The 144,179-nt window shown below is 35.4% G+C and overlaps 1 protein-coding gene across 1 annotated transcript; it reads right to left on the bottom strand.

Annotated features, from left to right (window-relative positions):
• Positions 1–6,205: 6,205 nt before the first annotated feature.
• On the bottom strand, positions 6,206–104,584 carry LOC144255853 (cohesin subunit SA-1-like). The gene is made up of 9 exons (XM_077800872.1): positions 104,417–104,584; positions 100,602–100,712; positions 95,585–95,687; positions 86,345–86,509; positions 59,581–59,677; positions 35,602–35,753; positions 11,859–11,957; positions 11,261–11,343; positions 6,206–6,292 (listed from the first exon to the last, which is right to left on the bottom strand). Exons 2-9 carry the CDS (start codon positions 100,628–100,630, stop codon positions 6,280–6,282), a joined length of 741 nt encoding a protein of 246 aa, XP_077656998.1. The 5' UTR covers positions 100,631–100,712; positions 104,417–104,584; the 3' UTR covers positions 6,206–6,279.
• Between the last annotated feature and the right edge of the window lie 39,595 nt (positions 104,585–144,179).

A 144,179-nucleotide genomic window follows, 5' to 3' on the forward strand; every position in this document is an offset into this window, starting at 1 on the left:
GTCCCACGTCCTAACAACAGCAATGCCCAGAACCGAGCTGAGAAAGTCCTCTCAGGCACCAGGTACGTCCTCAGAGCCATCTCCAAATTGGGCACTGCTTACCCATTTAAAGTAGAGAAGACGAAGGCTCTGGGAAGTGACGTGGCTTGTCCAACTGAGAATTTGCTGGTCCTTCTGGTTCCAAGACTTTCATACCATCCATGCCGCCCACCTCCCTGGGCTGAGATATGAGATACAGGACACATGAAGAGGTGTGATGGAGACTCAGGCCCAACTGAAGTCCCACCTCTACAGGTGAGGACATTGAGAGACACACACATATCTATGCACATACAGATACTTTTTGAAAATGATATGAATTTATACTTATATGAAAGTTTAGGAAAGATTTTAACCACCATGGAACTTATTTGGTTTGTATAGTTTTCATGGCAGGGGGTAGGAACCATCTGATCAGGCACATTTAAAGCTTCAACTCAGACACCACATCCATTCACATTCCAAAACACAGGAAATGGGCTCTGCCCATTCAGAGAAACAGAAAGCCACATGTCTAAGGGCTGGATGCACAATAATCCCACAGAGGAGACAGTGGATAGTTGGGAATAGGAATACAACCTACCAGAGTTGGCTACCCATGACACTGTCTGTTTACCTTCAAGACCACAGCTGTGGGCCATGCCTGTGGACTTCCAAGCTAAGGAGATTACCACGGTACCTCGACCATGAAGGATAACTCTTGATCTCTGGAGTCTTTACTGGTGAGATGCGGGCAGGTTTATTTCCATCTAATGTGTTTTGGTCCTTCACAATATCCTGAAAATTCAAATTTGTATATACACACACACACACACACACACACACACACACACACACACACACACAAATATAGACAATATATAAAAGGTGGTCTCATTTAGTGTTCACCACAGTGCTAAAGGACAGCTCACACTGTCCTCACTATGAATCACCATGCATCAGGGGCCTTTCAGATGCACTCAGGTTGTTCAGGGCTCTGATGTCGAAGATTGTTTTACATGCCATTTTTGAGCATTTTGGCTTAACGTTGCAACTGTACCTCAGCAACACAGATACATGTGCAACAGGTATGTTCATTTTCACACCTAAGACCCAGGCTTTGTGAAGTTAGGATATAAGACGGCTTTGGGTTCTTACCAACCCAGCGGAAGAGGAAGTCAGAGAGAGTTCTTAGGGTTTCAGTATAGGCTTAATCATGAGAATATTTTGGCTTCATGTAATTCTATTATTGGTAACTGGCTGCTTATGTAGAAATTTGTCAGAAAAGTTCAGCACTAGTAAACTCAAAAGCTTCAGGGGCTGGCTAAGTGGATCCATAAAACCTTTCCTGCTGGACAGAGAACAAAAAGTGAAATCATTGTGACTAATTTGAAAACGTATTCAATTAGAGAGGAAAATAAAAGCTGGGTATGAAGGCACATGCTCGTTATCATAGCTATTCAGGAGGGTAATGCAAGAGGATTGTGAGTTTGAGGCCAGTACTGGCAACTTAAAATAAAATAAAATTAAATTAAAAGGGGTGGGGATGTGGCTTATTAGGAAGAGTGCTTGCCTAACATGCCCAAGACCTTGGGTTCAATCCCAGTACTGCAGACAAACAAAAAATGAAAATAAGAACTGTTCTGTCAAATAAGACACACAGGCAAGTTTCAGTGCAGAGCTATCTACATCTCTGACCTGTGTCCTCAAAGATTTATTTGAGAATATTTCAGTGTGTGCCCTTCAGTATAGAAAAGGAGCATCGATTCTCAGAGGTCACTGTGCCAGGGTGCTGTAAAGTACTTCTAGTTTTACTTAAATGTACATTCTTCTTAGTATATCATCTCAGGCTCTTGGGCTCTCTGGGTTTTACAATCATTGTATATATTTGATGCCTAAGATATATAATTACATCAAAGTCAAATGTGGTCTTTCCTTTCTTGAGAGAAAGAAAACCCAAATTTCTTTCAACTCAGTGGAGGGCACTGACCTAATTCTACCCTTAGCCCAAAGGTCCAAGTTCATGTATGCAAGAAGAGTTCTGTACACATTTTCCCTATGGCCACATCTTTTACTCAAGCTCCATATCTGACTCACCAGATGCTGCCAGCTGGTATCCTACTGTAACACAGTAAACGCAGTGTAACACAGTGGACAGCAAAGGTAACCTCTTCACAAACCTGTGCTTGTTTGGGTTGGGGTTGAAGATGCTAAGATCTACCAAAACATGATTTGGTCACTTATTGTTATTGTGTTGCTGTTTCCGAGGACATTTCTCTCTCTATGTGGAGAAATGAAACAATTAATATAAGCATCATTATTGTATGACCAGAGCAATGAATGAAAAAGGGATTGAGCTAGATTTCGTTCGGACATTTAATACTGACTCGCTAGAAAACATTGAACAGGTTTCCTAAACTTTCTGTGCCTTCATTTGCCTTCGTGTTAAATGTCCTCTATTGACCTCAGGTTATATCAATCAGGTCCTAATTTTTCAATTCCTCCACAGACCCCTCACTGGGACATCTAACAGTATGTTTTGAGTGCTTCCTCAGGCCAGAAACTGTTCCAGGAACAATCAAATACATCCTGAAGGTGACTTTATGGTCTTCCCTCCCTCACACCAGCTTCTCTCTCTTAGAAATCCTCAGTGGTGGCATAAATATCCATATCCCAGGGCAGAAGCCTGTGGGAGCCCACCTCGGCCTCTCTCTCTCTCTCCCTCAGCCCTCTGGTCAACGATGACCAAACCCCTTCAAGTGCATCGTCACTATCTTTTTTTCTCTCAGCACTAGAGAGTGAACCCAGGCCCCACATATGCTAGGTAGTTGTTCTACCTTTGAGCTATGTACCTTTTTACTTTGCAGACCTTTTACTTTATACACCTTTTTATTTTGAGAGGTTCTCACTAAATTGTCCAGCTTACCTTGAACTGGCCATCCTCCTATCTCAGCCTCCTTAGTTCCTAGGATTACAGAAGTGCTCCATTGCACTCAACTCAGTCACCAATTCTTAAAATATATTTATTATCCCTTGTAAATCTTGTCTCAATGTCTTTGCATATGTGATCTCTCTGCCCTAAACCTTCTTCCTCTGATTTCACAAAGCTGGCTTCTCATCATTCAGACTATAATTCAAATGTCATCTTTTTACTGATCTCCTCTTCCACCCACCCCATCCCGACTGTCTACCATGTGTTCCAAGACAGGGGCAGTTAGTGTGGAATCTAGGGGAACAGGCCAAGGATTGGTGGAAGGAGGAGTCGGTGTCTTAAAAGGGTCTTTGTCGCCCCTAGATGTTCCTCTTGAGGGGCCAGGAGAGAAACAGGCACTGAGAGCAGATAGTCCCTCAGAGGGGGGGGTCCTCTCCCAGGTTAATTTCCCTCTTCCTCACCAACTGTTCTGTGGGGTCCCAGGTGGCCCAAGGCCCGAGGGCGGAGTGGGACGGGGACTCAGATGGCTGGGCGCTGGTGGGGCCTTCAGCAGGCAGTCCACTGGCTAATACCCTCAAAAATTAACAGTTTAACATCAAAACAAAACAAAACAAAACAAAACAATTTAACATGACATCTTAGGAACCCAAGCTCAAAAATGAAAGGAAAACAATGTGTATCAAATAGATGGACGGAATGTAACAGGATGTTATATTTAACTTTACCTGAAGTTTTGGGAGTTTTAGTATGGCAGAGATCTCACAAATCAAGTAAAACAAGGTCAAATTAATTTTCTCAGGCACGTGCTATCAGATACAGGAAAGCTGGTTTGGGATGCTTAGCTTATTACCCAACAAAATAATAAGTAACTAGAAATTAGGAGACTGAGCAACATAATTGGTTGAAAAAATTTCTTCATTTTCTAACTTTATTTACTGGAATTGAACTTGGGGCACTACCACTGCACTACTTCCTCAGGCCTTTCTATTTTATTTTGGGACACTGTCTGGCTAAGTTGCCTAAGCTGGCCTTGAATTTGTGATATCACTGCCTCAGGCTTCCAGAGTAGGTGCAATTACAAATAGGTGGGATTACAAGCAGTAGGTGGGGTTCCACCATATGTTACTAATATGGTTTCTTTAAAGACAGAGATATCAGAGTGTTATGGTACTCTGAAGCCTTTCCCTAAGCTAATCTAGAACACCAAGTTTCAGAAAATTTCAATGAAAATGTTATGAATATCCTTTAAAATTATAAGAATTTTTAGAAACTAGTATCTGGTGCAGGGATTAAAGAGTTCTAAAGATAAAATGTTTGTGGAGCAGTCCACGGTAGGAGAAACAAGAGAGTATGGATACCAGGGACTGCATAGTACTTCAACCATTCACGAATGGTCTTGATTTCCTTTAGGCCATGTATGTAATATTGAAAAGGAACATTTCTGAATAGATTTAAAAGACTCTACCCAATAGAACTACCTTTAGGGCAAACAACTTCCTCACAGAAAACATAAATGCCAGGAGTTGTAGAGATCTATGAGGAATTCACAAAAGCACCAATGTCTCCAATGCATTTAGAATATCTGACAGAACTATAGTGTTAACAATTTCATACTTAGATTAAGACATTATCTGCTCTTTCCACCCTTAATAAACATGCAGTTATATATGGACACAATGTCTTTAGTTTACTTATTTTTTTACGTGGTGCCGAGGATTGAACCCAGTGTCTCACATGTGCAAGGCAAGCACTCTGCCACTGAGCCACAACCCCAGCTCGAATTCTATATTTTCTTTATAACTCTATTCTCACTCATTTCTAACCCAGTAGTTTATTCATTCATTCCCCACCAACCCTACTGGGAATAGAATCTACGGAATTATAAAACCACTCAATCTTGTACATTTGTGGGAAAAGTAGAATTTTTCCAGTCATACACGTCTCAGAAGTTTTGAAAACACCCTTGAAGGAAGAAATCTAACTTATTTAGATAATCTTTGGAGACTGAAATAATTACTCTGCTGGAAAAAAAGGAAGAAGAAATATCAAAGTAAAAAATAAACGAGCTGTCTAAATGACCAAGTACTGAAACTAAATAAAAAAGGCAGACAGCCAGATATATATACATACAGTCTAATGATACAGATCTCATCTCAAATTCCAGACAATACCACTGAAATATATGAGTGGTTAGAATGTCAGGATACTATATTATTCAGCGCAAAGGTATCAATAGCTGGTTAAATTCACCAGAAAACCTAAGGGCCGAATACTTTAAAATAGATTTTAGAGGGGAAATAAAACTCTTCATAATTGATTATGAAAAATATTTTATGATCAACATTCAGGAGGAAAGGTAAGGCAACAATTATAAGACTTTTATACATTATCCTTAAAAAGTAGACAGGAAATAATATGAATGAAACAATGTATAAATTCAACAAAATAAATATGTATACAATTATATGCAATATGTGTACATATATTGTTTTTATTTACTTATTTTGTAGTGCCAGGGATCAAACTCAGGGCATTGTGCATATTAGGCAAATGCTTTACCACTGACTAACCTTCTCAGCTCTAATGTTTCTAAACATATTAATAAAATACAAAAATTGACCAGAACATTCAGAACATATTCTGAGATAACAGAATAAAACAGAAAAGAAAGCTTTAAACTTTTTTTTTTTTGTGGAATACAAAAATATACTATTGAGTTCTCTATAATAAAACTGGAAAAAGAGATGTGCCATGGTTTCAGTAATAATGGCAGTTCCCTCTGATCCCAAACCATGCCATTACCTCTCCTATTTCAGTCAGCCAGATCCTGCTCCAAAGTAACTATGTATGGCAAGGCAGTAACCAAAAATAACGGACATACAGGAAAGATACAAGCGGATCTGATGGAATACACTATTGAGGCGTTGGAGAAATATGGAAAAGAATACTTCAACCCATATTAAGGAGTTTGACAAGATGTATAACTCTACCTGGTATTACTTCGTGGGGAGCAATTTTGTATTATGTGATACATGAAACCAAATATTTTTTCAACTTCCAACTGGGTCAAACCGCTATTTTTCTATTAAAATCTGGTTAAAAGCATAGATTGTGACACATACCCAATGATTCATCCAAAAATGAAGACTGAAGACTAAATTTTGAATACCAAATACTGAATTCTTCAGTCCTTGCAAAGGGAACAGTCTAATCTTTGAACAATTTATTGTGTTTTGTACAGGTCATTCTCTGCACAATTTCATTATGGTGATAAAACAATTAGCACAATAGCTTAAAACAGGGTGTGGTGATGCACGCATGTAATCCCATCAATTCAGGATGCTGAGGGAAGAGAATCACAAGTTAGAGATAAGCCTCAGCAATTTAGCAAGGACTTAAGCAACTTAGCAAGATCCTGTCTCAAAATAAAAAGTGAAAAAAGCTGGGGATGTGGTAAAGTAGTTTATAGCAGCTCAATTCACAATAGCTCAACTACGGAACCAACCTAGATGCCCTTCATCAGATGAATGGATAAAGAAAATGTGATATATATACACACACACACACACACACACACACACACACACACACACACACAATGGAATACTACTCCCTAAAGGAAAATGAAATTATGGCATTTGCAGGTGAACAGATGGGGCTGGAGAATATCATGCTATGTGAAATAAGCCAAACCCGAAACAGCAAAGTCTGAATGTTTTCTTTGATAAGTGGATGCTAATCCATAATGGAGGTGGGGGTTATGGAAGAATGAAGGAAATTTTGACAGTGCAGAGGGGAGTGAGAGGAGAGGGTGTGATAATGTGAAGGATGGTGGAATGAAACGGACATTACTACCCTATACATGTATGATTACACTACCAGTGTGATTCTATACCATGTTCAGCCAAAGGAAAAAGAAATTGTGCCACATTGTGTACAATGTATCAAAATCTATTCTACTGTCATGCATAGCTAATTAGAAGAAATTTAAAAAATAAAATTAAAAAAACAAAACAAAACTCTAGCCAGAGCAATTAGGCAAAAGAAAGAAATAAAGGGCATCCAAACTGAAAAAGTCATCATCAGATTGTCACTGTTTGCAGATGACATGATCTTAGGCAAATGCTTTACCACTGACTAAACTCCTCTTATACATAAAATCAACAACAAAACCTAAACACTCTGATGGAAGAAAACAATTACAACTAATAAATTAACTCAGCAAAGTTGCAGAATACAAAATCATCATTAAAAAAAAAAAAAACCTTCAGCAGCACTGCTATACACCAACAGCAAATTATCTGAAATAGGAATCAACACAGTAATCCCATTTATAATACTTACAAAAAATGGTAAAATACAAAAGGATAAGTTTAACAAAAAGATGAAAGATTTCTACAATGCAATCTATAAAATGCCAGTGAAAGAAACTGAAGAGGGCACATGTAAATGAAAAGAGATCCCCTGGTTCATGGGTTGAAAGGATTAGTTTTTTTAAAAATGTCTATACCGCCCAAAGTGATCAACAGAACTAGAAAAATAGCACTAAAATTTGTATGGGTTCACAAAATACCACCAATATCCAAAGCAATCTTCAATAAAAAGAACAAAGCAGGAGACATTATATTACCTGACTTCAAAATAAATTATAAAGCTGTAGTAATCAAAACAACACAGGACTGGTAAAAAAAGAGACATAGACCAATGGAACAAAACAGACTAGAAGTAAACACAAGCATCGATAGTCAACTAACTTTCAACAAAGATCCAAAGAATACACATGGGAGAAGAGATGGTATTTTCAGTAAATGGTACTAGGAAAATTGGATATCCACACACAGAATAAAATGAGACCCCCATTTCCCACCCATTTCAAAAATCAACTGTAGGAGCTGGGGTTGTGGCTCAGTGGCAGAGAGCTTGCCTCAAATATGTAAGGCACTGGATTTGATTCTCAGCACCACATATAAATAAAAAATAAAGGTCCATCAATAACTAAAATGAATAAAATAAATAAAATAAAAAAAATTCAACTGTACATGGACTAAAAGACTTATGTAAGACATGAAATCGATAAAACAAAACAGGGGAAGTGCTTGAGGGATATTGGAAAGGCCAAGAATATTCTGGAGAGGACCCCAAGAGCAGAGGAAATAAGAGCAGAAAAGTACAGGAAATAAAAGCCAAAATGGTATTACATTAAACTACTAAGTGTTTGTACAGCAAAGGTACAGTAAAGAGATGTACAACATATAGAATGGGAGGAATTATTTCCAAACTATATACATGACAAGAGGTTAATATCCAGAATTTACAATAAACTTCAAAAACTCCAACAGTAAAAATCCAGTCTGATTAAAATTGGGCTATAATCCTAGAAACTTGGGAGGGTGAGACAGGAAGATCAGAAGCTTGAGGCCAGTCTCAGCAATTTAGAAAGACCCTGTCTCAAAATGAAAAAAAAAAAAAAAAAACCCAAGGATATGGCTCAGCGGTAAAATATCCCTGGGTTCAATCACCAGTAGTGCAAAACAACAACAACAACAACAACAACAACACAACAACAACAACAAAAGGTTGTCAACTCATCCTAGTAAGATGGCTACTGTCAAAAAGACTAAAGATATCAAGTGTTGGTAAGAGTTAAGGAAACTCATACTGTTAGTGGGAATGTAAATTAGTTCAGTCCTTGTAGAAAACAGTATGTATATTCCTTCAAAAAATTAAAAACAGAGCTGGGGTTGTAGCTCAATGGTAGAGAGCTTGCTTGGCACTGGTAGGGCACTAGGTTCAATCCTCAGCACCACATAAAAATAAATAAATAAATAAAATAGAGATATTTGGTCCAGTACAACAAAAAAAATTCAAAACAGAACTACCATATGATCTACAAATATAGATCATATATCTACCCCCTACTGAGTATATATTCTAAGGAAATAAAATCCCTACATGGAAGAGGACGTCCATACTCAGGTTCACATCAGCACTACTCACAATAGCCAAGAAATGGAAGCAATCAAAGTGTTTATCAACTAATAAATGGAGAAAGAAAAGGTGATATATATACAAAAAGGAAACAATTCAGCCATGAAAAAGGATGATAGAACTAGAGTTAGGTGAAATAAGCCAGGCATATATGTGGAATGTAAAAAAAAAAAAACAAAACAAAAAAAACAAAACCCTGATGTAGAAGTTGAGGGCAGAATGGTATTTAGGAGAGGCTGGGGAGATTAAGAGAAAGGGAAGGGTGAAGAGACGCCAATAAATGGCTACTGAGTTAGTTACACAGATGTTCAAGTTTAACATGGGACAGCAGGATGACTATAGATAAGGATAATGTATATATTTACTTCAAAAAGAGGAAAGGATTTTCAAAGTAAAGAAATGATAAATGTTTGAGGAGATCCACATATTTAACCTAATTTCAACTTTACACATGTACCAAAATATCATGCTACCCCATTACTATGTACAATTTTATGTACATTTATTTATACTCTTTTTTGTGGTGATAGGGATCAAACCCAAGGCCTTTCACATGTTAGGCAAACATTCTACCATTGAGTAGATAATTGAGTTATAATTGAGTCATATCTTTAGCCCCATACAATTTTTGTTTTTATGTATGTGCTTAAAAAATAAATTTAATTCTAAAATGTCAAATTTATTAATGATAACAGATGTGTATATAATACTGTATTTAAACAAAACAGAACTGTATCATGTTCAAATAGAATTTATTCTAGAAATGCAAGGGGTGCTTACCACTAGACAAATTTATTAATTTAACTCAGGTTCATTAGTGGATAAAAGGAAAATCTCAGGAAATTCATATACAAAGGGAAAATTTTATCAAGGACCAAAAGATACCACAGAAATCACAGAAACTAAAAACTTTAATTGCCTCCCCAGAACAAGAACAAAACTGTCTTCTATCAGTGACACTGTTAATAGTAATAAAGGAACTGGCTATGCAATTTGACAAGAGATGAAAACTTGTAAGGTTAGGATCTGAAATTGTTTGCAAATAATGTAACTTACTTAGTACAAGTAAACAAAATGAACAAAACACCAGAAGAAATGAGAGTTCTAATCCAGTATACCTATAAAACTAACATAAAAATTGAAGGTTTCTATACCTCAGCAACAACCAAGTAGAAGTTAGGCATGGTGGCCTATAATCCAAGCAACTCAGGAGGCAGAGGTAGGAGGATAGCAAGTTTGAGGCCAGACTCAACCAATTAGTGAGGCCCTAAGCAACTTAGTGAGACCCTGTCTCAAAACATAAGAAACCCACCAAAACAAGAAGTAGAAAATACTAAATACCAATTATATAGCAATGAAACTACAAAGTTTTTAAGAATTAACATATACTAAATAACACAGAAGATCACCATGGAAAATTGAGCTCTATGTATAAGACCTAATGATATCTCAACAAAGAAATGCATCTTTTCATGAATAAATGATATGATATAATAAAAACTTCCATTTTCTCCTAAAATCCATGAAGTTCTAATATTTAAAATACTAACCAAAATTTTGAAGCAACTGACAAGTATATTTTAAAAATTCTTATCATAGAAAAAAGGATTTTAAATAGACCAGAGAATCTACCAATAAGAGAAGAGGCTGGATTTTAAAATATATTATAAAGCCAAAATAATAAAAAGCATGGTATAAAGGCAAAAAGGTATAAAGAACTCAAGCATCAGTAGACCCCTGTATAGCTATTTAGTTATGACAGGTGTGTCATTATAAAGTATATAGAGAAGAATGTGTAACAATTTTGCTAGAAATCACATTCTCTTACAGATTCTACTTTTATAGTCAAACTTGTAATGAAAAAGCTATTTTTCTTAAATAGCTTTCTTAAAATTGTTATTTTAAAATCTATTTTTGATCATTTTGTAAATAAAACAATTACCTGCTTTATTTCCTATCTTTTGGTTTTATATACATTCCAAAAAGCCTATTTGAAAAACCTATCCCTTTTGAGAGACCTTCCTTTTGAAGACTTCTTTCTCTGTTTTTGTTTAAAGAGGAAGATATTTCATTGGTATTTTCTGTAGATTGTATGAAAAAACTTTAATATGGAGGAAAGAGACAACAGTCAAAATGAAAAACAAAAACAAAACAAATCCACACACACACACAAAAAAGAATACTTTGTTTGGAACAAAACCTTAAGGTATTAAAAGTAGAACCCGAAGTGATAAATATATTTAAGGGCTTTATATACAAAAGGATATCAATAATGCAGAGAAAAGGGCATTAAAATATCAAAATATCAAAAAATAAACTCACTGAAGTATTAGAGTAACCAATCGAATAGCTTCCACAGCAACATCATATTCTTTGTCAAGTGTCATTGATACAACAATGCGATCCTAAAAAAATAGTTATAAAAAAATAAACCATAAACATAAAAAAGCTGAGAAAGACTTAAGATTATGTATTCTGAGGCATATGTGCCACACTAATGATAGGTTAAATGCAAAACTTTATTCTTGAAATCATATTCTCATAGTTCTACTCTCACAAAGGAGATGCTAGAATGTTTGTACTTTAAAATCTTTCTCATCAACTGGCATTCCCAGAACACTGTGACAGGGAAACCTTTAGTTACAAAATTAATACATTCATTAAAGAAGATATATAAAGAAATAATTTTAAACAAGAAAGACATTTTTAAGGAAACAAGAACTCTTGTGTGTATTTGTGGTAAAGTAGATACTCACTCATTTATTTCAGGCAGGTTTATTTAAAGAATATGTAGTAAAGAACAGGAATTAAACACTTATTACAGTAATGTCATTTGATAAACTAGCTATAAGTACAAGGTTATAATGAGAAATAATGTAGGTACTATGAAAATAATAAGCTCACTGTTCTTAATGCTTACCTTGAATCGGTCAGTGAATAGCTCCAGTTTGGGAAATAATTCTCTATTGGTATATAGACTCTGTAGAGCTTTCAAACACTTCAGTCTGACTTCCCCTTGCTTCAGAGACACAAATAAAAACACAAAAGAAGCAGTTAATTCCATGCCAAAAAGATTAGAATAAAAATACTGAAGTCTTTATGAAGAATAAAATAATTTCAGTTTAATCATTTAAAAATACATTGAAAATCCCTTAGTTTCTTGTGAATATAATTGTGTCAAACATTTATCAACTCTGACCATATAATGAGTATCTCTCATATTATTCGGTGATACTTAGAATTTTTTAACTTATGATCATAATTAGAGAAGGGAATGCTCATTTGTTCTATATGTAATTATAGAATAATCCTGTGGCAAGACTTAATTTCATATTAAAGCTATCATTTATTCATGCAACAAGTATTTACTGGATGCCTTTTACATTCCAAGGAGAGTAGTAAGGAAACAGAGAAACAGCAGAATGTTTAAAACACTGGGAAAATGACACAGTGTAGAATCCTGGGGGTACGAGTTAGAAGATTATCTGTAATATAAAGTCACTAATTAAGAGTAAAGGTTGTTGGCAATCACAGTGTAAACAGAATGTGTATGGCATCATCTAGAAATTTAGTCAACACCCTTAAAGGATTCAAGAGATTATTATTATTTTTTATTTTTTGGTACGGGGGATTGAATGCTCAACCACTGAGACACATCCCACATCTCTCAATCAGGGACTACATATACAAAAGCAAGGCAATAAGCAACTCAATGAGACCTTGTTGCTAAATAAAATACAAATTAGGGCTGGGGAAGTGGCTCAGTGGTTGAGTGCTTCTCAGTTCAATGCCAGTTGCCCCTCCAAAAACAAAACAAAACAAAACAAAATCTCAAAAGCACATGCACACACGTCTAAGTACAGTGATATGCTGGTAAAAGATTTAGTAACTCATTCTGGGGAACAGGGCCCACTTTGTTACACATGCAAAGATCCATAACATAAATATACCTTCCATAGATGATACTGAACTACCAATGAACTATCATTGAACCCATTCATGGAGAAGTGTGTATAATCACCCTCTTGCAAGCTAATTCAACTACTTATAGCACAGCAGTGAATGAAGTGATATTATCTGTTAAAGTTAGTTATAGCATGTAGGAGAAATCTGAAGTGTTTATACCAGGTGCAATTAACACTCCACCCAAACTCCCTTTACTTGTTAATTCTTCAGCCTATGTCAACTGCTAATGATTCCTATACACACCTTTCTCTGAAGAAACCACCATGGTTGAAAAGACCCACCTGGCACAGAAATTCCTAAGAGGTTATGTTTTACCTTTCCTCTCCTATTCACTCCACTCCACTCTCACCTTTCCCAGACTAATGCCCATAACCAGAGTAGAAAGACATAATGGTAAAACAGCCTAACTGTCTTAACTCTGGCAGGACAAACTTTGAGATGTAATTTATTCTCTAGAGTTCGTTGTGAGATTGTGCAGAGTCTAGACTTATTCTGAAACCACCTGTTGGGCTGTTTCCTGCTTTATCATATTTTCCAATAGGATACTCCTGAGTACAAACCTAATCATGTGCTACAAAACAATGTTTTGCTCAATCAGGGACTACATATACAAAGGTTATCCCAGAAGATACAATGGAATTGAAAAATTCCTAGTATCTAGGGACACTGTAGTCATCATAACATCATGGCACAACTTATTACTCATGTGTTTGTGTTGATGCTGGTGTAAACAAACCTACTATGCATATACAATTATGCACAGTATATAATATTTAATAATAGTAAATGACTTACTAGCTTATGCATCTGCTATATGTTTTATCATTATTTTAGTATATATATCTGCTTATAGGCAAAAAGTTTATTATAAAATAATATACTATGTTTAGCTCACAGCAGCTTTACAAAATCTTGTGATTAGTCACATGCAGTTATTGTGTTTATTCACTGAACAAATGGCCAGGTGACACATCTTTCAGAACATATCCCCATTGTTAAGACACACAACTATACTGTTAGCACAATAATTCCTCAGGTTTGGCTTCTAGGGAATGTGACCTAACTTTTTTGATGAGATTCTGAGGTTGGATTACTTGAAGACTGGATTGTTATGAGGAAGAATCCAATGGTGATAAGTACTGACAATTCCTGACACAGAACAGTATTGTATTTTGCTAGGGTTTTTACCTGTGGGTGAAAAAGAATGTGCACTATTAACTTGTACACCATTCTGACATTTGAGGAAGCAGGGTGAATAAAAGTTAACTATAAGAACTGTGGAACTAAGTATTTGCTGCTATATTGTACTATGATCCTAAAGAGAAAAAATAATAAGATCAGGCCATTAAATTGCCAGTTCAAGGACAGTGCTGCAATTTTTTTTTTTTTTGGAAATTTAATCAATTTTCCTTTGACAAAATCAGAACTACGATAGGAAAGAAGTGGGGTCTAAAAAATATCTGGGTGGATGTAGGTGAGGACCTTTAATTCCTAGTTTCTTCTGAATTTGTGAGCCTCAAAATGACTCATACCCCTTGGTAGAGGAGGCATGATTCCTCCCTATCCACCCCTTTATTGAAAGACTGTGGAAGTTTAAATTTTAGCAGGTATCTTAAGGACAATGCTAGCAGCCCTCATCATGATCTACAGAAATTTCCATTTAGGTTAAGGTTAAATCTCTTCATAGATAAGATCACAAAATAGCAGATAAGGCAGTATCACCTAATCATTCAATGCAAGAGGAACATAATATGGTTTGGATATAGTTTCTTTCCTAAAACTTCATTTGCTAGGAGTTTGGTCCCCAGTTCCCCACGTAATGGTATTAAAAGGTGGTAAAACAGGTAAGAAGTGGAGACTAGTGGGAGGTTAAGTGAATAGGGTCCACCCTTGTGAAAGCACTAATGCTGGTCTGGTAGGAGTGGATTAGTTCCTAAGAGGCTGGGTTGTAATAGAGAGCCTGGCTCCTCCCTGTCCTTTTTCTTTTACCTTGCAAACTCTCTCACACCCACTTCTACTATGCGATCATTTGCCACGGTGTAACAAGAAGGTCCTCACCAGGGGCTGACTAGATGGTGCTGCTTGATCTTGGACTTTGAGGCCCCATATATGTGCTAAATAAACCCACTTTTAAAAATAAACTACCCAGAATGGAGTATGGTTATAGCAACAAAAAATGAACTGGGACAGAGCACAGTATTGTAAAGAGTAGCAAGGTTCAAGCGTAACAATTGGGGATTTACAGAACTGGCTCAAAGGATATGGTCTTCCGGGAGGGAAGATAAGTGGAAAGTCAATGATGAAAGTATTATATAACATATATACTGAGAAAAGATCAACAATGGATGAGTAAAAGGCTGAAGATAGTTGTCTCAATGTACAGTCACAACCTCAGATGTAAGATAGCATGACTGACTTTTCCCTAACCATAGACTTGACATCAATGCCAAGAAAAATGAAATTAATACATCCAAGTTCACACAGTAAAAATTATAAACTGGGCATGTGGTGCATGTCAGTAATCCCAGTGACCTGGGAGGCTGGGCAGGAGGACCACAGGTTCAAGGCCAGCCTCAGCAATTTAGCAAGGCCCTAAAAAAACTTAACGAGACCTTGTCTCCAAAAATAAAAAGGGTAAGGGATTATACTTCAGTATTAGCACCTACATGTTTGTAGTCATCCCTATGTCTAAAATATCATAAATTCTATTTTAGGTTACCTATACTGATTTTCACAGTATTGTATCATTGGGGCCTTGAAATAAATGACTAAATATGAAAGCAGTACCCTTTACTTGGGAATTTAAACAAAGAACAACAAATAGAAAACTATAATTGCAGGGCAATTACAAAAATCCTTTGTTCTAACACTATTTTATAGCATAAAAAGTGACCATGTATGTTTTTATGAAAAAGTCACCCAACTTACTGACCCTCACAGTCTTTTTGGGGAAACATGTCCTTTAATTTAAAGTCTGAACTCTGGATTTTCTTTCTTGGCAGATTGAAATTTAATGACTTTCTGCTTACAAAAAAACAAAACAAAACAAACAAAAAACCCCCCAAGAATAAAATCGACTCTACTGGTCTTCTTAAGATAAATGCTTCTTGAATTATTGCGATGGATACTTTCCTACTAAGGATGTAGAAAAAAATAAAAATTACTGTAAAACAAATTTTTGGGAAAACTCTTGACTAATATAGAGATACTGACACAATCACTGTTCATATACAAGGAATCTCATAGGGCTCTAAAATGAGAAATAATTCAGAATGTCAGAAATGGTACACTACCTAAATCACAGCACAAAAAATGAATTCATATTACAACCAATTTTGTAGATTTTCTACAACAGACCAACTACAGAGGGTTTTCTGTTTTGGTAAGAAGAAGCCTGCAAAGAAAGGAACAGCTGAAGGAGTTTCTGAAAAACAATACTATTTTACATTGTGAATAATAAGTTGACACTAGAGACCATAACTTAAAAGTAAGATCATTAAAATAAATACTAACTTAAGGAGTGTTGAACATTAGTAGAAGGCATTAAAGGAAACACAGAAGCATGTAAAATGATAGAGGAGAGAAGAGGAAGGTTTCTGAAAAGTAAACTTAACACCTGAAGAGCTAAAACTCTCTAGCTTCCTAATTAAATCTAATTATTTATTTTTTCATGCTGACCACAGTTATATATATATTCACAATTTTTTTCCTGTAGTTGTAAATAGACGGGATACCTTTATTTTACTTATTTTTTTTTAACGCAGCGCTAAGGATTGAACCCAGTGCCTCCTACGAACTAGGTAAGTGCTCTGCTGCTGAGCTATAGTCCCTGACCAGAGTTATTTTAAACATACTAAAAATGTAATAGGTTTACAACTATGTTTGCATCTCAGTAGTAGAGCACTTGCCTAGCATATACAATGCCCTGGGTTCAAACCCTAGGCACAGCAAAAGAAAAATAAAAGTAATAGGTCAAATAAATTAAGGCTAGTTTTCCTCTCATTTTTGTTGCATTATTCATTAGTAAAAATAATGACAAAAAAGAGAAAGTCATTGTACCATTTCTCCTACAGAAAACTTGGTGGTTATTTACTACCATGCATTTGTCCTCAGAATTTTGCAATAAAGAGAACTTTGGGTATAAATAAGACTAAAAATACATTGTCAAAGACACATTACCACCAGGTGTGGTGGTGCATGCTTGTAATCCCAGCAGCTTGGGAGGCTGAGAAAGGAGGATCCCAAGTTCAAAGCCAGCCTCAGCAAAAGCGAGGCGCTAAGCAACTCAGTGAGACCTTGTCACTAAATAAAATACAAGATATGGTTTAGGATGTGGCTCAGTGGTTGAATGGCCCTGAATTCAATTCCTGGTTATCCCCCCCCTCTGCCCCAAGACATATTGCCGCCTTTAAAAGGAAGATATCTTCTATATTTTAACTGTCAAACAGACCTATAGGTTAGGTCAAACATGAACTATAAGTGAGATTAAAATAATAGAGTGAAACTTTGCTCAGAATAAACTATATGCTTCCAAAGCAAATATTAAAGTAGGTGATAAAAACATTTGTAAGACGATTAATACAAATTAATCATTCAATCAGAAGATTCCAAATTTTTTAAAGTAATTTTTAAAAATACTTGTTATATCACTAGTACTATTTCTCTACAATCTTCTTTTCAAATTCCCTTCTTAGGGACTGATGAAGGGCACAATGGCACACACACCCATATCACAAGTTCAAGGTCAGCCTCAAAACTTAGCAAGACCTTGTCTCATAATAAAAAATAAAAATAACTGAAAGTGTGTTTCGGTGGTAAAGCATCCCAGGACCAAAAAAATCAAAAAAATAAAAAATAAAAAAGGACTGATGAAATCAAAAGCATCTTTCTATATCTTGTATCCTTTTATAATGTGATTTTGGTTAACTTCCAATGTATTATATTCCAATTAATTATCTCTTCAACATTTTAAAGGCCATCCTATTCATTAAATATAAATCTGTAAATAATTTTTTCATAGTATTTAAAATGGAGGTTTTTCACAACCACTTGTTCTTACTCTGAGCCACTTACTTGATGAAGCAAGTGGGTCATCTAGTCTGTACAATTCTCACACTGTCGATTAAATGATACCATGGAATTTCAGTCAGATTATTTTTCATATGTCTTATAAATTAATAATAGACTAGCATAATACAATTGAAATTCATCTTTTGACATTAGGGTTGGTGGGTGGCACACAAGGTGTTAAAGTGCCACCTGTCATAGCACCCACTATTTCAAGTATATAAATGCAGTAACATCATGTTTTATCAATCAAGAAAACTGAATGATACTTCTGGAAAATTAATGGCTGATATCCATAGCATACTGTTCATATCTGGGAGGTAGATTATATTGTCAACTATACTGGCACTTGTTTTGAATGGCTGAATTTTTTATATATCAATAGTAAGCTAAAACAGATCTAATACAAATTGATATAAGGTCTGATAAAATAAAATACAAATCAGTTAAAGTTAACACCATGAAATTAAAGAATTCTTGTTTATATGAGAATAATAGGCTGAAAGCTTTGGCAAGACTCAATAAAAATCAATCATTAAATAGTAAATGCTGTTTTACTTGGTGTTACAGATTCAGGGAAATCATAAAAAGACAGTGATCCCTGACAAGGGATAACACAAGGTAAGCCTTAAAATTGGACCAGTTCTATACATGCCAGGCAGCATAGTAAGCAGGGAAACCTAAGCAGAGCTAGGACATAATAGAGTGGAGAAGGAGCTGGGACTTCAGCAAGGCCAAGGTGATTATATGATATAAGGTGCAGGATCAAAAGGGACAGCTAATCAGAAAGAGAAGGTTCTAAAATCTGCAAAAGAACCCTATGGTCTCTTTAGCTGAGTAGTAGAGAGTATATATGTGAAGAAACCACCCTAGGATGGAGAAAGAATAGAAGGACCAGAAAAAATAAGCATGGGGGCAAAAACACATGGGTAGAAAATTTGTGTTCTGATAGGCCAGGGTGGGAACATCTTATAATTCACAGGAGACAGAATAGAGTACAAAATTTATTATCTAAATACTGGAGAGAAAATTAGCTTTAGACTAAATGCTCTTCCAGTCCACTTAACAAACCTTAAAAGTAGGTATGAAAAGATTAAACATAACTGTGTCCAAGAAAAAAAGTACAAGTAATATTTGTAATAATATAAACCTATCCGAAACAGAAAGAAAAACCCAACATGTCAGGCATTCAATAAAAAATACAAGTCCTGAAAGGAAAGAGAAAAATGAAAAAAAGTGCCTACATGTTCAAGAAGCTACAGAAAACCATAATATGTTAAGGAAAGACAATAAGAAAGAAAAGGAAGATCACAAACATAACAATACCATAACAGAACAGTGTAAAAGCAACCAGTAGGAGAAACACCTAAAAGTAACCAAAGTAAAAAGAAATAAACTACAAAGGATGCAAGAAAAGAATGACAGGAGACTTCCTTTTAAAGGTGGCGTTAAGGCAATACAGAAACAGTGAATCTATTACTTTAAAGAATAAAAACACAAAAAAGAACTTCAACATTTAACCTAGATTTCCATACCAAGAGGCAAAATATTCAGACATGAAGGTAGGATAACAGAAGAATGAAAATTCTTCTTCACTCCTTGCAGGGGGCATATACAAGGTGGAGGTTGTTGCCAGGTGTGGTGGCACACTCCTGTAATCCAAGTGATTCTGAAGACTGAGGCCAGAGGATCAAAAGTTCAAAGCCAGCTTTAGCAACTAAGCAAGACCCTTTTTCAAAATAAATATCAAAAAGAGCTCGGGGTCAGGGATGATGGGGTTTTGGCAAAGTGGAAGAGGGCTTGCCTTGCATGTGTGAGGCACTGGGTTCGATCATTAGTACCACATAAAAATAAATAAAAATATTGTGTCCAACTACAAGTAAAATATATATATATATATATATATTAAAAACAACAACAACAAAACCCAATACCAACCCCGCTCCCAACTTTGGTCCTCTGGAAATCAGTTAAGGAAAAAAAAAAAAGGCAAAAACATTTACTTATAAAAAGTTAGTGAACTTAGGATAAGAAGAATGGATGCCTATGGCATTCTGGCATGAAACTGATTTCTTCAAAAATCCTAAGATAGAGTAGATTGCCAAGGTTGAGCATGCCTATGAACACCATCAACTTTGATGCTCAGGGAGCTGATTTGTTGGAATCCAAGTACTAAATACTCATAAGCACAGAAGAAGGCAACTTAAAAGAATACATTATATAAGAAAATAAGTGGGGGGAAAAGCTAAAGCTCTGTGCTCCCCCCCACAAGTATAAAAACGAAAAACAAAACAGCAAAGTATGGCCCATACTCGGGATCTGAGACACTGTAGGACTCTGTGGGCCCACATGTCAAATACCAAGAATCTTCTCTTTTGATCATAATAAGGATTGATGAGACATAGGTCTCAAGAAAGCTAGGCAAACTGGGTGTGGTGGCACATGCCTGTAATCCTAAAAGCTCAGGAGACCGAGACCCTAAGTAACACAGTGAGACCCTGTCTCACAATTTAAAAAAATCAGTAAAAAGGGCTGGGGATAGAACTAAGTAGTAAAGTGAACCCTATGTTCAATCCCCAGTACCAAAAGCAGAATGCTAGGTATGCACTCGACCACTAAGCTAATATGCCCAGCTTTACTAAAGACAATTTAAAGTGGCTCTAACAAATATAACCAAAGAATTAAAGGAAAGCATATATGAAGAATTAAATGAAACATTATGAAAATAAATTAACAATAAATCGTGAAAAAAGAAATGCATCAAAAATATACAACTGCAAAGGAGAAGGATGCCCATTCTTTCATCACATTTGCAACACAGTACTAGAAATCCTAGCCAGAGCAATTAGGTAAGAAAAAGAAATAAAGGGCATACAAAGTGGAAAGTCATCATCAAATTGTCACTGTTTGCAAATGACCTGATCGTATATATTTAAAAAACAAAAACAAAAAACACCCAGACTCTCTGCCAGAAAACAATTACAAGTAGTAAATTAACTCATCCAAGTTGAAGGACACAAAATCAGACTTAAACACACACACACACACACACACACACACACACACACACACACACCCTTCAGCAGCACTGTTATACATCAACAGCATCAAAATTACCTGAAATAAGAATCAAGACAGCAATCCATACACCAAAGTACAAATGACATGTTTCACAGAAAAAAAAAAAAAAATACTAAAATTTATATGGGTTCACAAAATACCCCCAATAGACAAAGCAACTTGGGAAAAAACAAAAATACAGGAGGCATTTTACTGCCTCACTTCAAAATATACTACAAAACTGCTGGGCATGGTGACAGGTACCTATAATCCCAGTGACTTGGGAGGTGAAGGCAGGAGGACTGCAAGTTCAAGGCCAGCCTCAGCAATATAGCAAGACCCTACCTCAAACTTTAAATAAACAAACAAACAATAAATAAAAGGGGATGGGGATGTGGCTCAGTAGTTACCTATGGCACTTGGGATCAATCCCCAGTACCCCTCTTCCCCCAAATACTACAAAGTAATGAAAACATCCTGGGATTGGCAAAAAAAGAGACATATAGACCAATGGAACAAAACATATTAGAAGTAAACACAAGCATATATAGCCAACTGACTTTTGAGAAAGATTTGAAAAACACACATAGGAAAATGAATCGTGTTTTAAATAAATGATGCTGGGAAAATTGGGTATCCACATGCAGAAGAATAAAATGAGACCTCATTTCAAAAATCAACTGTACATGGACTAAAGATTTATGTAAGATCTGAAATTCTGAAACCACTAAAAGAAAACAGGAAAAATCCTTCAGGATACTGCTATAGCCAAAGATATTTTAAGAAGCGCACACACACACACACAGCAAAACAAAACAAAACAAAAAACAGAAATAGTATAGGAAACAAAAGCAAAAAAAAAAAAAAGGTATCATATTAAACTACTAAATGTCTGTACAGCAAAAGAAGCAATAAAGAGTGAAGGTCTTAAAGAATGGGAACTTATACCTCTGAATAAGTTTAACACTGATCATGTTTTTGTACCTGGTTTATTCCACTTAAAATGCCCTTGAGGCTTATCCATGTTTTCACAAATGATACAATTTCATCCTTTTTTTTTTTTTTTAAGACTGAGTAGTATTCTGTTAGTATATACACACACCACATTTTCTCTATCCATTATTCTGTTAATGGACACTTACATATTTTGGATATTGTAAATATTGCTGCAATAAATGGGGGCATAGCTGTCTTCTTGACCCAGTGATTTCATTTCTGTTGGATATATAACCATTAGTATACCGGATTACTAGATTATATGGTACTTCTTTTTTTTTTTTAACTTTGGAGGAATCTGCCTAACTTTTTCCTTAGTGACTGTACTAATTTACATTCATAACAATAACATATGAATTCCCTCTTCTCCACGTTCTCACAAGTTTGTTATCTTTTTGATAATAACCATTCTAACTAGGGTGAGATGATACCTCATTGTGCTTTTGCTTTGTATTTCCTCGATGGCTATTGATATTAAGATCAGAAATAAGTACTTTTTCCCTGTGAATTACTGTACTGGAGAGTACAGCCAGTACAAAAGGAAAAAATAAAGGTGACGTCACCAAGATGATTGACAAACAAGAGATGCCAGACTTCTATCCATAGGAAGAGCCAAATGAAGAAAAAAGAATAGCTATTTCACTGGAGTGTTTCTATGGGGACATGGAAGAGACAATAGGGATTATGAGGATACACGCACGATGGTCTTTTAAAGAAGGCAACTAAGCAATCAGCATATACTTTCTCACCATGTCTTTTGAGACTGGCCTCTAACCAAGACACTCAGCATGGAAGTCAGAGTCTCCTAGCAGTCCCTATTCACTTCAGATGCCTGAATCATTTGCTGTTAGATAAGTCTTCAGTCTTCTAAGATCATGAGCACCATTTGGGGAGCTACTGGGTTACCATACTACACTATCCCCAGAAAAAGAGCCCAGCCCACACTATGCCCACTCTACCACAGGTTCCTGATACAGAGTACCACTTTAAGACTCTGTCCACCTAGGAATCCGTATAGCAGCCAGGCAGTTTCTCCTAGCCAACTCAGCCTTCTGTACTAGCTGCCCAGTTTCATATGGTCCTGGGAAGCCCTAGGCAGCCTACCTTGAGGACATGGCCAACTGAGGTCCCTTTAAAACAATCAGGAGGGCCTGCAGTCAGGCAACTCATTTTTAGAAGCTCAACCTGTTGATGAACTGGAAAGCAGGTTCCCTTGGTGACACACACAACCCTGGGAGGCAGGTGGGCAGACCAGCTTAGGCTTAAGAGGTCCTACGAAGTTACCAGTAAATTCCTCAGTGCTGAATGGATATACTTCAGCCATCTGGGGTGGCCTGGCCCCCATTGCATTTACCTGGACCCACTGGTTCAATCCCAACCCCATGAGCCTTCAAGAAGTGACAGGTGCTATGCCTCTGCTACTGGTCCAGCCAAGCAAACATCAGATCACATATGTGGGAATCCTGGGTGGACTGGGTGATTCCAGGAGAAATCATATAAGCATAGAAAATATGCACCATAAAACAGAAGAAGCCACCTGAGGCCCAGCAGTGCTGAACACAACCTAGAAACTGGCTACAGCTGAGCACACACAAGCACTATTCTAGGAATACATAAATTTCAGTCCCTACCAAAGCTGTCCCCTCTTCAGTAGCTGACAGAAGCATCCTGTACTGCCATAGCACAGTGCATGCCCTAAGAGCAGCCTGTTTATGCAACCCCAAAGCTGTCAATAGTAGACTCAGGCTCAATCATGCTGGTGTCCGAGCCACAGGCGTCTACTCTGCACCTCCTGCAGGTTACTCAGTGCCACTATGGATGGGACCCTACACTACAGCCCAGGGTTGCCACACTCTGTGCATCTTGAAATCTACACAGGTAAGCTCAGTCCAGTTGACAGCTCTGGGTGCAGGAAACACTTTTATAGGCCGGCACATAAGACTGCAATCCCAACCAGGAAGAGACTGGATGCTAAACTACAGACAATTAGGGGTTCTTTCTCTCACCCTCCAGAAAGCCATAGGCACACCCAGCATACCAAACAACAGAGGGAGCAGAATAGACTTGCATCAGAGGTGGGCTAGAGAGGTTATTACCTCCACATCCAGAGAAACTTACAGGCAAACTAGGAGGTGAGGGCATTTACTAAGCCTGCCAAAACCCAATGAAATTCAAATCCAGAAGGCCCAATAAGAAATCTCTCCATCTCAATTAGTTTAGTAAGAAATAATTTAAAAATAGTTTTTTATTTCACAGATATTATTTTTATATTGATTTGCTAGGTTTCTCCCTATTATTTAATATTGTATTCATTAACACAATTATATATATATATATATATATATTTAATTAATTAAATGGATTTACTCATTCCTCTTTCTCCTTGTTCACTTTATATTCTCTCCCTCTTTTTCTTTTTGTGTTTTCTACTACTGTCTCTCCAATGCCATTTCCTTTCCCTCTTTCCTCATCATGACCCCACAGTTTAATAGCAATGTACTTTCTTTAATACCTAATTTCTTAACTTGTGCTAGAGAATTACTCCACATTTCCACTTTTAGATAAAAGAGATTGAGAAGAACATGTTCAGAATATTTTTTGAAGGTTTATTAGTATATGGCTTTGTTCTGAATTGATCACAGCTGATTGTATCTCCTCTCAAAACAGTGTGAGGGACTGAATATAAAAACAATGTTGGGTGTGAGTTTTGACATAGACATATTCCCAACTCAGGGCACACAATTAAGACAAACAGCTCACTAAAAAGTTCCTTACATAACACTGGAAGAGATAATCATCCTAGCAGATGTAAAAATATCAACCCAGGAATACAAAAAATGTGAGGAAACAAGGTAATAAGATAGTTTTCAAAATTCACATCTCTCCAATAACTGATTTCATAGACACTGAAGTCAAGAAAATGTCAGATGAAGAATTCAACAAGTTTTTGGACAGGGGTTGTAGCTCAGTGGTAGAGCGCTCCTCTAGCAAGTGTCAGGCACTGGATTTGATTCTGAGCACTGCATAAAAATAAGCAAATAAAATAAAGGTATTGTCCATCAACAACTAAAAATATTTTTTAAAAATTCAAAAATTGGTTAAAATGATCACTGAAGTAAAATAACATCTATCAAATAAACTAAAGGAAGAAAGGTAGGCTATAAAAGAGCATTTCAATTTAAAGATACAGATTCATAAAAAGCACCAAACAGAAATCTTGGAAATAAAAATCTCAATCAAATAAAAAAGTCATTTGAAAGTCTTACTAATAGATTAGGTGATGTAGAAAACAAAGTTTTAGGCTTTGAAGAGAAAATATTAATGAGAATACTTTACATGAGCAGAGTATCTAAGAAATATGGGACATTAAAAGACCTAACAAGGCTCATAGAACAAGAGAGATACATGACACTGATATACCAAAAATACAGACCAAGTAAAGAATTTTCAAAAGCTACAAGACAGAAATGCCAAGGTCATGTATAAAGGAAAACCAGTCACAATGACAGCAAATCTCTCAGCAAAAACTCTAAAGGCCAGGAAGGCTTGGAACAAATTGTTTCAAGCCCTGAAAGAATGTAATTATAAACCTAGATTGCTATTTCCACTAATTATGTGACAGACCCTAAGAAGAAATAAAAAATTTATGTGATAAGCATAAACAAAAGGAAATCATGACCACTAAGCAAATACTATAGAAAAATAGAAAATTCTACACACAGAAGATGATAGAAGTTTTAATAAGGAGATCTCGGAAAGGAATAAATCTCATTAGAAGAGTATATTAGTCATCCACAGACTGAAAATGAAAAGATGGAAAATTATATTTAATGCAGATGGAGCCTGAAAGAAGCAGGGGTGGTAACTCTCACATCAGAAAGAAGCAAATTTTAATCCAAAAAAAAAAAAAAAAAGTGGCTAAAGAGATCACTGGTAGAGAAAAAAGTCCAACAAGAAAAAATAAAGATTGAAAATATTATCCCCCAAATACCTATGCACTGAATGAGACAAAATAAACAATATTTGACAGTAAGACTCAGATAAATTCCAATACAACAATCATGGTAACTTCAATATAATTCTCCAATAGATACATCATCCAACTATAAAATCAACAAAGACACTACACAAATAAAACCTACTATAGATCAAATGGACTTAGGGACATCTACAGAATATTTCATCCAACAACAGCTGAATATGCTTTCTTTTCAGATGCTCATGAAATGTTCTCCAAGGTAAACCCTATTTTAGGACACAAAACAAGTCTTTGAAAACATTTTTTCAAAAACTGAAATAATTCTTTGCATCATATCAGATCATAACAAAATAAATTCATTGGCCAAGAAAACTATAGAAACTATATAAATACATGGAGATTGAATAATGCAATTCTGAATGATGAGCACAGGACAGGCATGTTAGGTCACAAAATAAGTCTCAGCAAATTTGAAAAAAATGAAGCCAAAGCATGTATCTTCCTCTGAAAACAATGGAATATAACTAGAAAAACAGTAAGAATTTTAGACACTGACTATAGAAATACATGCATATTAGAAAATATTCTCTTCACTAACCAATAGGGAAATTTAAAAATTTCTTGCAAACATATAAAAATAATGTTCTAAAACTTATGGCAATATGGTAAAAGCAGAACAAATAGGTAATTTTTATAGTAGCAAGTACTTACATTAGAAAAATAAGATTTCACAAAAACAAATTAAGGATGTAAATTAAACAACTAGAAAAGAATTAACCAAACCCCCAGTTAGTAGAAGAAAAAAAAATAACAAATATTGAGCAAAAATAAATAGAGCCTTAAAAAATACAAAAGATTAATAAAAAAGGGATTTTTTAAAAGATAAACAAAACTGACTAATCTTTACTATGTAGACTAACTAAACAACAATAGCATCAACAAAAAAGAAACAGAAGACCCAAGTAAATAACATCAGGGAATACAAATACAAAGAATCATTAAGGATTATGATGTATAACTATATAGGAATAAATTGAAAAACCTAGAATAAAAGTATAAATTTCTGGATACATATGACCTAACAAAGTTGAATCACAATGACAAAAATCAGAAGTGATCAATAACCAGTAATACAAAAATTTACCAAAGAAGAAATGCCTAGGATGAGATGGCTTCATGCCTGAATTCTGCCAAACATTTAAAGAAGGAATAATGCCGGTTCTCCTCTAAATACTTTAAAGAAATGAAAAGGAGGAAACCCCTGAAAACTTACTCTGTTAAGATAGCATTACCCTGATAAATAAACCAGGCAAAAACAAACAACAGCAAAAACAGACTATAGCCAGGCGCGGTGGTGTATATCTGTAATCCGAGTGGCCCAGGAGGCTGAGGCATTAAGCAACTCAGTGAGACCCTGTGTCTAAATAAAATACGAAATAGGGCTGGGGATGTGGCTCTGTGAAACTGCCTCGAGTTCTCTCTCTGATCCCTGCCCCCCCTCCTCTCCCCCCAAAACCAAGATCATTACAGATCAATATCCCTGATGAACAAATATGCAATAATTCTCAAAACTATGTTAGCAAATCAAACACAAAAGTACATTAAAAAGATCCTGTGCCATGATCAAATTAAATTCATCCCAGGGATACAGGGAGGTTCAAAATAATAAACTTAGCACAGTAATACATTAATAGAAGAAAGGACAAAATCATCTAATTATGTCAGTGGATAGAAAAACTGTATTCAATAAAATTCAATGTCCCTTTGTGATAAAAACTCTCAAAAAATTAGATAAAAAAGAAATGTACTTTGAGATAATGAAGCCCACATGGGACAAAATTGTAACCAATACTCTGAATAGGTAAAAGCTGACATCATTCATTACCTCTAAGATGAAGGAAAAGATAATGATGTCTATTGTCACTGTTCTCATTCAACACAATATTGGAAATCTTAGGCAGAGGAATAAAGCAAGAGAAAGAAATAAAGGGCACCCAAATAGGAAAGAAGAAAGTAAATTATTTTTGTTTATAGAGGACATGATTTGATATATAGAAAAAACTGAAGATTCTTCTGAACTCTTAAAAAGGATAAATTTCATTAAGGTTGTAGGATATAACAATTAGCAAAAATCAGTAGCTTTTTTACTTAAATATGCCAAAAACAAAATTGCTAAAAAACTAATCAATAAAATAGTCCCATTCGCAATACCTACAAACTTAAGTGAAAAGAAGTAAAAATAAAATACCTAGGAATAAGTTTAAACAAGTGACTAATCTCTACAACAAACATAACAAAATGCTGATGAAATAAATTGAAGAGGACAAAAGTAAATAGAAAGACACTGCCTGTTCATGGAGTAAAAAAATATTTATTATTAAAATATCCACAGTACTCAAATCAATCTGCAAATTCAATATTATTCCTAACAAAGCAAATATGTTTTCTCAGAACATAACTAAAAGTTTTATTCAATCACAAAAGGTACCAAATAGCCAAAGCAGTCCTGAGCAAAAAAAGCTGAAGGTACTATAATACCTGACTTCAAAAGATACTACAAAGATATAGTAACCAAAACAACATGGTGTTAACATAGACTCCAAAGAATTGAGTTCCTAGAGATAAATCCACCAAATAACAGTGGACAGTTTTGGATAAGGTACCCATAGTGTACATTGAGGAATGGAAAGTTTCTTCCTTGAACTGTTCCAGAAAAACTGGATATATATATCCACAAGATGAAAACTAGATCCCCATCTTTCACCATATAAAAAAAAACTACAAAAAAATGATAAAAAATTAAATGTAAGACTCGTATCTATAAAACTACTAGATGAAAATATAGAGAAATGTTACAGTACATTGGTCTGGGAAAAGATATTTTTTGCTATCAATTCACAAACACAGGAAAAAAATATGTGATAAATTGGATTATCATAAACTAAAACTTCTTCATGATACTGAAACCCATCAAAATAATGAAGACATAACTGACAGAGAAAATATCTGCAAGCCATGTATCTGACAAGGGACTAATATTTAGAATATACCAGTTAATAAAAACCTCAAGACAAAAACAATCCAGTTTTCAAAAGACTGAAAGACACAGACTTTTTCACAAAGACAGTAAAAAAATGGCCAATAAAGGATCAACCTAGGCACCTACTGACAAAAGAACAGATAATTAAAATGTGATATGTAGATACAATGAAATATTATTCAGTCATCAAAAGGATGAAAGCTTGTCCATTGTGAGACGAGAGATGAAGTAGAAGACATTATGTTAAGTGAAGCAAGTCAGGCTCAGAAAGAATATGTTCTTCGACATATATAGAACAAAAGTTGGATCTCAAAGAAGTGGAGAAGAGAATGGTGGTTACCAGAGCCTGAGTAGGACATCGGGAAAAGAAGACAGAGAGTGAATTATTAACAGGTAGAAGGGTACAGCTGGATAGGAAAAATAACTCCTAATGTTTTACAGCACAACAGCCTAACTATAGTTCACAACAATTAACTGAAAATATTTCAAAATAGGTAGTAGAGAAAATTTCAAATATTCCTACCACAAAGAAATAATAAATGCCTTAAGTGACAGATAAGCTAATTACCCTGACATTATCTACATTTGTGCACATGTATTAAGTGTCAGATTATACTCCATAAGTTTGTATAATTACGATGCATCAATTAGAATAAAGATACTTTACTTTTAGAAGTAAAGAGATAACAGAAGCAAAAAGTAAAACTCTCTTTATTCAAAAATGACCGTATCTCACATGTAGAAAAGTTCTAAACAACCTAAAAAAAAAAAACAGAATAAAACAAAACGCACAACACCCTGACCAAAACTGCTAGGATAAAATTACTTTGTACAAACTTTAAAAACTGTATTTTTGTGTAATAGCAGGGAACAATCTAACACAAAATAATAAAATCGCAGTTACAAGATAAAATATGAAAACAATTAGAAAAGAATTGATTCATTACAATTCATATGAAAACTTCTGAAGCCTTTGTGTAAAATAGGACAAGTTTATCCCCAAATTTGTATTCTGCAAAGGACCTACAATACTCAAAACAACTTTGAAAAGGAAGAACAAAGTAGAAATACTATGTTGCCTAATTTAAAAATCTTACTCAAGGGCTGTGGCTGTGGCTCAGTTAGAGTATTTGCCTAGCACATGTGAGGCCCTGGATTCGATCCTTAGCATCACATAAAAAATAAATGAATAAAATAAAGCTATAGAAAAAAAAAGTTACTTCATTTAAAAAAAAATCTTACTCAAATGCTACTCAAAGAAGGTAGCATGGGGGTAAGGACAAATAGCTCAGAATGCAAATCAATCTACAAGTTCAGTATTGTTATCTTTATACCTAAAGTAGTCAGATACATCCATTAAAATAAAAAGAGATTAATATATTTTGAAGATGCAAAACTTCTTGGGCAAATTCTAGCAAATCACATTCAATAATATTTAAAAATATAGCATTAAAAAATAAAAAGAAAAAACTACAACATGACTGTGGGTTTTGACCCATGAATAAATGTAAACATATGAAAGTCAAATAACTCAGTTCATCACATTAACAATGTTCAAAAAGAAAATTACACAATGATCTCTAGATGCAGAAAAGCAATTCATAAAATCCAATGTACATTCTGAATTAAAACTTTCTGAAGAACAGAAACAAACAAACTTTTTCAGTCTAATAGATGGCATCTATGAAAACCTTACAGTAAATAATACATTTAATGGTGAAAGACTAATTTTTTTAGACAAAAAAGCCAGACTAATGAGAAATATATATTGTATAATTCTATTGCTGCAAAAGTCTAAAAGAGAACCATGAATCAAATAGCAGAACAGGATGATGCAAGGGTAAAGTGCTGAGAAAGTAGGTAGGGAGGAACTACAAAGTGCCAAGAAAAATCTTCTAAGGTTGATGGACTTATTATTTATCTTGTGGCTTTTCAGGTACTTAATATGTCAAAACCCATTCAATTATACAATTAAATGTGCAGTTTTACCTCAATTATACATCCACAAAGAACAAAAGACTACATGACTACATGCCACATACATGTAAGCTCTTTTCTTGTTGTTTCAAATAAATGGGTCAGTATTGGATTATGTACAAGGTTTATGCAAAAAAGAGGATATAAAGATCTAACCAGACAATCCATACTAAAACTAAGGCCTTGGTCCTGTTTCAAAAGATATTTATATACTTTTGAGTTAAAATGTTTAAATTCTGCTAAAATCTCAAAGTTATATATAAACACACACCTACACACAAAATTTCTTACGTTAAACTACTGCTTTATATGAATTTATCAACTACAGTTTCAAATCTATCTGAAAACAGTGCCTCTATTGGAGTGTATCTACCTATACATATACTGCATCTAAGTAACAGAAATATAGGTACACAATCTATTAATTTTATGTCAAATATGCTTTTATAATGTAGTATTTTCAAAGTTTTATGACTTCACAGAAAGACAAACTAAACTCATTCGTAATGTAGTATGACAAAAAATATTTCGCTAACAATTCCTTTCTTATTCTTGTCCTCTTTCTTCTTAACAGACATGTTTAAAAAAGATTAGTCATTAATTTGATCATTAAACAAGACAGTAAGTAACACAGATCAAGAAGTAAAGCATTTAATTTTTTTCAAATGTGAAAAACATATCTTATTAAGGCTACATTAATTTAATAATCACATAAATATTCTATTAGAACAAATGCCAAGTCCATAGGCTGCCTCCAACAGTAGACAGTCTGAGTTTGGAAGAATGTGGCAGTAATAAGTGCATATTCTCCACATGTCATTTACATAGCATTTATAGCCACAGTTGTTTTCCAGAAAACAAAAGTAATAATCAGTAGAGTATTATGGCTTTACAGTTAGTCTGTTACAAATAAGCAATAATTATCTAAGGTAAAGACTTTCTAAATGACTTTAAAAATCCCTTACCGGTATCTATGAACAAATATGCCCTTAAAAATAGAGTTCATCATATTTTCGATTTCATCCTGGTTTTCTTGTAGGTGGTGGGGGGAGAAAAGACAGTAAAAAATGTAAATTGAAAAACTGGCCATTTTATTTGGAATGAACATTTCCAACTGTTTTAAAATCCTGGTTATTATCTATCCTTTCTCTCATTATGCAATAGATGTTTGAAATAACCAGTATACTTGCATTATTTCTACAGCCTTATCACCTTAAATCTCTTGCTGTCTCTATCTAGACACGGATTAGCCAGGAATGGTAGTGAATATCTGTAATTTAAAGGACTCAGGAGCCTGAGGCAGGAGGAATTCAAGTTTGAGGCCAGTTGCAGCAACTTAGCAAGATCCTCCGCAACTTGGTGAGACCCTGTTTAAAAATAAAAAAATAAGAACAACTGGGGATTGAAAAAGAACTCAGTAGTGCCTCTAGGTTCAATCCCCATTTATTAAAGAGAAAAGAAACAAGAAGAAAAAATAGATATATACTACACAATGACTAACAAGGTAAAGTGATCAGGCTCCTATCTCCAAAGTATCATCTGCTTTGTGAATAGGCCTAAATTTCTACACATCTCACCAAATCAGGTCTTTGGCTTGGTGTTGTTTTCCTTAGATAAGGGATCATCAGTGATCAATATATCTGTCATTCTACAAGAACTTCCTACTCCATCTAAAGTAACCAAATATTACTTTCCATCTGAGTAATTCACAACTGAAAGTAGGCCAAGTTCCTCAATTAGGAGGCATAAGAGAAAACAGTGGTGTAATGGAACAAAATAAACTACTACAGGAAAGATAAGTTTCAGGCAACATCAGTGATCAGAGATAAAGTTTATTTACTACTCAAAAGCAGTGCTATAACATGACACTTGATATGGTATTTATTATTCCAATTTATCTTATCATTTGCTGTATAATAATGTCCAGTGACATATTTCCTATTGCTAAAAACATGATAATAAAATTCCTTCAGATTTATTCTTTGCTGTATGCTATTTCAGATTTTACTAAGTTTGAGAACAGAGAAAGATGTTCCTTAACTTAAGATGGTATTATATCCTGATCAATCCATTTTAAGTTTAAAATATTGTTAAGTCAGCAATGCATTTAACCTATCAAATATCACAGCATCACCTAACCTACCTTAAATGTGCTCACAACACTTAAACTAGTAGCCTGCTGATGGGCAATCATTTAACACAAAGCCTATTTTATAATAGAGTGTTGAACATCTAATGTATACACATAGATGGGCATTTTGTAGCCATGATGGGATAAAAAAACTGACAACACAATATCCAAAAAACTACTGGCAATACAGTATACCTCAGAGAGTATTATGATTGTGTAGCTGAATGTGAACCACTACTGTCCAGCATCAGAAGAGAATGAGTATGGTATTATGTGTACTACTAGCCTGAAAAAAAAGAAAAATAAAATTTGAAGCAGAGTTTTATGCTAAATATATATGGCTTTTGCTCTACTGTAAGGTAAGAATAATTTTAAGTAATATCATCATATATGGCACCATTTGTACTTTTTGAGTAAATCATTCAAATTATGGTAACTTATTGTGAATTATAAAAATTCCTTTTGCTTTATTAATTACTATAGAAAACTGATTCATAAGAGTCCTACATTTTATGGGCTGAAGTTGTAGCTCAGTGGTAGAGCTCTTGGTTAGCACATGTGAGGCACTGGGTTTGATTCCCAGTACCGCATATAAATAAATAAAGATCCATCAACAATTAATAAAAGCATTAAAAAAAAGAGAAGAGTCCTACATTTTAGTTGGCAATACTTAATAAAGCCCTGTTCCAATATTTACCTCCACAACATTTCAAGCATAATGTGTTAGGGGTTAAAAAATGTTCTTCAAAAATTTGTACAATTAAGTTGTAATGCACAGTAACTCAAAATATGGCCTTATTTGGAAACAAGGTTGTGACAAAACAATTCTTAAAAATGGGGTCACACTAGAGTAGGGCAGGCCTCTAATTCAACATGACTTGTACTGGTTATAAATAGAACAGATGTAAAGACAGACAAACATACACAGGAAGAACATCATGAAGACTGGAGTCATGCTCTTAGGAGAGAAGCCTAGAACATATCTTTCCCTAACGCCTTGAGAGAACATGGTCTTGTCAACACCCAGATCTTGGACAGCTATCATCCAAAACTACAAGAAAATAAATTTCACTTGTTTAAATTACTCAGATAGTGGTACTTCATTCCAGCAGTCCTATAAAACTTATACAAAATGGATAATAAAGATATTCGAGAGGGCTAGGGATGTGGCTCAAATGGTAGCGTGCTCGCCTGGCATGCGTGTGGCCTGGGTTCGATCCTCAGCACCACATACAAATAAAGATTTGTGTCTGCTGAAAACTAAAAAACTATTAAAAAGATATTCTCTCTCTCTCTCTCTCTTAAAAAAATATATTAGAGATACATTGCTTTTTCTTACCCATGAATAACACATTATTCATACACACACACACACACACACACACAATTCCTTTTCAGCAATGTGATACTCTTTTCTCAAGTTAAAAGGTATATTATTACAAATCTAAAAATTTTACTTCCAATTAGATTATAAAATTGTTCCTATTAAAAATCCAGTTTTAAAATGTTTCAACATATATATGTAATGTTATTCTAAGCCAGGTGCAGTAGTTCACACCTGTAATCCCAGTTGTTTGGAAGGCTGAGGCTCACAAGTTCCAGGCCAGCCTCAGCAACTTAGCAATACCCTGTCTCAACATAAAAAATACAAAGGGCTAGGAATGTACCTCAGTGGTAAAGCATCTCTGGTTTTAATCTCCAGTACCCAAAAGAAAAAAAAAAAAAAAAACAGTCTAAAACTGGGCCCAATGGAAGGAGGTATAGTTCATTGGTTGAAAGCCTGCCTAGCTTGCATGAGTTCCTGGGTTCAATCATGAGCACAGCAAAATAAAAAAAAAAGAAAGAAAGAAAACAACAAATGAACAACAACAAACAAAATCTGGACCAACCTAATTTACAGTAATACCTTATATATCAGCAGGCTTTGGCTTTCTCCTAGAAACACAACTTTTCTGGCCTACAGTTATGACTTAAGTATTTACTGTGCTTTCTGAGTCCATACCCTGACAACCTTTCTGAGCTGCCTAAGGTTCAGACAGCCTTCTTTTGAAAATTGATTTGTCTATGATCTTTGTCTACCTCAGAAGGCACTTAGCCAATCAGCAATGAACAATCCAGTTTTATCTGAGAACTCTGAGATCAAACAAATTAAAAATAAATTTTAAAAATAGTAGAGGATAGGAAGGGCAGCAGAATACAACATACACTAGTATGGCAGTATGTAAAAAAGTGGATGTGTAACCGATGTGAATCTGCAATATGTATACGGGGTAAAAATGGGAGTTCATAATGTGCTTGAATCAAATGTATGAAATATGATATGTCAAGAGCTTTGTAATGTTTTGAACAACTAATAATAATAATAAATATAAACCTTTCCGCAGAGAACAAAGAAAAATTACTTATATTTACTACATATTCCATCAGTTACAATGAAATTTACTTACCTCTTTACATTTCTGAAGTAGTAATTCCAACCTTTCATTGGCTCTTTTCCCAATCATTTTATTTCTCTCAGCTTCATACTGTCTCTGTGTATTATCCTGATGAATACTGAGGTTTAAGGCAACATTCACCAGAGCAGTCATGAGCTTCATGGCTATGAAATATAAGAAATATTATAATATTCACCTACAAAACATACTTTCATCCAAAAGTTTACAAATTTATAAAGCAAATGAATAAAAGATAAAAGTATGATTTGTTTTATAACTCAGGGAAATTTAAACTTTTCAAAATGGTAATTTTATAGAAATAAACTCATTTTTTTTAGTCTTGAACATAATTTTCTCTTCCTTAAGAAAAAAATCTGTTGGGCTTGTTAACATTGCCTAGTTAAAAAGAGCTTCATCCTAATTATCAGCCAGAAATATTTAAGCAGCATCTTAAACAATCTCTTCCCTCTACTTCCAAATACAAACACCTTAGCGTTGGCATATTAATCAAGCTTATCTCTCTCTTCTGACCACCAGATCTGTGTGTACAAATGTTTCCTTAATGCCTTTATGTACATACATCAAGGTCCCTTAAATATTTACAATTTATGATCCTTATATCACCAAAGATGGTCTTCTCCCTCTTTTTCTCACTTCAGTGAGCTGCACAATTTTCAACTCCAAAAAAAAAAAAAAACACTGATCATATTGAACTCTTTAAAAAATGCATTCTGTGAATTTCCAATTAAGATACTCTCTTCAGTCACAGTGTTAATGTACTCTTAAATGTTCACCTGGTATTTGTAAATCCTATTAAATATTTTCAAACTTCTGTTTGTAAATCATCTGTTCAACAAGTATGAACATGAATCTCAAATTTTTATTTGTCTATTCATTCATACTTGTCTTCACTGTTGAGACAGAGTATGGGAAATACTGGTAAAGAAATAAGACAGTCTGTGTTGGTAAATAATTTCCCTTTTTGTTCCTTTTAGGTAATTCATCCACAAATATAAATGTTCACTAATAAAAAATGAGCTGTCCAGTGCTTTAAAACTGATTCACATATCTGCTAACATATCAATTTAACTAAAAATGAGCATACATTTCTTTTAAAATTCTATTTCCTTTTAATTACATATATAACATACATAATGCTGGATTGATGTCTATTTACTTATCTATTAATCTATTACTGATCTATCTGCATACTCCCAATGTTCTTCTTAAACTGTATATTTTGGCCAGTTTCATGTCAACACTGTTTGTTGCTGCCCTAAAACCAAAATATAAAACAAAAATCCTGAAAACAAACACATTTAAGTTAATGACAATTTAGATATGCATCTAATACTTCTTTTCCTGAGATATGATATTGCAAATAATACACTGAGAAACATTCTTGTGTTTCAAAATACAAGCTAGTGTTTTGCAGGTTTATTTATACATTGTCAACAGTAGAATATGTGACTATACAAATAAAGGTAAAAAAAGTCTTTTTTAATTAATCTGTATTAGAAAGGAAAATAGCTCAAAGACAGAAGGATCTGGGACAAACTATCTGAGTGAGGCATTCTGAGCACACAAAGTGATAACCAACAGGGGTTCAGTATAAACTTCTGGATCTCTAAAGCAAAATGAACTGAAGATCAAGGATTTGGAAAGTATTAAAACTAACACATAAACTCTGCCTGGAATTACCAGTGGAAATGAGGCACAGATTTTCTTGAGTTTAGTCATTTTTGCTTTCAGCTATGTATCTTTTTATGAATCCTGATACTAAACTCTGTTACGAAATGACTCTCCTCTCAGCTCAGATATATAAACAAGAAAATAATCAACTTACGACAATAAACAAAAAATGCAAAATGAGCAAACATTTTCAGGAAAGTGCCATATATAATTTACTCTTTGGGTTAAAATATTTCTAAATCTGTAAATTTAAGACTTCACCAAAAGTTTTACTTTTCTTATCAACACATAAACAAATAGATCGAGAATAGTCTTCTACTTTTATGAGATAGATACAACTTGACAATTATGTTTTCTTTAGTCCCCTGAAAACAACTGATTAATGCATAGAGTATTTATTAAATTTTACTAGTATTACCAAAAAATTTTTTTCATAAAGTAGTAACCCAACGGGATTTAGCCTTCATATTATGACAGAGGGTTTGAAGTGCCTTCTTCTTCTCTACCAAGGAGAGTAATATTTCATTTAGTTTTTACATTTTTAACTGTGGGTTATAGAATGATGAACATGATCTAGTACTGTGCTGAGAGTATGGTCAGCAAACAGCTGCTTACCAAAAAAGGTTTATTATAAGGATACTGTAAGTACAAATTTGAAAGTGCTTAGAAATTTTGATAGCAATCTGACAGTATGTTGTAGCTAATAAAATGACACTAATAAATACATATTTCATTTTTCCTAAATTCTATTTGATTGCATTTTACAAAAGTACTAGTTTGTGACAGATTGGTAAACAATAACTCTTTTTTTACTCCACATAGTTCACAAAGCACTTATTTAGTGCTTCCTCACTCACATATCAAGCCAATATATACTAAACATTGGTTGATGTGTTAGAGACACAAAAATGAACAAACAAAGCATCTGACTCTACTTGAGAGTAAAAGTGGAGAAAAAAAAACCAAATAGGAGAAGAGTGAAGGAGAGCTGAAAATCTTTTGCTTAAAATGCTAAATAATAATTTAAAAGTAAAGTGATGATGGCTTAGATTAAGGTGGCAGCAAGAGGTAGAAAAAAAAATGGTTACATATAATGTATATTTTAACACTGTAGGTGAACAAATTTTAAAAATTATAATGAAGGAAATTTAAAAATTATAATAAAGGAAATTAGAGAAATAGAAGCAACAAAGGTACCTAAAAAGTGCCCCCACCCCGGCTAATTATGTATTTAAGTGGCAATGTCCAGTAGGTAAAAGGTTTGGAAGTTGCTATCAAAGACATTGGTATTTAGAGCTATAAAACTGGATGGCACAAATATTTGATGAAAAATTACTGGCCAAAGGAAAAAATATCAGGTATGATATGTTTGTTGTAAAGAAAATCCTGCGCTGGGGCTGGGGTTGTGGCTCAGTGTTAGAGCAGTTGCTTAACAAAAGTAATCTAATCAATAAACCATAAGTGATCTATAGACACTTGTCAAATACAAGTGAACAGTAAATATATGAAAAAATGCTCAGTACTGTTAGTCAACAAGCAAATATAAGATAAAACTGCACTGCAATTACATCTCCCCGATCTCCCAGTCCTTGGGTCAGAATGGACATGATAAATAAAGTAACAAATGTTGGTGAGAATGTAAAGAGAATCCTTAGATACTGTTGGTAGGCATGTATGTACAGTCATGGAAAACAGTAATGATATTCCTCAAAAAAATGAAAAGCAGAATTAGCATATGATCCAGCTATAATACTCCTTTGTACATACCTGAAGAAAATAAAATCAGCCTACAGATGATAGCATATATACCCATGGTTATTGTGGCAATATTCATAATAGCCAAGATGTTGAGTCAGCCTAGGTATGGTCTATATACACAATGGAGATTCATTCAGTCAAAAAAGAATGAAATTATATTATTTGCAGGAAAATGTATGAAAGTGGAGAACAATCATGTTAAGCAAAATAAGGCAGAACCAAATAAAAGTACAAGTACTCTTTTATATGAGAAAACTAATTTTTAAAAAAGTAGACCCTGAAGTAGAAAGGAGATATAGAGAAGGAGAATGAGACAAGGAGGAGGGAAAGAAACAGGAGAGCAAGACAAGGTAGTAGGGCTGGTGGATGATATGATCTAAGCATGATATACACATGTATGAAAACGTCATATTGAAACCCATTAATTGGCACAATTAATATACATTATTATTTTTCAAAAAAAGAATACATAAAGTAAGTAACTTCAAAAATATCTTACAAAAATTTTTAGAATCAAAGTCATGGCAAAAACATTCTGGAGCCATATGGAAATGAAGTTGAAGGATCTTGAACCCAAACTAATGAACTCTTTTTAGTTTTCAACTATTTGAATTTGCCTTTCCATGACTGCTTTTCAAAAATAGTACAAAAAGTTTTCATCAGTCACTTTTGTGAGTAAGCAGAAATCTTATTCTATAGCCAGTCTAAATCGGAAAAACAAATGGAATTCTTTAAATCAGTATAACAATTAATTAGTATTTCTGCATTAATCTAAAAATACATGTAATAATGTCAGATTTTTATCCTGAGATTGAGTATAATTTAGGTGTACGGCTTATGTAGTGTACCCCTAGAAATGAAAAAAAACACAGTTTATAAAATGTATTTGCTGCTAATTTTTATTAAGATACAGTGTAGTGGCACATGCCTAAAATCCAAGAAACTCAGAGGTTGAGGCAAGAAGATCTCAATTTGAGGCCAGCCACAGTAAATTATCCAGACCCTGCCTCAAAATAGAAAATGAAAGAGTTGGGAATGTTGCTTAGTGGAAAAGTGTTTCCAGGTTCATTCTTTAGTACCCCAGTCCCCAAAGAGATACATAGTGAACATTTTGTTGTTTTTCCATTCATTTCTCCCTGGACTTTGAAAAACAAGGCAGTAATTCACTTCAGAATCCCAAAACCTATATAAAAATATATCATTTTCTCAAGAGTTTTTACCTTTCAGAATTATTCAAATACACATTAATATATTTTAAACATTCTGACCATTGTTAATTTAATACCTTTGGTAGTCCACCTCCAAGATGATTTCCTAGCCAATAACCCCCACCTTTTGTTATTCAGGGCCTAATGTACTCCTATTAACAATGGGCTGAATTTAGTAAACCTTATCTAACAAATAGAATAAGGAGGCAGTGACTGTGTGTAACTTGGAAACCAGATCATAGAAGTAGCCTGGTATCACTCCTTTTGTTTTTTTACAGTTCTGGGGGAAGTCACAATATAAATATACTCAGGGCAGTATGCAGACGCAAATGACACGTAAATAAGTGTAGAGGGTCCTCCTATACTAGACAAGAATTAAGTAACAGCAGCCCTAGCCTAAAACTTTTTAAGAGAAATGGTAGGGCAGATTCCCCCTACCTAAGCTGCTCACAAATTCTGAAATCACAGAAACAGAGATAATAAAGGATTAGTTTTATGTTTTAAATTATTCCACATTTTATTTTACTTTATTTTTTTTGGTACTGAGGAATAACCAGGGTACTTTGTCAATGAGTTACATCCCCGCCCCTTTTTATTTTCAATTTTGACACAGAGTCTCACCAATCAATCCTTTTGCCCCAGCCTCTTGAGTCCTTGGGATTACATGTGTGTGCCACCACATCTGCCTCATTAATGCTATTTAAAAAGTATTGTGGTTGTCTGTTAAACAGAACAACTATTAGAGACTTCTCAGAAGTTTCAATATTAATTTCAGGAGAAATCCATATTTTAAAAGAATTATAAATTTTCTTTTAATACTAAAAGGTAAGGGGTTAGAGTAACGCCATAATAGCAAGGATATTTTCATGAATGGCTCAGGAATTATACTCCTAGGAATTTAGTCTTCAGAAATGCAAACACACTGATGAAAAGCAAAGACTTGTAAATGAAAAGGCACTGCAAATTTATACAAATTAAGTCTCTTCCATCACAGAAAATATATGTATAGAGATCCAATAGAAGAATTAAGTTATGGGGTACTACTACTAAGCAATAAAAAGAAATTAATGCCCAAAGTCATTAATCTACACACTTAAAATGTGTAAATTTTAATGTCTTGGTAAACTGTTTTTTTTTAATTCTAAGAAAAAGGACAGTGCTAATTTTATGATTTCAGTAATAACTATAAATGTCACTGTTAAGATAATTCAATTGTAAATAATGCTTAATTCTTATTTTCATGACTACTATGGCAGTCATCACATACAGTTTTAACTATATTTTGAATAAATTAGTTATATCTGTTCATAAAGGGAGGACTATCTTCCTCCATTAATTTGTGTAATAAAACAAGAAGGAACAAAATGGTAACTAGTACTGAAAGCACTATGAAAAGACAACCTCAAGCTTAACACCTTTGAAGGTGATTGATGACTCATATACAAATAAACATTACTAATAAAATAAAAACATAACTTTGAAAACAAACAAAAACTGAATACTGAATTTTTTGTTTAAGAGGAAAATCCTTGTGCTGCTACAATGACTATTCCAAAGATAAGTCTATTTACTTACTTTCAAACTATTCATTCTTTTCCAGCTGGATCCTGTGACTCTACTAAAACTGTTTCCTACCACCAGTCATCTCTTAGTTGATATACCAAATAGTCCTGCTTTCACAGTAGTACTCTTTTCTATTTAAAGCATTTGTTCATTATATTGATTTTTATAGCATCATACTCCTCCACTGTATTCTGTGAACATCTGTAAAAGAAATGTATGTCAGAGACCACCACTTATTAATCTTTTCATTCCTTCAGTTATTTGAAAAACAGCTAACATCTTTTACTCTTCCCTCTTAATATTAAGCTCTCTTTGAGAAGGTTCAAAAAAAAAAAAAGTGCTGTAATTCAGGACTAGTACTCAAAGAGCTAATCTCACTTGACTAAACATTTTTGGTCTCAAAGGTACACATTTTCTAATAGAAGTTTATCATAAGATTATGGATAAAGACAAAGATGTGAAATTATATACATTCAAAGAAATAAATATTTGAAAATAAGGAGTGGGAAACAGCATCATCTTCCATTCTCTTAAACACTAACAAGCTATCTATGAGAATGCTGAAAAAATAAATTACCAACATACATAATTTATATAAAAACATAAAAGGCTGTTTGAACAGGCAGTCTTGACAAGATAATATTTCCAATAAGATAGAGAATTGTGAAATTGCCATTTCTAACAAATAATCCCAGAATTAGAAGTAATAATAGAAAGCTACTATCAAATACTTAAGAATTTAAATTTTGTTAAACTGCTGTGTAAAAGCATAACTTGGTAAAACCTCTGTGGTATGCAATTTTAGAAATGTCTATCAAAATTTCAAAATTTACATACTCTTTGATCCTGAGATTATATTTATGGCAAAGCATCCATAAATGTGCAAAATAAAGAATGTAAAAGGTTATTCCTTGAGTATTATTTGTAATAGAAAAAAGGAATAAAAAACTCAAATGTCCATAAATATCGAATTAAATAAAAGAAGTAATAATAGAAAAAAATAATGATGGTGGTGGTAGCAGCAACTTGGGGCTTACTCACTCCTAAGAAGCACTTCATCTTAACACATTTAACCTTTACAACAATCCTATGAAGAATTACTATTATTTTTCCAGTTTTACAGATCATAAAACTCAGGCATGTAAAAGTTTAGTAACTTGCAAGAGTTATTTGTCAGTAGCTCATCTGTTGTCTCTGCGCAGACAGACTGGCTATAACTAACCACTATTCTTTATTGACTGTGAAACGCAATGGAATCCAAGGAGCTGTCAAAATACAATCAAGCTTGACTATTCTAGAAAGATCTGTAGGATACAAGTCACACACATTAAAGGAGAGATATTGATACATGTCTGTGCACCATTAAAAAATTTCTGAAAAGATACACAAGTATCTGCCAAAACTGGTTGCTGGAAACAACAAAGTGTAGTTGAGGCTCAGGAATGAAGGACGACATCCCACTGCATATCCTTTGCATTTTAAAAAAAATGAACTATGTGAACATATTACTCCAACAAATTAATGCATAAAGCCATTTCAAAGAAATGTTAAAAACAAATCTGACTATCAAACAGTTCTTAAACCTTGCCTAAGGGTGCTAGGTACAGTGGTGCATACCTATAACACCAGCTCAGAAGGCTGAAGCAGGAGGATCAAAAATTTGAAGTCAGTCTCAGCAACTTATCGAGCACCTAAGCAACTGAGAGAGATCTTGTCTCAAAAAATCAAAAGGCTAGGGATATTGCTTAGTGACAAAGCATCCTTGGATTCAATCCCCACTTTCAAAGGGGAAAAACAAAAACCTTGCATATGGGGCATTTGTGTAGTCACTATCAACATGCCCTCATTAGTGGGCAGGGGTAAGAATGTTTAAAACAAGTTTGCCAGAAATGCAGAATTGTGCATTTACTTACATGGTATCACAGGACACAAAAGATAAAATTGAAAGCAATATGAAAATAGGGCTGGAAAACATTGGCTTGCATAATTATCGATTATGGACTATTAAAAGAGACTGCAATTATGGGTATAGTAAACACAACATAGAGCAGAATCCTCAAGAGTGGTTTAGAATCTTTGGAATGACTCAAAGTAGGGTTTAATTCTTTGTTCCACCAGTTACTAAGATATATTACAATGGAAAAGTTTATTGATCTCCAGAATTTACAAATTTCTAATCTTTATTTTTATTTCATTTTTAATTTCTTGCTATTTATTCTAAACAAGAATCTCTGCACTCAGTCATGTGTTCTGTGTGTGGTGCTGGTGGTGGGGGATCCATCCCATGGCCTCTTGAATGAAAGGCTGGCAATCTACCACTAAGTTACATCCTCAACTTGACATTTTAAGTGGTGATGGTACCACTGCACAGCAGAGGTGCTACTGTAATTCCTAATGCCTAGAATAGTACTTAACATACAGGAGGAATTAAAAAAAATATCTGTTAAAGAAACAAGGATAAGACAATTAAATGAGATAATAAATATAAAGTATCTTACATTATGCCTACAGCACATAAGGTTTTCAGTTAGTATTAGGTTCCCCTCCTTTGGTCACTCATTTTTACCTTTGATCTTAGCCAAAAGGTCCAGAAACAAGAGGCTATTTATTTTTTGATAAATTATTCTGTCAATTTTGGAATCAAGCTAAAAGCTCTAGTTTCTACCTAGAGCTCTACTAGAAGCCAAATTTCTATATATGAACTTTCCCAGGTTAATACTGTTTGGAGAATGAGACCTAGTTCTTTCTCTCTTTTCCTATTTCTTCACACTTATTTATTTATAAATCCTGGAACAGGCAAAGTTATTTCCAACAGTTTTTCTACCATCCAGACCTATAGCTTCCAGAATAGAGATCAGGTCCAACAATAACTACCCTTGTCCAAACACTTATTGTCTATCACAGGGATAAGTTAAGTGAATGAAGAAGTAATTTTCAAGCCAAAAAGGAACCAGCAAAATGCACCCCCATGCCCCAACAAAAATGAACTACATGGCGCAGAAAACTGTCTTACCCTATCCTCCTTACTCAATTTTATTCTCCCTTTCCCCTATTCTGCAATGTTAGTCTGAAGTAGAAATAGGTACAGATAGAAGTAGAAGCTGCAGAACATAACTCAGCAGCAAAACTACTTGTTCAAAATATCAAAATATAACAACCTCTTAGGTTTATAGCTTTTATGATATAACAAATTTACCAAAACCTGGGTATGGTTGAAATATGCTAACACTGCCTAGCACAAAAAATATTCTGAATAGTAGATACATGTCAAATAACCATTCCATGGATGAATCAACTTTTTATTTTAAAGCTTTAAATACAGAATTTTCATAAGTGAAATCTAATGTAGTATGTTACCAAAGATAACCTAAGAATATGAGAAGACATCTCCTCTTTTTTCAGCCTCCTTTTTTGTTTCATTTTTACTTTACTTCATCTTGTAAAGAACACATTGTAAGTGAAAATAAGATACAGAAATATTGTAAATAAACATGGATGAATTGCCAGAGTAAATCTTGGTTAGGAAATGATAAGTGCCAAGACTACTAAAATTTAGGATTCACTAAAAGAAACAAATGCTTACAAAAAAATGCAGGACTTTAGTGATCTAGTAATTCAGTGTCTATATAAATCTTTCTTAAGATCTGAGAATGAGTACTGGGGGAATGTTAGAGAAAAGGAATACACTTTGACTATCTTCCAATGAGCATTTCAATTATAAATATCTTGAGATACATGTAATCTGTCTGGGTAGTACATGAAAAAATTGGGGGATTATCTCACAAATTATTATATAAAGAATATTTTTGAAAACTTGCAAATTCATTAGAATGCCTTAAAAACAGAGAGCGTTGTGATTATATCTACAGTGATAAGCCTGTCTCTAGATGGCAGCCTGCACTTTGTATCAATCCCTGGAAAACAAATAAATATATTCTCCCTTTGTAAAAGATAAGCAAAACATAAAACTAAACACTCAAAAAAGATAAATCACATATTAGCACATAGTATGTGTATACTAGTCTTTCAAGACAGATAGGGTCATTCCGTCCACACCAAGAACAGATAACTTTAGTAAATATAAGGATATCAAATTTTGGAATGTGGTTTACCCACACTAACATAGTTCATAGCCGAAACTAAACACTGTCCTAGATCTACTCCTTTCAAAGATACTCGAAGATTCACCAAACCTTCAACCTGTATTATTAAATATCCTCATCTTCAAAACTAATGCTATTCATATAGGACAAGAATCAGAAGAAATGATAGTGAGGAAAAGAAAATATTTTTAAAATGTCTGCTACCTCAGCTCTATTACTAATACTATTTTGATTAAAGACAGCAGGGCACATTGATTCCTAAGTACCTATTTTAGAGAAAGCTCCAAATTTGGGGACCTTTCTTAAAATTCTTAAAAGAATTTGACAATTCAGAAAGATAATAAATAGGCATAAAAGGAAAGTATTAACTCAAGAATTTTAGTTGTACAAAACTGACAGCAGAAATAAAATGGCCACAGCTTCTAGAGAAGGCTAATATCATTCATAACATGGTATGGAAACATAAAGTCAGGAAAACAAAAGGCTGAACTTTTCCTTCTAATAAATGAAATCATGAGTAAAATCATATGAGATAAATTGAGAGCCAAGTTTCATTTCTAAGCTGGAATAAAAAAGACACAGACAAAAAACTTGCCTATAATGCTACAGAGAATAAATTAATTAAAAAACAAATGTCTATTTATGAAGTATCCTGTTTATTAAATAATACTGTATATTTGACTTGTTACACAATTTAAGATGTAAATATTTGAAATTAAGATATTTTGATAGGGGCTGGGGATGTGGCTCAAGCGGTAGCGTGCTCGTGGCCCGGGTTCGATCCTCAGCACCACATACAAAAAAAACGAAGATGTTGTGTCCGCCGAGAACTAAGAAAAATAAATAAAAATGTTAAAATTCTCTCTCTCTGTCCCTCTCTCTCTCACTCTCTCTTAAAAAAAAAAAAAGATATTTTGATAGTGCCCCCCTCATCCCCAATTGCAAACAGATAACCGAGTACTATTCCTTCAACCTGTGCTCTTGTCAACAGGGCTGGAGTTGTAGCTCAGTGGGAGAGTGCTTGCCTAGCAGAAGTGAGGCACTGAGTTCGAACCTCAGCAACACATAAACAAATAAACAAACAAACATACATACATACATATATACATAAATGTATTGTGTTCATCTATATATTAAAAAAAATTAAAAAGTTATATGAACAGAGGTCCCAAATTACATCAAGTATACTTCTTAAAAGCTTCTCACACAATTTTTTTTAATGCGGCGCTAAAATTTTCTTAACTCATCTTTTACCTAGAATACCTTATTGTACTTTGTCCAACATTTATGTATGTGATTAATGAGAAAAACATTAACTGGATGCATTTGTTAATATTTTAGTCTCAGGGAATTTTCTTTCAACCACCAAATTTTCATAATATATTTTTTTAAAAATATACTTCCTATTTTATAATAGTTTTAAGTTGAAAGAAAAGTGACAGAGTACAGAGTTCTCATATACATCAATCACATCCAGGTGCCCTTTCTGCTATTATCTAACATCATTATGGTATATTTGTCACAAATAATGAGCCAATATTGATAAAGCTAATAACAACTAAAATTTATACTTTATTTGTATTTCCTTGGGTTTTACCTAATTTCAGTTTTTCTGTTCTAGGATCCCATCCAAAATATCACAAAAGGTGATACTTTTCAAGTCTACCTATACTGTATAAGCTCCTATACACTGTGATATTTTCTCAGACTTGAAAACATTTATTTTTATTAAAAAATCAAATTTTTAAGTGTGCAAAACAATAGGGTTAACCATAGGCATAAAGTTGTACACCAGATCCTTAAAATTTACTCATTTTGTATTCTTGAACGTTTATATGCATTGTTAAGCAACCAACTACCCATTTTCTCTTTATCTCTGTCCTTGATAATCATCATTCTGCTCTCTGCTTCTATGAGTTACATAACTCATATAACTGGAATTGTGCAATATTTGTCCTTCTATATTATTTCACTTGGCATAATGTCATCCACTGCCATTCATGCTGTTACATATTGCAGAATTTCCTTCTTTTTTAAGGCTTAGTATTATTCCATTGTTTACATTTACCCATTCATCCTTCAACGGACACGTGCTACTATATATACCCTAGTTATAGTGAATAATATTGCAATGAACCTGGGGATATAGATATCAAGGTACTGATTTCATTTTTAACTTTTAAAGTAATTTCTATTCTATTTTCCATTTTTACTCCCATCAATATGTAGAGTTCTAATATCTCCATATCCTTGCCAATACATGTCTTTTTTTTATTTTTATTTTTTATTTTTTGTGGAACTGGGGATGGAACCTAGAACTAAATTATACCCCAGACTATTTTATTTTTTGAGACAGGATCTCACTAAGTTGCCAAAACTGATCTCAAGTTTGCAATATTCCAGTCTCAGTTTTCCAAGTAGCTGGGATCACAAGTGTGTGGTTGGCTGTCTTTAGTTTTATTTGTTTACTAGTAAGATTCAGCAACAGATGTGAGAATGATATTTTATTGTGGTTTTGATTTACATTCCTTAATCACTAGTGATGAAAAGCATCTTTTCATATTCCCATGAAAAGCATTTGTGTGGTCTTTAAAGAAATTATTATTTGAGTTCAATACCCATTTTGTAATTAGGTTATTGGTTTTTCTGTTACTATGATAAAGGAGTCCCTTACATACTTTGGAGTATCAGCCCAGAATATGATATATGGTTTCCAAATATTAGCTTCCATCGGATAGGCTCCCTTTTCACTCTGTTGATTGTTGCCTTTTCTATATAAGCTTTTGAGTTTATATTTCACTGCTAAGAATGATGTCATGAAGATTTCCCTGTTTTCCTATAGTTTTAGTCTTGTATCCTATATGTAAGCATTTAATCTTTTTTTTAGTGAATTTTTATATATGATGTAACATTAAGGTTCCAATTTCATTTGTTTGCTTATAGATAATTTTCGCAACACCATTTCGTTTCCCCATTGTGCACCCTTGACACTTGTTGAAGATTACATCACCACATATGGGTGGATTTATTTCTGAGCTATACTGTCCTTTTTGCCAATACCATTCTGACTTACTTAGTGTGATTTTGTATTTTATTGTTGTTTGGATAGGAGGTGTGAAAACTGAATCCAAAGTTTCATGGCAGGATGTACTCTACAATTAAGTTAAAACTTTAGCTCTTGTAATAATATTACGAAATTGGGAAGGGTGGTGCCTACAGATTTGTTCTTCTTTCTCAAGATTAATTTGAATAATCAACATCTTTTATGATTCCATTACTTGTTTTTTCCATTTCTGTAAAATAAAAAAAAATTACATCGGGATTTTGATAGGATTTGCATCAAATCTACAGATCACTTTGGGAAGCATACAGATTTCAACAATATTAAGTCTTCTAATCCATAAATATAGAATATATTTATGTTTTCTCCAATACATAAATACAGGATACCTTTACATTTTATTTATGTTGTCTGGACAAACAAAAATGTTGTGTCCACCGAAAACTAAAAACTAAATATTAAAAATTCTTTCCCTCTCTCTCTCTCTCTCTTAAAATAAAAGAAAGGACAAGGAAATATCTCCTCTTTAATTAAAAAAAATTGAATATCTGCAAAGAGAAATTCCATGGAAATCCAAGGAACCAAACAGCTATAATTTATAGAAACAGACAATATATCAATTGAAATAAGAAAGTTTAAGAGATTGGCAAAGGTGAAAAGAAAATAAGTAAACTGGAGGATGCAGGGTATGGATATTAAGAAAGTAGCACAGAATTTTGAAAATATGCAAAGGTACATAGAAGATTACATGCAAAGTTTAAACAAAATTCCTGAAGAGAACTTAAAATGTGAAAAGGTAATATTTAAATTGAAAATAATCAAGACATTTTGGAACTGCTGAAACACATCGATCCAAAGAAATATATTCAAGAGTTAGAAATCAGCATAGAGAAAGTCAAAAGAGTAGAAACAAAGAGAAAACCCTCAAGTTTAGGAAAAGTAAATATTGAAAAATTAAAAAAATGTTTATTTTGAATTCTCTTAAACAATACAAGGCACAATGTCCTCAATATGCTGAATGAAAACTACTGCCAATATTATAAGTGTACATATATATACATGTACATTTGAAGAAAAACACATAAATAAAATTTCAGAAGAAGTTCTATAGAGCCAGTCACTAGTAGAACCTCAAAAGAATTTCTAAATGCTGTTCTTTGGATAGAAGTGATCTCAGATACATCTATCATATGTATCTACTATAAAACATATCACTACAATTAACAATACTAGATTATATATTTAAAAATCTGGTAAGATGATAGATCTCATGTTAAGACATTTCAATCAGAATTTAAAGAACACAATTCAGTTTTATGTACATAAGAAGCATCTAGAAGGGAAGGGTACATGAATAGCAAAACAACAAGAACAGAAAGGTTAGGCCAGAAAGGGAGGAGGCAGGTGGAATGTGATGGACATCATTATCCAAAGTATATGTATGAAGACATGAGTTGGTGTGAACATACTTTATATACAAACAGAGATATGAAAAATTGTGGTATATATGTATAATAAGAATTGTGATGCATTCCACTGTCATGTATTTAAAAAATAAAAGCAATTTAAAAAAAGGTTGGGCCATAAAAACAAGAAAAGTATTAGGCCTCATTAAAATTCAAATATAATCAAGGAGAAATGCATAAATCTAAAATCATGATGTCAAGTTTTAATACATGTGCAGTGCCTGTCAGAAGCAGTAAACAATAAATTGGGATTAAAAATATTTAAAGAAAAGTAATAAACTTAACAATGAACAACCTACAACTTAAAAAATGCATAATACACAGAGCTTTCATGGGCACATAAACATTTGCAGAAGTTGATGATATCTCTTAAAATAACTCTGTAATTCCAGCAACTCAACTCGGGAGGCTAAGACAGGAGAACCCCAATTTTAATGACACCATTGGCAACATAGTGAGAATTGGCTCAAAATAAAAAAATTAAAAGGGCAGGAGATGTGGCTCAGTGGTAAAGTGCCCCTGGGTTCAATACCCATAAAGAAAAAAAACTACATAGACCATTTTCTCTAGGGTCAAATTAAAAAAAGGAAAGAAAGAAGAAAGAAGGGAGGGAGGAGGAAAATCAATCCACAACAGAGGTTAACCAGAAAACTTTTATGTTTGGAAATTTTAAAAAATGCTTTTAAATAGTCGAATACAAAATGTAACTAGAAATTAGAAAATATTTTAATTAAACAGGTGAACAGGGGACATGATAAGGAGCTATAAATATATCTAAAATATAAGGGAATATTATAAACAATGCCATAAAACATAGAGGTAAAGTGGAGAATTTCCCAGAAAAAAAATGTGCCTTGTCAAAGAAATAAAACACTTGAACGGTGCCAAATCAGTTAAAGAAAATAAAACAGTAGTTTAAAATCTCACAACAACAGAAATTTCACGCCCAAGTGCCATGAATTCTACAAAATATTCTGAAAAGAAATAAGTTGAATCCCATATACACTTCCTAAAGACAGAAAAAAATGATATTTTTACAATTCATTTTGTTAAGATAAGAAAGCCTTGATGCTAAAAATGGAAAGAATAAAAAGGGAAAAGTACAGGTAATCTCATTGATAAAATATAGATATATCCTGGATTTGTGGTATATAACCACAATCTCAGGTACTTGGGAAGGCAAGGCAAAAGAATCAGAAGTTTGAGGCCAGCCTGGACAACTCAGGAGACCCTATCTAGATCCAGAATTTTAAAAAGTTTTTAAAAAGAGCCTGGAATGTAGCTCACTGGTAGTGTACTTGCCAAACAAGCATGAGGCCCTGATTTCAATCCCCAGTACCGTAAACAAATGAACAAACAAAAGGGATACACATACTAAATCCCCCAAAATATATTAACAAATCAAACTTCGTGATAAATTTAAAAATTTGATGGGGGAATGAGAAGAGAGCTGTAAAATGATAGGGGATTTTATGGTCAGTGAGACTATCCTATATGATACTGTAACATTATATAGATTATCATGAATTTGTGAAAACTCAGAATATTACATCACAGAGTAAACTCTAATGTAAACCATGGACTTCAGCTGATTATAATGTATTGATATGATTTCATCAATTACCACAGTAATTGATAGATATTAAAACAGGAAATGGAGGTAGAAGGAGGATAAATGAGATCTATATTTTCTGCTTATTTTTTATATAAGCCTAACACTGCTCTAAAAATTAGTCTTTTGACAAAAAAAAAAGGTTCTATTAATAATGAATGCTTTTAAGTGGTCAAAATCCAAAAAATAAATTTAATGACAAAAAACCTCTAACATAGTGAAAAAAAAAAACCTAAATGGAGAAATAAAATGACTGTGAATTATAAGATCTGATTTCATAAAAATGTAAATATATCAACCACAGATGTATAAAAGTATCATTAATCTTTGCACTTCCACCTGTAAACTACTTTGACATGAACAATGATGGTACAGGAGACTTTCCACTGTCATTCAGTGGGTAGAGCCTATGATGGAGAAATGCTCCACAAAAAAGAATAATCCATCCCCAAATGTCAATACTGTCTATCCAAGTTGAGAAACTCTGATACACAAATTCTAACAAGTTTTCTAATTAGTTTTACCAAGTTTATTGGTAGAACTAATTACAAAACACACAATCTCACATGCACACCAAGAATTTTCTAGTCAAGGGATTTTTTTAAAGTAACAAATTAATTATTAGAATACAGAATCCAGAAGACTTTCCTGTAAGCAAATACTCTGCATATGCTAATGGTGCCATTGTACAAATAGTAAAAAACTAGAGGACTTTTCACACTTAAAAAATCTACAACTCCAGATGGAGTAAAAACCTAAATTTCCAAGGTTAAACTGAATATAAATAAACTTTATATAAACTAGAAGTTTTTATTTAAAAACCAGGAGAATATTTTCTTGACTATCATGTAAAGAATTTCTTAAATAAGTTAAATGTGGGGTCCCATACCTATACACTTAGCAACCTGAGAAGCTGAGGCAGGAACATCATAAGTTCAATACTAGCCTGGACAACTTAGTGGCATTATCATATAAAAAACACTGAAAAAAGAACTAGGGACACAAAACTGGTAGAATGCCCTTGGACTCAATCTCTAGTACTACAAAAAGATGAAGCGAAAAGGGGGAAAAAAACAACAACAAGAATTTCCCACATAAAACACAAAATGCACATAAAAGAGAAGACTAACAAATTTCATTACATTTTAAAATTAAGAACTTAGGCTCATTCATTCTTTCAACAAATATTTATAGGTGCTAGAGATATAACAGAGAACAAAACAGATAGAAACCACTTCCCTCAAATAATAATATATCAAATTATGAGAATGAGGAGAAAAAAAAGAACCTACTGCAATGTGGGAAAGGACAGCATATGCATGTGAGTATATGTGTGTAGATATATATTTTTTTTTTCATCAAGAGACTAGTATTATCAGAAAAATCTTACAAATCAATAAAAAAAAAGACCAACATTGCAAGAGTAAAATAATCAACTGATATATGAAACAGTACACAATCTCAAAAGCAGGAGAGGAAATAAAAATGAAAAATGTAACATGAGACTTTGGAAGCTACCTCACAAGACAAATCTAAAAATATTGTCAATACTATGTTTGAGCAAAGATATGAAGCCATCTGATTTCAGTGACATTGACTAGTTAGAGCATTAAAATTAACTACAACCATTTCAACAAAGTATGGCCATTATATTTTCAAGCCCAGCAAGCACTTTGACTCCATGGTATATAAATCACGCCATTTTGTACAGGGATACTAACTAACATGTATAAAAGATAGTTTATAGTAATATTGTTTATATTACCTACAAGCTAGAAACAATTTAATTTCTTTCAAGGGTAGAAGTATAAATAAACTGGTATGCTTATAAAACTGATATTTTATAGAAGCTCTCAAAATACAGCAATTTGCCTCTCCAGGGGCATTTAGCAACCTCTACAGACATTTTTGATTGTCATAACTCAGAGAGAGAAGAAAGAGAGAAATGTGTTATTGGTAACTAAGAGTTACAGGTAAAAGATATTGCTAAATGTTCTATGATACACAGGAGAAACCAAAACAACAAAAAATTGTCTTTATCATATCATTGTACATAAATAACTACAGTACAGGAAACATAAAAGTAATACAAAGAGTAGGTATAGTTAACTATCCAAATAAGGAGAGCAGGCAAAACTATTTTATTTAAGGACATAACCACTAATTATAAAGCTATAAAGAAAAGCCAAGAAATAGTTCTCATAAAATCAAGGTAACACTTATCTCTGTGGGAAATGGAAACAGTTGTGATGGGGAGGGTCATACAACACAGAAGGGAAGGTTCTTGTGAAGTCCTGGCAATATTCTTTTCTTTGACTGGAGTACTGGTAACACTGGAATTCATAATATATTAAATTATAAAACCTATACTTACATATTCTATATATCTTCTATATGTATAAAATGTCACAACTTAAAAAAACTTAAGAAAAATGATAACGTACTTGTACATGTTTAGAGATAAGGATTCATTAAATTCAAAAGAGAATACTGATTAATACATAATGAACCCATTAAATATATACTTGTTAGTTTCTAAGCCACAGGCACATATAAACACACACACAGATAAGGATACCAGTGCCATTTATTTACTTGGGAGAAGACAATAAATCATAGTATTGCAGTAGGGACATAAAATAAGGGGAAAAAATCAGAATTAGAAGTGTGTTATGTAGCCCATTACTACTCTCATTAACTAGAACCTAATTAAGCTCCTTCTGAAAATATCCTATGTTTAGGAATCTTAGTTTTCATAAGTACTGCCAGAAAACCAATATGGAACCAAAATTGAGGGTGAATCTAAAGATTGGGTGTCCAATAGGTACACACATTATTAATTATGTTTATATAAGAGTAACATAATTTTATCTCAATTATATACATATCACTTTTCTTAACAGCAACTATTAAGTTGTGAGGACATAAATAACTAGTTTGGATATAACTATTTTATAAAAGGAACCATTGTATTTCTTTTGGCCTAGGGGTGCCACAAAAAAATTCCTGTGACACTAATAGGCTCACAAATTAGGAAAGTTCAGGAAACTGATTAACTGCTCCTAGGTTTAATTCTCTGGCAATCCTGCACTCCTAAGGAGCATTTGGAAGTCAATATAAGTACTACAAAACAGAAATATTAGTTGTGATAACCAAATAAGAAAGGTTATTTCTAATCATCAATTCTCAAGCATATACTTTATATAAAAAGACATTTGTCAATGAAAAATATTTATCATTACCCCACATAAACACTTTTGAAATGTTATGTATTGGTGTAAACCAGAATGTATTCATATATTCATCAATATTATGTATTTAATAAAGTATAATACTTTTGAACACGGCTAACACATTCATTTAGGCAAGCATAATTCTATTAATCTATCCCTATAGTTCTATGAAAAGCCCTTTTAGCTTCCTCATAAATTTATTTCTATAAACATTTATAAAGTTATACAACTTAAGACTACAACACAAGGTTAACAGTTTTAAACTTTTCTTTTGTCATCATTCCCTATTCATTAATACTGAATATATCTTTTATTGAGTTAGTTGGCCCATTTTGATGGAGGGCTCCCACAGTAAATAGAATTCTTTCTAAATGGTTCAAATGAAGAGACTTTTGTGAAAAGACTAAAGATAAATGGGCAGTTAGGGAGGCAATCAGTGGTGCTGATGCAATCTAAGATAGCTAAAGTTGGAAACCAATACTGTATCCTAGGGTTCAAGATCCAAGATGAGAAAACAATACTGCCCATGTTATTCAGTCATGGTAAGATGTTCCATTTGCCTTGTCATTGGTTGTGGTATCCTTCTAGTTTGTAACTAATGGTTAAAAAAAAAAAAAGCCTCTCGATGCCCTTACTCTCTTCCTATTTCAAGCCAATTTTATTTATTAACATATTAATTGTACAAACTAACAGGTTTCACTGTGATATTTCCATACATGTATTTATATCATGTGTTGATCATGTCCAATCCTCCCTTCTACCCTTTCTCCCAAACTCTTCCCTTTCCTAAATAGTCCTTATTGATAAATAGTCCTCTTGTTAAATAGTCCCTATTCCATCAAGACAAGTTATGTAAACATAGATTAGTCATTTGATCTTATGCAGCTTTAGGGGGAATAACTGATACAATAAAACTTGAACCTGCATTTTAGAAATTTAATTTGTAACAAAAAGGTCTGTATGTATGATACAAATCTTACCTCAACATATTAGAAATATAGTTCATTTGTCCTTTGTTGACCTTCACTATACTGTGCCTATTATATAAAAGTTTTCAGTTCTCTTTTTAGTACAGTTTAATTACTGTATGGAATGATATGATTAATTTGTTTTGTTTGCATTCAATTTTAGAACTTACACCTTCATCTTTCTTGATTTCCATTTTATTTTTGTTGAGTGTGTGAAATTTTGAGATAGCATTCAAAGTTAAGGACTATTCAAAAAGCATTTTCAACCAGGCATGGTGGTGCCTGCCTATAATTCCTGTGGTTCCGGAGGCTGAGACCCTACGCAACTTAGCAAGACCCTGTCTCAAAATAAAATAATAAAAAGGGCTTGGGATGTGGCTTAGTGGCAAATCACTTCTGGGTTCAGTCTTTAGTACCAAAAAAAAAAAAAAAAAAAAAAGGTATTTTCAAATTAAGTATCCATCCGCACCCCAATTCCCTCTATATTTTTCCAGCTAATTCTCATTCTCACTCTCCCTCCCTTTCTTCCCCCTCCCCCACAATCCCTCCCTATTAGTAACCAATCTCATTGATCTCTGGTTTATTCTTTTTATATTTCTTTTCAGTCATATAAGCATATACATGTGTATATCTAAATTTCTCCCGTCTTAGGAAATAAAAGGATGTATACTTCAGATTTTCTTTTGCACTTTGCCCTTAAAAATTTATTAATGCATGTTAGCACAGATATTCCCCATTTTATTTGTTTAAAGTGCCACAAAAGCCCAGTGTGTAGTTATACCACAAAGACCTGTTCATGAATGCTTTCTCTTTCAGTAATCACAATAGCAAAGATAGTAGAAAGAACCTGAATATCTAAAGACAGATGAATTGGTAAACAATTTGTGAAATTCATATATAACATGGAGTATTAATCAATCATGAAAGAAAAATGAACTACTGATACATGCTACAACTTATCTAATCCTCAAAAATATACGGTAAGTACGAAACATCTTTATGTGTCCTGCCAAAATTCTTAGGCTGAAATCTTAAGTCCCAGTGCACTGGTATTAGGAGACAGGGACGAAGGAAATAATTAGGTTATGAGAGTTAGTGACATTATAAGGTACCCTGCATAGTTCTCTCACCCTCTTTTTATCATGGATACAACATGAAATCAGTAATTTACAGCCTGGAAGGGAAACCAAACAAGGACCAGACCATACTGGCACTCTTATCCTGAACTTCCAAAAATAAATTTTTGCTTTTTATAAGATAACCAATCTTTCATGATGTTACAGCCACCCACACTAAGACAGCTGCACGATATAAACTGTATACTTTAAAATGGCTATTATATAGCCAATCCCAAAAGAACAAATGCCTAATGTTTTCTCTTATATAAGGAGGCTGATTCATAGTGGGGTAGGGAGGGGGAGCATGAGAGAAATAGACAAACTCTAGATAGGGCAAAGGGGTGGGAGGGAAAAGGAGAGGGCAGGGGGTTAGCAAGGTTGGTGGAATGTGATGGACTCATTATCCAAAGTACATGTATGAAGATACAAATTGGTGTCAACATACTTTATATACAATCAGAGATATGAAAAATTGTGCTGTATATGTGTAATAAGAATTGTAATGCATTCCACTATCATTTATTTTTTTAAAAAATCAATTTTTAAAAATGGCTGCCATATAAATTTCACATCATATTTAAAAAAATCACACTGATACCATTTTTAAATCATTAAGCTGAAAATTTTGAGAAATATAGTACTGTTTAAAATAACAAAAAAATAAATATAAAATAACAAAAAATAAATATATATTTTTCCCTAAAAAAGTGGGGGCATGAAAGCTCTATACACTAATATGTTTTTTGTAATAGGTATGGAGAAGAAATTGTATGCATTTCAACCTATAAGTGTGGAAATTAGAAGGCTAGAAAGAAAAATAGATTGGAGGACATATAATAATTTAGACAGGAGCCATCTACTACGCAGAGATAAATGAGAAGACAAAAAGTGTAAAGACTTTTTATTATATAACTTAAAAATTATTTTTAGAGCCATGGGAATACATTGCAGGAGTAAAATTTTAAAGACTACTTACTACTTTTGAAGTTAAAACCCAGAACTCTTGGAATGCAAGAGATAATATATGAAAAACATATTATCAGTGGTTGCTCCACCAATTTTACCAGAATAAAATGAACAAACTTTCTTAGTTTTAAATAGCCTAATCTCTACCTACTCCCTGCCAGTCTCTAAACTCTAAGGTTCAGCCGTTGAATTCTGTCCTGGAGTCAACTGTGGCTTCTTGTCTTTTTGTACACTGCTACTTTTTGCTCTTCTCTTCAAACGTCCTTATATTCATTTCAGGGTCTGCTTCCTCTAGGATGTGTTGTTTTGTTGTTTTACCATCTCCCCACATTAATATATACAGGTACAGCCCAGCTGGATCAGAAGCTCCTCCCTATTATTCTCATGATCTTTTGGGTTAGGGATATAGACAATAAATGAAACTGCCTGACTCTTGAGTCTTGATTTTGGCCCTAACTGTATGAATCCAGATAAACTTACCTAACACCTTTAATCTCAGATTCTGATCTATAAAATAAGGATCACAACTACCTGATAAGACTGCTAACACAGATTAAATCAACTAATGTAGTTTAGAAAAGCACAAGGTTTGACATATCTAAACAGTCATTAAATAATATCTGGTTTTTATCATCGTAACACTTCACTGAACTAGTCATATATTTCCTTTATTATTCCTTACAATAAAGACACCTTTAAATATTAGACTCTTTTAATCTAAGCTATACCTATTCTACATGAGAAAAATATCTAGTAACTACCTGTTAAAATGATAAAAATATCACTTTAATTAAATTGTTTTATGGATTTCCAACAAACTGTAAATTTAATACACAAGTTAAGAGTTTCAATTATTTATATATGAGGATCAAAATATTTGCAAATGCACAAAATTGTGAATGTTAGCAACTACCACACTTTCTAACATGAAGCTTATGTACAAAAATGAGTAAAAACAGCAAAATGTTATGATCTAAAAATTCAATTCAAAAAGCTATTGCATAAAATTCATATTTCCTCCCTGAAGTTTCAAAAAATTCAGAAACGCATTATTTTATAGGAGCAAAATGGAACTAGAACAAAAATGAATATCCTTAAATAATTTACCAATTATTTTCTCTATCAGAAAAAAATTAGTACATAATTCTAGAATGAATTATATTTGAGTAGTGCAGGTGAAGTAAAAAGTCACACTGCTGGGCTGACAGGCTCAATGTACATCGTTTATTTTAATATTCTGTACCTCGACATCCTGAACACTGGATAAAAAAGTTGATTAAATCCAGAAGTGCGATGTCCCTGTCTTGTTTATATGATTCAATCCAGTTGTCCACCACAGACTGTGGAAAAAATATATAAAAATGAAAACTTCAAAAAATTTTGATATCATAGCAAATAAATTTTCAAAAAGTTTGTGTTTGTGGGTCTATTTGAATAAGAAAACTACTTACCTGACACTACTTCTCTGTAGCCAAATAAAAGCAAAGATCACTCTTTTTTAAAAAGGTCAATAAAATGTACATTACTAGTTCTCATTCACAATACACCAAATAAACTCGACTTTACCAATCCCTTGAAGTCAAGCAAATATAATTATTCAGAAACTATATTATAAAAACAACCTCAAAATTAAGCCAACTTCACTCCTTACAGATAAATGTTTTCTGAGTATCAGAAAACCTACTAAAGAGTGCAGAACATATGTAACAAAATGAATTTTTTCAGAAATAAAAGGAGGGTTCAATATTTGGAAATCAAATTTATGAAAAAATTAAATGGTTGCACTTCTTAGATTTCAAAACCGTCTGATAAAATTAAGTCAATCTCAATAAAAAAATACTTCTACAAAAACCAGAGTAAGATGGAATCTACTCAGAGAAAATAAAGACAAAGACTAAAATACATTTGTTACTAAAATATTTAAGACATTTCAACTAAACAAGCAACAAAGCAAGGATACCCCTTGTAGCCATTCAACACAGGTTTGAACCTTTTGTTAAAGCAAATATTAGTAAAACACTAATAAAAACAAGTCTCTTTTGCTACAAATAAGAAACTTAAGGCTCTGCTACAGTGATTCAACAGACTAATAAAATAGAAAAATTTGATAAGACCATTGATAAAAAAAAGGCTTGAGCATTACAATAACTAGACAACATAAAAGGAAGAGAGGTTTGTTCACAACTAAAAATGCCAAAAATAAATTCAAGAGAAGTACAAGCACTAATAAGGAAAATGTTTGAAAAATTTACAGGATATAAAAAAATGACATAAATATGTTCTGAATTTAAAAACAACACCACCAAAAAGTTCAGTTTTATTTCAAAACTGTATTGTCTTCTCAGCTTCTGAGGCAAATTAATGAGATTTTGGTTGGCATTCTAGTTAGCAAGACTGTTTGGGATATTCTTTGGTGGGAGTTGAGGATGGGAATCAGAATAAATATATAAAACATAATACATTTTTAAAAATTTTATTTGTGCACTGAAGTATGTTTGTATACAGCAAAATGCATAAATCTTAAGTTATATCTTAATAAACTGACCAATACAGCTAGGTAATAAACAAGAAAAAGAAAATATTTCCAGAATTGAAACATGTTCCTTCCTGATACTTTCCTGTAAGTAATCATTTCTAATCCAAAGGTAATTATTATTCTGACAGTTATTACCAAAAATTAGTTTGATATGTTTCATCTTTTATGTTTCCTTCCAGCAAAGTTATATTAGTAAGATCCAATTATGTTATTTTTCATATTAGTAATTCCTTTTTTGTATTGTTGAGTAGTGTTTTACTTTATAAATTGATAATAATTTATTATCCATTTTACTGTTAATGGACATAAAGCTGTTTTCAGATTAGGATAATTACAAGCAAACTGTTTTAAATGTACACATCTTTTGATGAACATACACATTCTTTTCTACTTTCTATACAATCAGCAGTAGACTTGTTAGTATACAGAATATACATGTCAAGGGTTAGCAGACTATGACAAGCAATTTCCCAGAAACAAGTATAGTAAATTATATTTCCACCAACAGAATAGGAACAATATAGTAGATTTCCAGATGCTCCATGTCCCAATCAATACTAGGTATTTTTAGTCTTTTTAATGTAGTCCATTCTGGCTGGGTTAACCTTCTTTTATTACCTTTTATTGAAAAGAATCATTTTCATTTCTTCTAAGTAAAAAGAGAAGACTTTTTTTTGTACATAATCCTATCTTCCTATCTTATCACACAATGTTTGGGAGGTTTTATTTTAAAAATGAACAGAAACTAACAAAAATATTATGGTGGTAGGAGAGGGCAAAAATCAAAAAGAATTGTACGGTTATCTGTTGAAAGTTCTGCTCTGCTGAGAGTTAGGTCTCATCACTAGTTCAGGATAATGGTGAGAACCAGGGAGTAAATGCAGAAACTTTTAAGATTTAGCACCCAAGCAAAAAACTTTGTGAGACCTTGTTAAAAAAATGTGGCACAAGGCTGAGGAAGAATCTGTTTCTACATTTCTATGTGGGTCCACCATTGTGAAAGCATTCTGAACATGGTGACAGAATTTTCCATTCCCCGGTATTGATTTAAATTCCCAGCAGTTATACATGAAGAGCTCAAAACATTCTGAGAAAACCTGTGTGCTGGAAATTGCATTAGAAGTACTAAAATTTACTACAAAGGTACTGAATATAAATCAGAAAATAACAGACAAGTAACATAAAAGAACAAAGTACAGAAGAAGTTTCAGATATACAGAACACATTACACAGAAAGTATTTCAATTTTAGAAATACTATTTATTAATAAATTATATTAACATAATTGATTATTCATCTAGGAATTTAAAAAAGTCATACTATTTAAAGCTCTCAGAAGCCAGGCACAGTGGCGCACTTTTGTAATCAACCTATTCAGAAGGCTGAGGCAGAAGGATCGAAAGTCTAAGGCCACGCTGGGCAACTCAGAAAGACCCTGTCTCAGAATAAAATAATAAGGATGGGGGGGTGCCCCTGAGTTCAATTCCCAGCACTGCAAATTAATTAATTAATTTAATTAAATATAAAAGCTACCAGAAAAGTGTGGGGACAAAAGAACATGAGAATATAAAGAAATAAAGAAGCGTTGGTAGACAGAAACTACAGACATATATGTATGAGAAGTATTACTATGGGCATAGGTGGGTAGATAATGCAGCCCGTTACAGAGGACCTTGTGTGGGATAAAAGTTTAAAGAGAGAAAAAGAATAGAAAACCATAAACATGCCTCATAATCAAACTGCTGGAAATCTTCAGGAAAAAGAAAAAAAATCTTAAAGGAGCCAGAGGATATATATGTGAGAACGACTGACAAGAAGGATGGTATATTTCACACCAAAAAATAATGCAAGCTCATGGATAATGGAATGATCTAGTTAAAATACTGAAAGAAAGAAAAAAAATATGTCCATATAGAATTTTTTTAATACAGACTCTACCCAAAATAAATCTTCCAAATAAAGGCAAAATAACTTTTAAAACAAAACACTAAACAAAAAATATAAATAAAACCAAGAAAATGGACTAAACACTCTTCTTGAGAAAAGACTTAGACTGGTCAACAAGACCCAACCATTACACAGACAAGTAAATTATAGAGAAGGGAAAATGATATTAGCCTCATACATCCAGTAATTACTCCTTGGAAGTCACCTATATTAAGATTTTTACCAACTTTCTGCTTCTTTAGGCTGTGTTTACAGCAGCACCACTCCCTTAAAAAATTTCCTCTTTTTTAAGAGTCTGAGAACTATTAGAGTCCAATTATATCTCTTCCCAGGCCCTGAATTTGAGCCAAATATAACATATTCATTTAAGTAGTTTATTAATACTGTCATTATAAAGAACACTGCTATTTAAAAGAGAAAAAAGATCTAACCACGTGATATTTACAAGAGATACTCCTTAAATACAAGAGCACAAGTAGCTTGCAATATTAGGGTAATAATATATACCATGCAAACTGTAATTGTAAGAGTATGGCTACACTAAACAGAAATAAAGACAAGGAATATTATCAAACATGAAAAGGAATATTCCATAATAATAAATTCTTTAGGAAGATATAACTATGCTAAATTTGGATACACTAAATAACAAGTCTCAAAACATACACAAAAAAAACTGAATAGACAAATTCATAATCATACTGAGATTTTTAATACACATCACTTAGTAGCTGAAGAAAGAAGCAAACAGACCAAAAAAAGTAAGTATATAGTTTTGAATAAGACAAATGTGACCAAATTGACATGAATAAAAAATAATGTCAATGATTACAAAATATACATTCTAACACACATAGAATTCACCAAAACAGGTTATGGATCAAATCTTTTAAGTACTTAAGGGCCTGAAATAACAAAGAACATATTCTCTGGCCATAACAGATTCAAGTCAGAAGTAGATAACAAAATATCCCCAAATGTTTGGTAATTAGAAAATATTTTAAACTAAAGATAATGAAAACATCTAAGTTTGCAAAATACAGCTAAAGTGGTGCTTATGGAGACGAAACATAAGACCTTTAAATAGTTACTTATAATTTGACTGGAAATATGTCTCAGTGGTACAGTGCTTGTCTATCATATACAAGGCTCAATCAATTCCAGTACTACATACATACTTACATATACACACTTATATTTTACAGATTCCACATTTATTTAAAAAGATCTAACTCAATGGTCTAGGGTTTCACCTTAAGAAAAATAATATTCCAATATGGGTTGCCCTTATTTGTGGAGTAGGAAAGGTACACAGGATAATTTCAAAAAACATTTTGGATACGATAGTCCTAGATCTTCAAAGAGAATCCTATAACTTTAGAATACCTAAATCATAAATCACAAACACACAATTACTCTGGGACCTTAATATGACAAAGGTTCTATAATCCTAAGTAAGTAGCCTTCAGTATCAATATCTAGTTGACAGAACATAAAAATCATTTTTAAAAAAGCATCTCATAGTAAGTTTTTGTGACTCAGATTTGAAGTGTACTTCATTGACAAAACATCAGTAGCCATATTAAATATTTGGATATTAGAGAAGTGAAGAAATTCTCTACTACCAAGAAGAAAAATTAAATTTTGGTATATTTTTGTTATCTCTGCCAAAATCAGTCCAACTTCCAATAATTGTGGCAGCCTACCTACCACATAGAGACAATTCCTTCCTGCATGGATATTTTTGTTTAGTAAAAAAAAGCTAATCAATTTAAATATTTATAAAAGAATGTTTCATAAAACTAATATATTCATACATTAGGATGAAATGTAAATAGTAATACAAGTGAGCTGAATCTACAGTTACTATTAATGATAATGAAGGTTATTAAGTGAAAAGAGAAATGTATGATACAAATTTTAAAGCAAATTCACATACATACCTCCAGAATAGAAAAACGTATGAAAAATTCAAGCTGTGATACTGATAGTTTTCATATCCTCAATTCAACACAAAGAGTTTTATTATAAGACTTTACTACAAAGAAAATCTCTGAGAGCTCAGCCACAGATATTCAACAAGAAGACCATTAGAAGACTCAAAATTACAGATTATAAATGACAAATATCATGACATTTGTTATAATCATGATTCTTATATACTAGCGAACAGTGTAGAAATTAATATTCTGTTTTTCTCCATAAGAAATATGAGGCAGTTCAAAAAATAACATTTTTAAATTAAGAAAGAAAATAAAGAGAAGACAACAACAACAACAAAAAATTAAAGCAAGGAAGAAAAATTACATATATGGTACAAAATAGTCAATGTTAAAAATGAATTTTAAATCTTGCCTTTAATCTCTCCATAAGGCTTAGAGATCAATTCAGTTTGGTTATCTATGCAGTGTACTAAGTTGATATTCTTAAACTGTTAGGTAAATATATTTTTCAGTAGCATTTGACAGAATGTTGGTTAAACACACAAAGGCACAGAGAACTAGTATCCTATATTATAGATTCATTTGCTTTGCAGAAAGACAAGCAGATGGCAAAGAAAATACAGTCACATGTAAACTCTAATCTGGGCCAGGAATGATGGAATACACCTATGGTCCAAACTACTTGGAAGCTGAGGCTCGAGGACTGCCTGAGCCTAGGAGACAGAAGTCACTCTGGGGTACAAATAGACCATGTTTCGAGGCAGGTGCTCGGGAAGCGGGGAAGCAGACCTAACCACAGTAATCCTTTTTTTAAAACATTCTAATTTGTTATATATGAGAGTGGAATGCATTAAAATGCATATTACACACATATAGCACAATTTTTCACATCTCTAATTGTATACAAAGTATATTCAAACCATTCGTATCTTCATATGTATACTTTGGATAATGATGTCAATTTCATTCCACCATCATTTCTAACTCTATGCCCGTCCCTTCCCTTCCCACCTCCTGCCCTATCTAGAGTTCATCCCTCCCATGCATCCCCTCCCTATCCCACTATGAATCAGCCTTGTATCAGAGAAAACATTCCCATTCTCTTCTAAACTGAGAATCATTGTATAATAAATGTATGATTTTTTCCCCCTGCAAATCCCATGCATTTTTTTGTGTGTGTAAATGCGTAAGTTCTACATAGTGAGAATTTTTTTATTACTTCATGAGTAATAAAATGAGGATTGAACCCATGGCTCTGTGCATGTGAGGCAAGCACTCTACCAACTGAGCTATATCCCTAAAACATTCTTTATTTTTATAGCTCTTCAAAGACTGAGTTTTGGGTTTAGGATGCAACTCAGTGGTAGCAATCTTGCCTAGCATGCTAGAGTCCCTGAATTTGATCCCCAGCACCACAAAGGGTGAGACAGGGGAACACAAGCAAGTCTGAGTTTGTCTGTTTTTACTATTTTACACTTATTTTAAATATATTTTTAATATTTTAATGTAGCTCTTCTGATATTTGCTTTTATACACAATGCTATTTCTTTTCATTTGTACTACTGAAGTTTCTGACCAAAGTGATCTTACTGTTGTCCTTTTATATTACTACTTAGTTTTTTTTTTTTTTTTTTTTACTACTACTTAGTTTTTTAAGCTTAGATGAATAGTGTGGTCCTTCATACGATAGGATGTATTTTCATTTTACCTTAGAATCAGTTTATAATATCATTTCATACCAATTTCCAGAAAAATAAATAAAGCCCCATGACCACTATATTTCACACTTTCATTTGATACTAATTTTAGTTTTTCCCATTTCTATTATTTTTATGAAATACCAAGCTATTATCAACAAATTATTTTTTCATTTAACATGGTAACATTAAAGCTAAGTGGTCTAATAGCCATTTACATAAAAATGGCAGACAAAGGTATTTTAATATTGATGTCAGGTTTTATAGTTTCTCTTCAGTTTGTAAGCTGTCTTTACATTTACAATATTTATCTCACAGGTCTCATCAGAGGCATTTTGGCAAAATGACAACCTGAATTTCCATTTTTGATGCTCTTTTCATCACATTCCCATTCAGAACAAAGTAACTGCAATGAACAAGGAGGATGCAAGCAAAGATATGGGTTCTACAAGGATCTCTAGAGAAGAGAAATAGCACAAAATGAAGATTTCTTCTCAGCCAAGAATGTTCAGGGAAAGACAAGAATTTCTTGTTGACATTTCTTTAAAAAGTGGCATGTTCAGAGATTGCTGAATCTTCTTTAGAATAGCAGAATTCCTGAGATGTGTGGTACTAAAGCCTACTGCAAATTCTTAGCCCAAAAGAAACCACAGGGTCACAGGATGAATTAGCTGCTTCCCACTCCTAAGACTAGGTGGGAAAGCACCAATTAACAGAATTGATTAGAATGATACAGGAATAGAGACTACAGCAACATTCACTACATATGTTTTTGGGTCAGTTAAAAGGCCCTGGTAATTTGACAATATGACTCCTTAAGGAATCAAAACAAAATAATGTGCCTAAAAGACTCAGTAATCAAGAAGTGAAAAAGCAAATCAATTGTATATGAAACCGATGAGGAAATTAAAGCATAGAAACAATGACTGGAAGTTTAAAAAAAAAGAAGTTTAAGAAAAAAAGAATTTCCAATTTAAATATGCCCTGAAATGAAAGAATAATCACCAAGAACAAATGTAATGGCATGAAACTTGTGTCAGTGGGTGGAGGATTGCCAACACATAAAACAAAAATACAAAGAATTCATGAATAAAGGAATGAAAGATTTGGCAGATGCATTTAGCAGATCTAACTATTTGAGAATTAGAAAAAAAAGAACAAAGGAAGAAAGATAAATTAATCATTTTAAAAGGAATACCCTGATCAATGAAAGATTTAAATCTGAACATATACAATATTCATCTAGTTACAGCCAGAATTAATTGGAAAATCATACACTCTAAACATACCCAGGTAAAATCCATAAATTCCAAGGAAAAAGTAAAAACCTTACAACATTGAGGACCAAAAATAAATCAGATAAAATGTTTATAAACTATTCTTAGGGATCACCCAATCAGCAATCAATACCTTTAAACAAATAGCCAAGAAATGCTAGACATATAAGGAAAGCCTCTGAATTTATTATCAATCTACTGTTTTTCAGTTCCAAAATTATCCTTCAGTATCAGTTCTGTTATAATGGACATTTTCCCTTTACATTAAGAAGTATATAAATTTTATCAGTATAATTTCGGGAGGATAGTAGAAAAGGAAAGAAACTTCTCTTCCTGGTTCTGATATGCTGAGTTTTTATTTTTTATTTTTTATTTTTTTGCTCTTGCTGCATGGTCTATCCAGGAGGAGTATATATAAGGAAATACTACAATGGTCTACCTCAGTCTTGTGCCATAAGTATACAGTCCTTCACTGACCTTCTGCCTAGCCTGAGACTGATGATTATCCTTTAAAAAAAATGTGTGTGGGCAGACAGATAGATAGATTAGTAGATGGACACTATATCTTTATTTTTATTTATTTATTTTATATAGTGTTGAGGATTGAACCCAGGGCCCCATGCATGCAAGTGCTTTACCACTGAGCTATAACTTCAGCCCTGATGATTATCTGTTTGATATGAACATGGTCACTGGTATGTTCCAGGTCTCATGATGGCATGAAGTATCCCATCTCTCTACAACTATCCACTATTTTTAACAAGTGTACTACCGCAAGTGTTGTTCCCTATTGCCCAGCAAATGCAACCCAGTTTTGCTAAGGCAACCTAGTGCAATCTACCATCCAAGGAACTGCAATTCAACTTTTCCCAACAGAGTTGGAAATTCACCATGAAGGAGCAGAGGCTCCTCCTTTCAAGTTTGACTTTCCGTGAGAAAGGCGCTTCAAGCCTTTTAGAATTATCTTTATTTTTATATATAAAGTTATTCCTCTATAATTTAGTGATTAGTTATAATAAGTTTTACTAACTCAAATGACTGGCCCCTTACTAAATTCAAACTGATAATTGTTTCCAGGATATAAAACAGTAGAAATAAGATTTGAGGAGCTGAGTCATACCCTTGGGGTTAAAGACAAGACTATGCTTCTTGCTAGGGAAAACAGAATGCTAGTAGAGAAATAGTAACTTCAAAAGTTAACCAAAGCCAGGTGCCATGGAGCATGCCTGTAATCCCAGTAGCTCCAGAGGATGAGACTGGAGGATCTCCTCAGCAGAAGTGAGGCGCTAAACAATTCAGTAAGACCTTGTCTCTAAAATACAAAATAGGGCTGAGAATGTGGCTCAGTAGTTCAGTGCTCCTGAATTCAATCCCTCATACCACAAAAAAGTGTTAACCAAGTTGTCATCTGTGGTTGGTTGTAATGAAGTGCCCACTCAAGCACATACCTTGGGAGCTTAGTGGCTAGTGTAGCTGAATATTATGGCAGTAATAACGAGTGTTAGGGCAATAGTATAACATAGATCCCACTAAGTACATTACAGGATTTACAGAGACCAAATGACAAGCTCAAGTCCCTTAAATCTCAGCCTAAATCACAATCTGAGAACGAAAGAACTTCCATGAGTGTCTTAGAAGAATCTTTTCCTCCTTTATAGTTATGGGGTTTTTTAAAACTGCTGAAAAATCAAGCTGGAAAAAAAAAATTTCCCCTAGGGCTAAGGACTAAACTCAGGACTCTGCCACTGAGCTAAATCCCCAACTCCTAAAATTTTTATTGAGTAATTGATTCAGTCTCACCAAATTCTCCCATCTAGAAAATTATGACCTGAATTGGCAAAGAATGGGATCCTGAAACATGGAACAAAGAATTTTGTTTCATCTCAGATGAAACTAACCTTTGTAAACAACTCTCCCTCATTCCCAAGTAATTTTAAGCCTCCCACACCAATGGAGTAAAGTTCCTTTCCAGTGTCTGAGAAGATGGGCCTTTCTTGGCTTGAAAATTCTGTTTATATGAGCAGATGTAATCCAGCTCTTGTTGACACTTGATCCATAATTGAGTTCAAATCAGCATGTTCTAAGAGGAAAAGTATATATTGGTAATCCAGGAAGAAATAAATACTTTACAAACCCAGAAGATAACTGAGGAACACATGTGGGAGTAGATTCTAAACGTATCTGACTACAAAGGGTAGAATATAACAGTACATCATGCTAAATTCATTAATATTAATGTTCTTACTAAAAATTCCAGATTTAATGCAGTAGTTCGTGTAGCTGGTAAAGGCTATATTATCTAGTTGGTGCACTGGAAGTGGATGTAACAGTTGAGGTGCCAGATCTCAGTGACACAGATCAATGATTTAGAGAATTAGGAATGCTGGATTTGATGTATCATGTACAAACTGCATATTTACGCTCCTACTCCCCATTAGTGAAGGAAGGAAATACATATACATCTTTATAAAGCTCTGTGGTTATTCTTTTTTCTTTTTTTTTTTTTTAAAGCCAGGTATGACTACATGAGATGTGGTCATTAAGAAGAGTTTCTAGATTCCAATGGAGTTAATGGAATTCCAATGGAAAACATTCCAACTGGCCATACTTAACCATCAAATACAAAGTGGACATATAATCTCTAAAGGGCAACACACACACACACACACACACACACACACACACAATTATTATGTCATTATACAAAGATCTTCAACAATAGATAATTAACAATGCCCCTAGTAACAAAATAGGCGAGCAGTCTAGAGTACTGTATATACTATATAACAAGAGAAATTCTAGGTCTAGTAGCTAGAATCATGACTTAGGAGACAACAGTGAAGAGTTACAACCTCTCATAGTTTTCAGATCTAGGTCAATTCACAGATTCTACTATGACTGAGACGAGGTATTTTGAAGAAGGACCCCAGCACAACAGCTGCAATTACATGCCATATATCTTCCTCTAATCCTTCCCTCAAAGAATTTATAGCCATTAATTAGAGGTACTATGCATTGTTAAAAAGCAAACATTAGGACCTTTCATGTATTAAGAGACACTGTCTGAATTGACAGTTTCTGGAGATTCAAAATGCCATTGTGATCAACTAGTTAAATTACGGACTTATAGTAGCTGGATGATTGATGGAATTGTAATTCAAATCCAATGAACTTGAACCCCAAACCATAGACACATTCTGTGGTTATTTCCTCAGTTCTGAAAATATAGTTGCAAAAGACATACTTGAAAATGTCAGAATCCCCACATCAGCTTTACTGATCCATGGGAAAAGGGTCATTATGGAAAGAATAGCTAAAGGACATGTAATGAAAATTCCTTTCCCTACCGAGAAAATAAATTAGAAGTAATACTACATCCTTGGGGAAACTTCAAAATCTCATCACAGGATCAGACAACTCTTATGGTAAAATGGTAAGTTCACCCTCTGCTGCCCGGGCTGGCCCTGAAGTCCTGAGCTCCAGCAGATCCTTCCACCTCAAACTCCAGAGTAGCTAGGACTATGGATGAGACTGGCTTGTATTTTGTAAATTTGAAATAATGGTGTTGGTGGTCGAAGTTTGAAGAGAAGGTGGGAGAAACACTCAGGGAACATATTCTTTGATTTATAATATTATACTCTATGTTTCCATTTCTAGAGGACAGTCATAGAAGAGAGCTTCAATTGTATAAGAATTCCTGCCATTTTTTGAAACAGCTTGTATTAAACCTCATGGGTTTTCTTACAGATAAAGAAAACATTGTCTGAAAAAAAAATCTCATCACAGGCCTTTTACTCCAATTAGGAGAAATCACTCAATACAGGTTTTTTTTTTTTTAAATCTAGAATGAGTTAAAAAAAAAAAAAACTCACAGTATGGAGGGGGAGAGAAAGATGCAGAGACAGTGACATGGGTGGGGACACAAAAAGTTGTTTGCTGCATTGCATTCTCTGCATTCTCAATTGGATGCTCAACTGGGAAAGAATCAATTTATAAGTTCGCTAAGATCAAAGGCAGAATTAATTTCTCAGTTGTTACAGAATCGAAGCCACTGATATTCTGCCCACTTATGGCTAAAGAAGTGCCCCTAAGGGCCAAGAAATTATCCATGGTTCTGTGTCATATACACTTCTCCAATATTTTCACATTATCAAGCCAGCAAGGAGAATCCCTAGAGAAAGTAGGTTAGCAGAAAAATTTTTCACAACATTATTAATCAGAATTGCCCTATCATCTTTGCTATATTATGTTAGTTGTTTAAAAGCAAGTAACAGGCTTTAACCTACTCAAGAGGACAACACAAAAAGATGAGTATCAGTAGATGATGCTCAGAAGGAGGCACACTTGAGTCTGTCCTCCACAATACTCCATAGATATATATTTATTGTCTTTATATTCCACAAAATTTCACATATTCTAGGACATGTTCCAAATCATTGAATATCCAGTAATTTACTAACAATGGCCACAAACAACTGACTTTGAAGTAGGGGAAAATCTTACCCTCTCTATATTGCGTATGTTTTACAAAAGAATTAGATATACTTTTTGTTCACCAAAAATATTATCATGATGTTGTCAAAAGGAGGAGTAAGTTAGGGTATGTATGTACCAGCATACATAAGGTCCTGGGCTCCAAGCACTACCCGCCCCCCACCAAAATGCAGTAAATAATCATGTAATACTGGGGGATGGTTTAAAGAAATAAAAGAATTCCTCTAAGCATGAGGACTGCAGGTGAAGGGGGCAGGATAGTGGGTTGATGTTGATCAAAATATTGTTTTATTTTTAAAAATCATATACATGCATTATTTATTTAAGATAAAATTCTTTTTATAAAAAACATGTGGGGTTATAGCTCAGAGATAGAGCATACTTGCCTAACACGTGCAAGGCCCTGGGTTCGTTCTTCAGCACCACATAAAAATAAGTAAATAAAATAAAGGCATTGTGTCCAACTATACCTTAAAAAAATGTGAATCAATAAATACTTGGTAACTTACCAAAAGGCTGAGGAGGTAATATTAACATCAAATTGACATTTAAAATCACTATCACTAATTAGAGGTGAAAGACGACAGAGTAGAGGAAGGGTGTAATATCCAGATATTGTGACTGGGGATTCAAGCAGCACAACATTGCTTCCTAGCAAGGAGGATGACACAAGGAATTCACCTAATCTTAATATTAGAATCAAAGAAACAGAAATTCAGATGTTCTAAATAAAGGATAGGAAAGAACACATGTGGAATGCAGCCAAAAAGGCATGGCATTGGCCTACTGTGGAGGGGAAGGGCAACACAAGAAGAAAGACTAAATTAGTGAAGAAACAGAATTCTTTTTCTTCCTTTTTTTCTCCTTTTTGAATTGAGCATGAGTGTCAAAGTACATGTTCTTCTGGGAGTGTATGTTCTAGTTGTGTTGAATGACTCATGGACACACAGATACACACTTTCCTATTTTTTCTCTTCATTTTTATCACTTTTCCACTTCTTCCTTTATAATTTTTCTACTTTTTTCCCCTCAAAATAGGTTATTCCACCTTTTTATGACGGTAGAGGAGTAAAGTTTTTTGTTTGTGTGTTTTGGTTTGACTTTTAGTTCTGGTCCTTATTATTCCTTCTCTCCTTTCTTCCCTCTTTCACAGCCAAGTTTGCTTATTCTCTCTTTTTCTTGTTATTTATTTCTTTCAGTTCCCTTTTATTCCTCCTCCTTTACAGCCATCAGTTGATATCTCTTCTCTCCTATTTTACCCCTCTTTGACTTTTGAGTATTTTAAACTTTTGTTTACATTGTCCCTATTTTCTTTCTTCTTAATGAATTATAATTATACTGTCTTTAACAATAATTTATATAATTATTACCTCATCATTCATATTGTTCTCAAGTTATTCATACTGGGAGATGCAAGATCTGGTTCATAGTTATTGGTTATTATTGCTGTTATTAAATGCTAACCTTGCCCTTCCTCTTTTTGCAATAATTAAAAGTGTACATGCCACAGTAGACAATGTACACTTATCTTTATTTTGAATATTGATCACTATGATTGTTGCTTTTGCTTGTTTCTCCTACCTTTGAGAAGGGCTAGGAAATGTCTGGTACACTACAGGTTCACAGAGTAGAGACTCTGAGACTGAAATACACCCACAATTCAGGAACATGACAGCACATCTTCCTCCATACATAAACCAATCCAAATTAAACTTCAACAATATTTTAACACATAGAATAGGGTAGACAAATATGTCAAATCAAAGACTAAATCCCGGGTACCAACAAATAAAGAGAGCATCAGGCCCCTACCCCTACAACATATAAGAGAAAGACTCCAAAAAGAAGGATGTAAAAAGCCCATAGTATTATAGCAGCTCTACAAGAATGAATTAATTTATCATTTCTACAGCACCAAACTGGAAGATAATGGCAGATGAAACAAACAACTGAATTACACTGAGCTTATGTGTTGAAGCTTAGAGATACCAAGAAAATCTACAACTACACTCCATAGGATATCCACAGGAGAGGAAAAAGAATTCATCTCAATAGATGTGCAAATACAAGACCTCTGCAAACATGAGTAAACAGGAAAAAAGTCTTCCCCCAAAACTTACTACCGTTCAAAAAAGGATACACAACCAGAGAAGGGGATAAAATTCCAAAGAAAAGCTTTTAAAAATTGATTATGAAAGTGATAAATGAGTAAAAGAAGATGTGGGAAACTAATTAAGAAATGAAATTAAGAGAGCAATTACAAGAATTGAATGACCACTTAAAGAAATATAGAGTTTGAAGACACACCAATCAGAACTTCTGAAAATGAAAGACAAAATGAAATTGAATTAAAAAAATCACTTGAAAATTATCACCAACAAACTGGACTATGGAGAAAACAGAACCTTGAGACTTGACAGTGAGTTTAAGCTAGAACATTTAAGAGACACATATCTAAGGTAAGGAAAGTAACGTGATGAAAACATATAACAACTTGGGAACAAGATTTAAGAAACAAAACTTCACAGTCATAATGAAGTCATTGGGATAGAAAGAGCAGAGATAAACAGGTTTAATGGCATTAAGAACCTTTGCAATGAAATAATACCCCAAAACTTTCCAAACCTTAGAAATGAGATGCACATTCGCATATTGTGGCATATAGAACATTAAATAGCCAAGATAAAAAATTAATCTTTCGAAGCCATGTCATAATCAAAATGTCTAATACAGATAATAACAAAAGACTATTAAAACACAAAAAAGAAAAACATCAGATGACACAAGTAGAACAGTAAGAGTTGCTTCAGATTTCTCAACTGAGATCCAAAAAAACAAGATGGTGTGGAATGAAATACTGAGAAAACAACTGCCAACAAAGGTTATTAGATTATCTAACAAAGCTATCATTTAAAATCAAAGATAAAATAAAAACTTTTCATGATAAGGATAAAATTTAAAAATTCATGACCATTAAACATACACTACAGAAATTATTTAAAGAAATACTACACAAAGAGAAATCATAAACAAGCCCCAGAACTTTCAAATGTATAGTTCTCCAGAAGAGCAATTAAGCAAATTAAATTCAATAATTAAAACTATAAAACAAAATTTAAAAATTGGAAATAATAAATATCTTACCATAGTAACTCTGATGTAAACAGTCTAAACTCTATAATTAAAAACCTGACTCATTGAATAATAATAAAAAAAAAATCACACTCAGTGCTGGGGACATGGCTCAGTGGTAGAGTGCTTGCCTTGCATGTACAAGGCCCTGGATTACATCCCCAGTACTACAAGGAGAAAACAACAAAAATGAAAACAAACAAACAAAAAAAAACTCACATCAAACATATGAAATTTCCAAGGCACTCATCTTATTATACGCAAAGATATACACCAACTGCAAGCTAAAGGACAGAAAAAAATATTCTCTACAAATGGAGCTTTAAAAAAACAAAACAAGGGGCTGGGGATGTGGCTCAAGCGGTAGCGCGCTGGCCTGGCATGCATGCGGCCCAGGTTCGATCCTCAGCACCACATACAAACAAAGATGTTGTATCCACCAAAAACTAAAAAATAAATAAATATTAAAAATTCTCTCCCCCTCTCTCTCTCAAAAAAAAAGGAGATGCTATATCTGACAAAAAAAAATTTTAGGCAAAACTTAATCACAAGAAAATCAAGCACATACTGTTAAAGGAAAAAATCCAACAAGAAAATATAACAATTACAAATATTTCTACCTCAAATGTAAATACATCTTACTACATGAAATAAATACTTCATGAATTTACAGAGTATGATTAATACTTGCTGATTCCAACCCACCCCTCCAAAAACAGATTTTTCCAGACATATAATCAATAAATACATTTCTGACATAAATAATATGATAAGCCAAATGGAACTAATAATCATCTGTAGAATATTTCATCAGCTGACTACAATTTCTTCTTAGCAACTTATGGAATCTTTCCCAAAACAGATCTTATTTTAAGGGCACAAAGCAAGTCTTAGCACATACCCCCCACCAAAAAAAATCAATTTTATCTCATGACTTATAATATCATAATAAATGGAAGTCAGAAAACATATAGATACCACATAAATACATGGAGATTGAACAATACTCTCTTAAATAAAGAATGAATCATTGAAAAAATGAGACAAGGAAAAATACTAGAATCAAATTAGAACAGCAATACAACACACCCAAATCTCTGGGATACCATAAAGGCAGGATTAAGAAGGAAGCTTATAGTATTCATTGCCAACATTTTAACAATTTTAAAGCCAGTAGAAGAAAATAATTTAGATCAGAGCTAATATTAATGAAATTAAGAATAAAAAAATTCAACAAATCAATGAAACCAAGAGCAGATTATTTCAAAAGATAAGCAAGATTGAGAAACCCCTAGTCAAACTATCAAAAAGAGAGAAGACCCAAATCAACAAAATTAGAGATGCCAAAGGAGATATCAACAGAGACACTTTTGATATCCATATGATCATTAGACTATTTTGATAATTCATATTCTAATAAACAGGAAAACCAAGAAGATATTAATGAATTTCTAGATATATCATCTGCCAAAATTAAACCATGAGGAAATAGAAAATCTAAACAGATCAATGGCAAGCAATGAGACTGAAGCATTAATTAAAAGATTTCTAAGAAGCCAGACGCAGTGGCACACCTCTATAATCCCAGCGACCTGGGAGGCTGAGACAGGAGAATTGTGAGTTCAAAGTCACCCTCAGCAATGGCAAGGTACTAAGCAACTCAGTGAGATTCTGTCTTTAAAAAAAAATATACAAAAAAGGGCTGGGGATGTGGCTTAGTGGTTGAGCACCCCTGAGTTAATCCATAATACCAAATAAAAAGAAAAAAAGGGGGGCCTTCCAAGGAAGACAACCCCAAGACCAGATGGATTCTTTGCAGTTTTACCAGGCCTTTAAGAAGCATTAACACCAGGGCTGGAATTGTGGCTCAGTGGCAGAGAGCTTGCCTAGCATGTATCAATAAAAAAATAAAAAGGGCCACTAACAACTTAAAAAAAAATAAAAAACACATACACCTCCTTCAAAATTTACTACAAAGAAGTGCACATACCCCCCCCCAAAAAAAAAGAACCATTAACACCAATCTTCTCAAAATATTCTGAGAAATAGAAAGGTAGGACTCAATCTGTAACTCATTTATGAAACCAGTGTTACTCTGATACAAAGACCAAAAAACAACAACAACAAAAACACATCAAGGAAAGAAAAGTACAGACCAATATACGAAATCAACATATACACAAAAATCCTTAATAAAATGTTGGCAAACCACATTCAAAAACACATTAACAAGAGTAGACAATATGAATAGCTGGATTAATCTCAGGGATGCAAGGTTGGTTTAATATACACAAGTAAAAAATATAATTCATACCATAAATAGAATTAAGAATACATTCTCTCAATAGATACAAAAAAAAAAAGGATCTGAAAATATTCAGCACTCATTCATGTTAGAAACACAGGAGAAATCAGGAATTGAAAAAACATACCTCAACATGATGAAGGCTATATGCAACAAACCCAAAGTCAACCTCATACTAAATAGAGAAAAACTGAAAGCATTCCCTCTAAAATCAGACACAATGAAAGGTTATTTACTCTGATCACTCCTATTCATTACAGTTGTTGAAATACCAGCCAGAGCAACCAGGCAACATTAGAAAACTAAAGAAAAATAGGAAAAGTAGTAGTCAAATTATCTCTGCTGACTGATGACCTGATTCTATACAAAGACGACGCAAAAATCTCCAGCAGAAGTCTTGTAGATCTGATTAAAAAAAAAACACTCAAAAGAAGTAGCATACAAGATGAACACAAAAAAATCAGTAGCTTTCCTATATCCCCATAATAAATCTGCCAAAAAAGAAATCAAAAAATCATTTCATTCAATTGAAAAATAAACAAGAATAAATCTAAATCAGGAGATGATAGAACTCTAACAATAAAAATTATAAAACACCAAAGAATGAAAATGAATAAGGCTTTACAAGATGGAAACAACTATGTTGCAATTACTACATCAGAAGTAAAATAAATATCACCAATTATGTATTAATTCTCCTAGGAATGATTAATACTATTAAAATGACCATATTTTCAAAAGCAATCTACAGATTCAATAACATTAAAATGCCAATAACACTGTTTAAATGTAAGGAGACAGTACTAAAATTCATTTGAAAGAGTAAAAGACCCAGAATAGCCAAAACATTCCTAAGAATGAGGTTGGAGGCATCATAATATTTGCTTCTCAAATTATATTATTATACTATAGAGCCATAGTAACAAACACAACATGATACTGGCATCAAGGGAGACATGAAGACTAATGGAATAGAAGAAACAAAGACAAATCCATAGAGAATCACGGGATACTTGACAAGATGCCAAAATTATACATTAAAGAAAAGATAGGAGCCGAGCACTCTCTAGCTGGGGTTTCCAGGAGGGCAAACAGGCCATCACTGGGGTTGGGGTCAAAGGTGCAGCCCAAACACCCATGGAGGAGTTTGTACGTGGCTGAAAGAAGAGTTTTTGGAAAACACTGATTTCATTTGATTCCCTCGCTGCCTCTGCCAGATCCCATTAAAAAGTTCCTACATTATGAGTATAATTCTGATGCAGGTGATCTAAGTGAAAGCCACCACTGATTCTTGCATCCTATTAACTATCCTGTACTGCCAACTGTAGGTGAAGAGATGGCCTGTTTTCATGGATTGTATTTCCCCTGGTGCTGAGCCCAATGAACAGTCCTTCAGTCACTGTCAACTGACAAGCTCACACAAAACTTAATTTTGTTCTTCTGTTTGGGATTTTCCAGTTGCATATTAGTGAATGGGCCATGAAGTATGCACAGGTGTGGGTGAGACTGGAGACCCACTGATGTCCCCAGTAGGGAAGATTTCTAGCACTTTCCAGGACAGTGTGTGCATTTATTTTTCTACTTTGCAATTTAACTATTAAAACCTAATATCTAAATGAAAATGGAGTTTTGGTTAAAAAAAAATCAAGTGGGAAACAGAAACATAGTTCGGGAACTTGATAGTTTGTTTTTCCTGCTCCTGGGGCTGGTCTGTGCATTCAACATACACCCTGGCTTCCTACCACTCTTGTGTTGTTTTTGTGATTTGTCCCCATTCAAGGACAGTTTCCTGGCTACATAGGCTGTGTTATCTGGGTGTGGTGATCACAGTGCAGGCTTATTCTCCTATTTTCCATACCTTGCCTAGTGCTAAGGGTGTCGGGAGTTTTCTGCCATTTCACTTCAGGGAGTACACAGACTGTGACTCATTTAAGGAGGCCCACATGGAACCAGTCAGAAAATGACTGCCTACATTCTGCCAGTTATAAGAAACACCTGAGGCACTATCTTCAGTCCCTGTACATACCAGGAGGTCTTTTGAGTGGTTGGTTCCAGGCTTTCAATTGTGTTCAGTAGATAACACATCTGTGATTGATTGACTGCCCTTCACGTTTTAGAACCAGGTGTCTTAGAAGCTGTGCCTAGTGTCTAAGGAAGGGGAAAGTAGTAAAGACAGAAGTCTTTCCCCACATGTCCAGAACTGGTGTTACTGGGGAGATGATCTGTCACTGTAGGTGTCTTTGGCTGTGTGGGTGGGACTTGCTTCCTCACTCAGGGCTGTGCAGACAGGAAGGAAGGTCACTGGCAGGTAGGACAGGGGATGTGGCCTCCGAGCATTTCTACCACTTTCCTTGTGAAATGTCATTTAGCCAGTTGAAGCCTCTGAGGACTACTGTTTGGTGATTCTAAATTTCAGAAGTGTTTAGATTTCTCCCATATAAAAATCTAACTTGTAAGAATTAAACTGATGATATCTTAAGAAAGATAAAAAAGAAAAGATAGTCTTTTAAACAAATGGTAATGGGAAAACTGGATATCCATATACAGAAGAATGAAACTAGATTACTGTTTCTCACCCTGTACAAAAGTCAACTTCAAGTGGATCAAAAGCCCAGGAATTAAGCCAGAAACATAAAACTGGAGGGAACAGGCTCAACACTATAACACACTGGTGCAGGCACCAACTTACTTAACAAGAACCCTATGGCTCAAAAAAACAAGAACCAATAAGTGGGAGAGCAGTAAACTTAAAAGCTTAGGCATAGCAAAGAAAACAATTGTGACTGTGAAGAAAGAGCATACAGAACGGGAGAGGATCTCTGCCAGCTGCTCTTCCAACAGGGTATTAACATCCAGAATATATAAAGAACTCAAAACCTTAACATCAATAAAAGAAATAACTGGTTCTATAAAGGGGCAGAAGACATTTCTCAAAAGAAGAAATACAAATGGCCAACAAATACACAAAAGTTTCAATATCCCTAACAATCAGAGAAATTCAAATCGAATCTACACTGATGATCATACCAGTTAGAATAGCAATTATCAAGAATACAAATAAATGCCAATGGGGATGTGGGGACTGTAAATTAGTACAACCTCTCTGAAAAGCAGTTTGGAGTTACTCAAAAGACTAGGAATAGAACCACCATATGACCCAGCTATCCCACTCCTTGGTATTTATCCTAAAGAACTAGATCATCATACTATAGTGACACAGGCTCATCGATGTTTATAGCAGTGTAATCCACAATAATCAAGTTATTGAACAAGCTCAAGTGCTTGTCAAAAGATGAATGGATGGAGAAAATGTGGTATATTTGTATATATAAAACAATACAGTTCTACTCAACCATAAAGAAATAAAATTATGTCATTTGATAAATGGACAGAACTAGAGAACATCATGATAAGTGACATAAGCTAGACTCAGAAAATTAAGACTGAATATTTTCTCTCATATGCAAAAGTTAGACGAAGATAAGTTTAAAGGAGGTGAGGGAGTTCCCATGAAAACAGAAGGGAGATCAGGGGAGTAAGAGAAGTGGTTAAAGAAGGAGAATAGGGGAGGAAATGCAGAATGAAAATGACCAAATTATGTTATGCACCCACATGAATATAACACAGTTGAGTTCATCTTTGTGTGAATAAATAAAGTACCAATTAAGAAACCAGTAAATGAACAGAAGGAAACCAGTAGAGTACAGAAAGGGAGTGAGGAAAGGGAGGGAGTGAGGAAAGGGAGGGAGGGAGGGTGATAAAGAGAAAGTACTGGGGACTGAAATGGAGATAGTAATATTCCATACATGTATGCTCATATCCAAACAAATTCCAATATTAGCATAACTATAATGCATTAATAAAAACATTTTTAAAAGAATAAAAATTCTATCTGGGTTGAGAAAAGTATATAGAGGCTAAACTGAAAATCAATAAATACTGTTCTTTAAATTATACATCCACACAAGGAAATTATTTGTTATGTGTTCTTAGAAAATTCATTTAGTTCTGATAATATGTATTTTACTGTCAAAGGTGGTAGACATAAAAAGTACTTGACATAGTTCCTGAAACAAAAACATTTTAAAAAATTTTAAGAGGGGAGAGAAAAAGAAGGATATAAACTACAATAAGTGCATATATCATACTAGAATGGGATGTTCATGTATTTAACTTGACTGGGACAGGATCACCATATTTTAAGCAGAGTAGAGGGAGTTTGCCTCACAATGAATAGATGCTTTTAAATAAGAATTAACTTTAACCACCTGTTTTTCAGAGACCTACCAATGGGAGATGATAATGGAAAAAAGAATACAAAAGGTCATCTGGTAGTTGCTAATGGTATAATGTCAGACTTCAAGTTTGGATTATATAAATTAGTGATTCCAATATGTTTATATTCAATATTCCAATATGTTTATATTTCACAAACCAGCAATCTCAAAAAGTAATTTGAAAGATGAGTAAACAGTTGCCAATGACAGTAAATATAAACAAAAAGTAAAACGAATTTTATTACTGAATTTTATTTTTACATGTACTTGAGAATTTGCTGAACAATTCTCAATAGCTGTGCTTCTTCATATGGCCTCACTGATTATAAAATGTAATGGTATCATTCGGCAAGGTGGCACAAGCCTTCAACCTGAGGCATTCTGGTATTATTAAAGATACATCCTGTATCTATAGATCCACAATTTTTACTTTTGTAGATCCAAAAATCATCAAAATTTTTACATCTACATGGTACACATCTAGGAACTATTACATCTTTGAAATCATAAATTTCCACACTACCTGGTATAATCTCATGCCTCTGTCCATTTATCCCATAACACTTTATATCTACAGCCTCAAGAACTTTGGTTCTGTAAAGTCTTTCTGTATCTTGTTTTATTTCCTTACCTACGTAGTGGGTGTCATTACAATTTATTATACAAACTAGGACACTTTTATAGGATAAAAAAGGGTGCTATCAATAATTAAGTCAGGTAAAGCATGTACTAAATCTTTAAAACTCCTGCCAGTACTCTCAACTGCCTTGCATTGCAGTTGGCTTCAAAGACAAATGGAAGGCTATCTACAATTTCTTCTCAAGTTGCATAAAAGCAGGATAAATTTAACTTATCCTAGTTATTTCTTTCTCCTTCATGTTAATACAATATTGAACAACTCTTTCTGGAATTATAAAGAGTTTAAATACCAGAAATATTTTATAAATCAAATAATTCTAAAAGAATTATTTCTAATAATTTTTATATTCTAAAAGAATTTTAAAATAGCAACTTTAAAAAAATCCTATCAGTATCTTAAAAAGTGAATAATAATTTACTATTATATATAGTATTGAAAAACATTGTGAAACAGCCGGCTCTGCATGACCAGAAAGTGATACTGCAGCAGACAAACCTAAGATATATGGGTAGGCATGATAACATAAACAATGAAAGACCAGTGTAGTAAAAATATACCTATCTTGCTATTAATGGATAAGATGCTGTCATAAAGGGGTAAAAACTCTTTAAAAGCATAGAATAGTTCTCTTTAATGTTTTCTAAGACCAAAATATCTAAATTATACAATATGATTTAAGAAAATATAATTTAAGGAAATATTATTTAAGGAAAATAATAAAGGGAATTAATAATATCTGATATACCCAAGTTAATCTGAAGTCATAAACTTAATATCAGCAAGTAAATGTTAAGCTATAAATTTGCAGGTGAGTGATTTCCTATCACATCACACAAAGTAACCCTGCAATTATCTCTAGTTCTAATATTTGTAGTAAAGCGCTTACCTAGCATGTGTGAGGCACTAGGTTTGATCCTCAGCACCACATGAAAAAAATTAACAAGTGAAATGAAGGCATTCTGTCCATCTACATCTATTTAAAAAATTAAATAAATAAATAACTGCATGGGCAATAAGTATAAAAAGAGTCTCAAGGACAACTTGAAATATATAGTCACCATAAATATAAGCCTTCACATTAGTTATCAGTGGCTTTCTTTAGCTTCCTTTTCAGGGATGGAAACTAATATTAGGCTATGGCTTCATAAAATAAGTCGGAGTCTATTCCAGTATTCTTCATAATGCAATTTTAACAAACAAGTACCAAATTCTTGGCTGTAAGAATGTGCTTCTCTACTCTAAGTAAAATCCTGAACACCATTTTGTAGTTTTCTTCTATATAAACCACAGAAATACTTGCTTTATTTCTGAATACACTGATATCTGTTTGCCTTCTCTTTTTAATATTTAACTAAAATATCATTTTAATCTTGTCAGGATGTAATAAACTGTGAAATTGTTGTGCCACTGTCAATGGAACACACTTGTATGTTTTTTAAATGTGCATTCCCTTTGTGCTCAGCAACAAGTTTATTAGAAAATTATTAAGTGAAAAACGATATTATATAAGTTTTTAGATTAATGTGAATATACCTAATAAGAAAAAATATAATATTAATAATAAAACACAAAAAAAATTTAAAAAAGGTTTAGAGCAGACTTCAAAAGATGAATAAAAAAAACTTGAAAAAGTAGGTTAAAACCAAATTATGGAAGCCTCTAGAGTCCTAATTATTAATTCTTATCTGTCAGAAAATATGGCACAAAGATTTTAAGTAAAAGAATTACAGTATCAAACAGTTTTCTTAGGGAAAAGTAATCAGGATGAAGAATAGAACATGTGGATAAAAGAAAAAATAATTTATATTGGTCAGTATTTTGTTTCATATACAGATGATAAAATTTTATTCATATTAGAAGTTGATGTTACCCCTTTTTAAATAAACCCTGCTTTATATACTTATAAAAATGTTAGCATTCAATTTAAATAGAATATGCATTAAAATTATCATTACAATATGTAACTATCTGGTACAATAAAGCTTCTCATAAAAATGAAAATAAATATTAAAATGAAATTATTAAAATTGTAGATAAAAACCCTTTATCTTTCTGTAACTTGTGTTTCTACATAAAGGTGAGAAGCAATAAAGTTAATCTCAAAAATCAGTATTTCTATAGCTTACCAATGTTTCTATTAAAGTATAATGATAAAATTTTCAAGCTTAATGGCTAAAGTTCACTTTATCTCTTTTAAAATTATAAATATATAATTCACAGATTGTCACCCTTTGTTTTAAATAACTGGGAATTCAGTATTGACCATTTAGAATCATGCCACTACTTCATGATCTTCCCTCAGCATATAAATTCCAAGACTCTTGTACACATCAATTTGACAACATACATAAAAAGCAATAAACACTAAGCTCCTTTATGGACTTAAAATGAAATACAGATTAATTTTTTTTTTTACTAATGAAAACCTGCGTTAGTGCCACAAGTAATTATTGTTACATAAATTACCTAAATGACTGTCACACTTACTGGAAAAATGAAATGAAACAGTCAATTATCAGATAGATTTAACATAACATCAATCTTTGGTGACCAAAAAGTGCAAATTAAAATAGTGAAATACGAACTTTCATATTATTAGGTAATTTTAAAATACAAAATATGCAATTGTTAGCACTAGTATAAATGTGAGCATTCTGCTACACTTCTAGTGAAAGGTAAACTAGATTAAATCCTTGGAGAGGAATAGGGTATTTTTGTATTATACTGTTGAAAGAAAGAAAGAAAGAAAGAAAGAAAGAGAGAGAGAGAGAGAGAGAGAGAGAGAGAGAGAGAGAGAGAGAGAGAAAGAGAGAAAGAGAGAAACCCGTTAGCTGAGCATGGTGGTACATGCTTATCAGGAGACTGAGACTAGAGGATCCCACCTTCTAGGCCAGCGTTAGCAACTTGGTAAGACCCTGTCTCAAAATTAAAATGAAAAGGGACAGAGACATAGCTCAGTGGTAAAGCACTTGCCTAGCATGTGCAAGGCTCTGTGTTCAAGCCCTATTACTTCTACAAGACAAAACAAAATAAACCCACTACACTTTAACCAAATAATTTCACTTCTATTATTTTAAAATGAAAAGATACATAGAATATGTATGAATAATAATATGTATGAATACATGAATAATGACTAATAATTTTGATAATAGTGAAGAATATAATACATACTCAAGGAATATATAATGATATACTCAAGGAATAGTCAAAACAATTATGATTTATGATTATAATGAATTACTAAGAAGCTAATAAAATAATGCTCTTACAAAATACTTATGATATCTCTTGAGTAAATGAGAAGAGATAAAAGAGAGTAAAAAAGGTTAAAAGGTCTTTTGTCAATTACTCTGCAATAAAATCACATCTAAAAACTGTAACAAGGCAATAAAAATCCTTTTTTGTATCTCCTATTAATACCGGTCAACTTATTAAACACAATCTAAGGAATATGTTACTATTCAACAAACTGTCTTTCCCGATGCTCTTTACAAACCAAACCAAATCAAAAACTTTATAGAATAAAATCTATGGTTTCATGATAATCAAGAATATAGGAGCTGAAGATATAGTTCAGTGGAAGAGTGTCCTAAGCAAGTATATGACCCTAGGTTCAATCTGTAGTATCCCCAGGGGGAAAAAAAAAGTATAAAAGGTGTCAATATGTACACTAAGACATTCCACATAGGTTATTTACTATCTCTTTTTATGCATGAAACAAAAAGAAAACAACAAACAAAAACACTTTAAATTTACCTGCATTGCACTTTTACCCAGTTTCACCACTTCAAATAATGTGACAGGCTCCCCTTCACCATTCTGTTGAGGATGCCCATTAGCTCTTCCACGGCCTGTTCCTCTCACTCCAGCTTCAATTCTGCTCTTCTCTCCTGGAGATTTTCGAGGTTTCTTATTTGTAGACTAAATTAAAAGATTTTTAAAATGACATTAAATGCAGGCTTACTTTTCACTTTATAATATAAAAATTAAACATACTGTCAATCACTGGTGGTTTAAAAAGTGAAAAATAAGATAACTCCCTAACAAAAAAAGCTTTACATATTGCTTTCAACAACAAAAATATAGTGTAAACAATCAAACCTAAATTTATACATATGAGGTATGAAAACAAAGTTTAAAAACTAATTAGATATGATATAAAACAATAATATTTTAACCATGCCTACTCTTTACATGTCCTTCATTATGCCATCCTCTGCCTTAGAAATCTTGTTCAATAAAATACTTATGGGAAATACCATTTATTCAACTCTTCCCTATTGTGAAGTACTCAAATATTTCTTAGTCATACAATGAATACAGAATGAACATATTTGCAACTATTTTAGGTACTGGGAATACAATAATAAAAAAAATAGAAATGTTCTTGCCTTGATGAAGTTTACATTTTTTTAATTAACATACCATCCCCTTCCCCCCAATTATTTCTTAAGTTAATACTAGTTACACCCTATCTATGTCTCATCTTTAGAGTCAAGGGTAATTTGGAAAAACAGTTTGTGGTCATTTCATCCAGTTCTATAAATTCTATTCATTTCTATCTATATTAATTGCATGGTTGGTGCTTCACCAAATACATCAAAGACATCAACATTGCTAAATGCAATAGAGATTCTTAAAACTCTCTTTAACAGTCGACATGATTTTCTTCCTTATCTTTCAGATACCTTTTCCTTCCCTGTACCATATTTTTTACCTGTTAGTGTTACCTAGAGGTCTTTCCCATGCATCTTTTCTTCTCAATCAAAATATTTTCTTTTGATTAACTTAATTCATTCTTACTATAGCCATGTTCCAATTATCTAATGTCCCTTTTCTCCAAATCCACTCTTATTTGTCTTGTTTTGTAATTCTGGATTTGGACCCTGGAAACATTTCTTTTATACCATCTACTGCAGTATCAGGCTTTAAAAATAGAGGGCACTGGAAGAACACTACAAAAGATAAGATGGACGGCTTCTATTCATGGTTACAGTACCTGCTCCCTGTATTTGGTTATTTCTGTGTACCTCATTAGTACTCTCTTCACTTCTCTTAACATTTTATGGCCCTAAAACCAATATTGTGGGTGGGTGAATACATATTAGGTCATTTGATTATTGTTTAAATAATTTTATTCCAAGGTCAGTTTTAGATTTACAAAAAAAAATTATGAAAATAGCACAGGAAATTATCATATATCTGATATCTAGTTACCCCTATTATTAACAACTTGTATTTCTATAATATGTCTGGTACAAATAATAAATCAATATTGATATGCTAATAAAAATGTAAACTCTTTATTCAGGTTTTCTTATTTTTTGTCTAATGACCATTTTCTGCCCTAGAAGCCCATCCAAGACACCATATTATATTCAGTCATCATGTCTTTACTCGAGCTTCTCTTTTCTGGGAAAGTTTCTTAGCTTCTCTTGTTTTTTGATGACTTCAGCAATTCTAAGGAATACCAATCAGGTATTTTCCAAAAGATCCTTCACTTGGACTTGTCAAGCATTTTTAATCATTACTAGACTAGGATTATGACCTTGGGGGAAGACGACAGAAAAAGTAAGGCATCATTTTTATCATCTCATATTAAGGATGCATTAACTTAACATTAAATAACATACATTATTAACATGACATATCATTGTTGATGCTGAAGTTAATCAGTTGTCTGTTGTAGCCTTAGTTAGGTTTCTCCACTATAAAGTAACTTTTCCTCCCTTTATCTTACTGTACCCTTTGGAATAAAATTACTACACATAGTTCACAGTTAAGGGATAAGAAATTAAGCCGTACTTCCTTGAAAGTCAGTTTACATAAAATTATTTTACATTCTTCCACATCTGTTTTCACCCATTTATTTGATCATTTATTTATTTGCTCATTTAAATCAATATGGACTCATCAACATTTACTTTCTACTTTGGGATATAGTCTCATATCATTTTACTTTTTTATTTATTTTTTTTTTTTTTAGTTTTTAGTTTTAGGTGGACACAATATCTTTTATTTTATTTTTATGTAGTGCTGAGAATCTAACCCAGTGCCTCAAGCATGCTAGGTGAGCGTGCTACCACTTGAGCCACATCCCCAGCCCCATTTTACTTTGTTTTTAAAGTTTTTTCAAGCTTGGTCATTTCAGTTGAGTGTCCATTTGATATTTCCCTATCACTGTGTGTGTGGGGGGGTATTTTGTTTTTTAATCTTTGAATACTTAAAGCACCTAAAAGTTACTGGATTCTCACCTTGTATATTTCCTAGCTCAATCCTAAAATTAACCAATACTACAAAAAGACATGGTTCCTTTTACTAGAGAATGATATTAGAGATGAAAATCTGCAACACTAGGCTTGGCCTTTTGCTACTGAGGTATCTTTGCTTCTAGGCCCTGAGATGAACAGAACAAGGAAATACATGTCCAGCATATTACAGATAACAAAATTCATTCACTGTATTATAAAGCTATACAGGCTCTGACAAATGCATAGTGTTCTGTATTCATAATTGTATGGTATCACAATGGAGAGTTCTACCACCTTAAAAACCCCATATGCTAACTAGGCAGGGTATAATCCTATATTCCCCTGTAATCAAAAATTTGAGGCCTGCCTAGGCAAGACTCTGCCTCAAATAAAACTTAAACTTTACCCATTCAACCCATCCCCTTGCCACCACTAAATTTTTTAAAGAATCTTTGTTATAGTTTTTATTTTTTCCAGATATTCATAAAAAAGAAATCAAACAGTATGTAGCCTTTACAGACTGGCATCTTTCATTTTAACAATATGTATTTTAAGAATTATCCATGTCTTTTAATGGCTGAATAAGTAATTTTCTTTTTATTGCTCAACAATATTCAATTGTATGGACACATTACATTTTGTTATCCATTTAAATAATGATGAACATCTTGATCACTACTGATTAGCAATTATGAATGAAGCTGCTATAAACATTCACAAGTCTTTGTGTGGACATAATTTTATATTGTGTGTATGTACATAATTTCACAATCAATTGTTAACACATTAAAGAGTACAACTGTTGGAATGTTCAGAAAGACTGTTTAGTTTCTTCTGAAACTATCTTTCAAAGTGGCAGTATCATTTTACATTTCCACTATTAATGAATGTGACTTTTCTGTTGCTTCAAATCCTTGTCAGGAAACTCATAGTGCCAGCTTTTTGGATTTCAGCAATTCTAATAGGTATATAGTGGTATCTCTCACTGCTGTCTTAATTTGCCATTCCCAAATATTTTTATATGTCCTCCTAGAGTCATTTAAACACACAGAAATAAATGTGTGTACATCAATGTTATCTATTTACTTTTGTTTGTGCAGAGTACTGCAACATTCTATTTTCACTATTAATATATATTGTACTCAATTTATAGAAGTACTTCGAGTCTTGATTCTTTCTTGAATGCTGCTATATTCTAGTATACTAACTTATCTATCCATTAACCTATTGATAGACATTTTTGGGAGGTGGGGGGTTACCAGGGATTGAACTCAGGGGCACTCAGCCACTGAGCCATATACCCAGCCCTACTTTGTATTTTATTTAGAGACAGGGTCTCACGGAGTTGCTTAGAGCCTCCCTTTTGCTGAGGCTGGCTTTGAACACACCATCTTCCTGTCTCAACCTCCAGACCTGTTGGGATTACAAGCATATGCCCCCATGCCCGGCTTGATAGACATCTATTTTGCTTCCATTGTTTTACTATGACAAATAATACTACAACAAATAAACCTATGCAAGTGTAAGAATGTTTACATATACCATACTTCAATATACACAGTGTATATGCAATACAAAGAAAACCTCATGGGGAAAAAGGGTTAAAACAATCATAGATCTCATCTATTGGCTTGTTAGTGTTAGTTATAAAGGGGAAAAAGGAATATAAGAAATTTAAAAACAACTTCTTCTAATTAGGGCCTATCTATATTTTATCTATATTATCACAAAAACAATTTTCCTACTACATAAAAGAAACTTTACTACACAGTAAAAGAAACAGAAAGACCCCCCCAAAAAAGGTGTTATTCAGAAAGACTGTCCCTAATATATGAACAGTAAAGGATAGAGATAATCAAAAATCAAAAGAGCACATGCAATCAATTAGCTTATATTTTAGAAGTATGATTTTGCAGTTCTGAAAACTCTGAGGAGTTTTTCTCAAGCTTTTCTGAGAAAGCTATTTATTCCATGCAAATCAAGTTTCTTTCAAGCTTAGAGAGAAAGACATTTTTTAAAATAAGAATTTTAAAGATGAAGCTGTAGCTCAGTAGCAGGGTGCCTGCCTACCATGCGTGGGCCCCAGTTTGATCCCTACACTGCCAAAAACAAAAACAAAACTTTGGCTCAGGTGAAGAATGCTTAGCATGTAAAAGGTCCTGATTTTGATCCCCAACTCTTAAAAAAAAAAAAAAAAAAAACGTGAATTAATGAATCTATCTTAATAATCTTAGTAACCTAGATAGTAACCAGTTTCTAGAGTTCTATTCTACCATTATCAGCCCTATCCTTGAATCTAGACCATTAGGTAGGAACCCCAAAACAGGCTGTCATACCAACTACATGCTAGCTCTAGCATAGGTGTAGCGCACACAACACAGACCCCTAAAAATTAACTAATCCTACAAGACATAGTTTCCCTCATGGAACATGAACAATGTAACTCCCTCTCCCCCCAAATATTATAACTTAGGAAATTATTCCATTAACAAGTAGATATCTGCCTCAACTTTGTGGGATGTCTAATTTCTATGTATTGTCTCATACATTTCACTTATTCTACCTTATGAAATTCATGTTTAAGAGAAAGTGCTAATTATATATTACTCCCAAATATGCATAGCCTGAATTTAATCAGGAAGAAACAAATGAATTGAAAAGCATTATAAAATGCCTTTGCTTATATTTTTCAAAAATATCAAGATGATAAAAATCAGAGATCAAACAAGGAACTACTGAAGATAGCAGACATTAAACATAATAAATCTTTAATGTATTTGATTAGGTCCTAGACTAGAAAAATAGATGTAAAGACATTCTGAAACAACTACAAAGCTATGTGTATAGCTATTAATTAGATAATAATATTCTGTAAATATTAAATTTCCTGGTTTTGATAATTATATAATACTTACATAAGAGAATTTCCTTTCCTTGTTCTTAGAAAATATACCACGAATTATAGGGATTATGGATCATGATATCTGCAACTTATTTCAAATAGATCAGAAACCATTTGATCCTTATTGCACACTACATTCAAAATAAACTCAAAAGAGATCTAGACCTACATGTAATAGCAGAAAAAACACGGGAAACTGAGCTTAGCAACAATTTCTTAAATACAAAAGCCACAATCTGTAAAGGAAAATAATCAACAACTTCAGTCTTAATCAAAATTAAAGACTTTAAACACAGAAAAGCAATTGCTTCAGAATCATTTTTTTAAAAGAATCATCTTTCCCCCACTGAATTAAGACTCTTTATCATAAATCAGCTGACATATGTGTCTCTGTACTCTCTCACACAGATCTGTCATTGTGCCAATACCAATTTACCTTCATTACTATAGCTTTACAGTAAGATTTAAAATCTAGTAGTGAAAGTCTTCCAGCTTTGCACTTCTTCCTTATTGCTTACCTCTTTTTAGAGACACTGCATTTTTGTGGACATTTCAGAATGATCAATTTAAAAAAAAAAAAAAAACAATGGTGAAATCGATTTGGATTACAAATATATAGAGAAACTTTCTCAGAGCAGTTTGAGAAGAAAACTGACAATGTAAAAACAGCTATAAAAGTTACCAAAAGGTACTTGATGACATTTAACATCAGAAAAATACCAATGTAAACAAAAATGAGACACCACACTATGCCCATCAGAAAGGTTAAAATAGTGCTACATGGATTCCAATGTTTATGACAGCACAATTCCCAATAGTCAGGTTATGGAAGCAGGTGTTCAACAGAAAATAAAGAAAATGTAACATACATACACAATATAGTTCTACTCAATCATAAAGAAGAATGAAATTATGTCATTTGATGGTAAACTAGAGAACATGCTAAGCAAAATAAGCCAGACTCACAGTCAAAGATCACATATTTTCTCTTTTTTGAAGAGAAAAAAGCTAAAGGGGGGAAAAAAGAATGAAAGCAGGAAATTTTATGAAAATGGTGGAATAAAAGTAGTGGGTAGAGGAAAAGGAAGAAAGGAGGGAAAGGTGAAGAACTGGGGAATAAAGCCTAACAAATTATGCTATATGCTTATATATGAACATATCACACTGAGTCTTACTTTATGTACAATTATGATGTAGCAATGGAAAATATATAAATAAGTAGAAGGAAGACCAGAACAACAGAGGAAGAGGGATGGAAAGGATAGAGGGAGAGTAGAGGGAAGTACCAGGAGATGAACTGGAACAAAATATGTCATATGTACATATGAATATGTCTCAATAAACCTCACTATTGTGTGTAATTATAAGGTACTTGAAACCTAATGATGATGATGATGATGATGATGATAATAATAATAATAATAATAATAAACAAAGGCTAAAACAGAAATGACTGATGAAATTAACTGTTGGTTTAAAAAAAGGACAGCCCTGTGAACTACTGAGTTTGAATATAATGACTGAAGTATAAATAACACAAGTCTAAAATGTTATTTTACTGTGATATTTTTTCCAATTCCAAGTTCATCCTGTAGATGTACTATTTATCTATTAGATTATATAGCTGAAATTTTACTAAATAAAGGTAGAAGTTAAAACCAAGTGTAACAAGTGTGTACCCAAATGGAAGAAGTTTGCCTTCCATCTTGGAAAAAAAAAAAGTTTGACCTGGAAAAATAAGTAACTAAGAATTCTGGCAAACAGAAAAGTAATTATATCAAAAAATCTCATTAACTCACTATGAAAGACTTCTATGTTTATATCTATTTATCTATCTACAATAACTGGTTAAACAACATAACCATAAACTACAACAGGTGGGTAGAATTTGCATCATGTTTCTAACCAACAAACTATATAAGTGTTTTTTTTGGTTATATTAATAAAACACTGTTATCTTGGGGTGTGATACTAATATTGCAGTGAAAACAAAGTAAGCCCTCACTTTTTTTAAATGACTATAATATTACAATCAATATTTTTTGTTTTCATGTATTCCTGGATCATCTCTCTGACCTCAAGGCAGGCCATAGAAAGTAGAAACTCTCTTCCCTAAAGCAGGTCCTACAAACTCTGCTTCCCTTGCTTTCTTGTCTTGGAGCTGCCCCCCCACCCCCCCAATCTAAATTATCCTTGCCTGGTACTAGGTCATGAGACGCTCACCTCATTCCAGAGGCCTCCTGCCCCATACCCTGGAGAGAAGTCAAAAAGGTACTGAAGCAGACAGGCCTTGCTGGGTTTCCCAATCCAGTGAACTAGCATTAGATATTCAATAAAGTTTCCATAAAACCCCCAAAGATCAGAGTTCAGAGAGATTCTGGCCAGCTGGACATGTGGAGGTTCCCAGAAGGTGGCACACCCTCAACAAGTATTAAAGCTCAGTGCTCCTTCTCTCATATCTCTACCTATGTTTCTCTTTATCTTCATTTTTCATAATATCCTTTATAATAAACTGGTAAAGCTAACTATTTCCTTGAGTTTTGTGAGCTGCTCAAGCAAATTAATCAAAGGAAAGGCTGTAGGAAACCCAATTTATAGACAGTTGGGTTAGAAGCACAGGCAAAACAACCTGGGCCTTATAACTACAGGTAGTGGGAGTTTGGGGACCGAGCCCTCAACCTATGGTATCTGATACTATCTTCAGGTAGATGATGGACTGGGATTGTGAATCAGTGGTAGAACCCATGCCAGATAGATGGTGTCAGAATAAATTGGATTACAAGATAACCAGCTGATGTCTGCTTCTACAAAATACTTGCTTGCTTACTTACTGGTAAGGAAAAAAAATATTTACAGATGAAATAATGTCTAGGATTGCCTTAAAAATAACATGAGAAGGAAAAGAAAGCAAAGAGGTGGAGAGATGAAACAAGACAACTGCTGAATGGGAGGGAAAAGAAGGGAGAAGGGGATGGTGAAGGGAAGCACCATCATTATATAAAATACATGTATGAAGATGTGAAAATGCATTCTGCTGTCATATATAAATTTAAAAATTACATTAAAAAAAGAACTGCTGAAGATGGACAATGGGTATATAGCAGGCGGGTAGGAAGGGTCATGATACTACTTGTTGAAGATGGAGACTGGGTAAATGTGTGTGGCGGTATTCATGATACTACTATGTCTCCTATAAAAGTAGGCTAAAAGTATTCATAAGAACTTTCATCAGAGGGAGGAAAAAAACTACTAGTAGCAAAAATTGTCATACTTGAGTACAGAATGCTACAAGCCTTAACCTCTTGACATATTTTTACTATTATCTCTGAAAAGTTTATGCATTTTTAATTAACTGAAAGTCTTAGAACATGTACAGATATCCTCAGAGGAAGGATATCTAAATATCTTCTAAAATTCTCAATCATCTATCAATGAGACTATATTCTCAGTCTAATCCCAGATCTCTAAACTAGTACTCTTAAACTGAACACTTAAGAGCACATCAAAATAGAGAATCAAAAAAGAAGTAATCAAGAATTTCAAGTGAAAAGCAGGAGTCTTAAATAACTATACCCCATGCAAATGTTAGAACTACTTCTATGCCTTCAAATGATGCGCCAAATATGGAAGGCAAAAAAAGATACAATAATTTCCTTTTTTTATCACTGCTAAGCTAGCTTACAAAGAAAAGTTTCCAAAAATTTCTAAGCCTTCACTAGAATTTTTACAAATAATAATAAAAGAGTGTTTAACAGCACTAGTACTACAATTAACAAATAGCTATTATAAAACCCATTTATATCATGACTATTAAAGAAATAAAGAAGACAAGTAAATACATACTGGAGGCCGGAGAGGACGACCCCTTTTTCTTTTTCCTTTGACTTCTGTTTCTTCAAGTTCGCTGCCAGCATCAGAATGAGCAGTAGTTTCATTAGTTGAATCCCTAGAAAACATTATTTTAGTAAACAAATTAATTAATAAATACAATGCAGCACTATTCTACTACTTTCCTTATCTCCTGCTGTATCACTAAATACAGGTGGTTAATATTTCTACTTTCAGAAAAACTCTTCACTAATCCAAAATTTTTATCCTTCCTGCTTAATATCACATTAACATTGAATGAAATGAACTCCCAAATAAAGAGGAAAATTAAAAGGAGGAAATAACTGTGGAAAGGGCAGCTTATATATAAAATATAAATGCAAAATACTAATTCTTCAGTATAAAAAGATGGAGAGTTAGAAGGAATTCTTTAAAATCCTTAAAATCAGAGAAATCCTAGTAAATGGTGGAATGAGTTTGACATCATAACTCTTAAGTACATGTATGAAGTCACAAATGTTACAAAAATACTTGTGTATAATCAGTGACTTGAAAAATTGTGCTTTATATGTGTAATATGAAATGAATTGCATTCTGCCATTGTATATGACAAATTAGAATAAAGAATTTAATTTAAAAATGTTTATCAAGGGACTCTTAAAAAGTAAGTTATTATAAATGTTATAAATATTATTAGAATAAAGGATTCATAGTATACAGTCTACAAATAATATTAAAATATACACTACTCTTTACTGCAAATTCCACATAGCCACTTGATTCTCACAAAATGATTTTGATAAGTATAACTCTTTCATCCTTATGTAAAATTATGGTTGTAACTGATGAATAAACAAGAGTTTCTGACATGAAAAAGTAGTATTTTTTGTTATTCACTTTAATGAACAGAATGTAAAAGTGAAATGAAAAAGATCTCAGTTGGAATTTCACTCATTAGTCAATACTACAAGCAACTTGTTTGCTGAATCAGAAGAATTCTCAATACTAAATACTAGAAGAATATTGTGGGGCTGGGGATGTGGCTCAAGCGGTAGCACGCTCGCCTGGCATGTGTGCGGCCTGGGTTTGATCCTCAGCACCACATACAAACAAAGATGTTGTGTCCGCCAGGGGGAAAAAAAAATAAAATTCTTTCTCTCTCTTTAAAAAAAAAAGAATATTGTGCTATTCACAATGTAAGGCTATATCTAACACACCTCTAAGTTTAGAGCACATTCTTAACAACTTCCCTCTCATTTTCTAAACTCCGTACACAATAAACTAAAGAGTAAATCAAATCATGATTTGTGGTATTTCCTCATTTTCATGCTGTAAATACTGGGAATATTTACATAGCCATAGCCAATTTCAAACTATCAAAGTGGCATAAAGAGTTGAGAAATGATGAAATGCAGTACATCATTAAACCATATTCCACCATACGTATACAACAGGTGTTAAGTTACAACCTCAATAGTGATATATACAAAATAATTAGAAAATTATGAATTTTGAGTATATATTTTTATTTTTAGTATGATTTAATTTTAGGCTTACGTCACTTAATGTTTTATAATGGCTATGGTTGTATTTAACAGGCTTTCAAAACTTCCTGAAAGTTTTGGCTTTAACAAGCCAATACAGGTTGGCTCCAACATGGCACTGAAAAAGAATAGATCATATGAACAAGAATCTCTTCACTAAATTCTACATTACTAACTCTATTAAGGAACTACATAAAATTACAAAAAGCAGGAAGGATACACAATAGTAATAGCAATAGTAAACCTAATTCAAAATCTACTATTTTCAATCTGCTTCACTAATGTTCTTCTTAGTCTTAATCTCTCCTTGTTTTGCTTCCTTAAAGCTTAAGTGTCTGCTCTTTTCTCCTTTGTAGATATATCTCTTCCACTTAATGTATAACTTCTATAAAAATTACTTGGATACCTTATCAGTAGATCTGACCACATTTCAGATCTCTGATTCAAGATTATTAACTTGTATATGTGCTTCTTTGAAAGCTACCTCACATTCACCAAATACATCTAAAATTAGTCCAAAGTAGGAAATAGGAAGAGGGAGGGAAGGGGGGTGAGAATGAGAAGAGGGAAAGGGTGGAAAAAGAATGGATGACAATTACCAATGTATAATATATGCATGTATGGAAATATCACAGTGAAATCTATTAATTTGTATAATTTATGTGTGTGTGGTTTTTTTTTTTTTTTTTTTTTTTTTTTTGTACTGGGGCTTGAACTCAGGGACCCATGACCACTGAGCCACATCCCCAGCGCTATTTTGTATTTTATTTAGAAACAGGATCTTACTAAGTTGTTTAGCACCTTGCTGTTGCTTAGGCTGGCTTTGAACTCATGATCCTCTTATCTCAGAGCCTCCCAAGCTGCTGGAATTACATGCGTGCATCAGTGTACCCAGCGTTAATTGTAATTTTTAAAAATGAAAAAAACTTAAGGCCAATTCTGATTAAGTTCTGGCTCTCTCTGCTAATGGAAACATCATTATTTAACTGCTTTTTAAAGTTTAGTGCATGAGTGTGTTTTAAATTACTATACAAACTTGTATCACCACTATTATTCTCTTATTCAAATTCATGATGGTATCACTTTTCCTCTTGTGACTCCTGCTAACAAGTCCTCCCCAGTCATCCTTCTCAGTATAATAATCTATCACTCATTCTTTCCATTATTATTAATTACCATGATCACCACTCCCCAAAATGATCTCAATTAATCTCCTGTTTTTATCATCCCCTCTGTCCAAGCCATTCTACACATTACTACCAAAACATTCTCATATCATGTTAATCCCTGCTTGCAAATCTTCTATTTAAAACTATAAATAATATTATAAATAATATCTTCGACTTAGCAAACTTAAAAGGACTTCACAATTAATATTTTAGACTTGTGGGTCTTCAGATCTCTACAGCTAATACTCTGATGCCACAACATAAATGTAATCATATACAATATATAAATGAATGAACATAGCTATTTTCCAATATTATACCCATATATTATCTCTACTTTACAAATGGTGGAAATTGACGTTTTTATTCCTCTACAATGAAGACAGGCACTATGGTTTGAAAACATGTCCCCCCCAAGGCTCATGTGTTAAAGACTTGGTCACCAACCCTTGGCACAACAGGGAAGTGATAAAACCTTTAGGAAGCAGTGGAGGCATGCCCTTGAAGGGGATGCTGGGGCTCCAGCCACTTCCTTTCTCTCTTTGCTTTCTGGTTGCCATGAGATGAGCAGTTTGCTCAACCACATACTCTCCACCATGATCCTCACCAACTCAACAGGGACAACTGATTATGGACTAGAACCTCTGAAACTATAAGCCAAAATGAAACTATCTTCCTTACAAGTTGATTGTCTCAGGTATTTTGTCACCAAGACAAAAGGCTGTGATAGAATATATAACACATCAACAAAATCCCCAGAAAATCATGTTTATTAGTTTTCAACTTTATCTCTAGTTGACAAATCTAAACCAGAGTTCATTTACTCATTCCCTCTAAATACACAGATTTACATTTTTCTGAAAATATTTCAGTTACAAAGCATAATAACACTAAACATCCATACATCATCTTTAAATACTAACACAGTTTAAATATAACCTGTTTCATATTTTATCAAAGAGTTATTAACATGAGGGCCTGTCTAATATTAGTGTGTGCCAGGAGCAAATCATACCAAAAAAATGAGACGCAAAAATTCACAGTTTAGGAGATGCATCAGAAACAATGAGAGGGAATGTTATTTTAAGCATGGTGAAAGAAAAAAAAAAACATATGGAAATGTAGGAGCACAGAAGGACACCTACCTAAAACTTGAGGGTCAAAGGAGCTTTGTTAGAGGCATAACACTTTGCTAGAGACACACATAGGTGGATACCTGAGTCCTTACCTGATGTTAGACAGGATAGAATAGAAGTACATAAACACAAAAGGCAAAAGCAAACAAACAAACAAAAAACCATGGGGCCTGCAAAAAAATCAGTGTTATATTCAAATCAAGGTACAGACGCGTGAAGTAAGTAGGTGGAAAAAGACTTATATTTTCTATATTAGAGAGAAAGAACAAAGGAAGGTATTAACCATCTTTTAGGCCAGTTAAGGAATTTAGAAAGCTTTATTTCTTGGAACTGAGGGGGAAAAAGAAATCCAGGAGAGTAATCAGAAGGCTGTCCTTTGGAAAAGAGGTATATAGATTAACAGGACCAGTAATAAGATAAATGTTTAAATTCATCACTTTCATTATAGCTAAACCATCATTATCATATAGGGCCAAAGTATATTGATCCTTGATTTATAGTTCTGCAATGAACAGTATCTGCTATTACTGTTAATATATTTCCCAGAGATTCCAAAAGAAATTCCAGTTCTAAATTTGTCCTCCAAATCTAAGGAGATGCCACCAAAAATATCAAATAGTACTCCTTTACATTACTTCAGGTAATCAGAATAGCCCAACAATTTCAATCTCAGGGGATAGAAAAGAGCCTTTTAAAAAATTTAAATGAGAGCAGGGACAGGGTACAAAAAGCATGATATAGGGTTAAAGTTAATACACTTTTCCTTGTAAATGGCCAGATTGAATATTTTTTCGCTTCTGAGATAATATTCATCATCATAATTTAAAGTATAAAGCAGCCATAACATGTATGTGAAGAACACTATATAAAGCAAAACCAGTGTTAGTCTGGATCCAATAACAATTTACAAAAATAGGCAGCATTTGGCTCTTGGGTCATAATTTGCTGAGCCCAGATATAGGACATGAACATCTTTTCTGTTCAATATCAGAGAACATGCTGACATTCTCTTAGCAAGGACATGAATGCATATGGTAATTATATACACGAATACTTAAACTTTCAAACATACTGTCTCAATATCAAAGAACATATTTACTGTGTCTCATCAAAGAGAACCCCATAAAATAGAATCTGTATCCATCTTTCTTTTAAAAACAGGAAAGAAAATTCTAATACTTACTGTAACACTGGTAACTCTGAAGTAATCATTGCTAGAGCGGTTGTTCCACAATGCAGCAAAAGAATCAAGTTTTGTATAATTCAAAATTTTAAAACAACCACAAAGGTAACCCTGTTAATTGGAAAAAAATAAGAATTATTTAAAAATAAAGTGATATGCCAGATAAATAGACTACAATCAATCAGTACCTCCAGCAATCTCACTACTTAATATTTACCCAAATAAGTTGAATCCACACAGAAACCTGCACAAGGATGTTTACCATATCTTTATTCATAATTGCCAAAACTTGGAAACAACCAAGATATCGTCTAGTAGTGAATAGAAAAACACACGGTGGTACAGACAACAGAATATTGCTCAGTATTTAAAAGAAAAAAAACAATCAAGCCATGAAAAGAAGAGAAATCTTAAATAAATATTACTAAGTGAAAGGAGTCAATCTGAAACGGGTGCATACTGCATGACTTGAATTATACAGTACTCTTGAAGAAACAAATCTATGGAGACAATAGATCAGTGGTTGCAGGATGAATAGGCAGAGCACAGGGGGTTTTAAGAGCAGTAGAACTTTTATGAATGATACTGTAATGATGGATATGTAATATAGCTGTAAAAAACCTGTAGAATATGTCACTGAGTGAATTCTAATTCAAAATCTACAGACTTTGGATGGTAATACCATGTCAATGTAGGTTGTATCTAACAAAGGTACCACTTTGGTAACTATGTTGATAGTTGGAGAGATTGAGCTGGAGTCAGTGGGTATAAGAGAAATAAGTCAGACTTTTGCTCAATTTTAGTATAAATCTTAAAACTGCTCTAAAAAATAGTCACTAAAAAAAGTAAATAATGTATCAGCAGATTAAGGTATCCAATAGATGCTAATTTATGTCCTGATATCTTAATATTTCTTGTTCCTTAGTCAATGTTTGACCTCATGTAGATTTAAGTGTAAGAGTTCATGTAGATATGCAAATACAGACACAATGCCCCCATTTATTAAAACAAGGAATATCTTTGTTAGTCATGTACCATGCTGCAAAGGATGAAGGTAGGGTAATGACGCAGAATACAACTGCTAACCTAATCATCTCATAGTATAATACTCTGTCTCATACATGGTTATTAACTGAATCAAAAGCAAGGATTTAAAGGGCACAGATTATTTCCAATTACATGCAGTTTTATTTGTAAATCACTAGGTCCTATTTCTTTAATCACAGGAATTCACTATCAATGTAATTATATTAACTATATAATACAATGTTATTAATTTGAGCCTCATTTTTTATTCCTGAAGATTCTCTTAGCAGTGTATGCATCACACAAACACACAGGCAGGTGATGGTGGTGTTAGGGCACCACAAAATTTGCTAAGCAAATCAATGGTTACAATGACAATAAGATTATTTAAGAAGGTGCTTTTCAACAGTTTCTATTAAATGGTATTCTAACTACACAGAAGTAATATAGTTGTTAACTATTTTTGCTAGAATTATGATTATCACCTATGTTAATGATATCAAATTACGGATATTAAGAGAAAAAATATCCAATATAACATACATAAATATATAATTGAATTATCTTTAATAAAAACATGGAAGTAGTATTCAACCAAGAAAACAACATTTCAGTCTCTCTTCTCAGTGAAACTTAATCTGTGAATGAAGACAGATTTTGGAGCTCTTTCAGGAAGATTGCCAAAACAGATTTAGAAGTTCCAAGTTACATAGCAATTTACACTAAAAGATGACCTAAATCATCAAGCAACATAAAGATACTAGAAAAGACCAGGTGCAGTGGATCACGCCTGTAATCTCAGCAGCTCAGGAGGCTGAGGCAGGAGGATCTCAAGTTCAAAGCCACTCTCAGAAAAAGCAAGGCTCTAAGCAATTCAGTGAGACCCTACCTCTGAACAAAATATAAAATAGGGCTGGAGATGTGGCTCAGGTGTCATGTGTCCCTGAGTTCAATCCTCAATACCAAAAAAAAAAAAAAAAAATACAAGAAAAGAGTGTTAAACCTTTTGATAACATTAATCTAGAAACTCTCAGATATTACCCATACAAAGGATACTTTTAACCACAAGTTAACTTCAGCTCAGATTCCCTCTCCCATATGCTAGAATTCCTTAAGGCTGTAGAAGAGCCATTCAAATAGACAGTAATTGTAGTGCTCTCTTCACAGAGGTAATCCTAGCAACAATTTTCCATATTTCACATCTACTTAATTCCCTCTAGCTTTTTCAGAATGTTAAAACTAAAGTGGACACAGAAAGTATTCTACTGAAAAGTAGTTTGCTTGTTAAAGGGACCACTGGTAGATCACTATCTCAATGAATTTGGTTTGCTCAAAGTACATTTTTAAATTTATAGAAAAAAATACCAACACATCTGTACATTTCCTAGAACTTTGGGTAATAATTTATGACACATTATCAAAAATAAAAAGCAAGGAAATAACATTTCTGGTTCTTTTAGTATTTCCCTATTTAGTCAAAAATTTTTAGACTGAATTCACACAATATAGAAAACGTGTTACAACGTATTATACAAGAAAGGAGTCATTCTTATTTTCCACTCTTCTGTACATTTCCATAGCGCTTCAACATCAGTTTGCAATTTTCTTAAAATATGGAAAACTAAAGGTAGGGAGTCACATTCAAATTCCACCTAAGATGCAATCACACAACTTTATGCCAATTGAGGTACTTTAGCAAACACTATTTTTGCTAAACTGCAAAACAAAGTCATTTCCAGTCACAACTCCGAGAAAGAAGAAACTACATCCACCCTCTTTAACACCAACTTTAACAGCAGATAATTAGCTATCACAAACGACACTGTTTTTGCGTCTACAAGCTTCCAAAACCATCCCATGACTTATACGCCTGGGGCACGACTGCATGCAATGTGAAGAGAATCGATAACATTTCAAATGTGGGTAGATGGGGTGACGTGACAATCCTAAAAATATGAAAATTTCTTGGTCCCTACTGCACACAAGCGGCACCCACTTCGGACCCTGCGAGTGGAGCTCAGGTCCAACTCCGGGCTCTCCAGTTTCCCAGCTCTTCACCCCGCCCCCACCCTGAGAAAGGAGGGAAAACAACTTTTATTGGCCTCGTCTCCCGGGAGATTGGCAAACTAGCGGGGCAGTGCTCGGGCCTGGACAAGTTTCGCCAGGAGGCCCCCGTCGGGGGCGGGGAAGGTAGATAGCGGGAAAGCCCGGCTTCGACGCCCGATCACCCCCAGTCAACAGCCTTTGCCCCACCCCGCCAACAAGAGGCCTGGGCCAGCCGCCGCGCCGAGCGACCCCCAGGCCCCTCCGCGTAGGCGAGCTCGTCGTCAAGTGACGCCGCTGCCGCCGCCACTAAAACACCGCAGAAACGCAGGGCGGCGGAAGGCATTCGCGCCAGCCCGCCTTGGCCTGGCCCCGCCGCGCGCGGGCGAGTCCCGAGAGCCTGGGCGAGGGGGCGGAGGGCCCGAGCGCGCCACAAAGGCTTCCGCGCCTGTCGCCACAGGGCCCGGGCGGGCGGGGGCACAATTTTCGGGGCCAGCGGGAGGGGTGGGCAGAGACGGGAGCGCTGGGGTGCCCGCCGCGCCCACAGCCTCCTACCCGGGAGCTCGCACGGCCCGCGACCGCCGCGCCCCGCACAGGCCCGAGCGGCCTCCCTCCCGCTCCCCGCTCGCGCTCTCTAGCTCTCGCCAGGCCTCCATCTTGAATCGGCGCTTCCAGCCCCCGCGCCGCTGCCGCCGCATTCCCCCTCTTTCCCGCCCCCCGCCGCCGTTGCCGCCGCCCGCACTCACCTCAGCTGCCCATCCGGGCGCTGCCGGCCGTCGACCTAGTTTCCCCCCAAAAGTCTCCGGTGTGTTATTCTCGATGTGGAGGGGTTGTTACGGGGTGGTCGCCGGGGGTTCGGGAGCGGGGGCCGCGCCTTCATCGGAGCTGCAATCCTAACCCGCCATCTGGTGGCATTTTCCACACGCCAGTGGCGCCGCTGCAGACTTGGGTCCGGACCGCCCTCTGCTGGCCGCGGTGCTCACTGCCTTGCTGACGGGACTGGCCTGCCCAGAAAGGGGAGGGAGCTGAGGCCCCAGCTGGGGGCCGCGGCGGGGCGCGCGCAAACGCTTTCCTGAGGGGATTGCGCGCACGCGCACCAGCAGGGCGGGAAACGTGGCCGCTGCGTGGCGGCTCCGCCCCCGTATGGAGCGCTTGCCCAGCTCCGCCAATTGCGAGCGGCGGAGAGCTCTGGATAAGGCCGCTGTGGACTGTTCATGGGCCATCCCCGGCGGGCGGAAGGACGAACACTGGCGCCTGAGCGTCCCACTCGCAGAGATGCCGCCCGCCATTTTTAGAGCTGCTCAGAGACCTGGGAAGGAACCCGCCCCCGTTTCTTCACCCAGGCCCCTCCCCAGGTCGGGGGCTAGCTCTTCCCTCCCTCCGCTCCAGTTTCCCGCTGCCCGCCTGGCCTGCCGCGGAAACGGAAGGGAGCGATCGCTTGGAGCCCTGCTCCAGCCCCTCCCGGTCTTAGGGAGAACTCGGAGCTTTGCATTGTATTAGCGATTTATTGTTGGGGAGGTGCTTTCCTCGAGCCAAGGGGAGTAGGTTCCCAGAACTGTTTGGGACCTCCCTCGCCACGGCTCTGGACGGAACACTGCCCGCTCCAGGCCGATTAGCGTCGTCCTGCCTCTGTGTAACAGTCTCTCCGTGGTGCCGACTTTGCATAAGGCGGCAGCATTGGCTAGTTAGTGAGCCGGGAATGCAGCTAGACCGGGAAAATAGAGACAAAGCTTTGGAGTTCGGTTTCTCCTACTGCAACCTAGTAGTATTGTCAGTGGTTCTGAAATGGACGTGAGACTCTTAGCCCTCCAGTGGGCTAGGGATATCACCACTGTGATATCTTGACCCAGCTGTTTTGTTGGATCTCACAGCTTCCCTTTGCTCTCTACCTGCCTATCCCTGACCATGGCTTCTACCTTTCACCTGCTTTCAACTTTTTTCAACAAAAGTGAATCCTTACTCTCCCAGGTCATCAGCCCCATTTGTGACTCAATTCTCCATCAGAATAGACTGCTCTGTTTCCAGTATTACCTTGTACTTGCTCAACTCCATTATATTCTTGAGGGCTAATCTCTAGTTATCATCCTTGTTCCTGGTTTCTGTTAGGCGTTGGAAGGTGGTGTGTGGTGGCTTTTCACTGAAGGAAGTCGGGTATGAATCTGTGACTGGACTTGCAGAGATTTTTAGATAACACTATTTATAGATATATATTTACTAGTCTCTGGTTGACTTCCTATTGTTACTCTGCAAAGCCTGTTTCTAGCTTTCCTTGTTAAAAGTGCCAGTCCCAAACTAGGCTAATAGATGACTTCATCTAGTTTCCTGGGCTAAAAGCTGTGCAATTCCAACAATGGGTTGACATTCTTTCCATCTTCAGACATCTGTAACCATGATCCCGATCAGGATTTCAAAATTTCTCAGCGAATTAAGGCATTCCCTCTGCCCTTCTCTCCACAGTCTATCCTGCCTAAATGGTGTGTGTCCTGCTTTTCAAGTTCCTTGTTCCATTACTATTTTCCTATAGTGTTACATCCTCAGTATTCAGTATTTTATTCTCTGGCTTCTTCCTTCTGTTTTTCAAGTTTCCATTGTCTTAAAGAAAAAAAAAAAAAAACAGTGCTTTCAGTTCCCTCCAGTTACTATCAACCTTCCTTCACAGTTAACACTTCTCAATCCCTGGATCTATACTTACCTGATTTACTAGTCTCTGATTCCTTTTCTAACTTCACTTCAGTCTTCCATCCTGTAGTTTAACCCCTAGCTCTCTGTTATGTAATACATTCTTTCTCTTGAAAGTCTCCCCAAAATTAATTTTTTAATCTTCCTACCTTTTCCTTACAGGTACTTTCCAGGAAGCTCCATTGCAAAATTAAGCATTTAAAATTAATTCTCTAAGACAGGCTCAGTGTTACCTGCCTGTAATACCAGCTACTGGAAGGGTGAGGAAGGAGAATAACAAGTTTTAGGCCAGGTTCAACAATGCCTCAAAAGCAGATGAATGAAAGAAGGGCTGGGGATATAGTTCTGCAGTAGAACACCCCTGGATTCAATCATCAATACTGGAAAAATAAATAAACTAATATTTTATCTCTCTTATTTGAACATTCTAATCTCCTAATAACATTTCGATTTCAGCATAGTGCAGTGATTAAGAACATGGACTCTGGAACCAGACTGTTCTGGAAAGCTGTATGACTTTGGGCAGATCTCTGTGTCTCAGTTTCTTCATCTGTAAGATGGAAATAGCAATAGATTGTTGAGTATTAAACTATTTAATATATTAAAATGTCATCTGTAGCCAGGTATGGTGGTACACACCTATAATGGTAGTTTCTCCAGAAGCTGAGGCAGGAGGATCACAAAGGCCAACCTGGGCAACTTAGGGAGACCCTGTCCAAAAATTTAAAATGAACAGGTCAGGGGTATAGCTCAGTAGAGTATTTGCCTAGCATGTGTGAGGCCCTGGGTTCAGTCCCCACCTACCACCACCATCAAAAAAAAACATTGTGTTATTACAGTGGTAATATTTTGCTAAGTATTTTTTAGCTTCTCTCCTCCCCCTCAGCCCTTTACCCCTCATCTCATGCAGGCAGGGCCTCTTGAGGCATGTGCTATACCACAGAGCTATATTCCCAGCCTAGCACTTTAAAAAATAATTTAAAATTATCCAAAAGCATAAATAGTCAACTTTCTAAGTATGTAGAAACCTAACACTTTCTTTATTTTGCCCTCACACAAATTGAACTGGTGTTTGTAAATAATTACGTAGTCCCCAGGGTCTAAATTATAAGGCCATACTTGACTTTTTTTTTTAACCTGAGTCCCATCATATCCTAATTCATTCAGATCCCTTGTTTTTTTTTTCTGCAGCCATCTTCATCAAAGCCCTTCACTCCCCATCTCTTCCCATTGCCTTACACCACTATTGTAATAGTCACCTGAACAGTTCAGATCCTTCATTTTCCTCCTTTAAAAAAAAGCAATATTATATACTTACACAAAAGGTCTCTGTAGTTTCTAATGGATTATAAACTATCATCTAAAATATGTAATGTCATTCAAGGAATGCCTTGATGTTTTTTCCAGTTTATCTCTGTTTTGTCACAAATTCTTCATACCAGCTGATTTGGTCTGATCAATCATAAATGTAAACAAAAGGCAGATTCATTCATCCTTTAGCTATTTGGTAAAGCAATAGAGATTCCATAACATGATGAATTCATTGCAGGATTACATATTTCCCAGAAGCCTCTGCTTTTAAGAATTTCTTAAGATTTCAAATCCCTTGGCAAAGATTTTCAAACACGGCTTTTTTCATTAACAAGTCATAGACATGCTTGAAATATCAAAAAGAAATATATGCCTTTTAAAATACATGCCATTAGACCTTTATTTCAACTCAGTCTCTTGGCCCACCTCATCCAAAGTTGACATTTAAAATTACAAACAGAAAAATGCATTCCATATTCTATGAAATTGGTAGACATTGAAGAGGAGTTTCTATGGTTTGTTTTAAAAAGTTTCTATGGTTTATATGTGGTGATGAGAATCGAACACAGTGCCTCACACATGTCAGGCAAGCGCTCTGCTACTGAGCCACAATCCCAGCCCAAGATTCAGTCAACTTTGATGATGATAATGGTTATGTTCTTTTCACATAAAGGCATTTTAAAGAAAAATTTTTATGAATTATTCTTCCTTTCCACTACTTTTTTGCAGACGTAGTTCCAGATGCAGCTACTGAATATTTAGACCAAAGAAATGTGTTCTGTCATCTGACCCTACTTCCTTATCCCTTCACTTTTATCACTTTCACAAACCCTGTGTTTTAGGGATCATGACAACTTCCTCATTTTTATTTCGCAAATGAAGTATTCTTACTTAAAATTTTTTCACTTGGTTACAGGAAATTTGATGTTGCTTATATTTTAAAAATCAGAAATTATTTTCCTTTTTCTACTCTTGCAATTAAGATGTGATGCCAGTTGGTGGCAGTAATGTGCCATGGCGTCCTACTACCAGTCCATAATTGGGTTAAATCATGAATTTTTTTCCTTTTTTTTTAAACTCAGAACATAATTCCTTCCAAAAATGACAAATCAATTCTTCCCCAAAGTTTATAATAAGATGTATCCAAATTACCTTTCCTTTTAGAGTCAATAACATGGTTGCAGACAAAGTTCTATCCCTAAAAATGTAGAGGACCAGAACTACTCAGATATTGAAAAAAAAAAAAAAGAAGAAGAAGAAGAAGAAAGAAAAAGAGAAAGAAAAAAGAAATAAATCCATAGGCATAAGACTGGAACTAACATGGGAAGAAACTAACGGTTTCTACACATTATTTAAGGTAGAGATTAAAGAATCAGTAGAACAACAATTTGCTTAGTCCAAGTTTCTTGGTGTCCTTGGAATTTTCACCTCATTTCAAAAGGCCTAGCCCACTTTTGGAAATCATCCTTGATCAAATAAATGTCTAAGACATTGTTTCCATACATACAGAGAAACCAATCTGACAGCTTAGCACAGCCCTGTCACAAAATAAAAATTAAAAAGGGCTAGGGATGTAGCTCAGAGGTAGATTGCTCCTGGGTTCAACCCCCAGTATCACAGAAAAAAAGAAACATTAAGTTTAGTTGGCCTACCAAATGGAGGCATTTGAGTGATATGAGGACTATCAGAAAGCAACTTCAAGGAAAAGATGTTTCAGCTGAGACCTGAAAAAAATGAGTTGCCAAGGAGGGGGTAACCCCTTCTACAAAGGCCCTGTAACAGAAGGGAACATGGAGATTTAAAGAACTAAAAGCTCAGTATGAATAAAAGGCAGAAGGTCATGGAAGAATGCAAAAAACAGCTCTGGATCCACACTGGCCCTTCTCTAGCTTCACTTTTCCAAAGAGGTAAGGAATTTTCAAGGTCAGAGGGACATGCCCACCTAAAGCCTGTACCACCCTGCTCTTTAGAACATATTCAAGGTACTCTGAAATCCCTTGAGCAAATGTCCCTGTGCCTGACTCCCAGAGCCTGTCCCTTGTCTGTTCTCTTGAGTGTTGACCTAGTTACTAGAATACACACTTCTGGATTCAGAAGTTGTTCAAAAGTGGGCAGGGATTGTGGCTCAGTGGTAGAGTATTTGCCTAGCATGTGTGAGGCACTAGGTTCAATCCCTGGAGCCATATTTAAAAAAAATGAAAACAAACAAAAATAAAGTATTGTATCCATCTACAGCTAAAAAAAAGTTGTTCAAAGGACAACTTATATCAGAAATATGAAACATGTACACTTGGGTGACTGCATATATGCAGGTGAGACCCCGTGAGAGTGTCTAGAACCTGGGGTAGAAAGAAAAGCAGAGAGAGTTGGCCTTGGTACTTAGCTCTGCCTGGCTCAGGAACTTCATGTCTGAGAATTCAAAATGGAAACCTGGACTTCTTCTATACAGTCATGAAGATACATCCTCCTCTTTGTCACAAGAGGAAGATACTATTTTTAAAAATCTGATCATCAGCTTGTTTTTATGGCCTTTTAGTGTTTAGAAATTTGGTATGTGGGCATCCATTTTGTTCCATCTAGTGAATGTGAGGGATTTGTCTTGTTTTTATCATTATTCTAACAACAGAGTAAGTCAAAGGGTTGTAAACAGGAGAGTGATCTGATTAGATTTACAAAGATCACTAGTTGCTGTGTGGATAGTGAATTCAAGGTAAAAGTGAGAAGTCAGTCTCCCCCCTCCCCATTTGCCTCTCTTCTTTTTTCCTGAATAATGGGGATTGGAACTAGGGCAATGTTAACACTGAATTACATCCTCAGACCTCTTTATTTTATTTTGAGGTATTAGGGATTGAATTCAGGGGAGCTTAACCACTGAGCTATATCCCAGCCCTTTTTATTTTTTGAGACAGGATATCAATAAGTTTCAGGTCTTGCTAATTCACCGAGGCTGGCTTTGAACTTCTGCATCAGCCTCTCAAGCCACTACCTGAGCCTCCTGTGATCCTCTTGCCTCAGCCTCCCAAGCTGCTAGAATTACAGGCATGAGCCACCCTGCCTGGCTTTATTTATTTATTTTTTAGACAGGGTCCTGCTGAGTTGCTGAGGCAGTCTCACTAAATTCCTGAGGTGGGCCTCAAACTTAACCGTCCTCCTGCCTCAGCCTTCTGAGTTGCTAAGATTACAGGTATGTACCACCACTACACCTGGCTTCTGGAAAAGTTTTTTTGATGTAGGTCAGGCTAGCATGGACTAGTATTTTATTAGAGGAGATACCAAACAGTAGGTGGTTTTAAGAGATGATCTGGCAGTAAACTGACCTCCCAGAGGCAAGGTAATTTCAATATGAATTACTCTGGAATTTCTAACTGGTGCTACTTAATGGAGAGTAAAATCATTTACTAAGAAAGAGGCACAAAAGGAGAACCAGACTTTTTTCTTTCTTTTTTGGTGGTTGTCAAGGCAGTAGACAGTCATGCCTATCTAGAATCATAACAGTCACTTCTTTCAGTAATATTCAGTGGTGTGTTTGACAATTATAAGTAATGAAAAGATGGAATCTTTCCTTTTTTCCTATTGAGTCAAGTGATTGACAGAGGGGGAGAAGGCTCTTACTCAAGGAAGCACTAGAGCATGTGCTCACAGCCAGAATAGTCCACCTAGGGGAGCCAGCACAAGTGACTCCAGCTGTGGTCTTGGGCAATGGCAGTATGAATGAGCCATCAAGAACCCAGCTCCAAAAGAACAGCAAAGTCTATGCTGGGGTGGAAATGGGTAGGCAGGCTCCTCTGCTTTGTCCCTTGAGAGGAACTACATAAGTGAGAGAATTGCTAGAGTCACCCATACATGTTGATGGACTTGTCTGTGGAAACCCTTCCATAGTGTGGAGAGTTGCACAGGTATAGCCAGAGGAGAAAGAGTGGTCCTCCACTCAGAAGTAGATGGATGTTGCTCCCCTGGCCCAGGCTTTAAGGATATACACAGAGGAGACAGCGCTGTCTGCACTGGGTCTGCAGCCTGAACTAGATGCCTAAATAGATATGAAGTAGAAACAAGGAGAACGTTGTCGTAATTTTTTTGTCATCAGTATTTCTCCTCCTATCACTATGTTTTATATAATTTAATTACTGTTTTATATTAAACATTTGAGTATCTGACAAAAGAGGGTAAATCTATATTTACACAATAAATTTAAAGGTAGAAACTTGAAAAGTTTTCCATTCACATTTCTAAAAGCCATTAATTGGTGAGATTTAAGAAGACGGAGGGAATGGAATGTTTGCTGTTACTCAACTGTCAACAGGCAACCAGAATAGATCAATGTGTGAAGCACACAACCGGGTTATCAAACGCAGGACATAGATGTAATGGCCAACTGCCGCAGTCTGACTGGGCACAATTCAGGAGCCACTTATCAAAAGAAACAAACTTTATTTTTAAAACTACAAACGCCAAACAAAACAGCTCCTCAGGAAAAACCCTCAGAGCCCAACTGCCACCACCGGCTTCCAGAAGCCTCTCTCCCCACACACCACACCACCTCCCACAATCCTCCTGCTCTTGAGGCCGATTGGCTGGGTCGCGTGGGCGGAGCCAAAGAAGTCCCCCAATGAGCAGTTCCGTAGTCTGAAGGGCAGGGAAACAGCCCAATGAATATCACCGCAGAGGAGCCAATCAGCTAGATGTTGCTGGGGCCGCTGTGAGCCAATCATCAGCTGGCAGTCTGAAGGGCAGGGAAACAGCCCAATGAACATCACCACAGAGGAGCCAATCAGCTAGATGTTGCTGGGGCCACTGTGAGCCAATCATCAGCCGGCAGCTGGGAGTTTGCTGGCAGCTGGAAGTTTTCTGGGGCCCCTTTGGCTGTGGCTCTCAACATCTCCCCCTCTCTGTTTAAACAACAAGCATGTGGCTTAGGGACCGTGCCTGCCTTAGGTTGTCCAATACTACATATGGTCCTTACCCGTCTTCGGATGAGCTGACCTCAGGGCGTCAGCCTCCTGTCTTAGGTTGGTACCATTGTAATTGGATCTTACCCGTCATTGACTACCGGTCCAGTATACAGCCACACCTGTGGAGAGGTACCAGCGGGGGGGTGAGGTTCTTTGCCTCACCTCTGTTGGCCCCCAAATAGCTGAACGATCATGACAAGCAGAAGAGAGGAAGATATACCAAGCCAATTGACAGCTCTTGTTGGAAAAATTGTACCACCGATGACATCATCAGCAAAAATACTCCAACACTACCACAAGTCGCTGCACCAACAGATAGTTCACAATGCATACAAGTGAGTTAAGCGGTTCAGTGATGGCTATTGCAGAGACTATAGATTAGTTTTATCTTTGTCTTCACCGGCACAGGGATGAAGATAGGAATTCTGGCAATAATGGCTAAAGAAAAAATTATATAACATTCTAGAAGGTACTAAAAGAAAACAATTTTCTTAACAATTTACATTGTCTTCACTGGCACTGGGATGAAGATAGAAATTCTGGCAATAATAGCTAAAGAAAACATTGTGTAACATTCCAGAAGGCACTAAAAGAAAACAATTTTCTTAACAATTTACATTGTCTTCACTGGCACTGGGATGAAGATAGAAATTCTGGCAATAATGGCTAAAGAAAACATTGTGTAACATTCCAGAAGGCACTAAAAGAAAACAATTTTCTTAACAATTTACATTATCTCCACCGGCACTGGGATGAAGATAAGAATTTTGTCAATAATGGTTAATATTAATAATTGTGTAACATTCTAGAAGGCACTAAAAGAAAACAATTTTCTTAACAATTTACATTATCTTGAAAAGAATTATTAAATATAATAAAAAGGATAGGTGAAAGTAAACAAACAGATCTGTTAACCTTTTTTTGTTTACATATTAAAACAATTCTTAACAGTTATTTACCCAATTTAAATTAAACCATTTAAATCACGTGAATAAAAAAAAAAAATTTTTGGATCCATTTTTTTTTATGAGCGCTCATCATATATGATATATGGACATATGTACATTCAAACACAAAACACAAATGTGCACACATAATATAATACATACAACACATAACATAATGGTAAAGGCCTTATAACTTTTTACAGGTGAAATCTCCATTGCAATGTTTAAAAACTCTATAGTAAAAAAAAAAAAAAATATATAGAACTGATCAGCAAAACATTAACCTAGGTCTATATGAGCTCAAAAAACAAAATAGAATAAAATAGATATTGAAAAAAGCATCCTGGTTCTGTTGCAGATGTAAGGATAGCCAAATTGGAGTTTTGGATATCAGCTGTTATGGATTTGAGCCAAATCATCTTCTTTTTGGTCTGTAGAAATTGCTTTAGTTAATCTCTCTGGAATCCAAATCGGCTGCTGTTCTCCCTGTGGAAACACAAAAACAGGCCCCCGACTCCAGACAATCACTGGGTCAGGACTTTAGTTAATCTCTCCGGAATCCAAATCGGCTGCTGTTCTTCCTGTGGAAACACACAAACAGACCCCCGACTCCAGACAATTACTGGGTCAGGACCTTTCCACTGTCCTGTTAGAATATCTTTCCAAAGTACCTTGGGCTTATGTACATTTTTTGGACACATATGCCTTTCTGCAGCACTAAGTCCTGATGAATCCAAATTTAAAAAGTTTAGAGTAAAAAGGGTTATTTTAAGTTTATCTTTGGGGAATATATACCCCTTCCCAATTCCGTCTTTTTGCTTTAATAAGTACATTTTAATAGTTTGATGAGCTCTTTCAACTATGCCTTGTCCCTGTGGATTGTATGGGATTCCTGTTATATGAGTAATGCCAAATGATGAGCAAAATTGTTTAAAAGAAGTAGACGTATAACCAGGGGCATTATCTGTTTTTAACTGTTTTGGAATGCCCACAGTAGCAAAATTTTGTAAGCAATGAGCTATAACATCTTTAGTTTTTTCTCCGGCATGAAGGGAGCCCATCAAAAATCCAGAAGAAGTATCAACTGTAACATGCAAATATTTTAATTTTCCAAATTCTGGCAAGTGTGTGACGTCCATCTGCCAAATATGGTTAGGTATCAATCCTCTAGGATTGACTCCAAGATTAACTTGTGGTAAAAAGGTCACACAATTTTGACATTGTTTTATTATTTGTCTAGCTTGCTCCTTAGTTATTTTAAAACGCTTTTGTAAAGTATTAGCATTGACATGGAACCTTTTATGAAAATTTATAGCTTCTTCTAGTATAGAGAAAATATGTACGTCATGTGTAGTTTTATCTGCTAAATCATTGCCCAAACTAAGGGCTCCAGGCAATCCTGTATGTGCCCTGATATGTCCTATAAAGAATGGATCTTTTCTGTCCCAGATTAAACTTTGTATAGTGGAAAACAAAGAAAAAACAGTAGAAGAAGGGGAAATCCTACCAGCATCTTCAAGGGATACTATAGCATTAACTATATACTGACTATCAGAAAATAAATTAAATACAGAATCTTTAAACATCACAAAAGTTTGTAATACTGCATTAAGCTCTACCTTTTGAGCTGATTGTTTGGGTACTAAAAATGTAAAAGTTCGATCAGGGGTAACTATTGCTGCTGTACCATTATTTGATCCATCAGTGAATATATTTGGAGCATTCATGATAGGTGTTTTTCTTGTCATTTTTGGAAAAATTACAGGATGCAATGACCAAAAAGACAATAAAGGATTAGATGGTAAGTGGTTATCAAATGAAACATTAGATTTGCACATGATTATTGCCCAAGTATTTAACTCATTAGCTAATTCATCAATTTGATTCATAGTATATGGAGTAATAATTTTATTAGGAGAAATTCCAAACACTGCCTTTGCTGTTTTTATTCCTTTGAGTATTAATTGTCCTACAGCCTCAGGATACCTAGTAAGAATATTGTTAGGAGAATAAGATAAATGTATCCATAATAATGGACCTTCTTGCCAAAATACTCCTGTAGGAATATTTTTTGTTGATAGTACAATAAATAATAAAGGCAAACTTATATCAATTCTATCCAAATGCATATTTTCCATATATGTTTCAATGATTTTTAATGCCTTTCTTGCTTCAGGCGTTAACATTCGGGGTGAATTTGGATCTGATGGACCTTTTAGGATATCAAATAAAGGTCCCAATTCTCCTGTTGGAATACCTAGATAAGGCCTTATCCAATTTATGTCTCCTAATAACTTTTGAAAGTCATTAAGTGATTTGAGTTGATCTACTCGTATTTGAATTTTTGGTGGACGGACCATGGTTGAGGATAATAGAACTCCCAAATAATTAATTGGAAAATTTAATTGTACTTTATCTATTGCTATCTCTAGATTATAATTTTTTAATAAGTTTGTAAGTGTGGCATAACATTCTAGCAATGTGTTTTTAGCTTTGTGTGCTAATAATATGTCATCCATATAGTGAAATATTTGTAGCTCAGGATTTTGATTTCTAAGTGGCTGGATTACTTTGTTAACATAAATTTGACACATAGTTGGGCTGTTAGCCATCCCTTGAGGGAGTACTTTCCATTCATATCTCTGATCAGGACCTTCATGATTCAGTGCAGGGATAGTAAATGCAAAACGTGGACTATCCTCAGGATGAATTGGAATTGAAAAAAAACAATCTTTAATATCTATAACTAAAACATACCAAGTTTTTGGCAAAGCAGACAACTGAGGAATCCCCGATTGAGCAGGTCCCATAATGACCATTTCATTATTAATGGCTCTTAAATCTTGCAATAATCTCCATTTACCAGATTTCTTTTTGATGACAAAAATGGGAGTATTATGGGGAGATACAGAAGGTTGTATATGTCCTTCCACTAATTGTTGTTTGACCAGATCATGGGCTACTTGTATCTTTTCTTTAGTCAAGGGCCACTGAGGAACCCATACTGGTCTTTCTGATTTCCAGGTAATTTTTATTGTCTCAGTGGCCCTTTGTGAAAATCCAACCCATGTCTGTCTGTTCCTTGATTTATTTGTATTGGTGCTGCTATACCTTGTTCTTGTTTTTCTAATCTTTTTCCTTTCCTAAAACCTTGTCTAGCCATAATAGTGGGTGCATTTTGATTGATATTATTTGTTAATGTTAAACCTAATTGATCTAAGACATCTCGTCCCCATAAATTTATAGGAAGATGATCCAATACATATGGCTGTATAGTTCCTTCACATCCTTCAGGATCCTTCCAATCTAATACCATTGCACTTTTATCGGGATTATTCGCCACTCCTAGGCCTCGAAGCGTTTGAGTGGCTTGTTGTAATGGCCAATGTTTTGGCCATTCTTGACGAGAGATAATGCTAAGGTCTGCACCTGTATCCAGTAGCCCATTAAATTCATGTCCTTGAATATTTAGTTTTAGCATGGGGCGAGAATCTAAATTTAAAGAAAGCATAGCCCAATCTACACCTGTGGAGCCTAATCCCTTGGAACCTCTTTCTACAACATGACTGGAAAATTTATCATGTAGGCTTGGTATTATTAGTAATTGTGCTATTCTATCTCCTGGTGAAATTACTGATATACCCTTTGGAGAACTGGCTATAATTTTTATTTCACCTTCATAATCGGGATCAATTACCCCAGGACTTATCAAAAGTCCTTTTAGAGTAGAAGAGCTGCGTCCCAATAATAAGCCTACTGTTCCTTTGGGAAGAGGTCCTTTCACCCCTGTGGGAATGATTTGAACTCCCATCTCTGGAGTTAGTACTGCTCTGGCAGAGGCGCAGATGTCCAACCCTGCGCTCCCTCTGGTTTGTCTGATGAGGGATCTGATGCCCTGGGCACTACCCTGATGGGGTTGCTGGGGTTGCTGGGTTCCTCCAGAGCTCCGTATATTTGTGGTTTGGGGCCCCGGAGCATTGGGGCCCCCTGTCCGTTTTTTGGCAACGGAGCCCGATGCCTTTGTCCACGATATTGTGGATAAAAACCTTGTCCTTGTTCGTTTTTTGATAATGGAGTACCCTCTATGGTGGTTTGAGAACGGCATTCATTAGCCCAATGTCTCCCTCTACGGCATCGTGGGCAAATACCCGGTATTCTATTCCTTTGATACCTAGTATTGTTAAACCCTCCTCCTATGGGGCAATTCCTTTTAAAATGTCCTGCTTGTTGACAATTGTAGCATGTTCTTAGCCCGGCATCTAAAGCCTGTTTTACTGCAGCTGCCACAATTTGCCCTTGTTCATTAATGTCTCTGGCATCTAAAGCCTGTTTTACTGCAGCTGCCATGACTTGCTCTTGTTCATTAATGTCTCTACACAATTTAATATATTTGTTTAAATCTTCCTGTTTCCATGGTCTAATGATATCTCTGCACCAACGATTCGCTTGGTCATAAGCCAGTTGTTTTATTAATGGCATTGCTTGTTCTGTATTCCCAAAAACTCTGGTAGCTGTTTGAATAAGCCTATCTACAAATTCAGCATAAGGTTCATTAGCTCCTTGTATTATCTTAGATAATTGACCTTGTAAACCTCCATGTCCTTGTAAAGTCTTCCATGCCTTAAGTGCATCTATAGCAATTTGTGCGTATACACCAGGATCATATGCAAGTTGTTGCTGCCGATCCTCATAAGGTCCCTTTCCTAACAACATATCTAGATTTCTCTGAGGATAACCAGCTGCTGCATTTCCCATAGCTGTCTCCTTGCAAAATTCCTCATTAGCAACCTTCCATAACAGGTATTGTCCTCCAGTTAGCACAGCTTTACACATATTAGCCCAATCTGCTGGCGTCATGTTTAAGTTGGTAATGGATTCGATCAAGCTTACAGTGAAGGGTGCTTGAGGACCATAGGTTGTTACAGCCTCTTTTAGCTCCTTCACTGTTTTGTAAAATAAACCCTGGTGAATTCGCTGCCCTCCTACCTCAAATACAGGGCATACTTGAGATCCTGTCTCAGGATCCCAACTATCAACTGCGGGGGTTGGGAGTCTCTTAGCATATGGAGGTGGTGCTGTTGATTGGACCCTTATGCCCTCTGGTGATAGAATGCTGTTAGTAGCAGTCTCCTGTAGAGGTGGTGCTGTTGGTTGGAGACTTTCGCTCTCTGATAGAAAGGTGTTATTAGCAGTCTCCTGTTGTAACTTTTCCCCTGATGGCTTTTTCTGCTCTAAACTTCCTTCCTCTGTCTCACTAGCTTGAAAGACCTTCTCTTGTACTTGAATCTTTTCCTCATTCTGACTAACTTGAGAGACCTCTTTTACTTGAATCAATATGTCTTCTCCTTCCTCTACCTTTGTCTGATCTGAAGGCTTTGGACTAAGCAAACCAGATACGTTCGCCCACAATGTCAATGTGCCAACTGGCAGAGTCCCTGGGTTGTTGTTTTCTATTCTTTTTAAATCTTCACCATGATGGTTCCATTGTGATATATCTAACAACTCCTCCTTAAAAAGCCATGGGCTGTATTTTTGTATTGTATCAACGTATGCCCTGACTGCTCTTGATTTTACTGGGATGCCTCCTTCGTCTAACAATTTACTTAACACACTTTCGGTTTGTTTTTTACTAATTGCTGATCCCGTATTTCTACTATAATACAACCCAGCAAGATAACACCAAACCAAACCTAGACAGAATCCAATAAAAATGGAACAACAAAATTTCATTATAGCCTTTCTATCCTCCTGACATGTGCATCCGTCCTTTCTCCCTATCTGTTCCTCAGACGTAAATAGTTTTTCCTCAGATGTGAGCGGTTTTTCTTCCGTCTCACTCATCTCCAGGGACTGAAATGTCCATCCTTCCTTTCTCCCTATCTGGTCCTCAAACGCAAATAATTTTTCCTCAAATGTGAGCGGTTTTTCTTCCGTCTCACTCATCTCCAGGGACAGGCAACTTAAAACAAAAATGAAGCAAAACAAAAGAGTAAACTTAGAATGGCTACCCATCCTCTCGCCCTGCCCTCAGGGGCGAGCAGTTTACTTACCCTCAGTCGCTCCCCGTGCGAGCCACCAAATGCCGCAGTCTGACTGGGCACAATTCAGGAGCCACTTATCAAAAGAAACAAACTTTATTTTTAAAACTACAAACGCCAAACAAAACAGCTCCTCAGGAAAAACCCTCAGAGCCCAACTGCCACCACCGGCTTCCAGAAGCCTCTCTCCCCACACACCACACCACCTCCCACAATCCTCCTGCTCTTGAGGCCGATTGGCTGGGTCGCGTGGGCGGAGCCAAAGAAGTCCCCCAATGAGCAGTTCCGTAGTCTGAAGGGCAGGGAAACAGCCCAATGAATATCACCGCAGAGGAGCCAATCAGCTAGATGTTGCTGGGGCCGCTGTGAGCCAATCATCAGCTGGCAGTCTGAAGGGCAGGGAAACAGCCCAATGAACATCACCACAGAGGAGCCAATCAGCTAGATGTTGCTGGGGCCACTGTGAGCCAATCATCAGCCGGCAGCTGGGAGTTTGCTGGCAGCTGGAAGTTTTCTGGGGCCCCTTTGGCTGTGGCTCTCAACATCCAACAGCCAACATAATCAGTGAAACAGTTGCAAATTCAATTTTGCAATTTTACTTTAACATAACACATTGTCCTTTTAATCAAATCCATGGTCGTTCCATAAGAAATGAATTGCCAGGACTAAGATTGTGACTCAGTGGTAGAGTGTTTGCCTCGAATATGTGAGGCCCTGGATTGGAGAAAAAAGTCCTTAGCATCACATATAAATAAACAAATAAAATAAAGGTATTATTTCCATCTACAACTAAAAAAAGAAAAAAGAAAGAAAGAAAAATAAAATGAAATGGGGCTGGGATTGTGCTCAGGAGTAGAGCACTTGCCTAGGTGTGAGGCCCTGGGTTTGATCCTCAGTACCATGTAAAATAAATAAATAAATAAACGTTTTTTTTTAAAAAAAAAGAAATGAATTGTCTGTGACACTGCTCATGAAATCCAAAAGTCATTCTCAACTATAGCTTAAAGTGAGGCTTTAAGTTTGAGACAGCAGCCAAACGGACTCCTATCCCTCTCTGCTTATATGCAGCAACAGGGGAAGAAAGCGGGCTGGACCAACTGGTGGCATGCCAGTCCAAACACCTCTTTGGAGAGTGTGCATTATCTAGCTCAATGTTTTTGCAAGCATGGAATGTGGAATAATTTCAGGAGTGCAAACACAAGACATGCACTTTCAATCCTAATTATATAGAGAAACTTGTAGTTTGCTGGGAGCTTATAGTTGGTACTTGCTGATTTCCTTTTTAACCAGACATGACCTTTGACTGAAATTCTAGCTAGAATTTTAAAATACCATTTTATTTATTTTCACAATAACATTTTACTTATAGAAAAAAATCATAGTAGCTCACAGAGTGGAAGGAACTTAGGAACATACTGTTGTCACAAACAGCAGGAGCCAACATATCTCAGATATCCTCTTTTTGGAAGCTTGCATTAAATGATGATTTGACTTCAGTCTTCTTCTACAAAGCAGAGAGAATCTGACTCTGTAAAATTAAGAATTTGGACCTTGTAAAATTAAGTGAACAGTACTTACTGATCTTAGCCTGAGTCTTGAATCTACCCCAAAGGTCAAGGGGTTTCACTGAGAAACACCATAAAAAGTGTGTGCAGGGGAAGTTCCTAGCAGTAAGGGAAGAGAAGTAACCAAAGAAGTTGAGGTATACTGTGCAAAGAGCAACAGATGTTCACTATAACCATTAGAATATATGAAGAATAAGCAATGTGAATTCCAAGAGATGATTGGGTTCAGCAAAATGTTTTATAGTGCCTTACCCTGACATGCTGGAGCTGGCTTTCACCAGTTCATAAAAGCTAATTGTGCACATCTCTTCCCCACTTTGTATTCTATGACGTCAAGCGGAAGCCTGGATTATTTACATGATGGATAACTGCAAGTGCTGCAAATCAGTAATTCTCCCCAACCCTGTCCTTAGGATCTAGTTGTTAAGTATACCAGCAACTCACTCCTAATACATTTTGCTAAGGCCAGGACTCAGTTGCAGAGCACAGATGCTATTCACACTTGAAAGGAGAGGTGGGATGAGGAGGTGGCAGAAGCGAGTGTATTTTGAGTGCAGTAAGTGCTGTTCACTTAATTTTACAAGGTCTGCTCTGTTCCCATTTCCCCTTCCTCAACCAGTGATGCCAAGGCAGTTTTGCACCATAGAAGTTTATCGGAACCTACTTGAATGCTTCTCCTAAAATTGGGCCCATTTTCTGGCATTTTCTTACCTGTCTGGTTTGCAGATTCTTCCACAATAACCCTGCTCTGGGTGATACTGCTACTGTGAAATGTCCTAAGCCTCTTACTATAGAATAGGTCTATCCTTGTAGCTGGGAGTTCAGGCTGGCTCAGGGCCTCTAGTGGCAAGGGCACAGGATTCCCTTAAAATCTCTAGCTACTACCTGGTGAGGTAGAGCATGCCTGAAATCCTACCTATTTGGAAAGCTGAAGCAGAGAGAATCCCAAGTTTGAGGTCAGCCTAGGCAAGTTAGCAAGACCCTATCTCAATATAAGAAAATTGTTAAAGTGCTAGGGATGTGACTCAGTGGTAGAATGCTTGCCTAGCATTTGTGAGGCCCTGGGTTCAATGAACAACAACAACAAAATTTTAGCTACTGCCTTCTTCAACTGAGTATTGCCCAGACTCCCCCTGTTCCATTTGCTTTAAATTACTATGCTGTATTTGCATTCACTTCTATCTATTTTCTTCTTATTCCTCTACTTCCTCTTCCTCCTCCTTCTTCTCTTTCTTCTTTTTCTTTTTGTGGTACTATGGATTGAACCCAGGGCCTTGTGCATGCTACCATTGAAAGCACTTTACCACTGAGCTTATTCCCAGTCCTTTTTAAACTTTATTTTAGTTTGAAACAGGGTCACACTACATTGTCCAGGGCTGGCCTTGAACTTGACATCCTCCCACCTCAGCTTCCTGAGTAGCTGAGATTTCTGGTGTGTACCACAGAGCTCAACTCCATCGTCTAAAGACGATATTCATTTTTTCCCTCTCTTCCTTTTATCCTCCTTCCTTCCCTCTTCCTCTCTCCCTCCATCTTCTCTTTAAGTCGATTTAAATGACCTACCTATTAACTTTTATGTTAACAAATTTTAATATTGTAAAGTTCAAACGTATAAATGTTGAGAAAAATTGTAGATGTAGATTGTATTTCATGCACCCATGAGCCAGCTTCAGATTTATTTTACCCCTGCACATTTTCCCAGCAGATATGCTTTTGAACAGACAAGGAAAATATAAACTTTTTCTTTCTAGCTGAAGGACATAATCATACAGTCCAAGCCATCTCCCCAAACCTGCCTCATCCCTAAGCACTACTGCTTAGCAAACATTCCCACTCTCCACCTAGGGGCCCCTCCTCTCTGTCATTCCCCACCATCCTGTTGATCATCAAGTCCAGCTAGTCTTGTTTTGTATATACTGCTCTTCTCTTCCCTCAGCCACTGTCTCAATTTGGGTCTCAGCATTATTCTCCTGGACTATTGGTCTGAGGTCTGTACTCTCATCTGAAGGTTTAAGTTCATTCAGTGGTTGTTAGCGACATTCAGTTCCTGTTGGGCTATTAATCTCAGGGCTTCTGTTCCTTGTTGGCTCTTTGCCAGAAGCTGACCTCAGTTCCTTGCTTCTCCATCCTGGCTGCTTACTTCATCAAAACAGTCAACCTGGGGCTGAGGTTGTGGCTTAGTGGTACAGCACTTGCCTAGCATGTGTGGGGCATTGGGTTCACTCCTCAGCACCACATTAAAAAAATAAATAAAGTACTGTGTCTATCTATAACTAATAAAAACATTTTTTAAAGTCAACCCAAAATGCAATAGTGACAATCAGCTAGGAAAACCAAATTTATGACCCTTGTTACAATCATAGAAGTGGCATCTCATAATCTTTGCCATAGAATCAAATCACTAAGTTCAGCTCACACTCAAAGCAGGTAATTATGCACAGCTCTGAATACTACGAGTTGGGGACCATATGTGTCCACCTTAGGAGTCTTTCTACCATATGAAACAGGAGGGAGGTTCTGCAATGGTGGTAGAACAGAAAATAAAAGCTGAGGTAGGCTGGGGTTGTGGCTCAGTGTGGTAGAGTGCCTGCCTAGCACATGTGAGGCACTGGATTCAATTCTCAGCTCCACATAAAAATAAATAAAATAAAATAAATAAAGGCATTATGTCCATTTACAACTAAAAAATATATTTAAAAAAAGAAAAAAAGGAAAGAAAAGCTGAGGATTGAGGAGAGCTTATAGTCTTCACATCTCTAGACAGAAAAAAGGCTCAAAGTCTAGCACATAGAAATTAATAGGGGACTAGTGACCAAGGGCAAGGAACAGAAAGTTTTACCATAAAATATCGCACAAAACATTTTGTTTGCTCTAAGTTTTCTTGTTGCTAGAAGTACTGGCTGCTAGCTATCTGTATATTGTATTTTCTCAGGGAAGCAAAGTTTCCAATGCTACTAAAACAAAGAAGCATTTCTCAATTTCTTTCACTTCACTGACTATTGCTTTTGTCTCTTCAAGGGACTTACTTCCTTGGTTGTCTCCTAAATGTTGGTGTTCCCTACAGATAAGAATTGTCCTCTTTTCCTCCCTACCTCTCATTTCTCTCTCACACACACCATTAGCAATGCAAAAAAATAAAAGAGTCTAGATCTACCTGTTAGTTCTCACTTTTCCAATTGCCTATTTAAAATATCTAACTGTTTCTTGGAACATTGCCACCAAGCTGTATCATCATTATTCTCAACTTAATGTCTCAAGCCAGAGTGATCATCTCTCCCTTAAAACTAATCCTTCAAATACACACACAGGAAATCACTGAACTGTGGTTAATGATTAACTTTGGGGTAAAGGATTAGGTCTTTGGAGTGAGAAAGATTCTTATTTTCCATGTAAATCCTGGCTACATTATTTTTTTATACACATGAGATTAATTTAAAAATAAAATAAATAAGAGAAGATCATATTTTAAACCCAGCCAGGCTTTCCTCCTGACTTGAGCTGTTTTGTTTCTGTTTTGTTTCTAGTTTCCCATCCTTGGCCACCACGACTCTGACTCCTCCATGATTCTTCTCCTGTCAGGGTCTGTTCAAGTGTGAAAGTGAGGGACAAAGGTGTCACATCCTATTTTGAGAATTGTGAGGGATGATCAGGATGCAAACTAGAAAGGTTCAGAGGGAAGACTGATAAACCCAACCAGAAAGAGGCTGTGGGTAAAGACAAATTCTTGACATATCCATTGATTTGGATACTGTTATAGTGGAATATAACATTGATCTGAGTGAGAAAAGACCATCATGAGATGGTAGGAGAAAACAGGTGAGAGTATATTATAGTTTGTATAAAGCCCCCAAAGATCTCTGTGTTATAGTTATGGTCCCCAGGTTGGTGTTGTTTATTGTGAGTTACAGCGGACTTGGGGTCTAGTGGGAAGCTTTTAAGTCATTGTAGGCATGAGCTTGAAGGGGATTGTGAGACCGTGGCCTTTTCTTCCTCTTTTGTTTCCTGGCTGATAAGGTGAACATTCTTCTCTGCTATGATATGCTGCCTTATCAGAGGCCCAAAGAAGTGCGACTGCTCAGTTGTGAATGGGAACCTCCAAAACCATGAGCCAAAATAAAACTTCCATCCTTGTAAGTTAAGTGTGCATGTGTTTTGTTATAATTAGAAAAAGCTAACACAGAGGACCATCTTGTAAATTCCTGACTAGCATCAGACATGAGACTCTTACAATGGCAAAGGCTGACTTATTGTAAGACTATTAAAGCACAAGCTTCAGGACTTCCAGAACTTTAGGAAGAACCTCAGTAGTATTCTTATAGTCCTATATTGTGGTAAGCCTTGAAAAATAAAAGACTAATTTCTCTTTCCATTTGAAATTCTCCTGTCACATTTCTTGAATTGTGTAGGGTGTTCAAAAGCACTTTGGGGATTCAGTTAAAAGAAAGTTGTGGCTCAGTGGTAGAGTGCTTGCCTAGCACATGTGAGGCCCTGGGTTCGATCCTCAGCACCACATAAAAATAAATTTAAAAATAAAGGTATTTTGTCCAACTACAACTAAAAAATAAATATTAAAAAAAATAAAGGAGAGTTGAGTTGGGGATGCATTTAGTTTGCATTTAGTGAGGTGTATTCATGTGCCCCTTAGTGAGCTCCATAAACAGTATTACTTGCTGTCCTGGTTAGCAGTGGCTTCCAGGGAAACCCCTATTGTCCACAGTGCGTACTCAAATGAAGATTCAGGGTTAGAGGATGCATCACTATGTGAAATTGTGGACAGAACCTGGCAATGGAAGTGTACAGGTACTGAGAATATGGATTGGAATGTATATACCCAAATGTTAGTCTGCAGAATATTTTACTGATCATTACATATAATCATTGGTAAGCAGGTAATTCTATTTGGGAGGGGTGATTGGGGATTGAACCCAGGAGTGCTTTACCTCTGAGCTACTTCCTCAGCCCTTTTTATTCTTTATTTAGAGACTGAGTCTTGATAAATTGCTAAGCCTGGCCTAGAACTTTTGATCCTCCTGTTTCAGCCTCCCAAGTTCACTGGTTTTAAAGGTTCACACCACTGCTCCTGGACAGGTAATTCTGCTCTGATCCATGAATGTTGGAAATATTCTTAATGATGTAACATTTGCATTTATAAATATCTAATACACATAAAATATTTATGGTGGGACTTCTATGAGGTAGAATTTATTAGAATGTCTGTATTTAATTTTAAAAATTTGTTTATTTATTTATTGGTACTAGAAATTAGACCCATATGCTTAACCACTGAACCACATCCCCAGCCCTAATTTGTATTTTATTTAGAGACAGGATCTCACTGAGTTGCTTAGGGCCTTGCTAAGTTGCTGAGTCTGCCTTGGAACTTGAGATCCTCCTGCTTCAGCCTCCTGAATCACTGGGATTACAGGCATGCACCATTGCACCCAGCTGTATTTAAATTTCCTGATGATTTGATGTTATATGTTGACATGAACAAAGATAACATATTGCTGCAACTAAGACATTAACAATGTACCAATGAATGAACTGGTACATCACAAGCTGAAAAGAATTTAAGATTACATTCTAGAGCAGCCACAACAAAGCAGCATAGACTGGATATATTGGGTGTCTTTAACAAGAGAAATTTATTTTCTCACAGTTCTGGAGGTTAGAAGTATGATAACAAGATGTCAGCAGGATTTCCTTTTCTGGGTCTCCCTTATTGATTTGTAGGCAGTTATAGATATAAAATAAGCATTTGAAAATATCCAAAATCCACTTGTTATAAATAGAAGGTGTCCTTTCTAGTTTGATAAAGAACATCTACAAAAACCCACAGTTACCATCATACTTAATAATGAGAAACTTGAAACTTGCCCTGAGATCTCTCTCACCACCACTTTTCAACACTCTACTGGAAATCCTAGGTAATGTAGTAAGAGGAGAGAAAGAAAAGAAGGAAGAAAGGAGAGAAAGAAAGAAGAGGTAGTATACAGATTGAGAAGGAAGAAATTAACCTGGTTTTGTTCCTAGATGACAGGTCTGTGTAGAAACCCAAAAGAAGTATAAAACAAATAAAAAACAAAAGCAAACAAATGAAACATGCTTCTGGAACTAATTTACATTACACACTTACATTAACACCCCATCCCTGAAAAAGAAAGGAATATAGGAATAAACCTAACAAAGTATATGTGAGAAAACTGTGGAGAGACATTTGGTACATGTGGATAGAAAGACTCAATATTACCCAGATGACACTTCTTCCCAATTTGATTTATAGATTCAACACAACCTCAACCAAAATTAAAGCAAGTTATTTTGTGATTATTGACATACTAACTTTGTAGTTTATATGGAGAGAAAAATCCAGAATAGTCAATATTGAAGGAATAGAATGAAATCAGAGAACAGGTGCTACCCAACTTCAAAACATACTACAAAACTGCAGTAATCAAGACAATGTGGTACTGATGAAGGAATAGACATAAAGATTAGTGGAACAGAACAGAGAGCTCAGAAACAAGCCCACACTGAGCCTTAACAAAGGATCAAAGGGAATTCAATGGAACAAAGATAGTCTTTTCAAAAAATGGTTCTGAAACAAGATCCACATGCAAAATAAATAAATAAATCTAGACACAGACCTTTATATTCTCAAAATTAAATAAAAAATGGGCCATTAAAAGTACACAGAAAATTATAAAATTCTTCAATGACAACATAGGAGAAAACCTAGATGACTTTGAGCAGGACAGACTTTCTTAGATACAACATCAAAGCTATGATCAATGAAAGCTAGACTTTATTAAAATAAAAAAAATTTCTACTTCATGGGGGACATTGTTGTGAAAATAAAGATTGAAAAAAAGTATTTGCAAAAGAAATATCTAATAAAAGACTTTATCCAAAATATACAAAGAACTCAATAATAAGAGAATAAAAAAATTCAATAGAAAATGAGTCAAAGACTTTAGTACATACCTCACCAAATATGGCAAATAAGCCACCTGTTTATCATATGAAAAGATGTTCAACATCATATTAAGGAATTAGTGACTTGCTAATACAAATAACAATGAGATACTACTACATACCTATTAGAATTAACAAAATTCAAAGCACAGATACGATGAAGTACTAGAAGGGATGTGGAAAAACAGGAGCCCTCACTTATTATTGGAAGGAACACCATAGAAAACAGTTTGGAGTTTCTTATAAAACTAAACATACTCTTGCCATATGATCCAGCAATTGCACTCTTTGGTAGCTACCCAAATAAGTTGAAAATTTATGTCTACACAAAAACCTACACACAGATTTTATAGCAGCTTTATTCGTAATTACCAAAACTTGGAGGCAACTCATATGTCCTTCAGTCAATAAATGGATAATAAACTGTAATATCCCAACAATGCAACTATATTTGACACCAAAGAGAAATAAGATATCTAGCCATGAAAGGACATGATGTAATCTTAAATTCACATTACTAAGTGAAAGAAGCCAATCTGAAAAGGCTACATACTGTTTGATTCCAACCATATGATGTTCGGGAAAAGCCAAAATATGGAGACAGTAAAAGAATCAGTGGTTGCCAGAGTTTGGAGATGAGAGAGAGATGAGTAGGCAGAGCACAGAGGATTTTTAGAGCAGTGAAATTTCTCTGCATGATACTATAATATTGTATATAATATCACCATACATTTGTCAAGATGCACAGAATGTACAACAAATACCAAGAGGAAACCTAACTTTTGTCATTACCCCCACTTTGGGTGGTAATGACATGTTCTGGAGTGAAAATAGCCCTTCAGAGTTTTCTCAAGTTGGGCTAAGTGGCCAGATTTTATTTCTTTCATCTTTAGTTATTGGAAATGGCTAGCCCTGAAACACTATGACCTTGAGAGAGGCTAATTTCTACTAATGAGACAATCCCTGAAGAAGCTGATGGCTGAAGAATTATCTGCCAACAGCATTCCTAGCAGCTGGGACAATAATCCTGCATTGAAGGAATATTTGAATGGTGGATCATCATATCCCTGACATTCACAAAGGAGAATCTCAACAGAGCTGGCTCAGCAGTCTAGATGTAAAAAGGTAGCCTTTGGCATTGTAATAAAAAAAAACAGTATAGTTGAAAATTCTAATTCCAGGGCCAGGTGTGGTAGAGCACACCTGTAATCCCAGTGGCTAGGGAGGCTGAGGCAGGAGGATCATAAGTTCAAAGCCAGCCTCAGCAAAGCAAGGCTCTACGCAACTCAGGGAGACCCTGTCTCTTAAAAAAAAAGTACAAAAATGGGCTGGGGAAGTGGCTTAGTGGTTAAGAATCCCTGGATTCAATCCTTAGTACCAAAAAAAGGAAATTTCAATTCCAAATTTTAAAGTTCTATTCTAATTTCTAATGCTTTGCTAAATAGACCCACAAAAATATTGCTAATACTTGGAAATACTCAGAAATAACATTTTCAGACTTTGGGGTGTGGAGAAAGGAAAGAGGCATCACTCATAAAGCCAACTGAGCAACAACTTGAAACTTCTTTCTTAAAATTTAGATTTTATCACCTTAAAAAAAATGATGCTTTCTATTGAACTTTTGGTTCAATCACTATTCTCTACTTCCCAAAATTCTTTATTAGTTAGTTTCATCTTCTTGACAGCAACAAAGAAGCAGTAAGGCACATTTCATGTTCCTTAATGGGATCTTCTGGCCCCTAGCCTGCTGGCTTCTTGAGATGGATGCGATACAGTGCCAACAGGGGTTGTGAGCAAGTACGGGCAGCAGGCATTTAGGCTGCTTTCAGCAAGTGGTTGCGGGCAGAACTGACCAGGTCAGCACAGAAATTGGCCCCCATTTTGTCCAAATTCTGTTTTGAGTGGAACACATGATCACTTTGACACTCCAAGGAGACATGACAAAGGGCACAGAACTTGGTGTGCTCCAAAGCTGACGGGAGTCTTTAGGGATACTCCAGATGTGTAAATGAGGATACACTGGATGGTTACCAGGCAAGATTTCTTTTACAGTGTGTGGCTGACCTTGTAAAACAAATATTCTTCCCTTGGCAATAGAATATTTACATCTGCCAAGAACTGGGGCAGCCTGGTACTCTGGAACATGCCTTCAACTTGAGTCACAAGGTTTGGATTCCAATCCTAGATCTTCTGGCACATTAATCTCACTTAATCTGTCCTCTGAAGTAAGGAAATAAGATTCTGTGACTACTGAATAGTGAAGAGAATTGGACACCTTGGGTTGGGAGGACATCCTTTTATGCAGAGGCAAGAAGACTAATCAAGATTAAGGAGTCCTCATTCCTGGTTCAATTCTTCTGATACCAGAGACAGAAACTTTTGACTTGGTGACAATAGAAATGAAAGAGTCAAGTGAACATAAATATAGAGGCAAGTCTTTAATTGGGGCTTGGCTAAAGGGGGATAGCATTGATCAAAGGACCAGGCTGCTCTCTAAACAAAGGAAGATACAAGCTTTTATTGATTCGCTGGGGTGGGCTAGGATTTGGTAATTTCCATTAGCCAGGGGCAAAGTTCCAAAAGATGTTTGTTCTTATATAAGATTTGAACCACCAGGAAGTCATAATCAACTTTCTTGGGGTTCTTGTGGCTGGCATCATTATCCTATGCAAACATCCTAGACTTGTACCTTGATCTGGGTCTTATGATAGGGCTGAAGGACTTTGGGTGCTTAAGCTGCAATACTTACTATAAAGGCACAAGGGTGTGGTAGAAGAAAACACCAGGTCCAACAAGCAATCAACATGTCTACAGGCACAGCCTAATCCAAAAGTTAAGAGAGCAAAAGGGACAGACATATATAATGACAGAGATCCCATTCCAATCACCCACCAGATATCTGCAGGCCCAAACCAAGAGTCAATGTTCTTCAGCAAAAGTAGCCTTCAAGTCCCTAAAAAGTTACCTAAGCAACCATTATCATCATAATCCACATATCAGAGGTGTTAACTACAACAAAGTTAGTGGGAGACTAATAATGTCTCGGCCTGCTGTATGACCTCCAAAATTAGTGATTTTTATGTTGACAAGAAATAAGGGAAACTAAAGGGTTTTTTTGGCTGGGAGAAAGGGTGGTCCCCCAGTTACAATTTCATCATGTGCAAGCATTTATCTTCTGTGGTTTTTATGAGGATTTTAAGTGGGTCTGTTAAAAAGAACACAAGGGTAGAGGAAAGGACATATGCTATGAAGAGTGACAGGTTATTGTGCTCATGGGTTTATTTCAGTTGTTCCAGCCTTGTGTCCTACCCTGGTGGTTCCTGATTATCTCACTCTGTTAACCCACTGGGTGACCTTAGGCATATCACTCAAAGTCTCTTAATCTCCACTGGAAAAAATGGAGACCACCTAGCATTTTGTAAAACATACTTCATGACTTTGAGAACAAAATATAAGATAATTTATGTAAATTACCTGTTAATGTCAGGTGGTTTTATCTTTTAGAAGTGACAATTAAATGAATTTTTTTTCTGCCTAAAAAGAGCTTTGCAAAATGTAGAACACTTTGTTAATTTTAGTTGTGAGAGGAAGAATGAAATTAAAAGAGTCCAGGTTGTGAAGGGAGAGAGTCAAGGGGCAAGTTTTAGACAGACAACCTCATGCTAATGTACCCTCTTCCTCACTTGTCATTTTTTTTTAAAAGAGAGAGAGAGAGGGTGGGGGGAGAGAGAATTTTTAAAATATTTATTTATTTATTTATTTATTTATTTATTTTAGTATTCATTGGACCCAACATCTTTGTTTGTATGTGGTGCTGAACCCAGGCCGCACGCATGCCAGATGAGCCACACCCCCAGCCCTCATCTGTCATTTTTGCTGAATCTATTAATTTGATTTCTGATTTACTCCTCTGGAATTGCTTTCACCATGGTTAACAATGGTCCCACAATTTGATAATTTAATAATTATAGACCTTGTCAGAATGGTGAGAAAAAAAAGAGAGGTTGTCCATTGTTTTCCAGAACAGAAAAGTACAGAAGGTGCAATGGGTTCGTTCTGGCCTGTGGCAGAAAGAAGGTGGTTGCAATCGGTTGGCTATTAGGTTTCAAAATTCAGCAACTTCTGTCTGTAAACACCACCTTGATGAGTGCTATGTTTGGATCTTCAGTGTCCCCTGAATGTACATGTGTTAAAGGCCTGTCTTCAGCATGGCACTATTGGGAGGTTTAGAACCTTTAAAAGATGGAACTTTAGCTTGGTGCAGTGGCACATGCATGTAATCCTAGGCATTTGGAGGCTGAGGCAGGAGGATCATGAGTTCAAACGCAGCCTCAACAACTTAATGAGGACCTGAGCAACTCACTAAGACACTGTCTCTAATAAAATATTTAAAAAATTAAAAGGACTAGGGTTGTGGCTTGGTGGTTAAGTGGCCCTGGGTTTAACCTCTGGTACCAAAAAAAAAAAAAAAAAAAAAGAGAGAGAGAGAGAGAGAGAGAGAGAGGAATTTCTAGGAGATTTTAAGGTCATTGGGGGAATAGTGGGATCCCAGCCCTTCCTATTTCTCTCTCTTTCAGTTCCTGCCCATGAGGGTGAGTAGTTTTGCTTCTCCACATGTTCCCACTATGATGTGCCACCACATGCCCAAAAGAAACAGGGCCAAGATCATGGACTGCTACCTCTACAGCTGTGAGCCAAGATAAACCATTTCTCTTTATGAGATAATTATCTCAGATGTTTGTTACAGTGACAATGAGCTGACTAGCATAGTGGGTTTGAGCCATGGGCTTGAGGAATATTGATTTTTAGCCAGGCACAATGGGACATGCCTATAATCCCAGTCACTTGAGGGGTGGAGGCAGCAGTATTGCAAGTTTGAGGCCAACCTTGGCAACTTAGCAAGACCCTGTCTCAAAATTAAAAAAAAAAAAAAACAAGAAGGGCTGTGGGGATGTAGCTCAGGGGTGAAGGACCCCTGGGTTCAATCCCCAATAAGGCAAGAAAAAAAAAGATTCTTAGAGCAAGCCCTGAGGAGAATCAAATTCATGAGACTGGTAGAACTTCATAACAGCTAGGACACTATGAGACCCGATTCACAAAGCTTTGCCCACCACACAGTTTCCACTATGAATGGTGGGAAAGGCCAAGAGAGTTTTAGTAAGTGTATGAAGTGTGCAATAACATTGCCAGGTTAGAATACTCCAGAAATTCTCAGTGTATAAATCAGTGAGTTAGAGTCACATAATTCTGCATAGCAAATTATTCCAAACTCATTTATTATTGCTTTTATATGTGGGAATTGGCTGATCTTGGCTGGATTTGGCTGACTGGTTCTGCCTCAAGCTGTAGTTTCACCTGTTCTTGACTCCTTATTAAGAATGGAGCTCAAATTTGCTCCATATGTGTTTATTCTTAGTCTCAGGCTGCCAGGGCAATAGTTACCTGGGGACAGTTCTTCTCATGGCAAGAACAGAGGTGCAAAAGGGCAACCCCAAATGCATAACCAGATTTTAAATTTGTTTGTTGGAGATTTTTTGGTACAATGGATTGCACCCAGGGATGTTTAACTATTGAGCCACATTCCCAACCCTTTTTCTTTAATTTTTTTTAGATGGATAGACCTTTATTTTATTCATTTATATGTGATGCTGAGAACCGAACCCAGTGCCTCACACATGCTAGGCAAGCATTCTACCACTGAGCCACAGCCTCTCATCCCCAGCCCTTTGAGGTTGGCTTTGAACTTGTGATATTCCTTTGTCAGCCTCTTGAACTTCTGTGATTACAGGTGTGTGCCACTGTGCTTGGCAGATTTTAGATTTTTTTATGGCATGATGTCTGTTTATGAGACTTGCCTTTGGCTGCTGAGAGCTCCAGAGCCCAGGGGTGTCTCCATCTCCAGAAGACTGACAGATAAGGAACTACAAAAGGCCAGTTGCCTTGACTCAAGGCAGAAAAAACTCTGTAATGCAATTTGTGTTTCAGAGACAAGATTTCCCTCCACATACCACACTAGGCCAAGTCTTGATTTTAATTAACATCAGATGTTTGCTTGGCGCCCTCCCCTTGTCTGTCTTGCTCCCTTTGTAGCTGTCGCTTTAAAATACTCCATGTTGCTAGATATGGTGGTGCACACCTGTAATCCCAGTGGCTCAGGAAGCTGAGGCAGGAGGAGTACAAGTTGGAGACCAACTTCAGCAATTTAGCGAGGCCCTAAGCTGCTTAGCGAGACCCTGTCTCAAAAAATAAAAAGGGTTGGGGATGTGACTCAGTGGTTAAACACTCCTGGGCTCAATCCCTAGTACCAAAAACACATGAATAAAATAAAATACTCCATGTTTCTTACAGTTGAATCCTGGGCTCTGCTTTTAAGGAAACTGGGAAAGACCCAGATATCTGAACCAGCTGCTGGATGAGTGGTTAAGTATTATGCTAATGGACAAGTCAGATCACATACCTTTTGACACCACATGCAACTGAATATGTTTTATTGAAGACTCTCTTTTTTATTGATTTTTAAAAAATGACAGTGAAATGCATTATAATTCTTATTACACATATATACCACAATTTTTCATATCTCTGTATATAAAGTATTTTGACACCCAATTTGTGTCTTCATACATGTACTTTGGATAATGATGTCTATCACATTCCACCATCCTTGCTAATCCCCTGCCCCCTCCCTTTCCCTCCCACCCCTCTTACCTATCTAGAACCCAGGGCCTTGTACATACAAGACAAGCACTCTACCGATTGAGCTATATCCTCAGCCCTTGTCTTATTGAAGACTCTTAATTGTTCACTGTTATAGCCCCAATGTCCAGAATAGCATACAGTAGGCATTTATATGTTGTGTGTATTTATATACTATAAATTATTATATGTAACTTCAATTAAAGAAAGAATGGATTAAATATGTGTATGCATGTGTTTATTTCTCATGAAAATTGATGTGTGCCCCATATACAGATTGCGGAATCACATTGGTTATACATCCACGTTTTTACATACTGCCATACTAGTGTCTCTTGTATTCTTCTGCCTTTAAATGGGAGTTCATAACCCACTTGAATCAAATGTATGAAATATGATATGTCAAGAGCTATGTAATGTTTTGAACAATTAATAATAAAAAAAATGATGTGTGCATGCATGTGTTTGTGTCTAACTGCTACCAGAAGAAAGGAGCTTGAGTGTAGGAATGTGAAATGATCACTATGCATTGCAATGACTAATGAACAAACAGAAATAAACTTATAAATTGAACTGGATGTCGTGGCACGCACCTGTAAACCGTTACTTGGGAGGCTGAGGCAGGAGGATGGTTAAGTTGGAAGCCAGCCCAGGCAACATAGTAAGACTCTGTCTCAAATTCAAAACTAAATAAACAACAGGAAATTTCTTTCATTCTGCCAAAGGCCATATTTCTGTCAATGACCAAATGTGCAAAGCATTTGTGACCCTAAACAGTGTTTTCACTTTAGGGTTTAAAAAATATTCTAGCAAATTTGTTTGTTGCTTATTTGCCATCTGGTAAATAGTGGAATTACTTCCAGCAGATAATGAGAATCTGCTTTTCTTTTTTAATATAGAAATTGCAGAGAGCAGTAACTACAATCCTGGAAACAGGTTTCTTGCTGAGTCACTCACCCTTGCTCAAGACAAGCTTTCACTTTGCATTGAATTTTAATGTGATGTTTCTTCATCTTCCCCCACCCCCTCTCCTGTGCTCAGCTAGTCAGTAATTTCTCTCTGGCTGGAATAACATTGCCGCCTAGAATGCTGAGGCAAACTCGGCAGAGACACTTCCAGGGATCCCCGAACCTTCTCACTTCCAAGGACCCATTCATGATCTTTCCCCCAAGGGCTTGTGGGTGAAAGACCTCAATACATCTGGAAGAATAACCCAGTTGTTTTCTCCAAATTTACTTATTTACTGACATACTGGTACCATTCCAAGCCAAACTAAAGAAAATTTTAGTTACTTTATAAAGCATTACCATGAGGAGAAGTGGGATTTCCATCCATGTGTTAACCAGCTTTCCATTGCTGTGACAAAATATTAGGGAAAAACAAAGAAAAGGACGGAAAGATTTATTTTAGCTCATGGCTTCAGAGATTTTTAGTTCATGGTATCTTGGTCCCATCCCTGTAGGCTTGTGGTAAGGTAGAACATCATGGTGGGGAGGGTGTGGCAGAGCAAACTGATTACCTCATGCAGCCAAGAAGCAGAGGGGGTGAAAAGGGTTGGAGACAAGATATAGCCTCTAAGACATGCCCCCACACAGTAACCTATGTAAACTGGGCTTCAGCTCCCAAGCGCTCATGTGACTTTGAACTCATCAATGGATTAACCCATTGCAAGATCAGAGCCCTCAGGGCCCAATCACTTCCAAAAGTCCCACTTCTGGTGCACTGGGGACCCAAGCCTTTGACATATTGGCCCTTGGGGTGGGGGTGGGGTTCCAAATCCAAACCATAAAAATCAAGCTTTCTGAAATAATGAAAATGATGGAAGTCACCGAATAATCTTATTCCAGAAAGACATATATGTACAGAGGTCATTCTGGATTGGATGGGAACAAAAATCATGACAGAGAGGTCCACTAGAATGCTGCTTGGGAGTCCAAAGAAAAATATTGGTTTAATATAGAAAATCATCAGGGCTGGGATATAGCTCAGTTGGTAGAATGCTTGCTTTGCATGCACAAGGCCCTAGGTTCAATCCCTGGGACCAAAAAATGATCAAAAAACCTCTTTGGAGTGAAACTGACCTTCTCCATGTGTCTTGTTGGACTGTGCTAAATAAGGTGGGGCCTGCCTAACAGACAAAAACAAGTCTCTTCAGGGCTGGGGCTGTGGCTCAGTGGTAGAGTGCTTGCCTAGCATGCATGAGGCACTGGGTTCGATCCTCCACACCACATAAAGGCAAAATAATGTGTTCACCTAAAACTAAAAAAATACATAAATAAATAAATATTCAAACAAACAAACAAAAACCCAAGTCTCTTAGAACAACTATACTGAGCATCTTACCTGAACGATCTCTATAGGTGGTAGGTGATAGAAATCTGTGTCAGAGAGTCCCTCTGACCAAGGAAACTCCTCACTCTGGGAAAACTGAGATGCTGTTGCCTTAAATTCAGGGTCAATTATGAGTGACAATTTCTGGGAGAAAATCCCTGCTGGGTGGAGAAGGGGAACTCCTAGAGAATAGGGAGGGGTAAAGGTCATGCCAAGCAAAGACCCAAAGATGTGACATACTGTGGTGGTTTGAGGGAGCTGCAAGGATCCTGCCTGCTTTAGTTTGGAGTTGAGGCAGGAGGCAGAGCGGGAAATGAAGGAGGAGGGAGAAGGCTGCACTGATATGAGGCCGATGGAGTTTGAATGGGCAAAGAGCTTTATGAGCCTGGTTCACACCAAGAAGTTTTATCCTCAGAGCTAAAGAGCAGTTATCAGTACTAGGAGATTTTTGGTGAGTGTGGTCCTTTGGCGCCTTGGTTAATTTAAAAACAAAACAAAGCAAAACAAAAATGAATTTTCCTTGCAGAACATTAACTTGGTGCTCTTCATAGATTTTTACTTACCTATTCCCTAAAATAATTTAAAAACTCTGTATCCCTTGCATATTTTAACTTGACATTTAAATTTTTTCTCATAATTTTAATCATGATAAAGGATATAGTTTCTGATATTTTTATATATATCTATATACTATATCTATATATCTACAGATATATAGATATAGTATATAGATAGATTTTTGGTACTAGGTTTGGAATCCAGGGAAGCTTTACCACTAAGCTACATCCCCAGCCCTTTTTCTGTTTTATTTTGAGACAGGGTCTCAATAGGTTGCTTGGGGTCCTGATAAATTGCTGAGAGTGGCCTTGAATTTGTAATTCTCTGCTTCAGTCTCCCAAGTCACTGGGATTACAGGCATGTACCACCATGCCTGGCTACATATTATCATTTTTTAAAAATATTTTTTTTAGTTGTAGTTGGACACAATACCTTTTTTTTTTAAATTTATTTTTATGTAATGCTGATGATCGAACCCAGCGCACAAGTGCTAGGCGAGCACTCTACCGTTGAGCCACAAACCCAGCCCCTACATATTATCATGTTAAGATAAATTGTTATATTATTCTTTTCAAATGAATTCTGTAAAATCTAAATACCATAACAATTCAATATACTCACCAATCGATATCCATCTTAAAATACACGAACCTTTTCTTTTCACCCAAAATTTTATATTGTTTTTTTAACTCCTTGAACTTAAAGTGCTATTCCATTTCCTTCACAGAATTTATTTATGCTTGAAAATTTTCATTGATCACATTACCATAGTTCTTTACAAAACAAAAGTATGTTATAAAATTAAAATGCAATTTTAAAACATTAGCTATGACCATTAGACTTTAATTATTTAAAAATTTATTCTGATTGAGCTACCATGAAAATTAATATATGTGCACATTTGACTAAAACAACATAAATATATCACAAACTTTGATAAATAACATCAAACATGAAAATAAAATTTATTGGAAATAAGTTTATTAGTAAGGTGGAAGTTTATTTTTAAAAATTGGTTCATAGAGTTGGGGTTGTAGCTCAGTGATAGAACCCTTGCCTAGCATGTGTGAGGCACTGGGTTCGATTCTCAGCACCACATATACATAAATTAAATAAAAGTCCACCAACAGCTAAAAAATTTTTTTTAAATTTTGGGGCCAGCGTTGTGGCTCAGTAGTAGAACATTTGCCTAGCATGCATGAGGTACCACATAAAAATAAAAACAAATAAAATAAAGGTGTCCATCTGCAACTAAAAAAAAAATTTAATTGGTTTGTAAATGTATGGATGAATTTTTTTTCTTTACTAGAGATTGAAACTGGGATACTCTACCACTGAGCTACATCCCCAGCTAGCCTTTTCTAAATTTTGATGTTTTTAATTTTGAGACAGGATTCTGCTAAATTGCTCAGCCTGGCCTTGAACTTGGGATCCTCCTACCTCAGGCTCCTGAGCAGCTGGGATTATAGGTGTGTGCCACCATACTCAGCTGTTCTTATTGCTAGAATGAGACCCAATCCAGCATCAATCATATTCCTGTCTGTGGGATTACAGGTGTGTGCCACTGCACCCAGCTTTAAAATTATTTTGTTGAGCTCTCAGCTAATAATTTGTTTAGATTCATCTCTAGTTTTGTTGCAATTAAAGAGTGGAAAACATCTTGCTTACAAAAAAAAATTGTATTCAAGTGAGTCATTTTCTCAACACCAAAATATCAACACACACACACACACACACACACACACACACACCTTTTTGGTGCAGAGTGAGATTCAGGATGAGTGAGGTGTGTGCTTCTCTTTTGCAAGGATAACTGTAAGATGGTAGGAGAGGAAAGGACATCCTGCAGGACGTGAACCCATATTGATAATTCATTTTAAAAATTTAAGAAAATTAAGGATCTTAAAGTAGTTATATTAGAATCCTCTTGCTTTCTAATCCATTGGAAAGTCTTCCTGTGCCTCTAGAGCTATACATGCGTCAAGTAAGGAGATGTAATTGTTACCTTGTGTGGGAGCCAGGATGGGAATGTTCTGCTACTGAGGTCCAAAAGAAGCTTTTCCAAACAAAAAGTTTCCAAGAAAGTTTCTAAGGAAATCCCTTTCTTGTGTCTAGCCATGTTGTCCTTGCCTTAACCTTGAAAGGTTTGTTTTGGGAAGACTCCTTCTGAATCTTGAGGTTTCTCTTTATCATAATACTCATTCAGCTTCACTTCTTAACTTTTGGGCCTTTACCTGGTGGTTACCATTAACAGATGAAAAATACCAGGAATGTCTTGCCCCTACCTACCCTGATTCATAGGGTCTGACCCCAGGAAGATTCCATGGAGTCACTATCTTTTTTTTCCTTCCTCTAAGTGCCAAACTTTTGAAAGAGCTGTTTTCCATTTCTGTATCCAAGTCCTCATTTACAACTTTCAGAATCTAGCAGTTTGACTTCTGCCTTTTCTACTCTACTCACCTTGATTTCTCAAAGCTCTTTAGGCTATCTTATTAGGGATTTTTCCTTAACCCAGTCTTTTTGGGATGCTACAAGGGGGTATAGGGGAGTAAGAAAGAAAAAGGAAAGAAGGCAATAAATGGTGTTTTGTCAAGTTGTTACTGTCTAGGGGTGCTGGGTTTGTTGTCTCCATTCAGCAAAGAATTGAAGAACAGGAACACAGAGATAGCAAGCAAGCAGCAGTTTTATTGCAAAAGCAACAGAGACAGATTTCCCAGAAAAGAAGGGGCCCCAGAGCTGGGAATCTGGTGGATCAGTTTTTGGCCTATTCTTTTTATGGTCTCTGAAATTTCCACCTTTCCTTATCTCCTCCATGTCCACGTGCTCCTCACTGTTATTGATTGGTGCCCCAGGGTCCAAGCGTCTGTTTTAGTTTTTCTATTGGATCCCCCACTTAGGAGCTTAGGGATATGGAAGTGTCTGTCTGATTGGGTCACCTGCACTTTTTTGGGGGGGTCTACAAGCACTTTTGTCAACCAGGAAGTTGACCTCATCAGAAGACCTGCTCCATGCTCCTTTGTTCTGGCTCAGCCCCTGACCTCTTCACTCCATATTTTGCCCTGGCTACCTAAGCTCTTGTATATCTCCCTCAATGTCAGTTACCACTGTTAGTAACTGAAGCTTAGTTCTTCTGGGGAACTCAGGAGTCCTGTACATAATGAGCTCATAGCTATGGTAAGAGGTGAGGAATGTGAGGTATTTATACACCAACTCTGGCCAGTCCTTGGTTAGGGGCTCCCATATCAGGGTGAGTGTCAGGAAGCACTAAATCCTAAGCACTTTTGGCTTAACACTGCTGAGGCAGAGTGGGATCCAGCAGCCAAAGGTCCTCAGATAGTTGGAGTCAGAAGTCCTTCCTTTAAGACCTGAGACTAGATGGACTGGGCACTATATTCAGCCTGCCATCTTTCTTGAAGTATTTTCTTTCTTTGATTCCTATCCTGATGCCTTAACCTCTTCTCATTCCATTCTTTGACCTATCTCCTTGTACAGTTATTTTTCTTTCTTTTACCTCTTAAACAGGAGCCAATGGAAAGTGGAACTCCAGTCTTTAGCCCTCCTGTCTTTGTTCCTTTGCACATTGGCTTGGATTTTTTTTTTTATAATCCTCATTACCTCAATTCTTGTTTTTATGCAGATCATTCTCAGTATGTTGTATGTAATTATGTTCAATGACTTAGCAGTTGAGATCAAGATTTATTTAAAAGACTTCAAGAAGAAAAAAAAAGACTTTGGTTATCTTTTATAACTCAACAGACTGAAAAAAATCTATAAATGTCTGCTGGGAGTCATTCAGGAATTACACTTCCTGCTGACAGTGTGAGAAGCAGGCTCAATATATGACTCAGCTTGCAATCAATGGAGCATTATGCTTCAAGGAAATGGGAAAGTCTCATACCAATTTAGAATTTGTTACTAAATCTGGTCTGACTCTTTGTCCAGAAAGAAGTGCAGCTCCCTACTGGCAAGGCCTGAGCCCTTGGGATCTTTGCCTATTTCCTGGGCAGAGACATAATTAACAATGTTTGATCTCCAGAAAAGCAGCATGATGCATGCCCTCAAATTGTGTGTGTGTGTGTGTGTGTGTGTGTGTGTGAGAGAGAGAGAGAGAGAGAGAGAGAAAGAGAGGAATGGAGAGGGATATGATTGGGGTGGGGATAGGAACAAATTGGGTGTTGGAGCTGGGGTCAAACGGAGGAGTGAAGGATGAGTGAGCAGTGGCTCATCCATTCCACTAGCCCATCAGGGAGTATTGGAGGAGGGAGGGAATTTTCAGCTTTTAGACTGTTCAATCTTTTACATTCATCTTTCCAAATTTTATTTGGCTCTATCTTTGACTCATACTTCAGCATAGACACTAGGAGCTGGGTGTGGTGGAAGGAAACTGCCAGTAATCCCAGGGACTAGGAAGGATGGGGAAGAAGGATTGCAAGTTCGAGGCTAGCTTCAGCCCTGAACAATTTAGCAAGATCTGTCTCAAAATAAAACATTAAAAGGGCTGGGGGTGTAGCTCAGTGGCAAAACCCTTACCTGGTATGCAAAAGGCCCTGGGGGTAAAAAAATGGAACACTTAGGCTAAGGATGTAGTTCAGTGGTTTAGCACTTACCACTTACCTACCATGCATGAGACCCTGGATCCAATTTCCAGTACAGCAATTAAAAAAAAAAGTAAAGAGCACAAAATAAATTTTATTGGAAGCTCTGTGTACCTGGGTGGGGCTTGACAAAAAGCCCCAAGAATTATGATTCCTGATCTTTTTTTTTTTTTTTAATTTTGGTTTCTTTCTAGAAGCTTGAAGATGTTCTGTTTGTCTTCCAGATTCTAAAATTCACTAAAATATGCCTTCGTATGGGCCTAACTTAGAGTACTATGCTGGTTACTTTATTGGCCCTTTCAATATGCAACTTCTGAGATATGGTCCTGAATTATTCTGAGGAATATTTCCTCCCCTCTATTTTCTTTGTTCCTTTTTTTCTGGACTTTTTATTTGAATACTGAGCTTTTTTGATCACGTCATCTAATATTCTTACCTTTTCTGTCCTACATTCTCTCTCCACTTTTTTTAAAAATATTTTTCAGTTATAGATGGACATGATACCTTTATTTATTTATCTTTATGTGGTGCTGAGGATCAAACCCAGTGCCTCACCCACACTAAGCGAGTGCTCTACCACTGAGCCACAGCCGAGGCCCTCCACCTTTTTGTAAAATATTTTTTTTTAGTTGGAGATGGACACACAATATCCTTATTTATTTGTATGCAGTGCCGAGAATCGATCCCAGTGCCTTACACATGCCAGACAAGTGCTCTGCCACTGAGCTACAACCCCAGCCCTCTCTCCACCTTTTTACTGTTTATTTTAATTTTTACTATTTTTAATTTTCAAGGCTCCTTTTATTTTCTTTAAATATTCCGTCTTATAAATATGCCATTTTTCTCTTTCATTGATGTAATATCCATCTCTCTGAGGAATTTGGTGATTTTAAAAACTATTTTCTTCTCCCTGGACAGTCTCAAAGTTGGCATCATCTATTTATTTCATTTGGTCTGGCTTTCCTCAGATGGATGGTGATCTCTGGCCTCTTCTTCCATTTAAGGACTGGGCATAAAAAACTGATTAGATGTTTCAAGAGGATAGGTTGGGACTTCTCTGTCCATGGGTCTAACAGAACGAAACAGCTGGAAAGTTACTATGTTAGAATTTTAAAGCTTTCTTTTTGACTTGTCAGAATGCTCAGAAAAGAATTTTCTAGTCTTCTGGATAATCAGGCCTGTCTGTTAGTGTTCTGGGAGTTGAGAGGAAGAAGGGGGCTGATGGTTTCAACATTCAGCATGCAAGCGTTCATGTCACACCCTTGTTTTAGTTCTAGAAACTTGAAGATGTTCTCTTTGTCCTCAGATTCTAGGATTCCACCTGCATCTCCCTGTCCTAGTTGTGCCTGTGGTCTCTGAGTGCGGAGATACAGAAACCTTTCTTCTCCATGAACACTTCTCCAAGAACAGTCAGGCCTTCTGTCTTCTCCTGAGGTGGGGAAGAGCACTTTCCTTGCTTCACGAACTGGGGAGAGGCATCTGGGCATCTGCCAGCTTCCTAAAAGAGCTTTGATTCCCTTTTATCTGTACCCTTTGTGCCACCCCACCCCCCATGTCTGGTGCTGCCAATTTCTGAGCACTTTGGGTTTTGCGGTGGAAATCAGGTAGCTTCTTACCTTTCATCATCAGTGATTTAGGATTATTTTACTAATCTGCTTAACCAGTCTACTAAGCCAGTTTAGCACTTGCTCGGGCAAAAAAGCTTCCAATGTTTAGTTATTTCTGCCTTTTCTCAATTCCTATGGATTCATGTGTTTTGGGTTTTTTTTTTTGGGGGGCAGGGGATAGCGGGGATCCCAGGGATTGAACTTGGGAGCACTTGACCACTGAGCCACATCTCCCTAGCTCTATTCTGTATTTTATTA

The sequence above is a fragment of the Urocitellus parryii genome, chromosome 7 (assembly GCF_045843805.1).
Source record: "Urocitellus parryii isolate mUroPar1 chromosome 7, mUroPar1.hap1, whole genome shotgun sequence".
In the NCBI taxonomy this organism is placed as follows: domain Eukaryota; kingdom Metazoa; phylum Chordata; class Mammalia; order Rodentia; family Sciuridae; genus Urocitellus; species Urocitellus parryii.

Excerpts from the sequence above, each read along its gene's own strand:
- LOC144255853 (XM_077800872.1), bottom strand. The coding sequence starts at position 100,630 with ATGATTACTTCAGAGTTACCAGTGTTACA. Across the intron at positions 95,688-100,601 it reads TCAGAGTTACCAGTGTTACA|GGATTCAACTAATGAAACTA; the intron begins GTAAGTATTAGA and ends AATGTTTTCTAG. Across the intron at positions 11,958-35,601 it reads TACTTCAGAAATGTAAAGAG|CAAGGGGAAGTCAGACTGAA; the intron begins GTAAGTAAATTT and ends GTGTCTCTGAAG.